Source organism: Pinus tabuliformis, chromosome 1_1, assembly GCF_031772625.1.
Source record: "Pinus tabuliformis cultivar Carrire ecotype Pingquan chromosome 1_1, CPIR1, whole genome shotgun sequence".
Lineage (NCBI taxonomy): Eukaryota > Viridiplantae > Streptophyta > Pinopsida > Pinales > Pinaceae > Pinus > Pinus tabuliformis.
In genome coordinates, this window is record NC_142297.1 from 146,624,675 (window position 1) to 146,768,853 (window position 144,179).

A 144,179-nucleotide genomic window follows, 5' to 3' on the forward strand; every position below is an offset into this window, starting at 1 on the left:
TGCTAGTCAGGAAGCATGCGAGGCCATTTGGATGCAGAAGATTCTAGTGGGATTGTTTGGTCAGAGGATGGATCCAACTGTGATCTACTGCGATAACCAGAGTTGTATCAAACTCTCTGAGAATCCATTATTTCATGACAGGTCCAAGCACATCAATATCTGGTATCATCATCTTCGAGACTGTGTGGTGAAGAGGATCATGTTGTTGCTGTATGTTTTGACCGAGGAACAAGATGCAAATATTTTGACTAAGGCATTGTCAAAATGCAAGTTCGAGTTCCACAGAGACAGGATTGGGGCGACCGATAATCCCTTTCATGTTGAGAGGGAGTGTTGAAAATAGCAACAATAAATGCTAAAAATAGAAGTGCTAAAAATAACACTGCTATAAATAGCATTTCGGGATAAATTCCAATTTTAGTTAGTCCCTAAACTAAAGTTGAGAATTAAAATTTGAATTTGGTCTTAGCAGATGTTTGTAAAATAATCAATTAATTCATCTTGAGTTAATTAGTTGTAGAAAATCAAACATGAAGTCTATGTGAAGACATGCAACAGTTTCCCCTTTGATTGAGGAAGTTATCCATTGATTAAAGGAGATCGGGATGAGTTGTACTTTGAGTTGTAATTAGTTAGCTCAGTTAACTGAGTTAAGTCCAATTAGATTAGTTGCAACAGTTTGTTGAACTGATTGTGAGTTCAGTTAGTTAATGCATGCATTCATGTAACTGTTGCACTTCAGATAACTGAATATTCTCTCATAAATAACTCATGCATGTCAGTTCAGTCAGAGACCCAGTTGAGATTAGATGATGGGACAATGTACTATCAGTTGCAGGAATATTCCATTGAGAATATCTCTTGCATGCAGAAGGAATTCATTCCTTGGAGATTGCGCAGTTACTTCTGAGTTTGATGAGTGTGTGATGAGACCAATTCACACAGGTGGCAGCATTGGACCCCAAGAGAAACTGCGCAAGGAAATAAGAGGCTTGGAGGATTGGAGGAAGACATATGTTGTCTCTATTCAGTCTGTGCGCTGCATTGAGGGATTGATTGAGAGTTGGATAGCTTGTGAGCTAAAGCTTTGTGTAAATCGGACATATTTCCACTTGTATGATAATACAGGGATCAGGGTTTTTAGCTGAGGCTTTCCCTAGAGTATTCTTTTGTGTTCATGTGTGATGGATTTCTCATTCTTTGTTATATGTGTTCTATTTGATCTTGCTCAAAATCGATTAAGCTTCCACAGGTTTGTTTGTAGAAGTAGATCAAGTATTTGCTTTAGTATATTGCATTATCAGGTGATCTACAGTGGGAATTTCTACAACAACAAATTTGACAAAAATGAATAGTCTAACCAAAGTGGAGAGATGAAACTTGAGATATACCAACCGAAAACATAAGCTTCCAAGCCCCTCCTAAAGGTAATAACTCAAGCGAAAGAAAACCAGAGTTAGATAGATAAGGGAGGACGAGGATCATATCTCGCCGCCTCTCACACATTCCTTGTACGCAAATCCACCATCCGCATGGAGGATTTAAAGCAATAAAACCACTGGAGGATTTAAAGCAATAAAACCACTTGTTAAACTTCCCATGAACCTCAACAACCACCTGCCACTTCATTATGCAAATTAGACACTTGGTAGGATGGCGCACCATCCAAAACCAGGATCGCACCCCACTGGGGTAAATTTCTTTTATCCTTAACTTACTTATGGTTACACATTTATTATTAAACTTAATTAATTATATATTTTTACTAATATTGATATCATGGAAGGTCTCCTCCTCCCTATCTCGAAGTGGCAAGAAACTATGCTTATTCTCTTTCTTTTACCTATCTCGTGATAAAAGAGCTATTATAAGTATGTTGGTTTTTTTTGTTGTTTTTATTTTTATTTTTTATAATAGTCACAAGTTTTTTGTTCAGCGATGGCACAATCTAACTAATATATAATAATAATAATAAATTATTATTATTATTATTATATTTATTTATTTAATTATTATGTGTATGTGTGTATATATATATATATAATTTAATTTAATTAATTAATTAATTAATAATTTTTTTTTAAATTTATTTTTTTATTTTTATTTTTATTTTTATTTATTTATTTATTATTATTATTTTTCTTTCTTTCGGAATTCTACAATACAATTTTTGGCCAGATCATGGTTTTTTGTTATTTAAAATGTATTTTTTTTTTGTTAAGCTTAGCAGGTCCTTTTTTCTATTTCTAAAATGCAAGTTTACACCACATATGTGAGATAGGTGGCCTCAACTTGCCCAATGGGAAACCAAGTCTGTTGGCCACCTATCCTCGTTATAAGCCACCCAAAAACGGTAAAGTATCATTCGTTCTAACCAAGCTATATACATATCAGTTTCATGATAAGATTCTATATGTCTATCTAACATAAGCATGCATATTTAAAAGTAAATGCTACCCGAAAGAACCAAAAAAACGCCCAAGTAACTGCCTATTCCTGCTGTTCTTCTGAGGCTGACTCAACTAGTGTCGGGTCCTTGGCTAAGTCACCAGGCATCTCAGTTAGCTCGATGATGCAAGGGATGTGCCTTTGGATTCTGTCTACGTGGATGTCCTGCTTGTGCAACTGGAATTAGATCATCTGCAAGTCTTTTTTATAGTTAGGCATGTCTTAGAGAGTCAGTGCCATCCCCACTGAAATTTGCTCCATTGCCTTCCCCATTAGGCTCTTCATGAGCCAATATAGATGGAGGGTCTGCTTAAACTCGACGATTCTGCCTCTAGTATTCCCGGGATCCGGAATTACAACCCGCTAATTCTCCATCTCCTCCTCGGATTCGCCTTCCTGTTTAATCCCCCCCTCCCAACCTTCCAACAGCTTGTGGATGCCAACATCTGTTTCCTCCCTATAGGTTGCTGCCGCTTCACTGATGAGGTGTTCTATAGGTTTCCTCCCTCATCTTGGTTCTGAGGCACTTGGGTCAGTTGCTCGACTTGACTCCCACCCTTGTCTGTCGCGTCCTCTTCCTCTTGCCTATCGGGCGATCTCCACTTTATCCCCTGCCTATTCAAAATCAAGATGGACTATCTCTATGTGCCTTGCCTCATGCCTCTCTGGCATAATTCGATTGACCCCCTCGCCCCCCTTCATATAGCCAAGCACAATTGCCTCTGCCCGGGTGTGCCTTCCCGTTCCCCTCTGTTCGTTCATGAGTTTTCCATCAAGGTTGTGCCTTCCCATGCCCCTCTGCCCAGTAATGTTGCGCCACTCCTCTGCCCAGTAAAGCTGCGCCACTCCTTTGCCACTCGCTCTACCCTCTCTCATGCATTACTTCTGCCTCACCACCCGCATTGTAATACAAATTCTCTCGACTATGCACAGGAGGAGCTTCTCGTTTCCATACCTGGTCAACACTCATGGCTCTCATAGCCAGCCCATCAAGCCAGACCATAGTCACCCCTTGTCGAGGTTGTGTCTTCCCATGCCCCTCTGCCCAGTAATGCCGCGCCACTCCTCTGCCACTCGTTTTGCCATTGCTCAAGCATTACTTCTGCCTCACCACCCGCATTGTAATACAAATTCTCTCGACTGTGCACAGGAGGAGTTTCCTGTTTCCATACCCGGTCAACACTCATGGCTCTCACAGCCAGCCCATCAAGCCAGACCATAGTCACCCCCAGCTTACATTTTTCTTCTCGGCCATCCCCCCAATTTCCCTCCTCTGGCATCTCTCGAACCCCCCAACCATAAACAAACAGAGTTGCCATAGCAAGGGACTTGAAAGACCAAGAAACATACCCAAAAGCGCTCTGCTGATGCCGACGATGGCATCTCCACTTGCTTGCTCCCGTGCTCCTCCGTCCACCAACGTTTGCAGCAATGCAATTCTCCCTGTCCCGAATTCCTTCTATTTCCCACTCTATCCTACCATGTTGCTTCACCTGTCCTTCCTTACACGCCTCACCTCCTCCTTTGTCCTGGCCATACCTGCCACTTCTCCCATCTCCTCTGCCAGTCTACATGCAGGAGGCCACCGCACCCATCGCCATGAGCGTGTGGGGGGCGGTGGGTGGTACCCTGCCATTACACCTCATAACTATCATTCCTTTCTTACGTCCCTCCCTGCCTCAAGCACGCACCCCGATCGATGGTATTTAAAATGCATTTTTGAATGTATAAATGGAATCAATAATATCCCTAGAAAAGATTATGTATAATTCATAATTCAAATTTGTAATTCTAACAGATCTTGGCAAAATTGATTGAAAAATATCCCTAGAAAAGATTATGTATATTTCATAATTCAAATTTGTAATTCTAACACATCTCTTTAGAATTTCAGCAAAATTGATTGGAAAATATCCCTAGAAAAGAGCCAAAAGGCAAAAGAGTGAGACTACTACCTTGATCCCTAGAAAAGAGCTAAAAGGAAGAAGAGTGAGACTACTACCTCGACAATGTCTTGCTTGTTGTTGGCATTAACCTCAAAATTATAATAACAACCAAACATATTTAAACTTAGACTTAGTAATCTAGGCCAATTACTATTTCCTTTATATCTGAAAAAATAAAATCTCATATGATTAATATACTCTTGGCGTTATAATGGTTCTCTAAAGATTTAATCATGAACCTTACTCAAATTACTCTAACATCCTACATATTGATTATAATTAAAAGAATATATACCTTTACTTTTAAATTCTACCAACAAAAGTAAATAAAATATATTACATTTAATTTTAAAATGATTTAATACATATACATATATATATATAATAAATAAAATATATAAAATAAAGTAAATAAAATATGTAACATATAAATAAATACAATATATAAATTAAAGTAAATAAAATATAATAACATTTAATTTTAAAATTCTTTAATATATAAAATAAATGTGTAGATTAAAAAAAATGTTATTGGAAAAAGTTTTAATTTACAAGATATATATCACAAAAACCTAAATTCTTAAATGAAATATTTTTTTTTTCTAAGTTAAGATAATCTATTAATATGCACAAAAATGTACAGAGAAGACTAAGCCTCAACAAAGTTTAACATAGTGTTTCAGCAAACATCTGGACTGCCCCAACATTGGGTAAACCAGTCCACCGAAAACAAAAAACCAAAAATGGTATCAGTTCTTAAGACCAGAAACCACAAAAGAAACAATAAGGTTTTGCCATGACATAAGATCCAGACAAAAGACTAGATTCCAACAGAAGCTAACAAAAACAAAAAGACCAGACAAAAGACACCTGGTAGCTACTTCAAGACCCCTGACAGCCACTTCAAGACCCCTGGTAGCCACGTCAAATTAATTGAAATCATCCCAGATGGGTTCCTCAACAATTGGGCATGCCCAATCATCCGCCTCGTCCCTCGACATGCTGCCGTGTGGCTCACCACCACCGCCATGTGTCTCATCCGTCGGTTGGGTGTTGCCAAGCCTGCCAGTTGCCACCTGCGAAGCTAACCTGTCGTGGCCAATTCCACCTGAGGAGCGCGTGGCTGCAGAGCTACCCCCTTCACCATGCTGACTGCCACCGAGGTTCTTACCATGCAGACCAAAGATACCTTCGTCCAGCACGTTCTTCCCCGTGTCTCTGCAATTGCTGCATTTGGGGGCGTCCTCTTGCCGCAAGTCGGAGTTTTCCACCTGAGAGGCAGTCTGTTCATTGTCTTCTGTGAAGAGGATGGAAATTGTAGCGGTAATTACTGCCCTGTTCAAGGTGCTACAAAATTTGAACTGGGTTGAGTGAGGAGCGGGATGAAGGGGCAAAGGAAAACTAGCAGAGTGAACTACAAAATCACCATGAATTGCACCTGAAGACCGAGGATGACCCCGTCCACTTCGTGTACTAGGATATCTGCCCGCACCATATCTCTGGGGATGATGCAGTTCAGGGGAAGGAGAGGAGGCAGCGAGCTCAGGGTGCGGATCAGTCTTAGGGCGAGAATCGCCTCCCCGAGTCCCGCCTCTTCAACTTCGCATACGATGTCGCACCACGCTGGAATTTCTGGCTAAGTGCTCAGAGGGAGCTATAACAGAAGGAGCGATGACAGAGGGAGCACTAACAGAGGGATTGTGAGGGGGAGCAGGGTCAGTCTGAGCAATGGTTAGATAACAGAAATTGGAATGGTAATGATAAAACCCATTTCCAAAATCAACGCAGCAAACTAACCAGCAGCGACGCCCAGTTATAGTGCAAGAGCTGGGTTCATAGGCTTGAGGCGGGCAGTTGCAGTGGAGCAGGGGAGAAGGAGAGACAATGCGCTGAGGTAACTCCATATCCAGACAGTTAATGGCTTTTTTCTGCTTAAGGCCTGCATTAAATGTCGCCTGCGGTGTGTCAAAGGGGCATCTCAGGGTGGTATGGGGAGGGGCGCCATCAGCCAAGTGGCCCATCCTCTCGCCGCCTGTATTTAATGTTTTCATTAAATCAAAGTGTGTCACCCCATCGGAGTCTTAAATGAAATATATTACTTTTAAGTAGAAAATATTATATTTAATTTTAATATATAAAATTTGTGTCGCTTTTTTTTTTTCTTATACATTATAACGACCCTGTGTCATGCAACTCTTTTGGAAAAAGAGAAATGGGCAAAAACATTCCCCAAAACCAAAGAAAATGATAATTGGTGACGCGGGGCTTGGTTTTGGCTGAACTACCTTCCGCTGACTCCCCACCTTAGAGCGACAAGCAGATCTATCATTTACCTATTAGACCCCGCCTATATTCCAATCTCTCCAAAGATTTTCTTGCATTGACTCAGCGTCCAGACAAAACAGAGCGTGGGGCGAGCCTTGGTCAGGCCTTTCGTGTGACATTCATTTCAATAGACACGGGAAGACGTACATAATTTTAATTGGACCAAGGTGCAATACTGGGGAAAAACACAAAGATTGTGATTCAGAGGGGCGAATGCTATCAATGCTAAATCCAGGAATTCCAACCATCTTGTTACTGTTCGTTCTTCAATGGCTTCCAGGCAAGTTCTGTCCTCTGTCAATCGAATAAGATCTGAATTACTGGTATTTGGATTGAAATCTATCCGAGATCTTATTTTAACTGGATTGTGTTGAGGTGGGTTTTGAATCTTTTGCCCATATTTTTGATGCCACCCTTCAATTTTTGTATGGAGAGTATACAAATTTTGGGCTGTGTAAATTAATGGAATAGGTATGCACATATGCAATGAACAGGGCTCTGTGTGCCAGGTTCCAGTCTAGGCTCTGGGGATAACCCGGAATGGATTCTTTTTAGGCCTCAAGCTTTTTATTCATGTAGGAAAACGTTCAGCAGTGAAAGGTTGAAGTTTTTAGTGTGAATGAGGCAATCTTTAAGTAAAGGATGGGATAGCCCTGGGACAATTTCTTTGAATTAGGGGCTTGGAATGCATCCTGAAGTTTTTTTAAAAATAATTTTATATTTCATTTTTTGATTTCTATACGGCGCTTCAAAATGCTTCAAGAAACGTGCACAAAGGGGCTGCACTACATGGCAAAGATTTCCTTTAAATTAGGCTCCGAGGGGTAGCTATTCGGTTAACTTTGTGCCTAGCTCATCTTTTTGAAACTCAAGTCATTTGGGTTGGGCACAACACAAAAATAATGGAAACCTGGTGGACAGCTTAATACTTCATAGACCTCATGAGTGAAATAATGCTTGTTATAGTTACCCGGTTTGGCCAGACCTGGCTCAGATTTGATCGATCGAACAGGTTCGGACGCATCCGCCAAATCTTTCCTAAAAATACAAGAAAATAAAGCAAAAACAACTTTGGAGCAGTGGCATCACCTGTCATGGATTGTTTTTATTACTAATTTCTTTCTAGAAGGTAACTTCTTCCGAACAGACAACGGCCGCGCGAAGCCTGTAGTAGATTTTCAATGTACATCCCACTCGATTCAGCTCGAAATGTTATTTTGTTATTGAGACATGTATATATCAATTTTTTAGAATTCATACTTTTGTGCATTTTTATGTATTTTTCTGTGATTATTTGAATTTCTTCATAATATGCATAAATTTTGAAGTATACTTTTTTATATTCTACATTTCTGAGTCTTTTTCCAAACCTTCTGAAATTTTCCTTTCCCAAGTCCCGAGCGCACCTAATAACTTACCTACTAATGTTCTTGTGCAACTCATTATTTGCACTGCCCAACTACCATCCGAGAGTGAATGACAGATCCGTAAAAAATGAGAGTTCTATAGGGAATTGAAAAAATAATGCTGGATCTATTGAATGGTGCCCATCAATTGGTTAATGGAGTCAATAGTTCATAAGCAGGGGCCCGACTTCAGATGGATGGAGAGGTCTGATGGGGCATCCCGTTTTAGATGAATCCCAATAGACAGTATCTCAGATTTTCCTGCAAAGGCTGGAAAATTGAATCCAGACAGAGGTGGAAAAAACCTTTTACACAGTTGTACTATATCCATGTAGCTAGATAAATAAATCAAGCAAAAACCGCCATAATCAGAGCTGCTGGCAAAAGAGCAAAGTCTGACAAAAGACAGAGTCCCATTTAAATCTACTCACAACAAGCAGCACAGGATTGACAAGTCAACCACCGTTGCTGCCTGTGATGAATCACATCCCAGGGATAGAAATAAATCACAAAGAATGAGATCTTCCCGTAACACACATAAATATGATGACTGCAGTATTATGCATTCAGATTTGAGGCACAGAGAACATAGAAAAAAATATGAAGGCATTTTTGGATATGAAAGCAGTCTTTGTTGCAATTACAGAGCCAATACATGTGGAGACAACATTCTGGGATCCTACCCTTTCTAAATCCAGAAACTGTGAATACATTGCCGTTTGAACTCTTTTTATGTCACTGGTAAAGATTGTTTTTTCCATTAATGAGCCTCCAACCACCCTGATTGTTTTTTCCATTAATGAGCCTCCAACCACCCTTTTGAATGCATCCATCCATGCTGAAGGTTATGCCGCTTCCCGATTGAGCATCTCCATACCCGTGATAGGCCTGGTAGTCCTCATGCCAAGGCCATGAATCGTCTTCTGTGCAGAGTTGAATTGAAGAAGCATGGGGGCAATTTAATCATCAACAACCTAGGTTTTTTCCATTTATGGAGGAAGGAAGTGCATCCTCCTTTTTTATGGGCACGAAAACCTTCAGTGGGGATGCTGGTGGCAGTTGGCCTTGTTGCCTCAAAATCTAGCAGACCTTGTGAGATACCTCACAAGACAAGGGTTAGACCCTAATGCAACAATGAGGTGGATTGCCACTGTCACCTCAGCAATCTGCCTCATGCTTTTCAGTGGAATTTCACCATACGGGAGGTTTCCTAGTCTTCACCTAAAGGATATTCTAAGTCAATTGGCTCAAGGTGATATGTATGAAAGGCTAAGTATGGTACTTCTTGAATGGACAAAGGCACAATTCTCTATGTATAGGAACAACGTACCTATACTTGATACCGAGGGTTTCAAAGTGTAGTTTCAACTTTCAACAAAGGAGTATCTAGGCATGCAAGCATGAAGAAAAGGTTTGCTTAATGATGAAATCAACAAAAAGGAGATGGAAAACCTTCAAAATAAGCCCCAAGTTTAAGACTAAAGATTAAGGTTTTGCGGGGCACAAATTGTGTGGAGGTGATGATGTCGGCCGTATTAGGGCAAACTCCACCATGAAAAGAGCTAGATTTTGAGTTTAAAGGACCGATCAAAGTGAGATTATGCTACGAAAGCACCAATATCCTCCTTCAAGAGGCCCTAGTTGAATTCGACCTTATGCCCTAGTCCTATCGGCTTGCCTTAAAGGGCTTAGGAAGATAAAAACGAGAAAGAGAAAATATTTTATGAATATTGATCACCACAAGGATTCCCAGTGTCTTTCCCTACTTGGGTGATGGAGTCTTTAGGGCTAAATTTAAGAGATATCAAATCTATGCATGGAGTAAGGGGGGAAACCCTAGTTTTCACTTACAAACCCTAGCTATATTTTTATGAGGGGAGAAATTAAGTAGAAGAAAGCTTCTAGGAGGTCTTCTATGGTATTCAAGGAAAATAAAATTTAACATGCAATAATCAACCAAGATTTTCCAATAAAAATATGCATTTAGACATGGTACAATAGAAAATCTAAGTTGCGCGGTACGGGAAAATTGGAGTGCATTGGAAACATGACCCCCCAAAAATTAGGAAATGGGTAAACGTGATATATATATATATATATATTGGTGAGAAAATTAGAAAGCATTCAAGTTTTAATTTTTAACATTATAATTTAGAATGCAGATATAGATTCAAGATTCAAGAATAAATGAGCATGTGCCAAGATCCAAGAAGTTAGAACATTTAAATGAGAAACATAAAATAAATTGGATAAGTGATAAATCGTATAGGTAACATAACATAAGCATTAACCTCAAAAACTACCCTTATAAATGAATCAATACATCCAAAATTAGCCTCTGTATATGAGTCTTAAGGCTACAATGCTGCATGTATGAACTATGAACAATGAACATAGAAGCCAGTAAAGCCTAAGGCTAATAGTCATCATCCTCTTCATATTCATCATGGAAAAATATATTAAAAATACAATTTAATACATTTTTTTTTTAAATGTGGTTCACGATCCTCGGAGATGGGTGACCACTACGTCGACAAACTTTTTGTATCAGGCAGATCTACCTGAAAGGATCACTTCTTGTTGACTTAACCACGGAGCCTGACCTCAGAGTGTCGAGAGAATTGAACCCGTGACCTCTCAATAGCAGAGGTGCTTTAACGATGGGTACCCGACCAATTGAGCTAACCCCCGGGGCTTTTTAATATATCAAATTATAAAGTGAATGATTTTTTTTTTGGTGGGTGTCAGGAAAACTTGAACCCTCATTTTGGAATTTATGCGCTGAAATGTGTTGTACGACCAATGAAAATTGTTAATTTTAGGCAACAATGGTATGTTCTATGCTTTAGAGCAATTTTACTTCAATTTCTTTATTAGCCCAATATCAATATCCAGATTAACAATCACATCAACATGATAGTAAAATGCAGATAGAACATACACATAAACAATAGAAGACAAGCCAAGACAAGAGGACACGAGATGTGGCACCAGCGAGGGACAAACCCCAATGTGGGGAAACCCTTGATCAATTCTTCTTATAGTCTTCAATAGTTCAGCAGAGAGAGAGATAGTACAATTTACAAATTTGATAATTTATAACAGCAGCAAAAGAGCCCTAACCAGAAAAGTCAACGCTGGTCAACAGGGCAGATTTGACCTCCAAAACAGCTCGGTCAAACCCAGTCAACTCGGCCTCCAACAGTCCTTTGAATCAACCCAAAAACAATCCTGAAAATCACAGTCAAACTTGGTCAACGCAGAAGTCAAACCTATGGTCAATTCTCTGTAATCAATGCTGGTCAAATAGTACGAAATGCCTCGATTTTTGTGCCCAGAAATGCAGCTTGCCCAAACAGATATTTCCCTCACGAAAACACAATCAAATAGGGTCAACGATGGTTAAAGTCAGCCTGCTGAAATTTCGGTCTCCTGAAATTTCGGCCTCCTGAAATTTCGGCCACCTGAAATTTTGGTCCCCTGAAATTTTGGCCTCCTAAAATTTTGGTCAAATTTGGTCAATGCCCAAAATAGAAAATGATTATGTTCTTCTTCGCACGTGTGGAGAAGCTGCTCAGAAATCTGTACCCAATCATGTGAGGAGAGAGAGACGTGTGAGAAGTGAAGTGTGTCCAAATGAGGATGAGGCATCATGTATTTATAGCAAATGTTAAGGATGAATAGACGTGACTGTTGGGCTTCTGACCAATGTTGCATGAAGCGGGGACGAAACGGGGACGTTTTTTGGAAGTGGGGACGTGGAAACATCATTTTCCTAAAATCTAGGAAGCGAAGCGTCTGCTATATATATATATCTATTTTTTATATTTTTTTTGCATTTATATATTTTTTTTCTTCTGAATTGGTCTACTCCTATATTGATACAAAAATATGATTACAGAGAGGCAGATGCTTCGAGAGTTCTAGCCCAAGAGATGGCATTCTTACAAAAGACGCTTGATGTACTGACTAGAGGACCTACATAATGACTTACTTCAGGACTTGAAGTTTCTGAAAACATTAGACTCAGTACCATGACAGTGACCAAAATCTGACCCAGACATTGACCAAAAACTGACCTGTAAACAGCAAGCCCCTAAACAGAGACCAACATACAAGAGAATGCCGCCCACACAGGGGAAACCGACAAGTAAAAGTTGAAAGAGACCTGATTCTGGGAGCTTAAAAACATGAAAAACTATGTATCCGGAGGGGATTGAGCGTCTTCCTTCAGCAACTGACCAAAACCAAAAGGCGCGGACCTGTTCAATCTTCATGCGAGGTTGTTGGCTGTTCTTCAACAATGCGGCACCCGAATTGGTCTGGGTCTTCAAACTCAGAGGGATGGCCCTCTATACCTGAAGGACCGCCTCCTGCTGGTGCGCTCGGGCCGGCGTGTGTAGTCGAATTCAGAATTGCCGAGCCACCTGTGTCTCTGCGCTGAGAGACGTTCTGGTCTGCCATCCGAGGTTCCAGAGGAGCCCCAGGACTGACCTCCCTCGAACCCACAGCATCCTCACACATCTCTATGGTGACTGACACGATGAAGGATGAATTTCCTAGAGTACAGGGGAAGCGGAAGTGAGCTGTGTGCGAATGTGAGTGGTGAGAGCAAACTTCTGTTATGACTTGCCCTCTTCCCCTGCCCCTGCCACTTCTGGTTGCAGGATATCTATTACAGCAGAACTCCGAAGCCTCAGACGAGGGGTCCGAGGTTGTGGAAGAAGGCTGGCGGGAAACACGGCCTCGAGAGCTGCCTCGTCTGCAACCCATCCTGGTGCGCTCTCTGGGCATTTTAAAGTGAGCAGAACAAACAACCGAAGAGGGAATGGCGAGGTGGCTATAGAGGAAGATGCAAACCGGATGAATAGGAGCCTGAACGCACTGATAACTGTCAGCACCTTGAGCCAGAGCCCGACAGTGCCCTATTCTGTTTTGAGAGCGAGGAGCTGCCACCTTGCTGAACCTGAAGGAGCGCGGAGGGGAAACAAGAATGAAGACCAGGCCGAGCGCCATTGCAAATAAATCAAAATCAAGGGAGAGCAGCGTTAATGCTGCATTTAAGATGTATGTGTGAAACCATAACTCATGCCTCCTGCGAATCCATCTGGCGGCTATGAGTGGCCACACGCCCACCCTCCACGCCACCTTCATACCACTATCCGGGCTACTCACCCGCATCCGGGATTTTTTGCATTTATATTCAAAACTCGCGTCTGCTATATTTATATATATATATATTTTTGCTATATATATATATTTAAATTTTTTTTCGGAAGCTTGACGCTTCATACAGCCGAAGCGCCGTCCGAAATGTGTTTTGGAAAAATCGAAACGTGGTTCGGAAAAACCGAAACGCGTTTCGGGCAGACGCTTCTTGAAATTTTCAAGAAGCGTGTTTATCAGCGCGAAATGCGTTTCGTTTTTTCCGAATCGCGTTTCGGTTTTTTCGAATCACGTTTCAGACGACGCTTCCCCCACGCATCTGTACGGATCGCGGATCGAGGTTTTGATCTGGGGGGGGACGTTTCCTGCAACACTGCTTCTGAGCCTACATAAGTTTGCTAGCTGACCTTGACAATTTGTCCACAATCAAAATAAATTCATAACTTCATTTGTACGTGTCAGAATCGGATGATCTCTAGATCAATCCTACACCTCTCGGAGAGAGGAACCCAAGAAAAATATCAGCTGTCATAAATAAGATGACCCATATGGAGTTTGGCCCTAGTTGCCAATTTTAACACTTCTTCTCAACTAGGGAGAACTCCATCTGCCAATCCGTACTATCTTTGTCATCAATGCACTGCTCTGCTCTGCTGAACTATGAAGAAGAAGAAGTGATCGAGAATGTATCATACCATTCTCTACTGACCCGAAGTCAGTTCCAATCAAAAGAGAGTGACTCATACCACTCTTACTGACCCGAAGTCAGTTCCCATTGATCTTAGATGAATATCGGTCATCCTAGCATAGGGAGTGTGGTAGTACACGATGCGTCCATCGGTAGTACTATGGTCCCTATCCTCATTTCCCTACTCATTGGCCAGATGAGAGGTACTTCCCATGAGTCCCAGACTGCCTTGGTAGGATGTCTCAGTAGGAGAAGGATGAACCACTCATCCTGCCTACATGCTGCCAAGGGGTATTGCAGGGGAAGGCTGAACCACTCACCTTGTACACAACAAACCACTAGGGGAAGGCTAAACCACTCACCCTATAGTTGCTTATCGCTCCAAGAAGTACCCCAAGCCCCCTGGAGCTCCCAGAGCTCAATGTCCATCTCATACAGGACCCTCATAAGAGGGTCTCTACATGACTCCAAGTCCTTCTCGGAAGGCCAAGAACTTGACCTTCCCCAGGGGCTTTGTCAAGATATCGACGACTTGCTCATCAGTCCCAATGTGATGGAGCCTTATTGCTCCTCGTTGTACCATATCCCGAATAAAGTGGTACCTGATATCTATATGCTTGGAGCGATCATGAAACACAAGATTCTCTGATAATCAGATCCCACTTTGGTTGTCACAGAGGATCACGGTGGTATCCAACACATGTCCAAACATCTCACTGAAGAGCTTCCTCAACCAGACAGCTTCACAGGAGGCCATACTAGCAGCTATGTATTCGGCCTTGGCGGTGCTCAAGGCAACCAATTTCTACTTCCTGCTCATCCAGGATATCGAAGCAGAACCCAAAGAAAAACAACATCCAGAAGTGCTCTTGCGATCCACCACACTGCCAGCGCAATTAGCATTAGAATAACCATGCAGCCTCACATTTTTGGCAGTGTATCTTAGTCCATGAGTGATAGTGCCCCGAAGGTATCTCAGAAGATTCTTGGCAGCAATCCAATGTATATGATGAGGCTCAACCATGTATTGGCTCAATGTGTTTACTGCAAAACATATGTTCGGATAGGAGTTCACCAAGAACATCAGTTCTCCTATGAGTTGACGATACTTAGAAGCATTTCCCAATTCAGGTCCAACAACACTACCACATAACTTCTTAAAGATAAGTTCCATCGGGGTAGTCACAGGCTTGCAGTCCACAATCCCAAATATTTCCAATATCTTCACAACATATTTTCCTTGAGAGAGGAAAATTTCACCTGACTTTTGCCAGACCTCCAACCCTAGGAAATAGTGCGTCGGTCCTAGGTCCTTCATCTCAAATTCAGAAGCCAACTCCCTCTTACATTTGTGAATGAGAGGGTTTGCACCTGTTAGAAAGAGGTCGTCCACATAAAGTACCTGAATGAGAGGTTTTATCATTTTCAACCTTAAAGTAAAGGTTCAGATCGACTTCACTTCTAATGAATCCCAGCTTCATTTGATAGCTATCGTTCCTCTCATACCAAGCCCGAGGTGCTTGCTTCAATCCATAGAGAACTTTCTTCAACCTGCATACATGAGATTCCCGATCATGAACCTCAAATCCCTCGGGTTGTTCCACATAGACTTCCTCTTTGATTGAACCATGCAAGAAAGTGGTCTTGACATCCATCTGATGTAGGTTCCATCCTTGCGAGGCAGCAAGGGCTATGATCGAGTGGATGGTGGTGTATCGGGCAACAGGTGCAAATATCTCATCGTAATCTACACCTTCCTTTTGAGAGAAGCCTCGAGCAATAAAGCGAGCCTTGAACTTTTCTGCACTTCCATCAGCTCCATGCTTGATTTTGTAGAGCCACTTAGAGGTGACAACCGATTTGTCCTGGGGTCTAGGGACCACATCCCAGACATCATTCTTCATAATTGACTCGTATTCTTCATTCATAACATCATTCCATACTTGATGCTTCACGACTTATTTGAATGATGAAGGCTCATTTTGAATGATAGTGCTCATGCCGGTCAAATATCCTTGATACCTGTTCGGCTTCTTGCGTTCACGGAAAGCCCCCGTTAGTGCAATGTGTCTCTCGGCATCTTCGAGAGTCTCCCTAAGCCACGAGGGTCTCCTTTTGGAGGGGGAGGGCTCATGAGGAGGAGGATCAATAAGATCCACAGGTTCATCAACATCAAGCATCGTTTCATCTTCTTTTGCACCCTAATTTCCGGTGTCAGCTTCTTTGTCCTTCCTTAGGATAGTAAGGTTGTTAATCTTCCTGAGGGCCATATCTTCGTCGAAGGTAACATCATGACTTATCTCAACTTCCTTTTGACCAGCCACATAAATTCTATATCCCTTAGAATTTTCACTATAGCCCACAAAGATTCCTTTCTTCCCAGATGCACCCAATTTGCTTCTTTTCTCTTTCGGCTAATGAAAATTAACGGGAATTTCAAAAATTCTAAAATGAGAGACATCAGGTTTCTTACTAGTGAACATTTCTTCGGGAGTCTTGGAGTCCAATGCTTGATGAGGCATCGGTTTTAAACATACACAACAGTATTTGCAGCTTCAACCCATAGAAACTTGGGAAGGCCTTGATCATGAAGCATGGCACGAACAACTTCTACAATAGAGCGATTCTTCCTTTCAGCCACGCCATTCTGCTCGGGAGTGTATGGCGTTGTAGTCTCCTTCTTAATGCTAGCTTCCCTGCAATAATCTTGGAATTCATTGGATTCGTACTCGGTCTCATTATCAATCCTCAATATCTTGATTTTCTTTTCGAATTGGTTTTCGATCAAGGCTTTGAAGTGTCGGAACTAGGTGAACACTTCATCCTTCTTCTTCAAGAAGTAGATCCAGGTCTTGCGAGAATAATCATTCGTAAAGGTGAGATAATATAAGTATCCTCCCAAAGAGTTTACGGGCATCATACCAGATATGTTGGAGTGGATCAATTGCAATATATCTGTGGTCTTGCTATTACTTGAGGGGAATGGTCCCCTTGTAAGTTTTCCTTCGGCACATCCCGGACATACACCTTCATGCTCTACTTTGAACTCGGGCATACCTGTCACCATCTGTCTCACATCGGGTAGGGCCTTATAATGAAGATGGGCAAACCTCCGGTGCCATAGTTCAGATTGTAGAGATGTGTTGCAAGACATGGCTCTTGATGGACTTCCTCCAACTTGATATAAAGTGTCAACCTTGAACCCAAGAGTAAAAGCATCTTTAAAATTTCTTTTCCAAACACGTACCTTTCCATCGATAAAAGCCACCTTGAATCCTTTGTCCTCCATTGCCGAAATGGATACCAAGTTCTTCTTGAGACCAGGCACATATAGTACTTCTTGCAAATGAATAGTGTTACCTTGATTCAATTGAAGGGTAACATTCTCTACTCCCTTCACAGGATTGGTGGCATCGTCTCCAAGGATGATTTCCAAGTTTGTCTCCTTTTTTATTAGATTAGAGAGGGCTTCCTTGTATCCGGTGAAGTGCCTCGAGGCACCACTATCAATCAGCCAATTTCCCAAAGTGTCCGGAGGAGGGGCAGTGGAGAGGGCCAATATAAGATTGTTAACAACATTGGATTCTTCATACCTGGAGTTCCTTGATTTCTTGGAGGGTCGACCATTTCCTTGATGTCTCGCATTCCTTTTTCCTTTGCCATTTGACCTGCCATTCCTTTGATCGTTATTGTTGAAGTTGCCCCTGGAATGATTGTGATCATCATCATGCGATGTGTTCCTTCGATTTGGACAATTCCTTGCATAGTGGCCAAACTTATTGCAAACAAAACATCTTCTCTTCCTTCCATTTTTGAATCCCGGTCTTCCTTGAGTTTGCTTCTTTGAACCTGCATTGTTCTTCCTTTTGGCATGAGTAGAGAATGCAATGGTTTTTCTTCTATTAGAAGGCATTTCTTGCTCCACCATTCTTGTTTCTTCTCGAATGCATCTTGACATCAATTCTTCCAATCCTGGAATTCGATCATTGTTGAGTGGTTCTAGATACATACCACTCAGGTGGGAGTCCTCCAAGGGTGGTGAGAGTAAGTTCCCTGTCAGGAATGACTTCTCCAATCGAGAGTAGATCATTCTTGATCTCAATAATCCTCAAGAAATAGGATTGAATGCCCTCGTCCTTACCCTTCTTAATATCCTTCAATTTATTCTTGAGAAATAGAATTTGATTAGCATTACTAACCTTGAACATGCCGACCAATTTGTCGTAGATCTCCTTGGAGGTCTTCAATTTAGAGATATAGGCCACCTGATGCTTGTCAATGGAATGCCGAATAATCTTTTTTGCTTTGACTTGAGCCCTATTGTACTTGGTCTTCATAGCAGCCGGTGCATTTGAAGGAGGTTCAGGGATTTTACCCTGCACATAATCCATCGCTTATTTTTCTTCCAAGGTCAAATCAAGAGACATCTTCCATCCATGATAGTCAAATTTATCATGGAGCTTGTCTTCAGCTGGGAAGTAGGATGAGGAACCCATTGAGTCTTTTGTCCTTGTCCAATTGTCTTTGGTGATTGCTCATTCACTCTTGCCTCTTGCTTGGGCTTTGTCTTCACCTCAACTTCGATACCATGTTAATTTTGGGCAACAATGGTATGTTCTATATGCTTTAGAGCAATTTTACTTCAATTTCTTTATTAGCCCAATATCAATATCTAGATTAACAATCACATCAACATGATAGTAAAATGCAGATAGAACATAAACATAAATAGTGGAAGACAAGCCAAGACAAGAGGACACAAGATGTGGTACCAGCGAGGGACAAACCCCAATGTGGGGAAACCCTTGATCAATTTTTCTTATAGTCTTCAATATTTCAGCAAAGAGAGGGAGAGATAGTACAATTTATAAATATGATAATTTATAACAGTAGCAAAAGAGCCCTAACCAGAAAAGTCAACACTAGTCAACAGGGCAGATTTGACCTCCAAAACAGCTTGGTCAAACCCAATTAATTCGGTCTCCAACAGTCCTCTAAATCAACCCAAAAATAGTCTCGAAAATCACAGCCAAACTTGGTCAACACAGAAGTCGAACCTGCGGTCAATTCTCTGCAGTCAATGCTGGTCAAACAGTATGGAATGTCTCGATTTATGTTCCTAGAAATGCGGCCTGCCCAAACAGAGATTTCCCTCACAAAAATGCAGTCAAACAGGGTCAACATTGGTCAAAGTCAGCCTCCTGAAATTTCGGTCAAATCTGGTCAACGCCCAAAACAGAAAATGACTATCTTCTTCTTCGCACGTGTGGAGAGGTTGCCCAGAAATCCGTACCCAATCATGTGAGGAGAGAGAGATGTGTGAGAAGTGAAGTGTGTCCAAATGAGGATGAGGCATCATGTATTTATAGCAAACGTTGAGGATGAATAGACGCGAACGGCTTCTGAGCCTACATAAGTTTGCTGGTCGACCTTGACAATATGCCCATAATTAAAATAAGTTCATAACTTCATTTGTACATGTCAAAATCGGATGATCTCTAGATCAATCCTACACCTCTCAGAGAGAGGAATCCAAGAAAAATATCAGATGTCATAAATAAGATGACCCATATGGAGTTTGGCCCTAGTTGCCAATTTTAACAAAAATGCACTATACGGTCGATGGAAACGCATTGTACAATGCCTGAAACATGTTTTGGCAGGGTGAAACGTGTTTTGAAATGGTGAAATGCGTTTCACTCCCCGCAAAAACGCGTTCAATTCCATGCATTTTTGAGTTCTTGTGTGGAAACACAGGTGGAATGCTAGGGGTAATGCGTGTTGTCGCCAAAATTGTACAGACTAGATGCGACAACACTCAGGACAGGGGTTGTCACTCTGATCCCTGCCCTTTCTCCGTTCTAGCTGTCTCCCTACAACATGCTATGGGGGGTAGTCCCTATGAAATGTGAAGATGAGAGACTCGTTGGCAACAAACAAGTCCGGGAGACACAATTGAATGGCCTAGCGGCTTGGTCAATCTAACAAGTTTAAAGATTAGATTAGATTTATCTTGAAAGACCAGGCCTTAATGGAGTCAAATACTTGCTTTATACAAATTATTTACCAAGTAACCGGATGAGCAATTGCTGCTTTAGGATGCTTCACTATCCTATATGGAATGCAACACCTAAAATCTAAGTGAGATGCAAAATCTTGGTTTATTTTAAATTATATGCCTACCTAGGTGAATCCTCCCTCTCAACTGCTTTGAAGTTAGCCTCTAGAGTAGGTTGTGAGAGAGAAACCAAGGGGAAACAAGCTATGGCTTGATTAGTGATCCCTCCCCTTGAGTTCTAACCACCCGGTGCCTCCAACGCTGTAGAGATTGTGGCTTTGACGACTGCAAGGTCACCATGTTAACCACTAAAGAGGGTCTAGGCTTCGCAAGCTGGGTGAGAAAGGTGGTCCTATCTCTCTATCGACCAAGCTTATGCTTGGAAGTAAGTTAATTAATGCAAAACTAGGCCTAAGATGCAAGTGCACAATATGAGTGATTGTTCTTAAGGTGAGATTGTTAGGGTTCTTAAGTACTTAGAGATAAATGATGTCTTTCAACTTAGAACAATGAAGTACCTAAACGACGAATAATGACAATCTTCACCACAAGGGAAAGTGCTCAAAATAAAAAGGTGCCAGAAAATGTTGCCAAGATTACCAATAGACAATTGCTTATGAGATAGACAATTAAATTGACAAGATTAATGCTTCTTTCAACAATTAGATAAGGATCTTTATGCACAATTAGCAAATCTTCAAATCATAATAATGGAACACCAATATGCCAATTAGATACACAAAGAAAATTGAATTCCTTATGAACACAATTGGATCTACTTCTTATCACAATTATGATTAGACTTGATTAAGTGCTTTAAGAGTGACTTAGATTGTAAATCCACAAGAGCTATTTATCTCAACAATATCAATGAAGAGCAATGTGTTCACTTGTCCAATAAATGATAGCAATGAGAAACTAGAGCATTGATCCACAATATATTCTTAGACCAATTAGCCAATCTTATCAAACGATTATCAATTTAATTAGAGCACTTGTGTTTGTTAATGCCATTAGAAGTATGCTTATGCAAGAGCGCAAATGAATGCTAATGATGCAAAGAATGCAAGATGAGATAGCCAAGAGACAAATGATTGTAGCAATAAGAAAGACACCCAATTCCACTAGAAAACACTTATTCAAGATGCACAAGATGCAATGAATAAATGACAAATGAAATGAGATGACCTTCAACACTTTTTGCCACCATTGTAATTTTTATATCAGACCTTATGCAGTATATATCAGACCTCAAATTATTGTGACGACCTTCATGAAATGATAAGGTATGCCAAGTAATGCAAGCCCAGTAAGTGCAAATGATAAACAATGATAAAATATGACTGCTAGCTTGCCTTTATGCCACCATTATGTTGTTTTACCATTACCGTAGGTGAATTTATATCGCTGCAGCAAACATATCAGATCTGGAAATTAATCCAACAGTCCACAAAAATTCACTTATGTGCATCCAATTTGACTTTAGATTAACTCTTAATGCCTTAGGTGAATTATTTAGTGAATTTAGGCTTATTTTAAATGTGTTTAGGCCCTGAATATACTGCTGTCATAAAATGCTTCAGAATTCAAAATGAGAACAGTGATAAGAATGAAGGATTAAAGAGAAAACCAAGAGGCCTAGTGGCCTTGTAGATGACTAGAGAGGCTCCCAATGAACTTGACTTCCTGCAATCACCAAATTAACTCTAGAATTGCTGCAAAACCAAATGTTAGAGATGAAATACTAATGCAAATTAAATCAATGATTGAAAAATGGCTGAACAAGGGCTAGAATGAGAAGCTAGGGCTGGAAGAAGGCCAACAATAGGCCAAGAGAGACTAAAGAAGGATTGAATATGGAAGACCTTAGAAGGCCACGACCAAGGGAAATAAGCTCCTAAGGGTTGACATCAAGCCCTAAAGGGCTGACATAGGCCAAGGGAAGGCCCTAAAAGGGCTAGCGGCTAAGGGAAAGACCTCTTAGGGCCTGTGACAAGGGTTTAGAGGGGGGCCAAGCGCCTCAAAGGGCAGCCCAAGGCTGTGACCAAGCCTAAAGGAGGGGGCCAAGGCCCCTAAAGGTCTAGATGACTAGGCTTAAGGCTTGAAAAGGCCACGGCCAGCCCTAAAGGGCTTGCAACCTAGGAGAGGAGGGGGGCTAAGGGCCTTAAAAGGCCTCTAGGGCTCATGACTAGGGCAAAGGAGGAGGATGGTTAGGTCCAAGGGCCTAAAAAAATTTCAAAACCCCTGCAATTGCATAAAAAATGCGAATGATCACTCCAAAATGTTGGACGACTTCCCTTCTTCAGCTGTACGTTGAGTTGTTGGAAGCTGGGGAGGCTAGATCTTACCCTAAAGGGTCTAGATCAACCTTCCTTCCTCGGATGGGTAGCCCAAAAAATTTTGCTACTTCAAACCCTTGAGCTATCACTTCACAAATGAATAAAAAAATTCCAAACCCCAAATATATATACAAAATTATAAAACCCCAACTACCCAAGTGTTGCAAAATAATAAGGGTTAGAAAAATAATTTACAAATATTTACAAATTCAATTTACAAGCTCTCATTAGCAAATTAATTTCTTTAGCCCAAGATCAAATAATAATTTTGAAAAGTGTTTTCTAAATAAATGATAATGAGTGAATAATTTTGAGAGATAGATTGGCCAAAACCCTTCTGTAAAATTAATTACCACAGCAAAATCTTAGAGTCCAAACAAGGTCGACTCTTCCCCACAGTTTGTGAACTTGGAGCCTAAGGGTCAGTGTACCTGCAAATCTCTATAATTTTCTCAAGATAAAGTTGTTAGATCATATGGTGAATCAGATCACCTAAGATAACATGTACCAATAGAATGTTCTTATCACTGACAAATGAAATAAGAATTTATAAAATTTTATTCATCACAATATAGGATAACGCATAGCTAACACACCACAAATCAACAAAAGAAGAACACTATGAACTGAACCCCAAAGTCTCTCTATTTTGATAAAAAATGTTCCCAACAGAGCAACAACTCAGTACCAACATTACAAATTTTTTCTCATCCAGAGATCATCAAAAGATATAAAAAGGAAACTCAATAGCTTCTTTATATAGACAAACCTCTCAAAGTGGAGAATAATGGCGAGTTGGCTTGATCCTCGTCAAAATAATCTCGACTGTTGAAAATAACTTGATCATCTTTTAATCTCCACTGTTGAATTTTTTATTTTGAGGAAAAATTCTATTTTTTCTTAAAAACCAGTTCTAATTAATTCAAAAATTAATATTTTGGATTAATTTCTTAAAAAATTTCACTTTGACTTAACCACCTAGGTCCAAGTGTTCAAATTTTCTTAAAATATCCATCTTTCCCTTGGTGGAGGACCTCTAAAAATTGACTTTCCTTTGACCCACGATTTTTTGATTATTTTCCACTTGGAGAGAAATTAATTTCTCTATAATTATTTTTTGACTTAAAATTAATTAATTTTCTGGCTTAGGATTTTAATTTAATTTAGCTAGAAATATTAATTAATTGATTCTAAAGGGGACTTAATATTTTTTCCACCCCCAAATATTTTAGCCATGGTGTCTAACTGTAAGGGACCATGCACTAAAATATTTTTACATGAAGATAATTACAAATACAACCCTTAGAATGGGAAATACACATTTAGACTAGATCCTTAATAACTTACCCAATTCTACGACACAATATGATCTAGTATGAAACCAAGTGTGTTTGTAATAAAATAACTTAGCCACGTGTTTTACTGCGAATGACTATGCACTAAAATTATTCCCAAACACACTTTTACAATAGACTCAATATGACACTAAGACTCACCTAAGACCTTGCCAACGAGTTCCATCCTAGCTTCGGGGTTTAAGTTGGAAGAAAAACTCCGCTGATTATGCATGTTTACAAACACACATAATTCGGGGAGGTTAAAAAACTTCTTAGGATGAAAACCTTTGCCAAAATTAAAGGCTTACCTAGGTGTTGTTAGATAATTAAATGGTCATGACATCAACAGTGACAATAAACTTGCAAAGATTGGGTTTACAATGATATAATTATGCTGGCTGATGACTTTGATCTTTGAAAATCTTTCCTCCACTTCTTTGTACTCTGCTTCTTTGTATTGTTGACAAAGTGTGGTCAACAGCTTGTTTCTTGCAACATAGTAGAAAAACCCTAGCAAACATTCATTACATGAAAAATCATTAAAAGTATGCAATTATACTCACAAATTTTCCAAGAAATTGCCTTCTTTCAATATGAAAAAGACATCTCCAATACATAAACTAGTCTTCAATAGCAATAGCTCCAAAAAGATGACATCTGCACAAGTAGTGAGTAGCAAAATGGCTAAGTTGAACTCTCTAAAGGAGGCAAAAATCTACAAGTGATGATGTGTTAAAATTGGCAACTAGGGCCAAATTCCACCTTGGGACAACTCATTTGATGGAGATGATGATTGCATTAAATTCCTTTTTTTAGAGGGCCAAAATTGATATAAAGATCATCCAATTTGGACAAGTAGAAGTGTGTTTTTGAGTTTATGCCCACACATGTGCAAATTCTTCAGGTCGGCCACATCATCATGTAGGCTCATGAAGCCTAATGGACGTGACTCTTCACCCTCAACGACTTGTATAAATACAAATGCCCTCTCACCTCATTTGGCATCATCATCATCACACACATTTCTTCTCTCATTGGTTCGTACAACTATTGGGAAAATCTTCTCTCTCTCACACGTGTGGCAGAAGGACGAATTTTCTAAGCAAATTGTAGGGCCGAATTTCAGGATTGTTGCAAGAGTTTGACCAACTTTGACTCATCCTTTGACTGCGATTTTTATGGCAGAAGGACGAATTTTCTAGGCAAATTGTAGGGCCGAATTTTAGGATTGTTGCAAGATTTTGACCAACTTTGTCTGAGCACTTTGACTCATCCTTTGACTGCGATTTCGTTTTTGGTAGGGTGTACAGTTTGGCATGGGAATCGAGAATTTCTGGGCACTTTGACTGCAAGGTTGACCGTAGACCTGACTGCAGAGTTGACCAAGTTTGACCGCAATTTTCAAGACTATTTTGGGCTGACTTTGACCACCTTATCAGGCCGAGTTTGACTGGGTATGACCAAGCTCCAAAGAGGAAGATTTGCTGCTGCGTTGACCATCTTTGACTTTCTGGTTAGGGCTGAATTTGACTGCAAATTTGACAGGGCTATTTTGACTTGGATTTGGCAAGTCAACTTTGACCTTTTGTACTCTCTCTCTCTGTTGAACATTTTGATATAATAATAAGAAGAATTGATCAAAAGGTTTTCCCCACATTGGGGTTTTTCCCTGGCATCCGCCAAATCTGGTGTCCTCTTGTATTGGTTTGTCTTCTGCATTTTATTTTATGGTCTATCTACAGTTACTGTGAATGTGATTTATGGTTAATGTGATTGCTGTTGAAAAACTAAATTGAAATTGTCATTGGGCTGCTAAAGGAACATTGAAGTAATTGTGCTAAGCATAGAACATACTTTTGTTAACTAAAATTAACATGGTACCAGAGGTTAGGTGGAGACAAAGGTCAGGCAAGAGACATAAAAAAATCACTAAGGGAGAGCTGTTAGACAAGACTATTGGACTAACTTCAATGGCTACCACATCTTACCTCAAATCTAAGGATAAGCTCAAGGACAAATCTGACTATCATGCATGGAAGATGACTTTGGAAGAGCATGATGTCATGGACTATGTGCAGGGAAGAGTGGTGGAGCCTCCTTCAAATGCACTTGTTGCTGCAAAGACGAAGTACAAGAAAGGTGAGGTCAATGTTAAAAGAATTATCATATACTCTATTCAAAAGCATTTGGTTGCCTATATTTCTAATTTGGGAACATCCAAGGAGATGTATGATAAGCTGATTGGGATGTTCAAAGTAAGGAATGCAAATCAAATCCTCTTTCTCAAGAACAAGTTGAAGGTCATTAGGATGGATAAAGGGGAGTCTATCCATTCCTACTTTGTGAGGATCACACAAATCAAGAATGACCTTATATCTATTGGAGAAGTTATTGTTGACATGGAGCTCACTCTCATTGTACTTGGAAGTCTTTCCAGAGCATGGGATGTGTTTAACACAACCATTCTAAAAAATAATAGGATTCTTAGTTTCGATGAATTATTGGCCAGATGCACTCAAGTAGAGACGAGGATGATGGAGAGAGACAAGCCTTCAAATGGAAATGAACCTATTGCTTTCTTTTCTCATGCTAAGAGGAAGAATAATGTTGGTCCAAGGAGACAGGGTCAAGGGTTCAAGCAGGGATTCAAAGAAGGAAGAAAATGAAGGTGCTACAATTGTAACAAGTTCAACCACTATGCTAGAGAGTGTCCTCACAAGAAGAATTCTCCAAGGGATGATGACAACAACCACAACAATTTCAAAGGCAATGGCAATCAAAGGAACAATAGGTTCAACAATAAAGGAAAGAGGAATGCTCCCGCTGCTTGATATGGAAATGGTTGACCTCCCAAAAGGACGAGAAATTCCAGGTATGAGGAAAGTAATGTTGTAGAAAAACAAAAGGAATTTTATCTTATTTCCGCTCTATCTATTGCCTCTCCTCCGGATACTTTGGATCATTGGTTGATTGATAGTGGAGCCTCAAGGCACTTCACTGGGTACAAGGAGGCCCTCTCAAATTTGGTTGAAAAGAAGACTAATTTGGAGATCATACTTGGAGACAATGCCACCTACCCCGTGAAAGGGATAGGTACTGTCACTCTTCACTTAAATCAAGGTCAAACCATTCATCTACAAGAAGTATTGTATGTGCCCGATTTGAAGAAGAACCTGGTGTCTATTTTTGCGATGGAAGATAAAGGCTTCAAGTTATTATTCATTGATGGAAAGGTACATATTTGGCAAAGAAACCCTAAAGATGCATTTACACTTGGATTTAGAGTTGAGGTCTCTATCAAGTTGGAGGAAGTCCTTTGGGAGCCTTGACTTGCGTAATTCTCTTCAATTTGAATTATGCCACCGGGGTAAGGAAGATGGTCACAGGTGTGCCCGAGTTCAACATGAATCACGAAGGAGTTTGTCAGGGTTGTGCAACTGGGAAACTTACAAGGGGACCATTCCCTTCATGTGAAAGCAAAACTACTGATATTCTTCAATTGGTCCATTCTGACCTATATGGAACGCTGCTCGTAACGTCATTGGGAGGATACTTATACTATGCAATTTTTGTGGATGACTTCTCTCGCAAAACATGGATCTATTTCTTGAAGAAGAAGGATGAAGTGTTCAAATGGTTTCGTTCTTTCAAAGGCTTGGTTGAAAATCAAACAGGGAAGAAGATCAAAATATTGAGGACTGACAATGGAACTGAATATGAATCAAATGAATTGAATGACTTTTTGCAGAGACGCTGGTATTAAGAGGGAGACAACTGTTCCATACATTCCTGAGCAAAATGGAGTTGTTGAAAGAAAGAATCGAACAATCATGGAAGCCACCCGTGCCATGCTCCATGACCAAGGTCTACTGAATTTCTTATGGGGAGATGCTATCAACACTGCTGTGTATGTTCAAAATAGGAGCTCACATCAACCACTGAGGACTTCTACATGTGTTTTTGGTCAAAGTCCCCATTGAGGACTTCTAGGATTTATTCTGAGTCATTAGAGTCATTTTCCATTAAAAGAGACCCTTCTTAGGCTTTTGAATCATGTAAAAATAATTAATATTGAGTCAAATATGCTATTTGTTCCCTCCACACTAAGTTGGCCTCAAGGAGATCAAGTCAGCTTCAAGAAGGACAATTCGACCTCACTGGAAGGCTACATATACAAGGCAGTTCGAATTTGTTTGGAGCATTCACTCTCTCTCTCATAGTTCGATATCTAGAAGCAAGACGCTGGGAAATGCAAAGTTGAAGAAGAGCTGGAAAGGGGTTGAAAAAGAGTGTGAAATTTTGGAGGAAGGAGAAGACATCAAGATCGAAATTTTGGGCCATCTATCTCTCATGCAGGAGGAGTATCTAGAGAGATCAAAGTTTTCCTTTGTCTAGTCGATGCTGCTGCTGCCAGTTGTTGGGTCGAAGCTACTACTGCAAGTTGATGTTGCTAAGTTGAAGTTGCTATTGAAGGGTTATCATCTGCAAGAAGGATTGAGGGCTGACTTGGTGTGGAGGAAGTCTTTGTCTAGGTCAAGAGTCTTGGATTATCTCAAGAAGCTATTGAAGGAATAATTGTTGACTGGGTTTTCGCCTGGATAAGGGTTTTGCCCTGGCTGTCCGCCTACATCTGTTGTCCTTGTGCTATTGCGTTGGTAATTGCTTAATGAACTAAAAGATAAAAGAAGAACACAAATATAAAAGAACCACAAGTAATTATCTATATAAGAAAATCTTTTTGCCTTTCTGATTTTCTAACATGGAATCAGAGCTAAGGTGAAGAGGGAAAAAGGAAGTTTTGAAAATCTACTGAAAGGAATCTAAAGGATTGAACAAGGGATCATATAAGAAGCTCTTATAAGGGAAGAGACTCACTATCTTCAAAGACAATGTCTAACTCAATAAAGAGTGAGAACAAATTGGAAGGAGCATCAAATTATAGGGCATGGAAGAAAAGAATTGACCTCATTCTTGAAAAGAACAAGGTCTTATATTTGGTCAAAGGAAAGGTGAATAAACCTACCGAAGAATCTAGTGATGCAGATAAAGTGAAGTTTAGAGAGTCAGAAATATTGGCTATGACACTGATGGTAGAAAGCATATAGGACAATCTTGTCCTATACATTTCCAATATAGACCATGCTCAAGAAATGTATGTACTATGAAGCCTTATCAAAATTGTTCACTATCAAGAACATTGACCTTTGAAAATTGGGAATCCTGAATCCTATTGCAGCAATTGGAAATTATTCTCCTAATTGTTAATTAAATTTTAATAATTTATTGACTGTTTCCTACAACAAACACTGAATAACTCATGTTGCAACCTACACAAATAAAACTCCGGAAGAATAAACACTGGAAGAAATGCTAGCGCACACATAAAATGACACAATTATTTTTGGACCAATGTCCCTCGAAAAACCTAACTTGGGAAAATCGGTGCAACAATGAAGGTTTTATTTTATTAAGCAGCAGTGAAATCTGAGTACATATATGGATGCCCAACTGGCAATCAAAACAACAAGAAAAACTGAGCAAAACACTGAAGGGAATTACCCTTCTCCCACAAGCAATTTCTGGCTCGGCTTTCCCTATCAAAACTCGGCCTCCTAGAGCTCTGCGTGAGCCTCTGCGTTGCTCTGCGTAGTTGACTGAACGACTTGCTTCAGACTGGACTCTGATGAATTCGTTCTGCCTTTGGATGCAGAGGAAATCACCTCTCTGGCCCTCTGGGACTAAGAACGATTTTCCTTCTCCTAAATCGAACTGCCTTGCTAAAGCAACTGCGCTGCCCTTCAACGTTGCCTCTCTAGGATAATTCGGCTCTCTTGCTGTTGCCTCTCTGGATCTGGAAAATCTTTCCTCCGGATCACTGTCTTTGCCCCTCACTCACTACTTCGATCTCACTGGCTCTCTCTCCAGCAACTGACTGCTGCTACTCTGGAAATTGATCTGCTCATGAAATCGAACTGCTCAAGTGTCTTCTCCAAGTGCCCATCGACTTCTTCTTATAATCCTCTGTTGAGACTTCAACAACCAAGATTAAATTTTAATCAATGGCTAGGATTAACTTGAAGTCGATCTATGTGAGTTTTTAGAACATTCACACCTTGACTTAATTAATTATGATTAATTAGTCATATTCCCTAAGTTTAGACTTAGGAAATATTAAAAAACTGACTAATAATCTAATTAAGTCATTTCTAGGTGGAATTTCTAGAAACAATTTCTGGGTTTTGGAGATCTTATGTATTCTAGCCTCTCCACAAAATTTCAAGGCTAGAACACATCCGATGCTGCAAAAACCAACACTCCCTCTTGGCAAGGAATGTGTTCTAGTGCTCCACTACACCTTGTCTCTGTATCATTTCCTGTCACGTTGCTGATGTCCGGCTGCTGCTGCCCACCAACCACTACGCAACTCTGATATACACTGCATTTGTGCTGCTGTTGACTCTACTGAACTGCGGCCAACATTGCATCTGCACTACAACTCCCTCTCCATCTGTTGTTGCTGCAACTGAAAAACATCCTAAAAACTGTATCAACTGTGATCAGTATGATGCATCTATCACTCGAGTCTTTGATTGCTGCTAGTATCTGCGTTGTCACTGAGGAATCTGCGCTGCTGTTGACTCTGCACAGTGCCCACTGCACTGCTATCAACTTTGCACTGCGCTCCCCAACGTCTCACTGTTACTAGTCTGCACTGTCAGTCGGCCTCTGACTGCATCTATTTCCATTGATCCATCCTGCTACTGAATACTGTGGGCCCCTGTAGTAAGTTATTGATCCAAGAGGTGGACCTCCTCAAGGAACTTGCCCATCTGTAGAACTCTGGGGCTACAACACCAAATCTCCCCACTTCCTGGAGGTATATCAACAAACATGGTGAAGTCTTCCTCCAGCCTTCAGGACAACCTATCGATCTCTGTTGATGCTGCTTGCTGGTCCTGCTTTGTCCTTCTTCATGAGAGGACACTGGGTACTGTAGTGACCGACCTCACCACATCTGAAGCACTTGACCTTCCACAGGTCCTTCTTCTTCTTTTGCTGCTCCCCCTGTCCCTGACTGGGACCCTTAGATGCGAGGTCCCCATTCTCCTCCTCCTTCACCTGCTTCTATCCACTGCTGCTGCCACTGATGGAGCTCTTTAAAAGAGCTCGTCTCAACTCCTCTTGCTGCAAATCAGACTGCATTCTGCCCCTACTTAGCAAGGTATCTTTGCCCAAGATTTGGACAAACACGTGTCACTCCTCGAAGACACTATTTAGTGCCAATCGCACTAGCTCTATGGGTTGAGGCGTTGCCTCAACAACTAACAATTGGTTTCGGACCTCCTGAATCCTAGTGAGGAATGGGTCTATGCCTTCCCCTTTTTGCATCCTGATAAGCTTGAACTTCTCCTCGAGGTACATCTTCTGCTGCTCGGAAGCTCCTTGGTACAACGTGGAAAGTGTATCCCACATCTCTTTGGTTGTTCCCTTGGCCGCTATGGGTGATACAACATGATCCCGAACACAATCTAGGATCAATCTCTTCGCTCGCGCCATCTTCTTTCTGTACTCCTTCAGTTGATCTGCATCCTGGGGTACTGCTACCACTGCATCAATATATGGCTTCAGGCCATATTCATCTAGAACTAAGTTGCAGGAAATGTTGGAGAAGGGTCCGTTTCCGGCCAGAAACGAAACAGAAACGAGAAAACTCGTACAGTATGGCCTGAAAACGCGTTTTTGGCCGTACTGGCTCGTTTCTTGAGGAGGAAACGTGGCCAGTACGACCAAAAGCGCGTTTCCAGGTCGTACAACGGACTTTCCTCTTCTAAATTGACTTCTTGTATTTTATTTTTATTTTTTAGCTTCTAATTTTTTATTGGGCGACTAAAATATCTGCTGGATGCCTCTCAAGTTATAAAAAAGAGGATTTTTTTGAGTGGGGCAGCCTAATGTTCAAGCCCATGGCCCTGGTGTTGATATGCAGTTCATGGTAATGTTAAATTCTCAAAGTAAAAGTGACATTCTCCTTTATTTTTCATTTTCATCCTTTTACTTAAATTTTTAACATTACCATGAAATGACTCGGGATGTTTGAGAGTGGTTTCGCCCTCATTGGATTTCATATGAAGAAAGTAGAATTTTAGATCTCACTCAAAATCCATCAGACTTATCTGTTTTTCAGGATTTCAGGATTGGGGGGAGTGCAATGTTTCCATTGGCTTTTGTCATGTACTAGGGTATGGAACTTGTATTTAATCAAGAGAACCAAGCCCTCTATGCAGAGGAGACTCCCAATAATCAAGAGCACGTAGGACACTAGGGTATGGAACTTTACTTAATCAAGAGCACTAAGGTTGTTCGACTATGTAGGAGGAGACTCCCAATCAAGCACGAGACAAGAAATTAGAAATTTCTCGAGGCCAATTTTGGATATTGCTATTTTCATTATGTGATCATTCATGAGTAAATGTGATGTAAATTTAGAGACTTCTAGTTTATGCATTGACAATTTAATCATAATGTAATAAATTAGAATGTGTCATATATGCTTTATGATTGTACATATTTCTTAAATGTCTTAATATATATATATATATATAGATCGCGTTTCCCCGTTTCCAAAATTTGGGGGGGTCATGTTTCGTACCGGTGCCCATTTTGGAAACTCGTACCAGTTTCCCCGTTTCGTGCAACTAAGATCTAGAAGGAAAGACATCCTTGCCTTCCAGATGACATAGTTGGAAGCTCCATCCAACTTGTCCTTCTCTCGAAGTCCAGCAGTGGCCATCTCAACAAAATGTTGAAAATCTCCTCTTCCCTTCTGCTCAATTGCTGCTAGGCTATTCGCACTCCTTCTAGAGTGAGTAACTATGATCACAACGACTGCTGATTTGCAAGGGAAATCGAACTTCTTGAGACTAGAAGTTCACTGAGGAAAATTTTCCCTCAGTGTGTGCTCTTCTTCCACCTGACGGTAGCTTTGCTCTAGCAAACTGTCGCAAAAACTACTGTGTCCAACTAGAGATCTTCTCTGTGAAAATACTAGGTTGTTCCCTCTGCCTTTGGAATCCCTCAATCTGGAGAGATCGAATTTTTATGCCCCTCTCTCAGAAAAATCGAATCTCCTCAAGAAATTCGGCCTCTTGGCAAAGTGACTACGTTACCTTCTGGGGTTTCGATTTGCTGCTCACACTGAATAGTGAAACTCCTCCTTCCTTCGCTACTGAGCTCTTCGGCTGATCATCTGCGCTCTGATACCATGTGAAAACTCGGAATCCTGAATCCTATTGCAGCAACTGGAAGTTAATGGAAGTTATTCTCCTAGTTGTTAATTAAATTTTAACAATTTATTTACTATAATGCACTGCAAAAACCCCCAATACTTAATTCAAAGAGTGAAGGGAACTCTACTTGAATGGTTCATGAGGCACAATACTTGTTAAGGTTTTGCAAATGGGGTGGCAAGCTAAGTGGGCTTGATTGTGGGGAAAACTCCACAGTTAAGTGGGCTTGATTGTGGGGAAAACTCCATAGTTAAGTGGGCTTGAGCCAAAGGCGATCTGGGATGTGTGACCTCTTAGGAAGTCCTGATTACTGGGTGTAACCCCCGAAAGTGATGATTGACGCTATGTGATTTATTTCATTAGTTTCAATCCCATTTCTTCACCCCTGTGAGCATCACCCGATGCAATGAGTGCTAAGTGGACTATTCAAAAATCATGAGAAATTAGTTAGTTACGACTACCTCTCATGGAAATGGTCATACATGAATGACTTACTTAATGTAGTTGAATCCCAAAAAATGATATCTAATATAATGCACTGCGAAAACCCACAATACTTAATTCAAAGAGTGAAGGGAACTCTACTTGAATGGTTCATGAGGAACAATACTTGCTAAGGTTTTGCAAATGGGGTAGCAAGCTAAGTGGGCTTGATTGTGGGGAAAACTCCACAGTTAAGCGCTCTTGAGCCAGAGGCGATTTGGGATGGGTGACCTCCTGGGAAGTCCTAGTTACTGGGTGTAAGCCCCGAAAGTGATGATTGATGCTATGTGATTTATTTCACTAGTTTCAATCCCACTTCTTCACACCTGTGAGCATCACCTGATGCAATGAGTGCTAAGTGGACTATTCAAAAATCATGAGAAATCAGTCAGTTATGACTACCTCTCATGGAAATGGTCATACATGAATGACTTACTTAACGCCGTTGAATCCCAAAAAATGATATCTGATTTATTTACTATTTCCTACAACAAATACTGAATAACTCATAGTGCAACCTACACAAATAAAACTGCAGAAGAATAAACGCTGGAAGAAATGTTAGCAAACACACATAAAATGACACAACTATTTTTGACTAATGTCCCCCAAAAAACCCAACTTGGGAAAACCAGTGCACCAGTGAGGGTTTTATTTTATTAAGCAACAGTGAAATTTGAGTACATCTGTGGATGCTCAATTGACAATCCAAACAACAAGAAAAACTGAGCAAAATACTGAAGGGAAATTACCCTTCTCCCACAAGCAATCTCTAGCTCGACTTTCCTTATCAAAACTCGACTTCTTGGAGCTCTACGTCAGCCTCTGCGCTACTCTGCGTAGCTGGCTGAATGACTTGCTTTGGACTAGGCTCTGATGAAGTCATTCTACCTCTGGATGCTGAGGAAATTGCCTCTCCGGCCCTTTGGGACTGGGAACGATTTTCGTTCCTCCAAATCAAACTGCCTTGCTGAAGCAACTGCGCTGCCCTTCAGTGCTACCTCTTTGGGATAATTCGGCTCTCTTGCTGCTGCTTCTCTGGATCTGGAAAATCTTTCGTTCAGATCACTGTCTCTGCCCTTCACTCACTGCTTCGATCTCACTGGCTCTCTCTTCGGCAACTAACTGTTGTTACTCTGGAAATCAATTTGCTCATTAAATCAAATTGCTCAAGTGTCTACTCCAAGTGCCCATCGACTTCTTCTTATAATCTTCTGTTGAGACTTCAACGACCAAGATTAGATCTTAATCGACGGCTAGGATTAACTTGAAGTCGATCCGTGTGAGCTTCTAGAACATTCACACCTTGACTTAATTAATTAGGATTAATTAGTCATATTCCCTAAGTTTAGACTTAGGAAATATTTAAAAACTGACTAATAATCTAATTAAGTAATTTTTAGGCGGAATTTTCAGAAACGATTTCTGGGTTTTGAAGATCTCATGTATAGTAGCTTGTCCACAAATTTCAAGGCTAGAACATATCCAATGCTTACAAAAACTAACATGGTCAAGTAGCAAGTTTGAAGAATGAATTAAGGACTACAAAAATGACGAAGGATGACACTGTGGCTTCCTTGTTTGTAAGGATATCTAGAAGTAGAGACGAACTTCAAGCCATAGATGAAATTGTACCGGAAAAGGAGCTAGTAAACTACATTATTGGGATTGCCACCTACTTGGATTTCTTTTGCTTGAGGTCTCAACAACTAGAACGAAGCTTTTAGCTTCGAGCAATTATGGAATGCTTGTAGCCAAGAAGAAATGAGAATCTCATTAGTATCCAACAATGAAGAAGAAAAGGTTTCAAATGCATACTCCACTTCTCACAAGAAAGGAAACTTCAAGAAGTCAAAAGGGCCAAGAAGGAAGGTCGATATGTCCAAAATAGAATGCTACCAATGTCACAAAATGGGTCACTATAGAAGTGACTGTCCTGACAATCCGAAGAACAAGAAAAGAAACAAAGACCAAGCTAATGTTGTTGAAGAAGGATCTCCAAAGAAGAATAAACCCGAAGAACTGGATATAAGGGACTTACACTACTAAGTCCTTTGATCTAAGCCTTAGATATTTCATTGTTTGATTTCTAGTATTTGTAGGTTTAACATATTTTGGAAAAGCATTTTTGATTGGTTTTTATAAGATTATATATATCCCTCAAGCTTGGAGGGAGCCCTCACGAACTTCTAAAGATAAGTATCTTATTACCTTTTCATTTTTAGTTTTCCTTACTTATCCAATTTTGCTTTGCATTAAATACTAATCACATTTCTATTCATATTTTCCTTGTTTAGGACAAACTTGCTGAAAGCTCAAGGATTATGGAAGAAGGCCTCACAAGACAAAGCATTGGAATTACAAGGTCTGTTAAGAAACAAAAAGGTATGTCTTGAACTACAAGTTTTTGCTCTTTTCATATTCATTCTTGATAAACTATTACTAACATCATTGTGTCTAGCTTTCTTGAATCTTAAAGGTTCTTGATTGGGTGATTCATCATTAGATAAATCTACCCTCCTCATATCTTTGGTAATGGTTACTCTTGTGGAACCCTAGAAAGGTTCTCTGTGAAAAACTAACTTAGCTATATGTCGATGATAATGTGTGAAACCCTATCCTACTTAAATGTTTGATGCTTTGATGAAGTCATGTTTGGGGTTTTGGTATGGTTATGATAACGCTAACTTGTTAGGGTTGAATGGTGATGACTGAAATCTCAAACCTTTGAAGTTTTAGTAAATTAGGGTTTGCTGTGTCATGTATTGAAACCATAGATCATTAGGGTTTAGTGGGGTTTATAAGCAAGACCCTTATTTTAGATAGAGTCCTAGAAGTGAAATTCCTAAGTATATGTGTGTTTGTCCGATTGAAACCCTAGGCTGATCAAGTATATTATATGTCTAACTTTAATATATTGAAATTTCTGTCATTGGGTTTGACTAACACATGTTATGATATGCTTGTGCTTGATGATGGAATCGTAGATATATGTGTTGACCTAATTGTTGATGGTCATGAGTCCTAGGGTTTGGAACTAAGCACTAGTCGAAGTTTGATTCTCTAGGATGATAGTATTTGTGAATTCCAGGGTATTGTGACTAAACCTTAGTAGAAGTTCATTTCTCTAATATATGATAACAGTGTGATAATTTGAGATCTATGAAAGATTGTTGAAATCTGAATTTGAGTTGTGATTGGTTTTAAATGTTGGAGCTTAATGACTCATGTATGAAATGTAGGATCTTGCACTAAATCCTATTGGAAGTCTAACATATGAGTTCTAAAGATTGTAGAACAATATTTGTTTGAATTGCTTCTAGGGTTTACAATATTTTGTAGTAGGGTATGTCATACCTTTGGAAGAAATATTGAAGCCTTAGATATAATGAAGTTTGTTATCTTGATTAAGGTACTTGAAGTCTTGATGATAAAATCTAGGGTTTATGACAAAACACCAGAATGTAATTGAAGTATAAAACTATGCGATTTTTGTTTATAAACCTAACTAAGTTTAGGTATTTAAAGTTGAATTCACTATTATATGACTCTGATATGGTTAAATTCATGCTTCTATAGATTTGGTTGTACTTGCTATCTAAGTTATGCAGGTACATAATTTTCAAGATGGTGAAGATGCTCGTAAATAAAGTTAATATGATAAGCATGACGAAGAAAGTTATATGAATGATGATGGTCATGATAACTCTGATAAGAAGGATGGAAGCCATGAAGGATTCTCCGATGTCGTAGAAAAGGTGGAATCTCCCTAAGTTAAGAGGGAGCTTGGATGAAAGGAATCTCCCCAGTTGAGAGGGAGGGCATATCATAGTCATGATGGACACCTCGAAAGAAGAAATTGGAGAATGTATTTTGAGGGGCTGCTGAGATAAGAAAAGCTGGATCTGTTTGCAGAATATGTTGCTGCATGTGAAGTAAGAAAAGAAGATGTATGATTGAGGAATCTTCTGTCAAGATTTGTTTGAAAGACCTACTGTGATAAATTGAGAAGCAACATCAAGTTGTCTGAAAGACCTCAGAGGTTTGTGTTTACTTATGTACATTTAAAAATTTGTTACAGATTGGGGTTGTGTTTGTACAGGTAAATCTCTCGGAGGTTTGATAGCATGCTGGTTACACGAGAGAGATTTGTTACTGATGTATTTGATCGGGGAGCATTTGTTATCGATCACAATAATCAAGAGTGTTGAGGCTTTGTGTGTAAGGCACATTGCCTAGGAGGACATTTGGCGGACACTTTGTGTTGATGTCTAGATCCCAAAGTAGGGAGGGTGGTGTTGGTCATAGAGCTTTGATCTCGGATACACACCTGGATCCCGAAGTAGGGAGGATGGCATTGATTGTAGAGCTCTGACCTCCGATACGCACCTAGATTCCTGGGTTGATGGTTAACAAGTAAGCCTGATGATACCTAGAAAGGCTGAAAGCTTTAGTCCATCTTAGTCCCACTTGAATACATTGCCTTGGTCAGGAATCTAGTCTGTGGCATCGTGAGTGCCTAAACTATTGAAGGACCTGGGATAGATTGCTGTGGTCAGGAATCTAGTCCATGGCATTGCGGTGCCTAAAATTCTTCATGGTTCATGTGTTTTGAGATCTTCCTTGTACTTGTTATGATGAATACCTCCCTAGTTAAGAGGGAGTGTTGAAATATGTAACTAGGTTTGGCTTTTCATAAATGTATTTGAGTCACAATGAAATGTATTTATCAAAAGAATGAAGAAAATATTATTATTATTATTATTATGACTTATTAAAGCATGGGTTTCATGCTTGGGTCATAATGTTTTAGGTCAAAGTCCCCATTGAGGATTTCTAGGATTTATTTTAAGTCATTAGAGCCTTTGTCCATTAAAAAAGACCCTTCTTGGGCTTTTGAATCATGTAAAAGGAATTAATATTGAGTCAAATATGCTATTTGTTCCCTCCACACCAAGTTGGCCTCAAGGAAATTAAGTCGGCTTCAAGAAGGACAATTCCACTTCAGTGGAAGGCTATATATACAAGGCAATTCAAATTCATTTGGATCATTCACTCTCTCTCTCATAGTTCGATATCCAGAAGCAAGAAGCTGGGAAATGCGAAGTTGAAGAAGAGCTGGAAAGGGGCTGAAAAAGAGTGCGAAAATTTAGAGGAAGGAAGAAGACATCAAGATTGAAATTTGGGCAATTATTTCTCAGTTAGGATGAGTATCTAGAGAGATCGAAGTTTTCCTTTGTCTAGTCGAAGCTGCTGCTGCTACTAGTTGTTGGGTCAAAGCTACTACTACAAGTTGATGCTGCGAAGTCGAAGTTACTATTGAAGGGTTATCATCTACAAGAAGGATTGAGGGCTGACTTGGTGTGGAGGAAGTCTTTGTCTAGGTCAAGAGTTTTGGATTATCTCAAGAAACTATTGAAGGAAGAATTGTTGGCTGGGTTTCCCCCTAGATAGGGGTTTTGCCCTGGCTGTCCACTTACATCTGTTGTCCTTGTGCTATTGCTTTGGTAGTTGCTTGATGAAGTAAAAGATAAAAGAACACAAAGATAAAATAATCACAAGTAATTATCTATATAAGAAAATCATTTTGCCTTTCTGATTTTCTAACACGAAGACATTTTCACTTGTAAGAAACTTGATGTTTCTCATTTTAGAATATTTGGTTGTCCCGTGTATTTTCATGTGTTGAAAGAGAAAAGAAACAAGTTAGAAGCATCTGGGAAGAAAGGTATATTTGTGGGCTACAGTGAAAATTCAAAGGCATATAGAATCTATGTGCCTGGACAAAGAGATGTGGAAGTTAGCCATGATGTCACCTTCGATGAAGACACTGCCCTTGGGAAGGCCAAAGATCTCCCCATTCCAAGGAAGGATAATGATGATGTTGCAAAAAAGCAAGATGAACCTCCAACAGATGAGCCTATGCCCGATGTTGAAGGCTCGATGGATCCCATTGATCCACCTCCTGGTGATCCCTCTACCTCAAGAAAAATACCTTTGTGGCTCAAAGATACTCTCGAAGATGCTGAAAGACATATTTCTCCAAGAGGGACATTCCGTGAAAGTAAGAAGCCGAACAGGTATCAAGGGTACTTAGTTGCTATGAGTACTATTGTTCAATTTGAGCCATGTACGTTCGAAGAAGCTGTAAAACTCCAAGTCTGGAAGGATGCGATGAATGAGGAATATGAATCTATCATGAAAAATGATGTCTGGGATGTGGTGCCTAGACCGAAGGACAAGTCCGTAGTCACCTCAAAATGGCTATACAAAATTAAACATGGAGCTGATGGGAGTGCTGAAAAATATAAGGCCAAGTTTGTTGCTTGAGGCTTCTCTCAAAAGGAAGGAGTGGACTATGACGAGATATTTGCACCGATTGCTCGATATACCACTATCCGATCGATTATTGCTCTCGCTGCCTCTCAAGGATGGAGCCTACATCAAATGGACATTAAGATTGTTTTCTTGCATGGCTCGCTTAAGGAGGAAGTCTACTTGGAACAACCTTAGGGGTTCGAAGTACAAGATTGAAGGACACATGTATGCAGGTTGAAGAAAGCCCTCTATGGGTTGAAGCAAGCCCCTAGGGCTTGGTATGAGAGGATTGATAGCTATCTTATGAAGCTGGGATTTACAAGGAGCGATGTTGATCCTAACCTATACTTCAAGGTTGAAAAGGACATGCCTCTCATTTTGGTCCTTTATGTAGATGATCTCTTTCTAACAGGTGCAAACCCTCTCATTTATCAATGCAAGAGGGAGTTCGCTTCTGAATTCGAAATGACGGACCTAGGTCTGATGCATTACTTCCTAGGCCTAAAGATCTGGCAAAATCCAGGTGAGATTTTCCTTTCTCAATGAAAATGCATTGTGAAGCTGCTCGAGAGATGTGGGATGGTTGATTGTAAGTTTGTGTCTACTCCGATGGAACTCAACTTCAAGAAGCTATGCGGAAGTGCTGCTGGTTCCGAATTGGCAAACCCTTTTGAGTATTGACAACTTGTGGGGACCCTGATGTTCTTGGTTAACTCTTGTTTAGACATATGCTTCGCTGTAAATATGTTGAATCAATTTATGGTTGAGCCTTATCACATACATTGGATTGCTGCTAAGAATCTCCCGAGACATCTTTGTGGCATAATCAACAATGGACTGAGATACACTGCTAAGAATTTGAGGCTACATGGATATACTGACGCTGATTGGGCTGGCAGTGTGGTGTATCGTAAAAGAACATTTGGATGTTGCTTCTCATTAGGTTCTGTATCAATTTCTTGGATGAGCGGGAAGCAAAAATCGGTTGCTCTAAGCGTCGCCGAAGCCGAATACATTGTTGTTAGTATGGCCTGTTGTGAAGCTATTTGGTCGAGGAAGCTCTTTAGTGAGCTATTTAAGCATTTGCTGGATACCACTATGATTTACTGCGACAATTAGAGTGGGATTCACCTTTCAGAGAATCCTGTGTTCCATGGGCGCTCCAAGCACATTGATATCAAGTACCACTTTATCCAGGATATGGTACAATGGGGAGCAATAAGTCTTCAACACACCAGGGCTGATGAGAACCTACAAACATTCTCATGAAGCCCTTAGGGAAGGTCAAATTCTTAGCCTTCTGAGAGAGACTTGGAGTCGTGGAAAGATCCTCCCATGAGGATCCCTCTATATTGAGCTCTGGGAGCTCCTGGGGGTTTGGGGTACTTCTTGGAGCTATGAGTAGAAGGAAGAATTTTCTGGGCAAATTGTAGGGCTGAATTTCAGGACTGTTGCAGGAGTTTGACTAGTGTTGACCAAGCACTTTGACTCATCCTTTCACTATGATTTTTGTGGGAAAATTCCGCTTTTGGCAGGCCGTATAATTTGGCACAAGAACCGAGAATTTCTTGGCACTTTGATCGTAGGGTTGACTGCAGGGTTGATCGCAGACTCGACTGTAGAGTTGACCAGTTTGACCGCAGTTTTCAAGACTGTTTTGGGCTGAATTTGACCACCTTATTAGTTTGAGTTTGACTGGGTATGATCGAGCTCCAAAGAGGAAGATTTACTGCTGCGTTGACCATCTTTGAATTTTTGCTTAGGGCTAAATTTGACTGCAGATTTGACAGGGCTGTTTTGACTTGGATTTGGCAAGTCAACTTTGACCTTTTGTACTCTCTCTGCTGAACATTTTGATATAACAATAACAAGAATTGATCAAAGGGTTTTCCCCACATTGGGGTTTTTCCCTGGCATCCTCCAAATCTGGGGTCCTCTTGTCTTGGATTGTCTTATGCATTTTATTTTATGTTTTATCTACAATTATTGTCAATGTGATTGCTATTGGAAAACTAAATTGAAATTGTCATTGGGTTGCTAAAGGAACATTGAAGTAATTGTGCTAAGCATAGAACATATCATTGTTAACTAAAATTAGCATGATGAAAAGAAAGAATGGAGTGATCCTCCTTTTATATGAGTTCTATCACATCCATTAATCCAACTAAAAGCCCTATCACAACTTTGATCTCGAGTAAAATGAAGTAAATGGCTTATAAGCCAACCCAATTGCTCAATAAAACAAAATTAACCACCAATTGCCCACATGCATAAGTCAAAATCCCTCTCAAAGCATGACGCCATGTCCTTTTAGGGCTAATAAGGCTCCAAAGGTGCAAAATATGGGCGAGATGCATCTCCAATCATCATGATCAACCATCAATTGAGAAAGAATCCTCAAATCATGCCTCAAATCATCTCCATGTGTCCAAAAGCCAGCGTTGGGTGCCCTATATATATATATATATATCTACATCAGATATATGCTTTTAGTGAATACACTAAGCTAGTTAATGGTGGAACCGAGGAAGGTTCATTGGGTGTCAGTGAAGCATGTGTTGAGGTATCAACGTGGTACAATGGACTATGGACTGAGATATGTCAGAGTTGGTGGAGTGTAGTTTTAGGATCATACAGTTTCAAACAGGGACGTGAGTGCAATAAATAAGAAGTGTACATCTAGATGTTGTTTAGCTTGGGGTCAATAGTGATCTTGTGATTTTGCAAGAAGTGACGCTTAGTGGCACTTAGCTTAGTATAGGCAGAGTACATGGCAACAAGTCTAGTGAGTTGTGAAGCCATATGGCTTCACAAGATGCTCATAGGGTTGTTTGGTCTTGAGATGGGGCCTACAATGATCCATTGTGATAACCAAAGCTGTATCAAGCTTTTAGAGAAACTGATGTTTCATGACAGGTCCAAACACATAGAGATCAGATACCACTTCACTAGAGAAAGGGATTAGAGAGGTGGTGTGAGATTGTAGTACATTTCCATAGCAGAGTAGGTAGTAGATATTCTCACCAAGCCTCTAGTGAAGGGGAAATTTGTCTTTTACGGAGAAAAGCAGGGGGTGGTGGAGAATCCTTTCCTTGCTAGGAGGGAGTGCTGAATTTTGTAGCTTCGGAAGGTTTTCCACATAGGCTTGGTGTCTTAGAATGTGGAAGTGAAGTCGTCTTTAGGTGGTTATTCAAGAGGAGCAACTAATATGGTCTCCTTGTTAAGTTTTTTTTTTTTTTTGGTAAGTTGAAGATTTCATTACTCAAAAAGCATATACAAAGATGTCAAATTGCATGTGGTCTCACCCCGACCAGGTTTGTTGACCAATGCTATTACCATGCTACATACAAAAAGCAAAATGCCCAACGAAGAGATCCATAGCCTTATAAGCCTTACATACCAGAAAACAAAGAGAACTAGAAATTCACTGGTTACCATAATCAGTTATCATAAGTATTGAGCTTGTAGATACCTGTACATGCCAAATCCCATTAATTATGGAAGGGCATGCAACGATGAATTGCTCACTTGATTCCATGATTTGTAAGGTATTTTACTTGATTACTCTAATGATTTGTTGTATTGGAGGGCAAGGGGACACATTAGATCTTATGCAGGATTGCAGGTGGGTTTCCATTTGGGGTTTGGTCTCCCTATACGGGGTCCAAGCCACATTGGCACTTGTAGGGTAAGCGTTCAGAGCCATGGGCTTCCACCATAGCAGAGAGTACTTCATGGATCCCCAACACCATTTAGTGATTGTTTGTGTTCCACCTTTTGGATGAGGATGATGCACTTGGACCACCATGTGTAGCCGGCTCCACACTTGTACCACACACTTGGCAGAGGTTCGAAGGTACAAATGAGGATGTGTCCCACTATAGGAGACAAAGGAGGGATTATGTCATCATGTCTCACTACAGGAGACAAGGGAGGGCTTATGTCATCATCCTAGCCCTTATAGATGGTTTACAAGCATTATCGATCCACTTGGAGACCCATGAGGATGTCATAGTGCCCTCACACCCACTAGGGGACACCACTCGTGACATGCTTAGATATCAAGGGGCCAACCCCTTGTCCACTATGTCTAGGGTCCATTCTTTGGCGATGGCACACTTTGGACTCCACTAGGCCTTCTCAATGGCCCAATGACTCATTATGTTGATTATTTTGCCCTCATGAGAGGCTTCTTTTTATGCTATTGAGCTATCTTGGTGGGCTTGTCACTAAGAAATGTTAAAATTGCACATTATTTTATTATTTGGGGCTTAATTAGGCCTAGTTAGGCAAATCAAACTATTTAGAGAGGATATAAATTTATGAAAGGTTCATTCATTCCTCTCATCATCACTTGTTTGGGATTAGTAGCTCTTGTGAGAATTTTGCATTCCCTTTTGGAGGAAGATTTTGGTTTCATGGATGAATTTTGATGTTTGGATACTATTCTCTTGATCTTGGAGCTTCAAATTTGTCTTGATTTGATGATTAGATATATTCATTGTACATGTATGTGATTTTTTCGTGTCTATTCTTTACTTTATCTTGTCACATGAATGTTGCTGTGATTTTCGCTATCTAGGTCTGAAATTGCCTCTAATTTATGTGAAATTGTGGAATCTTTGATCTATGATAGTGTTGCATATGTTACATGTGTCATGTATAACGAATGAATGTTCCTAGAGGTTTGATTTCTTTGAATACACCTTGATAAGTCATCAATTCTTGCATATCATAGTATAAAATCTTCTGGTAGCTGCTCTCATGCCCTAATTTGCCATGCGAAGTTGCCTAGAGGTCTCCTTGATCGGGTTAAGTCTCTACAAATCACAAAATCACCTTGACTCTATCTCTCCCAAAGGCAAGGCACTGATCTGACCATTGGTGATCACTTAAAAGAATATTTTTCTCACCTTTTTCTTTTCCTTTTAGGCTTAACCCTAGTAGGTCATCTATGGCATCAATCGAACTGCATTATAGCCACCCAAAGTCCTCGATTTTTGGTCCACTACTACGCTGGGGTTATCTCTAGAGTTCCTCCAAGTTTCATGAAAATTCGATGGTGGAATCCTGAGATATAGCAAGCCCTAGCCACAAGACCAATTTTCGCTCTAGGTTGATTTGGGTTAGTGTCCTCATTCGGATCATTGCAGTTAACTCTCAAAAGAAAATTAGTCCTTTGATCCTATTCTCTTCCCTCATTAGGTCAAGACTCTCCTTGGCTAATCTACTCCACACCCTTGACCTAGTTTGGGTCCACTTGTGTTCTCTGTGGTCCAGGGAAAATTTTAAGGATGGAAAATTATCTTGAAGTTTAAAAACATTGGCGAATCTCACTAGTCCCTAATATGCAAACTATAAAAGGTTTGTTAATATCTCTGTAAAATTATTCAAATTTATAATGATTTTATATATAGTCTCTATATAATGTTGGCAATTTTTAAGGTAAAATAATTTTATATTGTAAAATTTGGGCGAATCATTTTTAGAAAAAATGGAAATTAGTGAATCCTTTTTTTTTTTTGGAAAAATCATAGAAAATTAGCCCACCTGCGAATATTAGCCCCTAAAATTTTCCATGCTGTGGTCCCACAACTCGACAACTCAAATTCCACAAGGATTACAAGAATCCATTTTTTCACAAGGATCCTTAAGCCTAGGAAGCCCCTTGTCAAGGCACATTGTCCAACCCTAGGTCTAGATATCCTCATAACCCTTCTTAGAGAGCCAATCACCTTGCTTTCAAAGCAAGCAAGCCAATTACTTGAGCCTCTCTTGTGAATAGGCTTTAGGAATCACTCTTCATCCCATCATTGACCTATTCATCCTTGTGATTCCTTTCATACCGAGACTCCTCCCATCAATAAAAGTTCGTAAAGAGCAGGGAGCTTTAGTTGAGGTGACAATGGTCTATCGCTCCATTGTTGCCCCTTGACCTAGTAGTTGCGCTATAGGATTTCCTCCTAGGACCCTTGCTAGGCTGAGCGGTAACACACCCTATAGCAGCATACATTTTTTTCAAAGCATTCCATCATGCTCAAGCAGTCACGCAACCGAAGATCGTCATTATCTTTCAGCAGTTTGTCAAGTCATGTAAACCCAAATTCTGCAGCCTTGTGGGCCTTCATTGTAAAAATGATTCTAGTATGATTACAAAGCCATGTAAAAACATCTAGGTAGTGTATGACTCTTAGCAAAAAGTTTCCTCTAGGGAGTTTTTTACCCTTCGCCAATTATTTACATTTCCAAACCCAAATAATTAGCAAAGTTTTTCTCCCACACATACCCCAAAGCTAGAGTGGGGCTCGATGGTAAGGTCTTAGGTGAGTCCTAGTGTTATAGAGTCTATGTATTTATCATACAAGATCATGTGTCGCAGAATTTGGTTGAGTCTAGGGATCATGTTCTAATTGTTGAAATTCCCCTTTTGTATGGGATGATCATGTAATATTTGATGTTAAAAGTGTTGTCTAGGAATATTTTAGGTGGATGATTAATCATAGTTAGACATCATCGCCTAAATATTTTTTAGACCCACTTTAAGGGTGAAAATATGTGTTTAATCCCTTTTGGAGTCATTTAATTTATTTTCTGGCAAGAATACTAAGCCATAAATTAATCAAAAAAAATAAAAAATGAGAGAATCAAATTTCTCTCCAAGTGAAAAAATTAAATTTTGGAGAAAAGTGACCTTTTTGAGGAAGAATAAATTTGAAGGACTCAATTTCAAAGAGAAAAATCCCTCAAAAATTCATGGGTCCAAAGGAAATTAATTTTCTAAGGTTCTCCATCAAGGGAAAAATCAAATTTTTAAGAAAAATTGAACTTATAGACCAAGGTGGTTAAGTCAAAAGGGATTTTTTGAGGAAAATGTTCAAAATAATATTTTTTGGACTAGGTAAAAAGGACTTTATCATGGAATTCGAATTTTTACTTCAGATCAAGGGACAAGATTTAATTTTGGCATGGATCAAGCAGCAACTAGTTGTTATTCTCCAGCATCAAGTCAAAATTGTGCACTTCTTTGGACCTAGTTGCTTCCACTTGGAGGGGGATCTAGATCTCTCTATTTTCTATATAAGGAAGCCTAAGGCTCCTCATTGTCTCATCTTTGGATGGTGTAATATACTATAGAAGCTCTCTACTATTTTTTTTGTTTGATCAACAAAGTGAAAGTCTTTGGGGACAAAGCTACGTGTTTATGTCTTTTAGCTTGCTATGTTAATGTATTCTGGTTGATGTGCTTAAATTTCTACTAAGTTTAAACTTGTTATTTTCAATAGCCTATCTGGTTTATTGTAGCTTGTTTTCTCCCTTATTTGGATTGGAGAACACATGTGATTAGGCGGTTCTAGTGGATCCTTGTTTGGACACTAGACTTACCTTTTTGATGTGCCAACCAATCCCTATTGAAACTAACAATATCTTTTGAGATTGCGTAGAAAATTAATTTTTCTGATAAGATATTGAGCATTTGAAGCAAATTCTTGTTTGAATCTTCATCTCCTCGAGCTGAGGATTAGGAGTAATCCTTGCTTGGATCTCCATCTCCTTGGTGCATAGCAACTAAGAACCCATGGTGGGACTTCTCAAGGGCTCATCATAAGAACATCTGTGAAGGGGGTTTCTTGTCTTTTACTCAACCAAGATCACTTATTTAAAAAATTAAATCTTTCATTCATATCATAGTGCTTTAAATTGACAGATCTGCTAATTAGAGCAATAAAATCATTGTAAATTTATGTAGATATTTTGTAAATATTTTCTTAAACCTTTTTACAAAACCTTTTATTTATTTATTTATATAGTTTGGGGTTTTCTAAATTGGGTTTTGCAGATCTGAGTTCTGGAAGCAGGGGTCTTGTTTATTTATTGTATTGCAGGGGTATGGGCCATAGATCGAAAAAGTATCTCAATTTATTTCAAGGGTCCAGCCCCTCCTAGCCTAACGGCTAAGGTTTGAGGGCCTTTTTAACCTCCAAGACCAGTGTTTTACAACCTGATTAGGCCGCAGAGGGTTTGAAGGCTTTACGAATTTCCTAGAGGCCTAGATCTAGGCTTTTCCATACCTTAATCCTTCAACATTTTGTTTCAGAAAGGCAGCTGCAAGCCCTAAGAGGCCACCCACACTGCAAATTCAGGGTTTTTTAATGCTTTATCACTCAAAAAATTTGCAAATAATTTTTCATGGCTACAATCATATTTTTGTATCAAGATTCAAATCCAACTTGTTCACATTTCAGGCTCGTTGAAGAATTCCTAGGGACCAGAAAAATCTGATCTCTAGCCCTAATCTGGCAAACACAGGGGTTTTAAAGTATTTCATTGACCATCAAAGGCTCAGATCTAGCCATCCTTGGCCTTCATGCTTCAACATTTTGTTCCATAAGGCAGCTGCAGGACTGTAACACCCTTAATCTAGCATTTTTAAGGCTTTTCATCATAAATTTTTGCTAATTTTTTTTTTCTGTGACTTAGAGATCTGATTTAGGCCAAGGCCTAATACATTTCTCTAAGATCCAAGTGCCATTCTGAAGTCTGTTTATCATTGCTATATCCTTCGTTGGCTGACATCTTGATATGCAGGGCTTTCTTTCATCAAAGGAGCATCAAATCCACTTGTTTCAAGGCTAAAAGATAGCCTCCCCTCATCACTGGTGCCTTGTGATTTAAGGGCTAAACGCAGGCCTATATTGGCCTCTAACCTCTCTGCCGTGAGCATATAACAGTTGGATCTGAAGCATTTCCAGGGAGGGTTTCTGATCAGCATGCATTATAAGTTTATTTTGGGCTTAAGTCTTGCATTTGTTAGGGGTTCATCACTTATTTTGGCTTAGAAGATTGCCATTGCAGAACTGATCCATCGTAAGATTTATCAATCTTGATTACAAGCTGACTGTATTTTATTGCAGACATGTTTCCTTGGGGCAAGGGTTTTAAAAATTTTCACCTTGGCTTGGCTATTTGTCAGATCAACAAATCAGATTATTTCCTTTTGCCTAGCCGCAAGGATGGAGGCCTTCCTTTGGTCCGACCGCAAGCAAACTAAGGTCTGATCACATTTGTATATCAGTCTTGGGCTAACGCCCTTGATGCAGGTGTAGCGTATCCCTTGGAAGAGGTTTTTTCACCACTTGTTTGTGGTCTCCTGTTTTGGGGCATCATTCATTGAAGGAAGGCTGCATAGCTCCAGGGCCTTGGCCCGCTCCCAACTGCATCCTTTGTTGACTATCCATATTCAGATCTGAAGCATATATATATTACAGATCCTAATCTCGGAAATAACATCTAATAAAAAGCCTAAAAAACACTCAAACACATCACATAATATTTTCAAGAATAATCATAAGTGCTTGGCTTTCATTTTTTGCTATTTGAGTGACTGATCTTGCGCATTGGAAGTCTGACCTGAACTTACAGTGGTGTGATCTCTCCTTACAGTGGTATCTTTTCATCTGCTTCTAGCACTAAACTTGGTTATTGATCATTGGCATTGTTCCTTGCATCTTGTATAAACGGATCTCATCTTTAAGTGAACTGATATATACTTGACAGTGGTTATAGTGAACTCATCATCTTGACAGTAGTTTATTGAAATTCTAGTGCATTTTTGAAAGTTAATGGTGCATCTATTGGCTTTGGACAGCAGATTAATAAGAGATTAGCATTGGGCAACTATTGCCCTTGACTCTTCTCTCTTGTCTTGTCAGGGATAACCCTTTGGTTACTAACTAGCCATTTTTCTCTCTTTACTAACTACATCTCTAATTGCATTTCAACCTTGGCATCTCATTGTGCACGATTAGACTCTTGTTGCATCTCATCTGCATAAGTATTTCTCTCTTGCAAATTGCATTGCATCCTAAAATCTAATCAATTCTTAACTTAGCTAGCTTGCATTGCTATTTGATCGAAGTGCTCTTGAGCATCTTGTCTCTTATCTAATTGCAATTAAAGGGTTGAGTGGTAGTTTCATTTATATCTTGTTAGCAATCTCATTTGCCATCTTATAAGTGTTATATCTTTATAACTTTCTTGCTTGTTCAACTGTCTAAATAAGTGAGAACATCTAATAACCACACTATTGTCTAAAGGCATTGTGATTTTGCTCTAACATCTAATTGTCATCTAATTGTTTTAGAACATTGTCATAAGCTAGCAATCTTGTATCTTGGAAGTATCTATTTCATTTGTGGTTGCAAGCATATTAGCATCTTGTTCCTATTTGAAGCAATTATGTTGCCAGGAAGTGTGTGTTTGGGGACGGGGGCAGGCGCGTCATTTTTTGAAACAGGGTGTGTGGGTTCGTCGGGGTATATTATAATTTATATATATAATATATAAATATTATATTTTGTAAATTATAATATATATGAATTTGTATCTTTTTCAACATTAAACAAGAAAACTAAAATATTTATGATTTAAACATTAAAGATTTAAACAATGCACATCATTGAACATTCAACATTTACATTGAAATTTCAAAATTTCTAGTTTGATATCAAGTGCAAATTGGAGTTTACGTATTAATAAGAATCATGATATATGTACATTGTCATACTACATTCAAAATTTGCCTTAAGGCATCTCCAAACATGAACTAGGAAATTTTAAAATACTAAAATAAAAATAGCTAAAGCCTAATAGTGAACAATGGCTTCCTCAAGCCATGACATTAGCATCCATATCATCAGCATCACTTAGATCTTCAGTTAGCATGCTCTCCAAGTAGGAATCACTCTCATCTTGAGGCTCATGCTCATCCATAGCAAATGGAGGTAGCTCAATAAGGCAATTTGGTTGTATCTCCCCGTCCACACACATAGCATCATCCGTGTATTGGTCCCATCTCTTGAAAGAACCCTCCTTGTACCCAAGGTCTTTTCAAGATATGAGATGAAGTGTGTTACGAATGTACACTAAGTTATCTACCTTCTTTGAGCCCAACCTATTTCTTTTATTGAATGGATAAAGTGTTAATTTTAGGATAACAATGGTATATTCTGTGCTTAGAGCAATTTTACTTCAATTTCTTTATTAGCCCAATATCAATATCCAGTTTAGCAATCACATCATCATGATAGTAAAATGTAGATAGAACATAAACAATAATGGTAGAAGACAAGCCAAGACAAGATGACACAAGATATGGCACTAGCCAGGGACAAATCCCAATGTGGGGAAATATTTGATCAATTCTTTTTATAATTCTTCAAAAGTTCGCAGAGAGAGTACAATATACAATATTCACTTGCCCAATTACAGCGAAAATCTGATCAATCAAACAACAGAAACAGAAAGCCCTAACTAGAAAGTCAACGCTAGTCAACAGGGCAAATTTTGACCTCTAAAACAGCTCGGTCAAACTCGATCAACTCGGCCTCCAATAGCAAGTCAAATCAACCCAAAAATAGTCTGAAAAAGTCTAGTCAAATCTGGTCAACAAATGTCAACATAGCAGCATGTCCCAACACACTCAACGGTGGTCAAACACAGGTCAAACTACATTGGATTTCGTACCCAGAACTGTGGCCCGCCCAAATAGAAATCCTCCACCCAAAACAGGTCAACACTTGGTCAACGCAAGTCAAGTTAGCGTCTTGCAATTTTGGTCAATGCCGGTCAACCGCTGGAACATAAAACCCTTCCCTTCTTTGCACGTGTGGAGAGCTGCCTCTGAATCTGGTATGCAATCAATGAAGGAGAGAGAAGATTGTGAGTGAGTGAAGTGTCCAAATGAGGAGGAGGCACCTTGTATTTATATGTAAACGTTGAGGATGAATAGACGTGATTTTTGGGCTTTTGAACCTACATTAGATTGTTGGCCGACCTTGACAATTTGTCCATAATCACAATAAATTCATAATTCCATTTGTACATGTCAGAATGAGATGATCTTTAAATCAATCCTACACTTCTCGGAGAGAGGAATCCAATAAAAATATGAGCTGCCCAAGGTGAAGTTTGGCCCTAGTTACCAAAATTAACATAAAGGCATAAGGACTCCAATTCCTCTCGCAAGTTGAAGAACTAGCTACTTGGAATATTAGGGGAAGCCCATTAAATTAACTAAAAATTTAAAAATAAAAACTAAAATGAAAATTTAAAAATTAATACATAAATTTAATGGAGAAATTTCAAATAAGACGAGGAACTCCAAACTAGCTACTTGTCCAAGTAGCCGTATGGCAAATTGCTGTAACTCAGGAGCATCAACACCATGAAGCCACCACCAACCAATTGGATCCTTCTTGCATCTATCTGCCAAAGATGCATGTGAACCAAAGAAACCTCGGCCATGTGAAAATTGGGAAAAGTAAGATCATATGTTAGCGACTTCTTCTGTACAACCATAAATTTTCTTGACAACGGTTAAGAATCCTTTGAACAACTCTTTATCTTGGGAAGGAGGCCTCCTTCCTGTTGTGGGATCATACCATTTTGGATTCACTGCATAAGCTGCCATATGAAGAGCATTGTTCAATTTAGTCCAATGTCCATGTATAAACTCTTTTAGTTGTGGCCATAAAGTAGGATATTTCCTATCTGTGACGGTTTGGATACTCTCACATGGAGTCCATGTTCTCATAAATCTCACCTAAACATGGACCATCTGTGTTTGCATAGCGGATCATATCACAAATTGGTTCTATAATTTCCACAACAACTTTCGCATCAACCCAAAAATGATCATCCAAAATCAAACTCTTCACCTCCAAAGCTACATCTGAGGTAGATAACCTCCACTGGTCCGACATGTCACTAACAATTGTGGCAGATAAAGCCTCCATCTCCACAAGGCACCTAAGTAAAATGTAGTAAGTTGCAAATGTGATATATGCTAGTTTAAGAAGCTCCATTTTGGCATGCTTGAGGTAAATGGCTTGTGATTCATGATGGTTGCAAATAAACATTTGAATTTTGCAGCCATTTTCAATTAATACTTGAATCCATTCAATTTTCCCAATGTCCTTCAATGCATTATTCAAAGAATGCACTACACATGGTGTAAAAAAAATGTCTGGGTACATCAAGGACAAAATTAAAATATTAATAAACCAAAATGTTTATTGTTTAAAATTAGAAAACAAATCAAACTTGTACTCAAAATTAAAATTGTAATTCATGTAATTTAAATATAAAATAAATCAAACTTGAAAGTTGAAACTTGTCATTTAATTGTACTCCTTTTGAACCATTCCCCCTGTTGCTTTGCACATTGGAGCTGCATTAGTAATAACTTGAACGACATTGGATGGCCCCACCTCTACAATGGAATCACATAATTGATTTTTCAAGAACATAGTGTTCTTTTTTTGACCAGAACAATCAATGGCCTTGAGAAAATAAGGACCAGACAAGAAAGAGACAATGATGTTTATCAATGGATGATTTCTACAATCAGTCCATCCATCCATGACAATTGAACATCCATTTACACTCCAAGATGCCTTCAAGGGTGCCATTGCCTTCTCAAGACGAGCTTTCTTCTTGTCCACCAACACAGTTTAGAGCTTCTCATAACCAGACGCTTTATACCCTGAAGGTCCATCATTAATAACATGAACCATTTGCTCAAAATAGGGGGAACGAGCTGCATTGAAGTGAATGCCACATGTAAGAAAAAATCTTGCTATTGCAAGATCAACACCCTCTCTATTTTTCACATCAAACATGTCATAAAGGCCACCAAGTTTAGGCTTCTTACGTGCTTGATTGTTAGTGTTTTTTGATGCTCTAGATGACACAGACACATGCTCATCACCAACTTGAACTTCTTCATCAGATGGTAATTCTTCATCATTGGAGTCATTATTTTCATCAACATTGTGACATGGTCTAGAGATTGCCTTGCCTGCCTTACCATCAGCCTTTTTTTTGCTCTCTTTGTGCACTAGGGAGTATAGTGGGATCATTTGGGTCTCCAATGCAAGCATCAACACCCTTCCTTGGTATCTGCATAAAATGAGCTTTAACTTTGGTATAGTGCCCTTTCCATTCAAGCTGACAGAAATTGCATTTTATTGTTGCTGTTCCCCCAACACCCTTTGGAGGTTTTTGTTTATCCACATATTTCCAAAGTGGATATTGTGGATTTGATGAAGACATTTTTTATTTTGCAAATTTTGCAAGACAATTTGAATCTGTTTAACAAAGTTCAAAGTAAAATTTATGTTAATAGAGGTTAAACAATTAATGCCAAACGAACAACAAGAAGCTACATTTATGGTACAATTTTGATGCAATTTTCTGTTCCTTTTAACTATAAGCATTTTGTTTTGTATGATGTATCACCAATTTAGGTCTTTACAAGCTGGAATAAGTAATTTAAATTAACTTTTCACAGTAGATATAGTGACACACTTTGATCATGACACATCTTGTGCAAGCAAGGCTTCATACATAAGCATGATTTTCATTTTGGTTGGTTCCTTGATTATTCTTTTTGGCTATTCTCGAATCTCACCTATCGGACAAGTCTTTTGTTTACCCATCACCCGGCTGAAAAGCAAGTACGAGTAATGGCATGGAGGAAAATGCTATGGTTGGAAGCCATAGAATGATTTGTACTAAGCTAAGTTGAAAAGAAAATTGCTGCTACAAAGAAACTTGTGTTGGATATTGACTATAGAAACGAACGGACACATGAATCTTTTGGCGGTTGCCTTGGCACTAAGATTCAGTGGGTTGCATGCCATTTCTAAATCCCCCTTGAAGATTGCAGTGACTTGGATTCTTCTTCGCTGCACTAGAGCACTTGTTGGGATGGATTTCTAGAGGGACTAAGTAGCCAAGAAAGGAAATGGTTTAGTTTGTGGAATGATAGGTTGAGAGGAAGAGGTATATGTAATTGATTTGAATGTTGGTAGAGGAATGTTGGCTAGCATGCAATGTCAATGCTCAGGGTAGTTGTTTAATAGGATTGAGTTAAGAGGCACTGTAGATAACCCTGAGATACAGAGCCTGTATGCAATTTCACCTTTGTTTCATAGCTCAATTTAGGGGTGGTATCAATAATTGATACCTATAGCTGGAAGAAAAATCATTCCAACATCAACTCATTTCTATGTGCATAACATTATGAAGATGAGTATTTAGTATGTGACATAAACTCTGTTCTTTCTCAAGATTTTCAATCTATTGTTTTGACAATAAATTCTGTAACAATTTCTATGGTATGGAATCCCGAGATGAATCTAACATGTTCACCAAAACTTCAAAGTGGTAAAAACAAGAACTTAGTTGTATGAGGGAAAACAGTAAGTTTAAAATGCTATTGCATTTCATGAAGCCTAGAGGCAAGAACTATGGAAAACAAAAGTTACTGACCAACAGACCAACGAACTCTTCTCAAGGCATTGGCGTCTCTGTGGAGGAAACTTCCAGTCCTTACGCATACACAAATGAATGCCTGACGTCGGCGTCTCTATGGAGGAAACCTCCAGTCCCCGCACATACACCAACGAATGCCTCCCATCCTCAAACACCTTGTCCTCTAAAACCAAATGCCTCCCGTCGAATGCTCGTCCTTTGCTACCGCCGTCAAAGGGTGAACAAAATGAAAATGAAAGCAAAGTCGACTTAGCCTTTAGGTTTTAGTATTTAAGGTTTACATTTCGATAATTTTTTTAATTTTTAAATTTCAAGTTTTATTAATTATAATTTTTAACTTTCAATAAATTTTTTCTATTTAATTTTTTAGTTCAAAATCGGTCCACATGAACCCCAAAGAACCTGATTTTGGGGTTCCAAGTACCCATCATCGGGGTTTTCCGTACCTATCAAGACAAAAGAACCCAAAGTTTTTTAATGGAGAACCCGATTCTTCATAGAAGAACTCGGTTCTTATGTGTTCTTCTCAGAAGCACCCGTAACTGAATCTGGGTACTTAGGGACGAGAACTCGGGATGGGTTCGAGAACCCCACCCTGGGTTCGCGAACCTGTGCAACATAGGAAGCAAATCTTGATATCATTGTCTCATTTGAAACAATTGCATTTGCATTCTAGAATTGACTTTGCATTCCTAAAATTTACCTCCAAGCTTAAGCTTGGTTGATAGAAAGTTAAGAACACCTTCTTCATCGAACTTGTGATGCTCGACCTTTGCTCAATGGTTAAAACAGGTGAACTTGCAGTTCTCTTGCGGGCAATCCCTTGTAGGAACGGAGACACTTGGGTTTTTAAAACTCCAGGGGAGGTATCATTAATGAGGCCTTAGCCTCCTTCACCTGGACTGCTTTCTACAACTTTGTGTGAGACTTGCCTCAAACCAGTGGAGAAGGAGGACATCATGTAGATTTGGGCATTTAACTAAAAACCACCAAGATCTTGCATCTCACATTAGATTAGATTCTGCATTGCATTTTGCATTTGATCATTATAACTGGAATTGTGGGTTCACTTTATAATTGCAAGCTTATTGTGCTTTGAATGCCATAATTACTTGGAAGTATAAATTCCTTTCTTGCAATTGTTATTGAATCTGCCTATTGGTCATATTCCTGGTTATTTTGATCTGTCATGCTAACATCCTTCTTGCAGCACTGCTTATCTAGTACTTGAGATCTTTTGTGGAAGTGATATAATCTATATTGAGCATTGTTCATTAGGCACTGGTCTTTATTTGATAATCGTGATATTGCCTCATTGATCTCAATTGCTTCATCTTGTTAAGTTACACTTGGCTCATTTAATAATCACACTTGCTAATCTAAATTCAAGTTGTCTAGAGAGGTAGTGGATCTTGCACTTAATCTCCTAGGACTTGTTGTTCCAAGTTCCAACAAGTTTTCTCCTCACAATCACTTTTATGGACTACCCCCCTTGACTTAGCTAGGAGAGTCTAAACGGAGTGAGCAGGGATCAGAGTGACAGCTCTATTCTGAGCGTTGCACCTTAGGTGTACACCTTAGGCGACAACATAGCTTATAGCATGTTTTTTTGGACTCTAGAAGCCATTTAGAGCCTCATTGATTATGTATTTTGTTTTGGATATGTATTGCTTTAGGTATCATTTTGATATATTCACCCTTACATTGTATATACATGAACAGACTTTGCATTTTGTTTCCCTGTAATGATTTGGAATCTTTAAATTTTTTTCATTAAAATTTTAATATTTTATGTATTTTTAGAAAACCAAGTCATAAAATTCAAACCAGTCTAATTTCGAGCTGAGTGTGAATCGAATATGAGCAGACCCTCAGTTGAGTCTGAGTTTTAAAACTTTGAGTGTGATTTCTTGCATTTTTCCTAAATAATATTCTGGATAAGTAAATACCTGCATATGTTTTTGGCAATTCTTGAAAATGATGGTGCAAGTGGTATTCTTCTTGTGTTCATTTTTTTGATTTTGTTTTTAATAGTATTCCCAAGAGAAACATGAAAATTTTAACAGTATTGTGATTTGGAGGAGGCTTTTGTACTAATGATAACAGGTTCCTTTTTCAATATCTTTGCTAGGATTTCTGGTTGGGTTTATCTCTTTTTCATTTCTAGTTTTCTTTATTCGTTCTTCAGTGGAAGATAAATCTGTATGCATGCATGTGTGCACGAGTATGTAGTTTATTGTCGGGTTCCTTCTTAGTATGTATAATTCTGGTATTTACAACATTGGCATAGACATCATTTGTAACCTTATTTTGCAGGTACTTTCGCGTCTAGAAATGTCACACTGGAATCTATAGAGATTTTCAGAAATCATGAGTGGTTTCATGGAAAGCCAACAATTTATTTCCGATGTCAAGGGGAAAACAAGACCTCTTTGCCAGATGTGAAAGAAAAGAATAATTTGTATACTTTCAGGGGGGAAGAGTCATGGCAGGTACTAAGTGCTTCACTTGAAGAATGTTTGTGTCCCACCTTTCTTCCACAGGAAATATTATCCAGTTTTTTTACTTCTGAAGCAGTGCTAATGTATAATTCAGTGAAGCATGTGGCTGTTGACAATTTGAACAGATTAGGTGGTTGCAGAGGGCCGAGGCCAAATAGTTTTATAAGTTTCTAGCATAAGTAAATAACCACTAGTGAAGGTTTACATTGTGATAACTGCTGTTTCTCATTTGGACCACAGAAGTGACACTGAAATCAAATCGTCTGATCCTGGGCATCAGAAATTCTTGGAATGCTTCCCATCCAGCCTTCGAACTTTCTGATGCTGTGCATCATAAATTCTTGGAATGCTTCCCATCCAGGCTTGTTAGGAAGCATTGCTATTTTACTTTTGTCTACAAATTGAATATACAAACCTCCTCTCTTAATGCTTTGGTGTTCCATTAACTTTTCCCTCTCTATGAGGGCATTTCCTCTTGGTAAGTTTTCCGGAGACAAAGTGTGCCTGCCCTTTACCTTTCTTTTAGTTTTGGTTATCTCAATTTTCAAAATATTTCTTTTGAAACTACCCATTTTCAAACTTGATTTACACATTTCCCTTTTATGATTTTAGGTTTGTAGAATTCTTATTATTCCCCGAAGGACTTTTCATTTTCTGATTTTCTATCTAAAGTTTGAACATCTTCCGAAGTTTGAACCTTTGTGAATGTATTTTCCCATGGTAAAAGCTTTGGTCAAGATGATTGTTGTTTTTATCCTTGATTTGACAAGGCTCAGTATGGCATGACATCCAGTAATGTAGCAAAAAGAGTTTCTGCTTTTGGCCAAATTTCGCTATCATCTTTCTGCTTTAAAAACGAGACCTATAAAATGCCTTGCTCTTGTCACTGTGTGGAGAAATATGTCATGGTCATGATTGTTATTATTCACTTACAAAAGGTTATGAAACATGTAATTTTGTCTTAATTTTCATCTTAATTTAATACTAAATTTGTTGATAAATGTAGCTTGAGCAGAAACTTCTTGAACAAGTTCAGTGTGAACTTGTAGGAAGTGGTTTGAGATATTTGTTTGGTGACCACCTTGAAAAGGTGATCGATAATTCTATCTTTTAATTTCACTTGAAAAATTAAAAAGAAAAGGGAAAGTCAATTGTTTTGAAGTCAACTAGTCATAGGAATCTAAGTGAAACATTCTAGATATTCTAGAACATTGGAGACTTTGTTTAGGATTTAATCTTGGCCATTCATCTTATGATTGAGACAGGTGCCAGCTAAGATTTAGGAAACTAGTCGCTAGAATTGAGGAGATTAATTATGTTCTCTCAAAGCATAAATAGGACAAGATAAAAGAGAGGTCAAACACAAACATGAGAAGAGAGCTGAAGGAAAGAAGAGTGCATCTGAAAGAGAAGAAGAAAAGATTTGTTAAATATGACCAGCAGTACAGCAGGTCATACAGTTTGTGCCACTATTGTTGTTGTCTTTTCTTCATGCACAGGCCGTACCAATGTTGCACAAAGCGGGGACGAAACGGGGATGTTTTTTGGAACCGGGGACACGGAAGCGTCATCTTCCAAAAATCTAGGAAGCAAAGCGTCTATTATATTATATATGTATTTTTTTTTTTTATATGTATTTTTTGCATTTGTATTAAAAACATCCAAAATACCAAATTAGTTGTAGAAGACATGAAAACATGCATATTTTTACATAAATCAAGATAGATATGGCATCCATTGTACATCAATGATTAATTATTTCAGCATCAACCATCTACAATCTAGATTCCTCTTCTCTTGTCTAGCCTTTGCCTCTACTTCAATTCTATAGGGATTTTAGTCAACATTGCCTAATTTTTGTCAAATAGCTTAATCCAAGCCTTATAATATGGTAGAGAAAGCTTAACATGCCTGATCAATGATTTTGACTTGAGTGGAGGGTACATAATTGCTAAGGCCATGACAAAAGAGTCACAATCAATAAGACCAAGACTAGGAGGGATACATATAGGGCTTGTTGCTCTTGATTAAATGCCAATCACATGCCCTCATACATGATATAATCCAATGAAATGACACAATCCCATTGATCCTAAAAACTGTTAAGTCTGCTGAATTTTGAATTGGATATGAAATTCTATTTTCTCCATATGAAGTCTAATGAGGTTGGAACCACTCTCAAACATCCCGAGTCATTTCATGGTGATGTTAAAAATTTAAGTGAAAGGATGGAAATGAAAGATAAAGGAGAATGTCACTTTTATTTTAAGAATTTAACATTACCATTAGGGAGCACCTTGGGAGTATTTGGAAAGTGTAGTTCCTCACAGAATAATTTGAAATTTCCGAAAACCAAAAAAGCCCCGCGGAACCTTCCACCTTCTCTGGGATCCACTCGCGATCCGCGGTGGATACATGCCCGAACCTCCACAGATCCGCACCTGATCCTTTCCGGATCCATGCATCGGGAAATATGAATTGCGGATCGGGGCCCCACGAATCCAATTTTGCAGGAATTGCCAAAAAAAAGACAATCCGCGGATCTGATTTTCCGATTCGTGGTTCCGCCAAAGGATCGGTGGCGGATCCGTACGGGACACAGATCTGCCTTTGGATCCTTGGGGGGGTGACGGTTCCTGCAACACTAGGCCGTACATCTTGAGATCAGATTGTATGCCTTCATATTTAACCATACAACGTAAATCTAGGGTGTGCCAGAGATTGAGAAGGAGAAAGATTGATTTTTTTCCCTAGAAGGCATAAATAGAATAGGCTATATTTCGTTGTTGTACTCTCTTTTTACAGGTCATACACTGTTGTTTGAGGTGATTTTATAGACCATACAGCTGTTGGTTCAAAGCAAGCTGCAGAGGTCACCTTGTAAGCTTTGAACAAAGGAATGAAACACTGATTTGAAGGAGAAATCCCTACGTATGTTTTTTTATTTCTTTCGTTGTTCATTTTTTAGCTATTTGTGTGATTGATGCAATGTTCAGTCTGCTGTTAAAAAACTTCTTTTTGAGCTATTTAGCATGAAATCATTAGGACGAGAGTCACCTCGGCTTGAAAAATTTACGTGGTATCAAAACTATTTCTCTGATTGTGATTCTCAAAAATTTACAATAGCATATTGGTTGTTGGAAAGGACCTGCAGTTAGAGGGTTTCAATATTCCTTTCTTTTGAGGACTAATTTCAGTTCTGGAGTTTGTGCATTAGATCAAAGATATGGTCTTAGCTACTCAGATTTAAGTAGATTGGGTCGTGCTTCAAATTTCTTGTCATGGAAAGTGAGGTGTTGGTTTCCTAACTGTTCCAACTTTTGGTGACTGAGGAACAATTAAAAAGGCAATCACCGAGGACTAGGTCCTCTCGCTGTTCTCCTGTAGCCTCAGGGGGGTATTCCTTGTATTTATATCAATAGAATATTCTATTATATCTTTATGATGTTGAATGGTGTTGTCATTGATGTCAACATCTGTTAATGAATGCTCTTAATATTTATCTGGATTGCATTAGTTGAAACTCCAATTGAAGGATGGCTAGAAACCCTAATAGCCCCATATTTGCTGAGGATTTTGAGGGTGGAGATCAGTGAACTTGATCTCAAGATTATCGTCATTAGATGCTCCTCATCAAGCCGATTCCAGTGGTATGTTGCACACCACAAGAGGCCTCACGGTTGGGGAGTTATGCTTGTTTGAATACGAAGGACCCATCTTGTGGGCAAAAACCCCAAAAGGTGATGATGTGTCAGCTTTCCATTGGCTAACACAAATGCTCATGTCATAAGGCTCCTCGCTAAAAAATAAAATAAAATATCTTGTCACAAAAGCCTTAATTGTGAATATTTATTCTTATAATCAAGGGCATGTGAGGATTTTGTTTTAAAATACAAATTAAACTTCAAAATTTAAAAACCCTCAAAGGGGCTTTTCCCTCCAATGCACTTGAATTTCAAAAGTCAATCTCCCTCTAAAATAGGAACTCACCACCTCCTATGAAGCCCTCCAAAAACTATAAAAGAGGCCTCATGTCATCTTTTTGGTATGCATTAAAATGAACATCTTTTGAAGCTCTATAATTATCTTGACCCTGTGGGAGATAGACAAATCTAGTGAGTGGCTAGTTCTGAAAGGGTTTTGAAGGATTTGATTGGATCAAGGGTTTCGTCTTGTTTATGGCTGCAGGCTATACTTCGATCATTTGGCATCCATTATGGACTGAAGCTGAAATATCTGCGGCTTGTATGAAAGAATGACTCCCTTTTGGAATACTTTGCAAAGCATTTGAAGGCCAAGCTTTCAAATCTTGATTTCATTAGGGTTTTTTGGATTGAGTACTCGTTGAAGCACGCTTGAAATTAAAGCCATATCACACTATTCTAAACTTGTTATTCTTCAACCCTAATGCAAAATATCCGTGACAAACCAAGTCTTGTTGCAAGTGCTCTTTAGTTGACCAATGCTGATTTTATTGAAAAAATTCAGAACTTTTGATCTGGCATTCTATTGAGTTCATCTCCGATTTGGGTTTGGCATGATTACACAATGCGTAAATGTGATGCTTCACAATCATTTGCAGGTGTAAAGGAATTCACAATCGTATGAATATCAACTGTGGGCAAAAACCTCCCGCATCAGAAACACAATTTATATTATAGACACAACTTGCAAATTTCCATGCGTTTTTCTATTACAGTGCTATGTTTGGAAACACGTCAGCACATTGAACTATATTGAAATAACATGTTAGGCAACACCGCAGAAAGATTAACCTGTAGAAGCAAATCGAAGGGCTTTCTGGCGTTTTCGTCTGGTATTTGTGGCATCAATTATCGATAGAATAGGAATGCTCGATTGGACACATGACAATTTGCCATGAAGCCACATCGTGTTGACCCTATTACAGTTCACCAGCTTTTCAATGTGATTCATTAGATTCGTATGCCGATTAGTAAGGAACGCTGCCCTAGGTGGTAAGGTGAAAATTTGTGAAGTGTAGTTCCTTTTAAATCCAACTATTAAAAAATGGTATGACTTGAGCGTATGATATGCGATTGTTATTATGATATGTTTATCGCTGGTGAAATAAAGTGCTAGCACAAGTTGGAAGTTCCCCTTCACAAGTACCATTTAATCGATCCATTATTTATAGTGTGGGGTTTCATATTGCCCTAGTCTTTGGCACTCATGTTATATCTTGTCTTCAAAAGGTTCGTTCTGTTGCATAGGTAGTAGTTGTGGGTGGTTCATCCAATAAGTCATTTGGAGGTGTCAAATTGTAGAATGCTTAATTCAATACATAATGATTTCTTGGTATTTAAGTCATTATTAATCCAATTTGAAATTTGAAAGAAGCCTGGTAATTGTGGCCCAAGGACAGATGTGGCTAAACATGTTTGACAATATTCCAAGTTTCAACTCATAATTGATGACCAAAACCTCCTGTGTGTATTTGACAAAGTTATGAGCAATGTTGGTGTTTGAAGCTAGGGCTTGATGTACTTGCGATTGTTAGGGTTTGGCTTGATTTTAAGAGCATGTATGACTAAGTAAGATATAGTAGTGGCAATTCAAGATTCACTCTAGGGCTTAAGGAGTTATATAGTAAGCGAAGGTTTGGGGCCTCTTCTTGATATCTAATGAATATTTTGGTATGGGTGTTTATTCTATGACAATATTGTGACGGTGATTATAGCAGAGGCAATATTTGACATCCGGACTATGATAGTATTGTACTTGGCTAGTGGACAAACACAGTGGATATTGACAGCTAGGGTTTGTTGTGCATATTAGGCAAAGGCATAATCATTGTGACAATGATAATGATAACTAGGGTTTGATGTGTAGATTGATTTGATTGACGAAGATTGTTTTGTAGAATCTTGTTTTGCAGTTTCCTATTCATATCGAGCACAGGTGGATCCAATCTGAAAATTGGGAAATGTGGTCTGTCGGTCGATTAGGGTGGTAGGGCTAGGGTAGGTTGGAGCCTGCACAGGGTATTGGAGCTTCCTTCAAGTTGGAGCCTCCTTCAGTTGGAGTTGAAAACTTGATGTAAATCTTTGAAAACAAATATTAAGAAGCATTTGGTGGTTTTTGTCCCAGAGGGGTTTCCACCTAAAAATATTTGTTGTCCACCCTCTTGATGTTTGCACATTGTTGAATGGTGTTGTTTACTATTGATTTATGTTTCATTTGATAATAATGTTAATTAATGCTTTGTGAAGTTAAAAATATACTAATTGAAGAGAAATATTGGTTCACCCCCCTTTCAGTATTTCCTACATATGATTTGACCAGGCTAATGATAGCGTGTAAAAGTGATATTAAATTTTAGATTCCAGGTTTAAGAAACTGATTCACCTAATCAGATCTCAGATGATGCATAAATGCATGAAGACAGTCCAACGATGGCATATCAACATGTTAAACATAATATTTTAAATTTATCTAACGAGGAAACACACTGAATCAATAAAGAAAATGATTAACTAAAGGTTAAATTGTAGAATTAGTTACTCATCTAAGATAGTCAAATGAAGTATGCAACATCAAGTGTTTCTCTACAATTTAACGTCAAAGATAGATATAATGAATCCAAGGATCTCTCTAGTAATATGATATTAGACAATCATTGAACTCATAGTCTGCTAAACATCAAATTATGATCATGTCGACAAATTAGCGTCGTAACAAGCATTACTGTTAATTTTAGATAACAATGGTATGTTCTATGCTTGGAACAATTACTTCAATGACCTTTTATTAGCCCAATGATAATTTCCACCTTAATTTCCAATAGCAATCACATTAACTATTTACATTGACAGTAATTGTAGATAAAACATGAACAATAAAATGCAAAAGACAAGCCAAGACAAGAGAACACAAGAATTTGGCTCAAGCCAGTGAAAATCCCCAAGATGGGGAAACCCTTGATCAATTCTTCTTATTATAAATATCAAATGTTCAACAGAGAGAGAGTACAATAATACAAAGTCAAAGTCAAAATTGACTTGCCAATTTGATGATCCAATACCACTGTCCAAAACAACCCAGTCAAATCTGCAATTCTGCCCTCAGTCAACAACAGTCAAATTTTTCCCTAACCAGAAAGTCAACAACAGTCAAAGTTTGGTCAAACTCTTCCAAAATAACTCGGTCAAAGGGGAGAGGAACTCAGCCTCTCTTGACAGTCAAACAACAACAAAAATTCAACTTTGGAGCAATTAAACTTGGTCAAACATAAGTCAACCCTACAGTCAAACAAGCCTGTGGTCAATGCAGGTCAACCTGCCTAGAAAATCTTGGTACCTGTGCCAGAATATGCGGCTTGCCCAAATAGATATTCTCCCACAAAAATTGCAGTCAAATGAAGTCAAACAAGGCTTGGTCAACGCTGGTCAATTCTCGCTAAAATAGAAAGTCAATGGCCATTCAAACTGTCCTCCAAAAACTCGCAAGTGTGAGATGAAACAAGAATGCCTGTGATTTGTACGACCCAATCAGATCATGAGAGAGAAGAATGATGTGTTGTGAATGTGCCAAATGAGGTTGGAGGTCTCTTCTATTTATATGAGTTGGAGGAAGGTCAATTTGTCCAACTTGACCCCAAGCCTACCTTGACAAGTTACACGTGTGATTTTGACTTCAAAAACATATTTCTCCTTGTCCAAATTTAGTGATCTTTAGGTTGATTTTGTTCCTCTTGAAAAGAGGAATTCAATCCAATAATCATCTTCTGCAAATGAGAGGTCTAAAGTGGAATTTGGCCCTAGTTGTGCATTTTAGCAATAACAATGTAACCATACAAAAAACAAATAAATAAAATAACACTACCGAAGTAATCACGGGACTCCCCGTGACCAAAAAAGCGTCAAACAGTTAGCTTATCAAACAAAGAACCTACTGATCAGAATATCCAAGGCAATATAATACCATGAAGAAAATGAAATCAGATAATCGTCAGTCACTTAAATAATTGCTCATGTCAATATCAGTAAGTCACTGTTTCTCTTTCAGTAGTAAATAACAAAATAACATATAGAACATAAAAATATGTCATGCGTATGGACTATATTAATCAAAGTTCACAAAACATGAGATCATGTTGGTGCAGCAAGTGCAGTCACACCTTCTACTTAAAAATGTAAGTTTCTTTCACCAACAATCGATCCCCTTAAAATGAGAAACGAGGTCATTAATAAAAAATTAAGTTAATTGTCTTAAAATAACTGTTTTTAAACGAAGAGTAATTGTTCAATTAAATAAACTAATGCAATTATCTCCTCTGGGCATTTTTTCCTTTAGCGGATTGTTTGGTTGCCTTGGTTGACTTTTTTGACGTGGCAGCTGGAGACACGCCCTGGGATTCTTTGATGTTTTCCTTTTTAGGATGAGGAAAGATAGTCATGTCGGGGTCTTCCTCTCCCCATTTTTCACAGCCACAGACTGCAGTGGAGGAACCGTCTGCGTGGCAGTAACAACTTGCTCTAAGACATCCCGCAAATTCAAATATTTCCTTACTCTGGCAAGTTGATCCCAGTCGGCCGGTGAAAACCATAACACCTTTCTGAACTTGGAGACAACTAGGATTAAATGAGAGCTAAGTTGATAACGTTCAGATGGCAGGCCTTATATTAGCTTGTCTAATACGGGAGATATATTAAAATCTTTGCAAAGCGAATTTATCACCAATGGAGCAGAGATAACTCCTTCACTAATGACTGAGAGGCACCCTAAATCTTGTCGAGTAGCCTTCAACTTATCTTGAAAGTCTTCCTTTGAAATTATCCGATTTTCATATCCCCAGAAAGAAGGAATGCCAAATCTTTCCAAATAATTCCAATCAACTCTGAAATCGTCGATGATCTTCATGGCTTTTTGAAATCCATCTTTCATTTCCAGGAGACATCTGTGCTTCTCCTTAACCATGTGGAAAGGAAGAAAATACATTTATCTATGGGAGGTAAGTTCATATCCTTGATTGTTTCTTCTTCTGGGGAGTTGAAAAAGTCTATCAGTAGATCAACGTCTCTCATTCCTTCCTTGAGCCGAGGAGTAATATTCTTGACTTCAATATTGGCATCTTACGGTTGATTTTCCCCCCTATCTCTTCCTTAACTTCCATCATAACTTGTTTGCCGGATGAAGTAATCTTTATGATTTCCTGAAGGAACTTGATCCCATTCTGCTTTTCCTTGAGAGTGTTCTGTATTTCCTGAATGGTCTTGACCTTTACTTCTGCTTGGCGTGACCATTGCCTTTTAGCCTGTTCCCTTTCAGACTCCAACTCTCTGGTCTTTTGTTCTAGCTGTGAAGTTTTGTGTTGAGAGAGCTTTAGTCTATTTGAATCTGCTGCCTCTGCTGTAGTCTGCTCTAGAGCTTTGTTTATAGCAGTTTTGTATTCCTCAGTTGTGTTGAGATGTTTTCTCTCTCTTTCTTCAAAGTCTTTTCTCAGTATCTCTACCCTTTCCTCTTGTTTTTTGAGTTGTGTATCATTCATATCAAGGGTTTTCTGCATCCCTTGCAATTTCGCCTCTATTTCTTCCTTCTTCTCGAAGGCATTTATTAAACTGGTTGCATCATAATCAAGTATCTTGACAACTAACTTTATGCTCTTTATTTCATTATCCTTTTCTATTTTCTGATAGAGCTACCATCCTTTGGCTGATCTGATTGTCTTATAATCTTGTCCTCAAGCCCTTTTATCCCATTAGCTTTAGTTCTCATTGCTACTCTTGCATTGTTGGGCTGTTCTGCGACCTTAGCAAGCATGGCTTGCAGTTTCCTGTTACTAGCGATTGAGTCTAACAACCTCTTGGCCACAACCTCTACAGTTTGTCTATGCCAATTGATCATATTGGAATCAATTAGCTTACTCAGATTGACAGCCAAGGAAGATGCTATGGAACCCAGTAGTCTTTCATTATCATCTGTTTGTGGGTGGACGACAGTGAGGTTAAACATGCTATCTTAAAAATTAGTCGAATATATAAATCTAGGATCCGTAGTAAGAGCCATTTCTTCAAGCGCGATCTCTTCACCTATCCGTGCTTCTTATGGTAACAACATTAGTTCTTTCCCCAAATTTTCCATGGCCTTTTCTTTGATAAAACGATTTTTGACTGTCACCGCCTACTTTCCCAAATCCTTTGGTTCTGATTCCTCAAGCGTTTGTTGGATTTTTCTAGACAGTTCTTCAATTCTTTTTTCAAAAACCTCTATTTCATCTTCTTTATCTTTCCTTGCCTTTACTATGCGCTCTATCTCTTCCAGATGCTACTTGTCAGTGTTTCTCTTCACGACGTTACTTGCTAATACCGTTAAGGACTAACTGAGCTCTACATATTTGGTTTGAACTTTGAATTGTCTTGGCAACACTACCTTTACCATTTTCTTTGTCCTCTTTAACTTCCTGTTCTCCCTACTCTGGAGCCACCTGTATATTTGTCTGATCTTTGTTGTCCCGAGGCAAAGGAAATGCATTAGCCACTTGTTCAATTTCTAATCTGGATTCGTGAATGTAAGCAGACAAATCAGTCTGTTTCTTTAAGTCATAAATAATGCCATGAGGATCATAATTCCAACAAATATCTAGTACCAAACCAAAGGATGACATTTCTCTTCCAATTATATCAAAAACTGTCTTTTTTTTCAACAGGAAAAAACAAAACTGCCTTCATTAATATAAAGGAGTTTACATAGGTCATGTACAAAGCTCCATTATCACTTCTTCAGAGAGTCCCAGGGAGCAACAAAGGATCTATGAGAAAATAGTAACATAAATACATCTGCTCGACCACAACAGAAAATCATGATTACATAAGGCCCAATAGTGACCCAGCAATGAAACGTGGATCCAGACGCTCTGCAACTAAACAGAGCCACCAAAAAAACAGAGCTACCAAAAAAGAGGACATGAAGGAAACCCAGACAAAAAAGAAGCCAAACAAATCAGGGCGAGAAGGATCCAGAGCCACAAAAGGAGCCATCTTGCAGGAATTCAAAAAGAATCAACCTTGACAGGCAAGAAAGCCCACACTTAGATAAGGCATCACCCTACGAGTTCTGCTCCCGATAAACATGTTGAAAGGAAAGGTCAAGGAAAGAGGGCAATAGAGCCCCAATGTTTTCCATCCAGTGAAATAAGGCCAACACTTCAAGAGAGCCCCTCCCCTGCACCCACTCTATGACTGTTTTTGAATCACCAACAACCAGAAACTTATCAATGGCCAGCCAAGCAACACATTGGAGTGCCCCCCACAGAGCAATCGCCTCCGCCCTGCAATTAGTGGCAAGATGACCATGCCAGTAGAAATTAAAGACTTGTGAAGGACAGAGTTTGATGTAAACTCCACATCCACACTAGCCACCAGACGAAGCCCCGTCAAAAAAGGCGATGGGAAACAAGCCCCCTAGATCCTTATAGACAACTGAGCGCTGAAGAGGCTTTGGGCTCCAAGGGCCAATATCAATAGCCGCCTTATATATAGTAATTAAAGAGAAAATTCCATAGGGAAAACTGAAAAGTGCCTTTTTATTTTTTGAAACAAAATGGAAGTCATTCACATAAAGTCTCTGCCTTAGCATTTCATATGCAAATATCAATGGGGTAATAAATTTGGGGAGGTGGTAAGGTTCTTTTTTGAAATTGTAGATTCTAATCACTAAATAGTTAGGGAAAAGGAACCAGTCCCCAATATTATCTTCTTCAGTTAACCACAAAATTCTTCTAGCTTCCTGTGATATTCTTTCTGGGGCTTCCTCTAATAACTTTACCCGAAGGTAAAAAAAAAATGATCAATATATTGAATATAGCCTCCTGGGGTTCGTCCTGGATATAAAGCGTTAGTCCAACTATACACGTCCCTTTCCTTTCCTTCCTCATCTTTATTCCCTTGTATCAGTCGTGTGGACATAAAATACGCAAGACAATTGAACAAGACCAAGTGTACTAAGTAAGTACAATGCTTATAGACTTTGAAGGGACACGCTGTGCAGAGGTCCAAAACTACACTTCTGGCCAAATACCTAAGGAAATTGATGGTCACTTCGTTCGGATTTGACATTATAAGATTGAGAGTCATGAAGATAGTCTCGTTCATTACTGAATCATTTGCAAGGCCAAAAATTATGGCCAGGAGAGATGTCATCATTTGGAAAAAGGGCTTCAAAGAATTGGTGGGTGTATGCAACTCCACCTTTTGATTTTCAGTTGGGGATTTAAGTAAACTCTGGAAGAATTCGATCTTCTCATCTTCAACCCAAGGCATAAAATCTTCATCAAACTTTTTATTTGTAATATCTACACCAGTAGTGGGCAAATTTAGCATTTTGGTGAATGCGGCTTCAGAAACCTCCAAGAAAACTCGAATAGTTATAGAAGAAGTAATATTCCCAGTTCGAGAGTTGAAAAACTCGGCCAAAAGCAGAATGGAGTTTGGGTCGAAATGAGTGGCAGGTAAAGTGGTTGCCAGAACTCTTGACTTAATTAGGTATTCGCAGTGTTATCAGGATCGGACCGAACCGGTTTGAACCAACAAGTCTGACTGTTTTGAGGCAAAACCCTGTTCAAACCGGTGACTTGAACCAGCTGGTGCGGTAAAGCCGCGTGGAATGCAACAAGGGGGGCTTGTTTTTATTTTTTTCTTTTAATTTTTGTCTTAGTTGGGCACTAGCCCACAATAGGTGCCTAATACTCAAGCCTATGGCCCTACTATATCTAAGCAGTTCATGGTAATGTTAAATTCTTAAAGTTAAAGCGACATTCTCCTCTATCTTTTATTTTCATCCTTTTACTTCAATTTTTAACATTACCACGAAATGTCTCAGGATGTTTGAGAGTGGTTCTGACATCATTGGATTTCATATCGAGAAAGTAAAATTTTAGATCTCACTCAAAATCCAACAGGCTTAACAAATTTTCAGGATTTCAGGATTGGGGGGATTGCAGTGTTTCCATTGGATTTTCTCATGTATGAGGGTATTGAACTAGCATTTAATCAAGAGCACCTATCCCTCTATGTACCTTGATGTTAGTTGAACTCCTCTATCATGATCCTACTAAAAATGTACCCATCACTCAAACAAAAACTTGAATTGACATGCTAATCATTTTTTATCTTATTTTATGCTTAGAGGGTGATATTGATGACGAAGATCCCAATATAGGCAAAGATTTTGATGATATGTAGGAATTTGTTGTAGCATGATTTTTTTTGGATGCTAGAGGACATCTAGGTATTGTTTTTTTGATGTATTTTCGGTTCAATGATGGATTGCGTTCGATGTTATTTTGGTTATGTGCACCCTTACATGCTCTATAATTACGAACTTGTTGTGTATAGATGGTTTGGATTCATATGGATGCACATATGTGGTTTTCTTTAAAATTTGAATATTTTATGTGTTTTCGGTTGACGGGTTTTTTCGTCTAGTTTTTTTATGGTTTTGGTTCCCGGTTTTGACCGGTTCCCGATTCGATGATTGACCAGTCTGGTTCTGATAACATTGATTATTATAGAGCTATATTCAGAACTTGGATCTTTGAGAAAAAGACAAAAAGCTAAAGCTGGTGTGGCCTTTGAGGATCAATTTGGTGATAATAGAAAAATTAAACTGAAGCCAAAATGGGTAAATGAGACCAAAAGTACAGGGTCAATTTTCCAGCAAGGTTCTTCAAGGTGTAAGGCTAAAGTGGGTATGAATACTAAAGAATTAGATTTATCCGTGGTTGGGAATATTATAGGCCTTGAAGATGGGGATATTCAAGTGATGTGGGCGGATGGAATGACTTCTAAAGTTGGATCGCAAATGATTTTTGTAGTTGGCAGGGAGGATGATATGGAATAAACTCAAAGTAGTTTTCATGATAGTAATGACGATGGTGTTGATGCTGCAAGTTGGGAAACTGTTGATGATAATACAAGAGATGCATTTGAGGTTGATAAGGAGCTGGAGTAGGTTGTAGAAGATATTTCAAACTCAATTACTATTGATGGATATCATAATATGTGAATTACCACTGAAATCAATTACTAATGAAATCTTGAACGATAGTAGCAATGGTGGCATGTCAATACCTCGGCTAGCATTTGGATTTGTTGCTAGGACTGTTGATTTTTCCGGGCACTTAAGAACTAGGTTTGAGTCTAAGATCACTATCACAAATACACTCAAATGCCACAACACAAACACTTTTCATAGCGGAAAACATATAACATTGAATCAATCTCGTGCACAAGACAATTATTAACCCAAGACTTGCTATATTACAAATCTTAATACAATAAACGTAGGGTTCCCGTACCAGGGATCATGGCCCTTAAATGCAACCTTGATACAAGGAAAACTAGGGCTTGGTGTCAACAACCTATGATAGCCAATCTTTCCCTGAACAAAGTACACTTGACTCGCTGAAGGAGCACTCTACTCAGCCCTTTCAGTCCACGTACCTTGAACACATCTGACAGGCCCTTTGCCACCTCTTCTACTGATCACTGCAACTTCTGCAACTTTAGAATGCTTACATCTCCAGCTGTTCAATCTGCCACTATCAACCTTCTAGCTGATTCTAGAATCACTGAACATAGGCTGATCAAAGTGATCTCTAGCTGCTCTCTTCCTCCACCAAGATAGCCAACTCATAGGGTCTTCACAAAAGCTGTCCTCTAGCACTAATATGGCTCCTCCAACATCAATGCTCTTAGGGACTTCCAAATATTCCCTCTTATCAATGATTTACACCATCAAATCACAAAACTAGGGCATCACAAGTCTGCCCTCACACAATCCAACAATTGACTGATCTAGGGTTCTTGGCACAACCCACATATCTACAACACCAATCATATAACTTAGGGCTTCCTTGCACAACCACTAACAGTCCACAGTCCACAAAGGTACTGTTTTTAGGTTGCCATGACTTCTATTCGATACACATATGAATAGACCTCTTCCATGTCACTTCCAACACAACCTCTGCTAGATCAGTCCCTTTCTTCCTTCACCAAGTCAACCCTTCTCTTTGTCACTTCTCATGGTTCTGCCCACAACAAAGAGTATTTCAGCCTCTCCACTTGTGAATATTTCTAAATTGAAATTCTACTATTGCAACAACTGATTTATTTCACCTACTTATTATTCACAATAAGTTATTTACGAAATCCCTTTAGCAAATATTAAAATAAATTCTACTGTAGTTATCACACAATTACCCAGAAAAAAATACATGCATAAGAACCAATCACATCAACACAGTTATTTTTGGACAATTGTCCCCGGAAAAACCCAATGTGGGAAAACCGGTGCAACAGATGAGGGCTTTATTAATCTTCAGCAACAATTGCTTTTACATGGATTGATTTTATACAGAAACTGAAAGAAAACACCTGAGACTTTCCCTTTGAGACCTTCTGACACTTTGGAGACCCTGCTCCCACTTCTGTGTCACCCCTGCGTCACTCTGCATGGCCCAGTGTGGCTCTAAGTGGCTTTGTGTCAGCCTGCGTAGGCTCTGCGTTTGTCTCTGCATTGTCTCCCACTGTCCCTGCATCACCTCCTCCTCAGTCATTGTCTGCTACTGATGCCCTCCTCTTCCTCCACCCTGCAACTCTCCCTTTGAAGTCGATCTCCTCTACTTGAGAATTGATTTTCCTTGAGATATCGACTATTTGTCGGTGTATCTCCAAATGATCCTCAAGTCTTCTCTTATACTTTTCCTGTTGATGAATCAACGACTAAGATTAAGTCCCTAATCAATAGCTAAGATTAAAACAGACTTGATCCTCGTCTCTCAGAAGCTTCTCACCTGGTGGAATTTCTCAAAATGATTTCTGGGTCTTGGAGATCTCATGTGCCTTAGCGTCTCCTCCAAATTTCAAGGCTTGAGCACATCCGATGCTACCAAAAAATCAACACTCCCTCTTAGCGAGGAATGTGCTCTAGCAATGTTTCACTATAGAAACATGACACTGATCTTCCGCATCGGTACCTGTGCCGATGCTTGGCTTGCTGCCTCACATCCCCTACACTGTTGCTTCCTGTACTGCTGCCCATGACATTGCCACTACCACTGCCACTACTGCACTTGTACTGCAACTCCTTCTCAATATACTGCATCATGCTACCCATAACATTGCCACTGCTAACTGATGCACTGCAACTCCTGACAATTATCCATTTCTGCTACTGAAATGGATTCTTTACCATCCCCATCTTCTCCCTGAAATAAACAAACTTTGTTCTTTAGTCTCTAACAAAGTGACACCTGATATCAATGTGCTTTGACCGATCATGAAATACTGGATTCTCAGAGAGCTTGATGCAACTCTGATTATCACTTACGATCTTGGTTGCTTCTATCCTTCTCCTGAATAGATTCACAAGCAATTTCCTAAGCCATATGGCTTCACATGAAGTTGTGCTAGCTGCCATATATTCTGCTTTAGCTGAGCTTAGAGCCACAAATTGCTGTTTCCTACTGCACCAGGAGGTCATTCCTGATCCAATGTTGAAACAATACCTAGTTGTACTGTTTCGATCTACTGAACTTCCAGCCCAATCTGCGTCAGTGAACCCACTCAGCCTGATGTCATTGCCTCTAGTGTACAATAGTCCATGCTCGACTGTTCCTTGTATATACCTGAGAACATGTTTGGCTGCTGCCCAATGCGCCCTCTTATGTTTGACCATGAACTGAATGAGGGTGTTGACAACGTAACAAATGTCTGGCCTGGTATTGACCAGATACATTAGGGACCCTATACGCTGTCTGTACAAGGTGGGATCAACATCTTTATCTTCTGATGCATCAATCTTCTTCCAGTTGGTGATCATTGGAGTATCCATAGGTCTACAGTCCTACATCCTGAATCTCTTCAAGATTTCTGTAGCATATCTCCCTTGTCCAAGGAAGATCTCACCCTTCCGCTGCCAAACTTCCAACCCCAGGAAATAATGCATCTGTCGCAAATCCTTCATGTCGAATTCTGTGGAAAGGTTCTTCTTGCAGTCTTTGATGAGCCTGGATGATCCGGTCAGGAAGAGATCATCCACATATAACACTAGGATTAGAGGCTCATTCTCTATAACCAGATAGTAGAAATTAGGGTTTGCGTCACTCTTGACGAACCCCATCTTCTGCAAGTAGCCATCAATTCATCTGTACCATGCCCTAAGTGCCTGTTTAAGCCCATACAAGGCTTTCTTTAATCTACTTCTGGCTATTCAATGCTTCCTCTTCTATTACCCCGTCCAAGAATGCCGCCTTGACATCCATCTGATGAATCTCCCACCCCATCTGTGCTGCAAGAGATATCACAGTTCTAATAGAAGTATACCTGGATATTGGGGCGACAATTTCTTTGTAGTCTATCCCTTCCTTCTGAGTATACCCCTTAGCCACAAACTTAGCTTTATATTTCTCCACACTGCTGTATGTAGCATATTTGACCATGTAGATCCATCTCGAACTTACCACTTATCTGTCCTGAGTCCTAGATACCACTTCCTAGACATCATTGACCATTATAGCATTGTATTCCTCCACCATAGCATCCACCCATACTTGATGCTGAACGACCTCCTGAAAACTAGAAGGTTCCCCAACCTGAGCTACTAAGGCCTGGTATCTGTTTGGCTGTCTTCGCTCCCTTTTACTATTCCTGGGTGCACCAATGAAGTCTTTTGCATCCCGTAGAATTTGTCGGAGTTCTCGACTTGTTCTTCCACTGGTAGTAGGCACATCTATCAGCTCTTCCTCTTCCTGAGATTCCTCCTGTTCTGAAGCTTTGTCTTCAGGAGAATTTCTGGTACTAGTTTCCGCTGGTTGAAGTGGTTTGACCAACGGCTCGTCTTTCGACTGCTCCTCGGAAGGCATTTCTCGAGATTTTCTGAAAGCTCTATCCTCCATGAACTTTACATCCCGCCGAACTACTACCTTCCTACTCCTTGGAAGGTAGACTCTATATGCCTTAGCATTCTTGCTTCTCAGCAGTTTGATTTAATTTCTTTCTCTTCTCTTCAAGTATACGACAATATGCTAAACTCCCAAATATCCTGAAATGAATGACTTCAGGTGTCTTCTCGGTGAAGACCTTCTCTGGAGTGATTTTGCCCAATGCCCTGTGAGGAGTCTTGTTCTGGACATAAATTGTCGTGCTGCATGCTTCTGCCCACAGGAATTTAGGCATATCCTGATCATACAACATTGCCCTAGCTGCTTCCACAATAGTCCTGTTTTTTCTTTCTACTACTCCATTCTGCTCTGGATTGTAGGGAGTTGTCCACTCTCTTCTGATGCCTTCCTTAGCGCAAAAATCGGTGAAGTCCTTGTCAACATACTCTCCACCATTGTCTGAGCGCAACACTTTTATCTTCTTTCTCGTCAGATTCTCCACTAGAGCCTTGAACTCTTTGAATCAACCGAAAACCTCATCCTTGGTTTTTAGAAAGTAGATCCAAGTCTTCCTGGAATGGTCATTGATGAAGGTGACAAAGTATTTGGCACCACTAAGAGCTTTTGTGGACATCGGTCCGCAAATGTCTGAGTGTATCAATCTTAGCACACTCTTAGCCCTATTGTTACTTCTGGAAAACACTGCTTTGGCATACTTGCCCAGAGCGCACCCTCTGCATACATCATCTCGTTCAATACTTAGTTCTGGAACTCCTGATACTGTTTTCTTGAGAATTCTCAGAGCCCCATGGTGTAAGTGTCCCATCCTCCTGTGCCATAGTTCATTCAAATCTTTGTCTCCATTAATGCCTATTAGTGTCATTAGTGATTCTAGCTGCAACCTGTACAACCTGTTACTTCTGATTCCAATCCGGGCCTTCTTTTTCCAACTCGGGTGTTTGACATATACTTTCTCCTTAATGAAGAAAATGTCATAGCCCTTGTTTTGAAGTTGAGATACAAAAAGTAAGTTCATCCCCAATCCTGGCACATGCAGCACATTGGTTGCTCGAAGCCGCTCTCCTGCTCCGTTTTGAAAAATTATAGTACCTCTTCCTATTGGAGTACACTTTTCCTTATTTCCCATGGTGATCCAAAGATTCATTCTTTCTTACTGATAATTTGAAAAACATTCTCGGATTCCTATCATATGCCAGGAAGCTCCACTGTGTAGATACCAAACCTCTGAGGAGGCAGATCTTGCTAAGCAAGCGACTTCTTCCAATCTGGAAGCTAACATAGAATAATCATAATTTATGTCCCTTGTGCATTCTTCTGGAAATATGCGCTAGTTCCCTTGAGTGGATGCCTCTGCATCATGCTCTTGACCCATAATCGATTTTCCTCCCCTGTTGTCGAATCTCTCCTCTGATACCATGTGAAAATTTCTAAACTGAAATTCTACTACTGCAACAATTGATTTATTTCACCTACTTATTATTCACAATAAGTTATTTACGAAATCCCTTCAGTAAATATTAAAATAAATTCTACTGTAATTATCACACAATTACCTAGAAAAAAAAATACTCGCACAAGAACCAATCACATCAACACAATTATTTTTGGACAATTGTCCCTGGAAAAACCCAATGTGGGAAAACTGGTGCAACAGGTGAGGGCTTTATTAATCTTCAGCAGCGATTGCTTTTACAAGGAATGATTTTATAGAGAAATTGAAAGAAAACACCTGAGACTTTCTCTTTGAGACCTTCTGACACTTTGGAGACCTTGATCCCACTTCTACGTCACACTTGCGTCACTTTGCGTGGCCCAATGTGGCTCTGTGTCCCTTTGCATCAGCTTGCATAGGCTCTCCGTCTCTCCTCTGGACTGCGCCTCTCTCTGCGCTATCTACCACTGTCCCTGCGTCACCTCCTCCTTAGTCACCGTTTGCTGCTGATGCCCTCCTCTTCCTCCACCCCACAACTTTCCCTCTAAAATCAATCTCCTCTACTTGAGAATTGATTTTCCTTGCGATACTGAGTATCTGCTGTTGTACCTCCAAATGATCCTCAAGTCTTCTGTTATACTTTTCCTGTTGACGAATCAACGACCGAGATTAAGTCCCTAATCAACGACTAAGATTAAAACAGACTTGATCCTTGTCTTTTAGAAGCTTCTCACCCTTATCTTTATTAATACCCATTAATATTTTTATTTTCCTAAGTTTAGACTTAGGAACCCATTAAAAATGTTAATTATTTTAATAACTCCTCATCCGGGTTGAATTTCTCAAAGTGATTTTTGGGTCTTGGAGATCTCATGTGCCTTAGCCTCTCCAAATTTCAAGGCTAGAGCACATTCGATGCTACAAAAAGTCAACACTACTTAGGGTCTCGAACCTCTTTACTATGCACAGAACTAGGCCACATTCTACCAGAGATCTGGACAGACTTTAGGGGGGCTTATCATCACAGGAAGAAGCCCTGACTAGGGCACTCTACATCTACGCACTAACCATTATTTTGTTCCTCCAAAATAGACAAAACATAGGGTAGATGGACCACTATCCCAAACCCTTTAGGATAGACCTTAAACTGTACACGTCCCACAACATTCTTCTCAAATGAAACCGATGCCAAAACCTCCCTCGCTGGCCTCTACTTAGGCCTGTGCAATCTTGGGCCTATGTCAATCCTTCCTTAGCTTTCTTGGGCATCAATCTTTCACCTACGGTCACTAAAACAGTTCTCAACCCTCTTAATATCTCTTCGCTTGGAGCAGGGAAGACTCGGCCCTAGTCCAACCTTGCATTTACACCTTTTGACCTTCCTTGCATATAGAACTAGGGCATTGGCACTCTCCAATAGATAAGATAATCTCGTCCTTATTCCCAGCAAAAAAGAGGCCCTACAATGGACTTGTTGACACAAAGAAAATACTCTAGTAGACTCTGCTTAAGAGAGGAGACTTCGATCTTCTTCTCTAGGTTGTTATGCTTCTCAAAGACAAAAGTATCCTTCATTCACTCTCCACTTTACATTTGCGACTACCTCAGATTTCACTTGAGAGGATTGTACTTAGATGGTGATCAAATGAGTCTCATTTCTTTCCTTCTTATAGTCTTCATGAGGGAATCGATTAGCCCTCAAGGGTCATGACATAAACCCTAGCCGACTTGAGTTTGCTTCATGAAACCCTAGCTAACATTATGAAATTAATTTCTATTATTTTATCAAGACATGTCATGATGCCCTACGTGCCACTTAGCTCTTCAAGGGTGCCCCTCATGCATTAATGAATAAAATATTAATTTCTTCACTTGGCTTTGCACCCACAACTTTGGGTGCAAAAGCCATTGCTTGGGTATACTTGCCCACAAAGCCCTTGTGGGTCAACTTCTCCCAAACCCAGTACCTTAGGGTTGTGGGAGTACCTCCCAAACTACACAAATCAAGACTCCCTCTTAGTGAGGGAGGTGCTTCCAATGCATAGAAGTGACCATCATTGTCATCGACACTATCCCAATCTTTGGCGTTCACCATTACAGCATACCCTGCAGAATGAACTGCACTATCTCGGTAGTGTATTTTCCTCATCTCATTAGAACCCGAAGATTAAAACTTCCATAGGGCATCTCCCTCTAAAGCTAGAATCCCTCTAAAGCTAGACTCCCTTTGAGTCTATACAACCTCCACTGGTTCACACTGCTACTGAACTTGTGTCCTACAAGGTCAGTCCAAGCTGCGGTTGAACACAAGCCACATCGCCACCGCAACCCAGCTTAGCAAGTGATCTGATCCGCCTGGGTGAAACACCACACGTGCACATGGCTCCAATTTCGGATGTGCAACATTACGACCCAACGAAGAAATGAGCCTGCCATTATCTTGCCCTTCACACGAAGCCATCTCATCATTTCCAAAGCAACCCTTGAATAGTCCCCACGATCCATAACAAATCATCGAAAGTCCATGATTAACAACCTGCCACAAAAAAATTGTTGCCCACTAGGTTCACCACTAATCCACCAAAACTCCCAGCCCATCTCGCCACCTAGCTAGTCGAGACCACACTTCCATGTCCTTAGCTGAACCTTCTGCTCCATGATCTAGACAATGTCTCAACCCCCTCTGAACTGTTTCGTTGTGCATACTCTGATCCACTTGCCCTGTTGCTGTACAAACTAGCAGGCCTAGTGAATAGGCATAACCTAGAGGGCACAACAACACCTTGGGATAGAGGCCCACTGTCACCACTCCCTAAGTCTCCTTCTCTTCTCAGATTTTCACCGACGGGAGGAGTCCTAGGATGACTCACTTGTGATAGATATATATCTATAGTAGGTTTGAAGTGAGGGAAGGTGGCTCATTCAATGGAAAGGTTCAATAAATATGCGAGCTTTGGGAGAAACTAGTAAGACTTTCCGCGAAAAACCCCTTAGAAAGGAGACTAAATGAGACCTAGGGTTGAAATATTCAACAAGATAAGAGTTCATCCAAGGTCAAGGTCGACAAGAGAAAAGGCTATGTATGATATACCTCAAGAAGTACCAAAGCACAAACCTTCAAAGAGTCCCCAAGTTGAAGGATAACTTCTAGGGTTCCCTCTTGGTGTGATGGCTAGGGCATCAAATTTTCAGAGATCCCGCCATAGGAATTGCATCAAAATGTGAAGATCACTAGAGGAGACAATAAGGAAGAGATCTATCCAAGTGGAATTTCAATTGCACTTCTCTAATGGATTTTGCACCAAGCCCTAGAGAGGCCTCCTTATCCTTAAGGGGACGAGGAAAAGAGGAGGATAGGTGAAAGAAGAATGATATATCGATTTAGAAGAGATCACCAAGGTTTGAGACCAGTGCCTAACAATTGGGAGAATTGGAGTCAAATGTTATCTTGCTTTGGCAACTTCACTCTTCAAGGAGACCTAGAAGGAATTTCGCTACCCTTAATGGAAGCAACAACGAAATGACTTCAAGAGTTTTATACTTTGATGACACCTTTTTGATGGAGTTTCAAAGATGCACAATGCAATAGAACCTCTAGGAACATTCATTCATTCATTATCCATGAATAACACATGCAAATTTCTCAATAGCTTCAATATGTAGACACAATTTCATAAGGGCACATTTAAAACTATGAAATAACATTCCATGCATTAGACATTAATCAAAGATTAAAATATATCATTAAGCATCACTTGAGACAATGAAGAGTATATCCATCCCATCAAAATGCCAAAATGAAGCTCCAAGAAAGATAGCAGAAATTTCCACACATCGAAATGCATCCAAATTTGTCCAACAATTGCAGGTTTGAAATTCTCAAGAAGAGATATCGAAATCCAAGTGATGATGTTTAGAGTGAGACTAGGTCTCGTTTATTTATACATGAGTTATGAGTTCAAAAATGAAAAGACAAAGCCCCTCCAATGCCTAAAGTGTCTTGTAACCCGCCCATGGTTACAAGCCAACCATGATAACTCAAAAATTTAGCTGAATAAGCCTTCTTAGGCCCATGCAAGGCTGACGTGGAGGCATAGAAGGGCAGCGTTTTGGCCTCCAATGCTAAGGATGAGAGTGAGGGCCTAAAAAATGATGAGTAAGAGGGGAATGCTGTCCAAATGCTACAAAACATTTCCAAACCCCTATTTGGGCTCCAAATGTGTCTCATGGGTCTTCAAGTGGCTCATAATCAAGTCAATGCTCCATCAATGAGGGCTAGAAGATGACACTTGTGAAAATTCTATCACTGCAACAACTGATTTACTTTTCCTACTTATTTCCCCATAAGTTATTCATGAAATTACTTCATTAAACATTAAAATAAATACTGCTGCAGATATCACACGGTAATACAGAAACAAACATATGCACAAGATTCAACACATTGACACAGTTATTTTGGACTAATGTCCCCAGAAAAACCCAATGTGGGAAAATCGGTGCGACAAGGGAGGATTTTATTATTCAACAATTTTCTAGTACAATAGGGTGCCAAACTGGCTTACCCACAGACAGACAAATTCTTTAGCACTTCTTCTGAACCCAGCGTCAGCCCTATTGACCTCTGCGTGACCTGAAACCCTCTGTGTCATCTTGTTGAGCCTCTGCACAACCTATCTGGCCTTCTGTGTCACTCCTGTAACCTCTGCGTGGATGACACAGGCCTTGCTGGCTTTGTGCAGTCTCTGCTGCCTCTGCGTGGCTCCCACTGGCCTTGTGTCTGCCTTTTTTGCCTCTGCGTTGATCTCCTGTTTCTCTGCTCCGTACTTGTTGCCTCCTGACTGCTCTCCAGAGCAATGGTTCAATTTCTCAGCTAACACCCCTCCAAAAATTGAACTGACTGGTCTCTCTCAGTTGGTTCTCCAAGTGCCCCTCAAGCCTCCTTTTATACTTTTCTCGTTGACGAATCAGTGACTGAGATTAAGTCCCTAATCAACGGCTAAGATTAGATCTGGCTTGATCCTTGACTTTTGGACCATTCTAGCATAGTTTCATATTAATTCACATTAATATTTTATTTTCCCTAAGTTTTGACTTAGGGATTACATTAAAAATATTGATTATTTTAATATCTCCCAAACTGTTTAGAATCTGCCCAAACCCTTTTTGGGTATTGGAGATCTCATGTGCCTTAGCCCCTCCACCAAGTTTCGTGGCTAGAGCACATCCGATGCTACCCCAAATCAACACTCCCTCTTAGTGAGGACTGTGCTCTAGCAATACTGAGCATCACCCTAATCATCCGACATTGGTTCCTGTGTTGATGCTAAGCCTTCCTGCCCAACATCCTCTACACTGCTGTATCCTGTAATGTTGCCCATGGCTCTGCCATTGCTACTGCCACTGCTGCATCTGTACGACAACTCCCTCTGCATCTGTGCTACTGCTGGTCCTTTTTCCCAACACTGCATTTGCACTGCAACTCCCTCTTCATTCGTGCTGTTAACATACTCATTTCTACTTCTGAAAGGGGTTCTTTACCATCCTCATCTTTTCCCTGAAGTAGTCAAATTTTGACTTTCCAAGGGCCTTGGTGAGGATATCTGCCACCTTTTCTCCCACAGGAGTGTAACTCAACTGTACAGCTCCTCGTTGGATAGAGTCTCTGACAAAGTGACACTAGATATCAATATGCTTTGACCTATCATGAAACACTGGATTCTCAGAGAGTTTGATGCAACTCTGATTATCACACATGATCCTGGTCGCCTCCATATTTCTTCTGAATAGGTTCACCAATAGTTTTCTAAGCCATATGGCCTCACACGAAGCTGTGCTTGCTGCCATATATTCTGCCTCAGATGAGCTCAGAGCCACAGACTTCTGTTTCCTACTGCACCAGGAGGTCATTCCTGATCCAATGTTGAAACAGTACCCAGAGGTACTTTTCCGATCCACTGAACTTCCTGCCCAATCTGCATTAGTAAATCCACTCAACCTGATATCCTTCCCCTTGGTGTATAAGAGCCCATAATCAACTGTTCCCTGTAAATACCTGAGAATGTGTTTGACTGCTGCCTAGTGTGCCCTCTTTGGTTCCACCATGAACTGACTAAGGGTGTTGACAGCGTAGCAAATGTCTGGCCTGGTATAGACCAGATACATTAGGGGCCCTATGAGTTGCCGGTATAGGGTGGGATCGACATTCTTGTCTTCTGATGCATCAATCTTCTTCCAGTTGGTGATCATTGGCGTAGCCATAGGTCTACAGTCTCCCATCCCGAACCTTTTCAGGATTTCTGTAGCATACCTCCCTTGCCCAAGGAAGATTTCTCCTTTTTGCTGCCAAACTTCCAACCCTAGGAAGTAGTGCATTCATCCTAGATCCTTCATATCGAACTCTGTGGCTAGATTCTTCTTGCAGTTCTCAATGAGTCTGGATGATCCTGTCAGAAAGAGATCATCCACATATAATACTAAGATATGCGACTCATTCTCTATGACCAGATAGTAGAGATTCGGATTTGCGTCACTCTTGACAAACCCCATCTTCTGCAAGTAGCCATCTATTCGACCATACCACACTCTCGGTGCTTGCTTCAGCCCATACAAGGCTTTCTTCAGTCTGCATACATGAGAATTCTTCTCATGAGTTTCAAAGCCCTCAAGTTGTTCAATGTATACCTCTTCTTCTATTACCCCGTTCAGAAATGCCGTCTTGACATCCATTTGATGGATCTCCCATGCCATCTGGGTTGCAAGAGATATCATGGTCCTAATAGATGTATATCTGGCTACCGGGGCGAAGGTTTCCTCATAGTCAATCCCTTCCTTTTGAGCATACCCCTTAGCCACAAACCTGGCCTTGTATTTCTCAACACTGTCATCCGCAGCATGTTTGATCTTGTAGATCCATCTTGAACCTACCACAGATCTGTCTTGAGGTCTTGACACCACCTCCCAGACATCGTTCACCATTATGGAGTTATACTTCTCTACAGTCGCATCTAGCTAGACCTGATGTTGAGCTGCCTCCTTGAAACTGGCAGGCTCTCCATCCCGAGCTACTAACGCCTGATATCTGTCTGGTTGTTTTCGCTCCCTCTTACTGTTCCTTGGCTCACCGATGAAGCTCTTTGCATCACGTAGAATCTGACGATGTTCCCTGCTAGTTCTTCACTTTTGTTGGTTGAAGAGGCATGACCAACGGATCCTCTTTCGACTGCTCCTCGGAAGGCATTTCACGAGATCTTCTGAAAGCTCTATCCTCCATGGACTTTACATCTCGTCGTACTACTACCTTCCTGCTCCCTGGAAGATAGATTCTGTATGCCTTAGCGTTCTTGCTATATCCCATCAGATATCCCTTTTCTGCAGTCTAATCCAGCTTCTATCTCTTTTCTTCGGGTATGCGGCAATATGCTAAACTCTTAAATATCTTGAAATCACTGAATTCAGGCGTCTTCCTAGTGAAGACTTTCTTTGGAGTAATCTTGCCCAATGCCCGATGAGGAGTCCTATTTTGAACGTAGACAACTGTGTTGCATGCTTCTGCCCTCAGGAATTTTGGCATATCCTGATCATACAACATGGCCCTAGCTGCTTCTACAATGGTCCTGTTTTTTTTCTTTCTGCCACCCTATTCTGCTTCGGATTGTAGGGAGCTGTCCACTCTCTTCTAATGCCCTCGTTAGCGCAATAATTAGTGAAGTCCTTATCGACATACTCTCCACCATTATCTGAGTGCAAAACTTTTATTTTCTTCCCAGTCAGATTCTCCACCAGAGCCTTGAACTCCTTGAATCGACAGAAAACCTCATCCTTGGTTTTCATAAAATAAATCCAAGTTTTCCTCAAGCGGTCATCAGTGAAGGTAAGGAAATACTCAGCACCATTGAGAGCTTTGGCAGACATAGGTCCGCAGATATTTGAGTGTATCAATCCTAGTACACTCTTGGCCCTGTGTTTGCTCCTAGGAAATGCCGCCTTGGCATACTTTCCTAGAGCGCATCCCCTGCATACATCTTCTCGTTCCGTACTCAGATCCAAAACTCCTGTTACAGTGTTCTTGAGAATTCTCAGAGCTCCATGGTGCAAGTGCCATAGTTCGTTCAAGTCCTTGTCCCCATGACTGCCTATTAGTGCCATTGGTGATTCTAGTTGTAATCTATACAACCGATTACTTTTGATCCCAATCTGCACTTTTTTCCCAGCTCGGGTGTTTGACATATACCTTTTTCTTGATGAAGTAGATGTCATAGCCCTTGCCTTGTAGTTGTGACACAGAAAGTAAGTTCATCCCCAATCCTGGTACATGTAGCACATTTGTGGCACGGAACCACTCTCCCGATTCTATCTGAAAACTATGGTACCCTTCCCTACTGGAGTACACTTTGCCTTGTTCACCATGGTGATCTGAAAGTTCATCTTCTCTTCTCGATATTCTGAGAAACACTCCCTGATTCTCGTCATATGCCACGAGGCTCCACTGTCTATATACCATACTTCTGATGATGCAACACTAGTCATGCACACCACTTCTTCTTCCAGCCTGGAAGCCAAAATAGAGAAATTGAAATCTCTTTCTCTTGTGCAATCTTCTGAAAATCTATGAGTCCCTTGAGGTGGATGCCTCTACATCGTGGTCTCGACCCATCACTGATTTTCCCTTTCTGTCTGTAATTACTTGCTCTGATACCATGTGAAAATTCTATCACTGCAGCAACTGATTTACTTTTCCTACTTATTTCACCATAAGTTATTCATGAAATTATTTCAATAAACATTAAAATAAATACTGCTGCAGATATCACACTGTAATACAAAAACAAACATATGCACAATAATCAACACATTGACACAGTTATTTTGGACTAATGTCCCTGGAAAAACCCAATGTGGGAAAACCGGTGCGGCAAGGGAGGATTTTATTATTCAGCAATTTTCTAGTACAACAGGGTGCCAAACTGGCTTATCCACAGACAGACAAATTCTTCAACACTTCTTCTAAACCCAGCGTCAACCCTACTGACCTCTGTGTGAGTTGAAAGCCTCTACGTCAGCCTGTTGAGCCTCTGCGCAACCTCTCTGGCCTTCTGTGTCACTCCTGCAACCTCTCTGTGGATGACGCAGGCCCTGCTGGCTCTGCGTAGTCCCTGCTGCCTCTGCATGGCTCCCTCTAGCCCTACATCTGCTTTTTCTGCCTCTGCGCTGATCTCCCGTCTCTTTGCTTCGTACTTGCTGCCTCTTGACTACTCTCCAGGCCACTGGTTCAATTTCTCAGCTAACCTCGCTCCAGAAATTGAACTGACCAGTGTCCCTCAATTGGTTCTCCAAGTGCCCCTCAAGCCTCCTCTTATACTTTTTTCGTTGACGAATCAATGGCCGAGATTAAGTCCTTAATTAACGGCTAAGATTAAATCTGGCTTGATCCTTGACTTTTGGACCATTCTACCACAGTTTCATATTAATTCACATTAATATTTTATTTTACATTAAAAATATTAATTATTTTAATATCTCCCAAATTGTTTAGAATCTACCCAAACCCTTTCTCATGTGCCTCAGCCTCTCCACCAAGTTTCGTGGCTAGAGCACATCCAATGCTACCCCAAATCAACAACACATGCCCTCCCATGTCTCTCTAGGAAAGACAAAACCTCCTTTGGGCACTAGATCAATTGCCAAGTGTTCGGTGTAGTGTGTAGCTGGCTGGCAAATGTGGTCCAAGTGCATCATCATCTCCATATAACTAGGGCACAAGCAAGCAAGTGGTGGTGCTGAAGAAGCCCATGGTGTGGCAATCAATGCTCTGCATGGCTGGAGGTCCATGGCTCTCAATGCTCACCCTACAAACACCATTGTGATCCTCTGGAGGGCTTGGATCTCATATAGGGAGGTCAAGTTCAAGATGGAAAACCCACTTGCAATCCTGTATAAGATCCAATGTGTCTCCTCACCCTCCAATACAATGATTCATTAGTGCAATTGAGTAAATAAGCTTGCTAATCAAGGGCAAAAGTGGACACTTCATAATGGCTTTCCCTTCCAAATGGTGCTTTAGACATGCCTAGATGTTTCCTTCCTTGGCTGGAGGGGTTAATGAAGGACCCTATTAGGTGGTTTCAACCTTTAAAGGAATGATAGGTCCATGGTACATCCATCAAATGGCAGGTGTCATGTGAAATAGTGATGGAATAGAGTGGGGGCAACAGGGGAGGCTCCAAGCTACATGCAATGGTACAAGGGTAGCTATGATGAGGGAGGCCCATACCTTGGGTATTTGAATGCAAGAGGGAGAAATTGTGGTACATGAGTTACCCCAACGTTTGTTTTTCCACCCTTCATTTTCCTTTTGCCTTATATTGATTTTTCTTCATTTAACGACTCAGGGCTCGAGGGGATGAAAGTATGATGTGTAATATGTAGCAGTGATTACCCCCTCAAGGTGGGGTAGTTCATCGCCCCCTAGGGGTTGGGACATTCATGGGTTCCTTAATGATGTAGGGGGCACTCAAATGGGCCTTAGGAACTAGGGTGATGGCCATATAATGATAGGGGGTGGAGCTCATGTTTGGCTTTTGCATACGTGCTAAATTTTATTGTCTCGGCCATCATTTGCATTTTGTGGTACATTTCTTGTTGTATGTGGCCAATTTATGCTTTTATCTTTCTTTTTAGCTGCATCAACCTCCGGGGCATCGTTCCAGGCTCGACCTAGTTGTGGACAATGGTAAGGCTAACACCTTATGGACCAATTGTACAAATGTGGACCCAAATGGGGAAAAATTGGAAAGGGCTTGTAATGAGTGGAGGGCAGTGAGATATATGGTATCAGGAAACGGGACCACAACCAAAATCAGGGTTTCCCATGTAGTGGCACTCCTAAAGCTAGTAGCCAATAAAGGAGATCCCACAGGACTAGGGGATAAGATTAACTCCCCCCCTAGTTGAGGTAAGGAAACAAAAGTACAACCCAAGCCCTTTCTTTCCTCCAAGTCCCCCCACTAATCCATGCCTAAGTGTGCCCAAGAAAAGCTAGTATAAACACCCAATTGCATAGTGAAAAATCATACCTTTGGGGTTGGATGGCCCACCTTCAAACATACGATCATGACAAATGAATGAGGGTACATAGTAACGGGCTCAGGTGGCAGAGAATGGTAGCACATTGAGCTATCAGGTGGCTACAAGGGGCTGCCGATTGAAGACAAATCTAGGAGAAAAATTCTCCTATAGGGGTCACCTACTGGTGGTGGGTAACAACCCCCCTTCAAAGTAGCTCCGATACCATGTTTATTTTTCCACGACACTTAAGAATTAGGTTTGAGTCTAAGATCACGATCACAAAAACACTCAAATGCCACAACACAAGCACTTTGCACAATGGAAAACATATAGAAGTGAATCAATCTCATGCACAAGAAATTTTTTAACTCAAAACTTGTTATATTAATCTTAATACAACAAACATAGGGCTCGTGTACCAGGGATCATGTCACTTACATACAACCATGATACAAGGAAAACTAGGGCTTGGTGTCAACAAACTATGGCCACCAATCTTTCCTTGAACAAAGTACACTTGACTTACTTGTTGAAGGAGCACTGTACTTAGACCTTTCAGTCCATGTACCTTGAACACTGGTAGGTCCTTTGCCACCTCTTCTGCTGATCACTGCAACTTCTGCAACTTCGTAATGCTTGCATCTCTAGCCATCCAATCTACCACTATTAACCTTCTAGCTAGCTGCTTCTAAAATGGCTGAACATAGGCTCATCAAACTGCCCTCTAGTTGCTGTCCTGCTCCACCAAGATAGCCAACTCATAGGGTCATCACAAAAGTTGCCCTCTAGCACTGATATGGCTCTTCCAACATCACTGCTCTTAGGGAATTCTAGATATGCCCTATCATCAATGGTTTGCACCATCAAATCACTGAACTAAAGCATCACAAATCTGCCCTCACACAGTCCAACAACTGACTGATCTAGGGCTCTTTGCATAGCCCACATATCTGCAACACCAACCACAAAACTTAGGGCTTCCTTGCATAACCACTAACAATCCACAAAGATACTGTTCTTTGGCTGCGATGACTTTTGTTCAAAACACATATTAATAGACCTCTTCCATGTCACTTCTAGCACACAACCTCTGCTAGATCAGTGCCTTTCTTCCTTCACCAAGTCAACCCTTCTCCCTATCACTTCTTCTCATGGTTCTGCCCACAACAGAGAGTATTTCAACTTCTTTACTTAGGGTCTTCGCCCTCTTTAACATGCACAGAACTAGGCCGCATTCTACCAGAGATCTGGACATAATTTTGTTGATTTTGGGTAGCATTGGATGTGCTCTAGCCATGAAAATTGGTGGAGAGGATAAAGCACATGAGATCTCCACGACCCAGAAATGGTTTGGGGAAATTCCACCCGGTTAGAGAGATATTAAAATAATTAATATTTTTAATGGGGTTCCTAAGTCTAAACTTACGAAAATTAAAATATTAATGGGTATTAATATAAAATTGGGTGAAAATGTTCCAAATGACATGGATTAAGCCAAATCTAATCTTAGCCGTTGATTAGGGATTTAATATCGGCCGTTGAAGACTCAACAGAAAAAGTATAAGAGGAGGCTTGAGGGTTAGTTGGAGACACACCAAGATTGATCAGTCAGTTTGATTTTCTGGAGCGTGGTTGCTGAGAAAATTCGAACAAGTGATTTGAGTTGTAGCAAGGGGCAGTGAGTGCATAGCAGAGAGGCAGAGATAGTGCCGAAGGGCTAGCGCAGATATTGAGGAGGCTAGGTAGAGCTAGCAGGAGCCATGCAGAGGGCCAGAGAGACTGCAAAGAGGCTAGCAAGGCTTGCATGGGTGACACAGAAGGCTAGAGAGCCAGTGCAGAGCATTAGAGGGTTGACGCAGAGGGTTTCAGAGTGACGCAGAGGCCAGGAGGGCTGACACAGAGCCTCAGAGGAGCGTTGGAAGGTTTTTCATGGAACAGACTTCTGCTTCCAAAGAGAGGTATTACTACCAGATAGATATCTCTATTGGGTGAGCCAGTTTGGCACCCTAGTTGTACTCAAGAAAGCTGCTTAATAATAAAACCCTCATAACTGCTGCATCAGTTTTCCCAAGTTGGGTTTTTCCGTGGACGATTGTCCAAAAATAACGGCGTCCCTTGTGTGTTTGTCTGTAATTTTCAGTTGTTGATCTGTAGATGGTTGAGATTGCATTTGTTTTTATTTTCAGTGTTTATATCGTTAAATAACTTGTTGAGTAATAAACAAGTAGGAGAAATAAACCAGATAATGCAGGGAGAATTTCTAACGTGTTAGACTTGGAAATTTGAACATGGTATCAGAGTGTTGTAGATCATAGGATAGTTGAAGGCACCAGCTAAATCAGAGAATTTGCAGCAAAAACAGTTGTCTTGAGAGACAAAAGTTGTTCTTAAGTAGAAAGCAGCAGAGAAGGAGTGACGCAGAGGGCCTACGTCATCATTTCGAGCCAGAGAGAGGGCCAGTGCAGAGGCAGAGGAAGGCAGAGGAGGCTCACGAAGAGCCACATCATCCTACTCAGTTAGGTAGGCTTGACGCAGTTGGCCAGAGGTGCGATTCAGCCTTGTCGAGATTGCGCAGAGCTAAGGGGCTCATTTTCTTCACCTGTTGGGGCCTAGGGAGCTGTGGGCAGATTGTGGACTGGGAAGTTGGTGGGGTGCTGTTGCTGTTGAAACAGAAGAGTACCTAATGGTGTAAAACCTAGGTAGAGGGAACTGCTTCCTTGAGGGATTTCTAGCCAAGAAATCCAGATTCGAGTTTTGCAGTTGCAAAGAGGATCGGAGAGGAGTAGTTTGTTAGTTGGCAAAAGGATTTCCAGGAGGGAAATTGAGACTCAGAGGGAGTCTAGGAGAGAACTTCCAGGAGGGAAGTCGAGGCTTAGAGAGAGTCCAGTAGAAGAGCGGAGATGGCAATGAACGGACTGAGGGATCAAGACAGGTTGGACAGGGCGCCCAACTCTGTCATCTAGAAGGCCAGAATCTTGTCTGTTTTGGATAAACATCGCATCAAGGGCTTCACCTTGAGAACTGTGGCTATCCCCGTCGACCCAATTGATAATGAAAGGTATGAGGATGCAATGGCAAAGGAAAAGTGCATAATCCTTGATGGGGTCAAGGATCATGTGATACCGCATATTGCCGAGAAGAACACGGCAAAGGAGATGTGGGATACCTTGACGACATTATATCAGGGCACTTCCGTGTAGAGGAAGATGCCGTTGGAGAATCAGCGGCGGACGTATCAGATGTAGAAGGGGGAGTAGATAGATCTATACCTTAGTAGGTTGAAAGGGATTCGGGACCAACTTACTTCCATAGGGGCCACATCGGATCAAGAGTTTATGGTGAGGATCGCCTTAAATGCAGTGTCCGCGGATTGGGAGACATTTGTCTAAAGCATTTTGGGCAGAGTTGATCTTCCAGGATGGGAAGAGATGTGGGCAGCTCTTCACCAAAAAGAGATCAGACGATTGACCAAGGTGGGAAGTAGCAGCAAAGGAGGTCGAATCAAGAAAGAGGAGGAGGATATGGCTCTAGCATCCGTGGGACCGCAAGGGAAGAGGAAGAAGAAGGACATCTCTGAGGTTAAGTGCTTCCATTGTGGGGAGCTAGGTCATTATGCAATCCAGTGTCCTAGGAAGAAGAATAAGGGAGAGGCTTCTGACTCTAAGGCAACTCCAGCTAAGGCGGAGAAAGAAGTCGAGACGGATGATGACTATGCCATGAGTGCTCATGTACCTCTAGAGAAGAGGTGGGGCAACATCGAGCTGTAGTCAGGAGGACTACAGAAGATGAGGGGAAGGATCCTTGAGGTACCTAAACTCTTGGATCATATTTGGCTACGGGAGCCCCGAGAGACAGTAGTAGGATGACAGATGTCGGTAGAAGCAAGATGTGGATGAGCCGACAAGGCAGTGCTAGAGTGCAGTGGTCTCAGGCAACACAGTGAGGGTTGCAGCAATGCGAGAGGCACAAAGGTGGTTGCAGCAGTGCAAAAAGGCACAAAGATGGTTGCAGCAGTGCGAGAGGCACATAGATGTTGCAGCAACGCAGAGGGAGCACAGGATAGCGGCAGAGATAGCTTCAACATCAGGGGGGCCTATAGCTTGACAAGGATGTCAGTAGTTGGGTAGATCAGTTACTTACTTCTCAGTAACTAAGTTTCAGTGTAGCAATTAGCAGTGGTAGTGCTATGGGTAGCATGATGCAACATGACGAGAGAGAACTGTAGTGCAGAGGCAGTGTTGGGAGGAAGGACCAGCAGCAGCACAGATGCAGAGGGAGTTGTAGTACAGATGTAGCAGTGGCAGTGGCAGAGCCATGGGCAACAGTGCAGGAGGCAGCAGTGTAGAGGATGTTGGGCAGCATTCCAAGCATCAACACATGTATTGGTGCCAGATGATCAGGGTGATGTTCAGTGGTGGAGCATTACTAGCAGTGTTGATAATATCGGCGATATATCGACGATATCGCGGTATTTTCGGCAAAACGATATATTGCCGAGAAAATATCGTGATATTTCAAAATATCATGATATTTTCAAAATATCAGCAAAATATCGTGATATTTTGAAAATGTCCCCTATGTTTAAAAACATGAAAATTGATTTTTTATGTTTGCCGATATTTTGCTGATATTTTCGTCGATATTGCTGATAAGATGTTTTCTGGACCCTCGCCGATAGTTTGCTGATACCAATATTATCAACACTGATTATTAGAGCACATTCCTTGCTAAGAGGGAGTGTTGATTTCGGGTAGCATCGGATATGCTCTAGCCATGAAAATTGGTGGAGAGGCTAAGGCACATGAGATCTCCAAGACCCAGAAATGGTTTGGGGAAATTCCACCTGGTTAGAGAGATATTAAAATAATTAATATTTTTAATGGGGTTCCTAAGTCTAAACTTAAGAAAATTGAAATATTAAAGGGTATTAATATAAAACTGGGTGAGAATGTTCTAAATGACATGGATCAAGCCAAATCTAATCTTAGCCGTTGATTGGGGATTTAATCTCGGCCATTGAAGACTCAACAGAAAAAGTATAAGAGGAGGCTTGAGGGTTAGTTGGAGACACACCAAGATTGATCAATTAGTTTGATTTTCTAGAGCGGGGTTGCTGAGAAAATTCGAACAAGTGATCCGGGTTGCAGTGAGGGGCAGTGAGTGCATAACAGAGAGGCGGAGATAGTGCCGGAGGGCCAGCGCAAAGATTGAGGCGGCTACACAGAGCTAACAGGAGCCACGCAGAGGGCCAGAGAGACTGCACAGAGGCTAGCAGGGCCTGCGTGGGTGACGCAGAAGGCCAGAGAGCCATCACAAAGCATTAGAGGGCTGACGCAGAGGCCAGGGGGGCTGACGCAGAGCCTCAGAGGAGCGTTGGAAGGTTTTTCATGGAGCAGACTTGCCGAATATCTGCTTTCAAAGAGAGGTATTACTGCCAGATAGATATCTCTGTTGGGTGAGCTAGTTTGGCACCCTAGTTGTACTCAAGAAAGTTGCTTAATAATAAAACCCTCAAAACTGCTGCACCAATTTTCCCAAGTTGGGTTTTTTCGGGGACGATTGTCCAAAAATAACGGTGTCCCTTGTGTGTTTGTCTGTTATTTTCAATTGTTGATTTGTAGATGGTTGAGACTGCATTTGTGTTTATTTTCATTATTTATATGGTTAAATAACTTGTTGATCAATAAACAAGTAGGAGAAATAAACTGGATAATGCAGGAAGAATTTCTAACGTGTTAGACTTAGAAATTTCAACAACTTCAGGGTGGCTTATCATCACAGGAAGAAGCCCTGACTAGGGAAATCTACATCTTGCCCACTAACCATCATTTTGATTCTCCAAAATAGACAGAGCATAGGGCAGATAAATCACTGTCCTAAACACTTAGGACACCTTAAACTGTACACATCTCACAACAATCTTCTCCAACGAAACTGATGCCAAAACCTCCCTTGCTGGCCTCTACGTAGGCCTGTGCAATCTCGGGTCTGTGTCAATCCTTTGTTAGCTTTCTCGGGTGTCAATCCTTCATCTGCGGTCACGAAAACAGTTCTTAACCCTCTTATTATCTCTTCGCTTGGAGCAGGGAAGACTTTGCCTAGTCCGACCTTGCATTTACACCTTTCAGCATTCCTTGCAAACATAACTAGGGCATTGTCCTTCTCCAACAGATCAGATAATCTTGGCCTTATTCCCAACAAAATAGAGACCCTAAGATGGACTTGTTGACACAGGGAAAATATTCCAGCAGACTCAGCTTAGGAGAGGAGACTTCGATCTTCTTCTCTAGGGCTATTATGCTTCTGAAACGCAGAAGTATCCTTCATGTTGTCCACTTTAGATTTGCTTCTGCCTCAGATTTTGCTTGAGAGGATTGCACTTGGATGGTGATCAAACGAGTCTCATTTATTTCCTTCTTATAGTCTTCATGTGAGAACCGATTAGCCCTCAAGGGTCATGACATAAACCCTAGTCGATTTGATTTTTCTTCATGAAACCCCAACTAATGTGAGGAAGTTAATTTCTTTCATTTGATCAAGACTCCTCATGATGCCCTAGGTGCCCCTTAGCCCTTCAAGGGTGCGCCTCATGCATCAATGAATAAAATATTAATTTCTTCACTTGGCTTTGTACCCACAACTTTGGGTGCAAAACCCACTGCTTGGGTACACTTGCCCACAAAGCCCTTGTGGGTCAACTTCTCCCAAACCTAGTACCCTAGGGTTGTGGGAGTACCTCCCAAGCTACACAAATCAACACTCCCTCTTAGCGAGGGAGGTACTTCCACTGCACAAAAGTAACCATCATCGTCGATGACACTAGCCCAATCTTTGGCGTTCACCACTGCAACATACCTTGTAGAATGAACCACACTATCTCGGTAGTGTCTTGACCTCATCTCGCCAGAATCTGAAGATTCAAACTTCCATAGGGCATCTCCCTCTGAAGCTAGACTCCCTCTGAGTCTACACAACCTCCACTGGTTCACACTACTATTGAACTTGTGTCCTACAAGGTCAGTTCGAGTTGCTGTCGAACACAGGCCACATCACCATTGTAACCCTACTCAACAAGCGATCTCATCCTCCTAGGCCGAACACCACGTGCACATGGCTCCAATATCGGATGTGCAACATCATGACCCAATGAAGAAACTAGCTTGCCATCATCTTGTCCTTCACATAAAGCCATCTTGTCCATGCCAAAGCAACCCTTAAACAATCCTAATGATCCGTGACAAGTCATCGGAAGTCCCTGATCAACAACCGACCACACAACAATTTGTTGCTCACTAGATTCACCACCCATCCACTAGAACTCCCAAACAATCTCGCAACCTAGCCAGTTGAGACCACATTTTCATGTCCCTAGTTGAATCTTCTGCTCCATGATTTAGACAGTGTCTTAGCTCCCTCCGAGTTGCTTCGCTGTGCACACTCTAATCCACTGGCCTTTCAAAGTAGCTTTGATACCATGTTGATTTTTCCACGACATTTAAGAATTAGGTTTGAGTCTAAGATCATGGTCACAAACACACTCAAATGCCACAAAACATGCACTTTGTAGAATGGAAAACATATAGCAGTGAATCAATCTTGTGCGCAAGACAATTTTTAACCCAAAACTTGTTATTTTACAAATCTTAATACAACAAACGTAGGGCTCTCGTACCAGGGATCATGGTCCTTATATACAACCGTGATACAAGGACAACTAGGGCTTGGTGTCAACAACCTATGACAACCAATCTTTGTTGATTTCTAGTAGCATCGGATGTGCTCTAAGTCTCAAATTTTGCAAGGAGGCTTAGACACATGCATTCTCCAATACCCAGAAATCGTATTGGGAAATTCCACCTGGAGACAATTTTATGAAAATAATTAATTTTTAATAGGTCCCTATGTATAAACTTAGGAAATCAAAATAATTGATGGGTATTAATCTAAACTGTGGGTGAAACTTCTAGATGAAGGCAGAGATCAAGTCAATATGATCCTAGCCATTGATTAGAATCTAATCTGGGCTGTTGATTGATCAACGAGAGGATTATAAGAGGAGGCTTGATGGGCACTTGGAGAACATACAGAGGGAAGATCAAAAGTTCGATTTTCTGAAGCAGAGTCGCTGCCAGAGAGATTTTCAGTAAGTGATCTTTTGTAGAGAGAGGTAGGGATAGTATCCGAAGGAAAACCTTTCCTGGTCGGAGAATACTCAGTAGAGAAGGCAGAGAGAGATCCAACAGTGGTAGCATAGAACCAGAGGGGTTGATGCAGAACCACACAGGGCCACGCAGAGGCAGCGCAGAAGCCTAGAGGGAATCCGTAAATTTGTTGGAGAATCAATTTCCAGAGCCAAAAGCTGGGGTGTGAGACTGGAGGGAAGAAATCGATTTCTCAGAGGCAAATCAATAAACCGGGAGGAGTGACGCAGACCCCAGTCATTGTGACGCTGGGTTGACATAGAGACTGCGCATAGGTAGTTCTTTCAGGGGCTGGATCAACTAGGATTTCCAGTGATAGTGTGAGGTAACCTCACTTATCTCTTTCTCAGTGATATTCTCTGTAACTGGATTGCCGGGAAGGCATCCAGAGATTGTATTCAGAAATTACTACTGCTTAATAATAAAATCCTTAGTTGCTGCACCAGGTTTCCCACATTGGGTTTTTCTGGGGACATTAGTCCAAAAATAACTGTGTAGATGTGTTGTGTATTTCTTCTTGGTCAGTTTCTTGTTTCCGCATATAATAATTAAAGAGTGAAGGTCGCAGTTGTATTTGCTTCGATATTTACAGTAGAACACCGTAAATAACTTGCATGGATTAACAAATAGAAGAAGTAACATCAGTTTGTTAGAGTAGGGATTCCGCGTTTAGGAATTCTCACATGGTATCTGAGCTATAAGTGGAACAAGAGAGCAGTGCTGGAAGAGCCCAACGTTGAAGAAGGAAGGGAATTCGAAATCCCTGTAAAGGCAACAATTCGAATCCCCAGAGGGATGGCGTGGTTCAGGCCAGGAGGGCAAGATTTTTGTGGCAAGTCTCTCTCTGAGTGAGTTGACAAAGAGGAAGGATTGCTAGATCAAGATTTGTCAGTGACAGAATGAGCAACACAATAGTAGCTTCAGTGAAGAGGGCTTTCTGGTGTGACGCAGTTTTCTGTAGGTAGTTGCTGGGCAAAAAGATGTTAGAAGGAAGAAGAGACACTTGAGGGAATTTCTTCCTCAGAGAATTCCTAACCAAGGAATTTGAATTCTCATTTGCTGAGCAACAACAGGAGAAAGGAAGTCATTCGACTTTTTTGATTGGCAGAGATGGCAACCAGTGGACTGAGAGATCAGGACAGATTGGATGGGGCATCCAACTATGTGATCTGGAAGGCAAGGATGTCATGCCTTCTGGATGAACATTTTCTCAATGTCTATGTCGACACTGTGGTGGTTGAGCTCGTGGATCCAGATTCGCTCAAGAAGTACAAGGGAGAAATGGCGAAGACAAAGAGAACGATCCTCGATGGAGTGAAGGATTATATAGTCAGTCACGTCGCTGGTAGAGATACTGCCAAGAAGATGTGGGATGCATTGTCTATGCTGTATCAGGGATCTTTCGAGCAACAGAAGATGTACTTGGAGTAGAAGCTGAGATCTATGCGGATGCAGAAGGGGGAACGCATTGATCCATTCCTTGCAAACCTTCAGGAGACTTGAGATGAACTGGCAGTTGTGGGGTTGGCACCTCAAGGTTCCAAAATGGTTAGACTGGCCCTCAACTCAATCTCAGAGGAGTGGCAAGTTTTTGTCCAGAGTATCCTGGGCAGGGTGACTTTTCCAGATTGGGACAGAATGTGGGCAGCTCTTAAGCAAGAGGAGTTGAGGAGAGACTTGGTCAAGTGCAAACTTGACAGCAACAACAACAGTGTGTCAAAGCCCAAGGAGGAGGAGGAGAATGCAGCGCTCACATCAAAGGAGTAGTGGAGGCAGAAGGACATCTCGAAGATCAAGTGCTTCAGGTGTGGTGAATATGGTCACTACGCTACACAATGTCTTCTCAAGAAGAGGGACAAGGATGAGAAGCACGATCCAAAGGCTGCACCCGCGAAGATCGAGGAGGAGTTTTCCATGACAGTCGAGATACCTCCAAGAGGGAGGTGGGCTGATATAATGGTGTAGTTCGAAAGTACTGCACATGGGCAGGATCCTTGAGGAGTTTACCTCTTGGATCAATACCTTGCTACGAGAGCCTAGATCAATAGTAGCAGGATGGAACAGTGTCAGTTGGTGCAGAGGAGTGTTGGAGTGACGATCGTAGTGGCTAGAATCGCCATAGACTAAGCAGTGTAGAGCAGAGTTGGCAGCAGTGTAGATGACACAGAGCAGAGGTCAACGACAACGCAGAGGCTTAAGAGGATCAACGCAGAGACTAGTAGCAGTTAGATTCCAACAACGTGATGCATCATGTTCAGTAATTTTGGATGCTTTTCCATTGCTGATGCAGTAGCAGCAACAGTTGGAGAAGGTTGCAATGTAGGGGCAGTTGGTAGTGTTGACAGTGGCAGGGTCAACAACAGTACAGATGCAACATTTGCGTAGTAGTTGATGGATAGGATGTCAAACATCAACAATGCAGAAGGAGATGTTACAACATAGGGTGATGCTCCAGCAGGGGGCATTGCTAGAGGACATTCCTCACTAAGAGGGAGTGTTGATTTCTGGTAGCATTGGATGTGCTCTAAGTCTCAAATTTTGCAGGGAGGCTTAGACACATGCATTTTACAATATCTGGAAATCGTTTTGGGAAATTCCACTCGGAGACAATTTTATGAAAATAATTAATTATTTTTAATGGGCCCCTAAGTCTAAACTTAAGAAATTAAAATAATTAATGGGTATTAATCTAAACTGTGGGTGAAACTTCCAGCAAAAGGCAGAGATCAAGTCAATATGATCCTAGCCATTGATTAGAATCTAATCTGGGCCGTTGATTGATGAACGAGAGGATTATAAGAGGAGGCTTGATGGGCACTTGGAGAACATACAGTGGGAAAATCAGAAGTTTGATTTTCTGAAGCAGAGCAACTATCGAAGATGTTTTCGATAGTGATCTTTTGCAGAGAGGGGTAGGGATACTATCCAAAGGGAAATCTTTTCTGGTCAGAGAATACTCAACAGAGAAGGTAGAGAGAGATCCAACAGTGGCAGTGCAGAGCCACGCAGAGGCAACGCAAAAGCTTAGAGGGAATCCGTAAATTTGACGGAGAATTGATTTCTAGAGGCAAAAGCCGAGGTGTGAGACCGGGAGGGAAGAAATCAATTTCTCAGAGGCAAATCGATCATCCGGGAGGATTGACGTAGACCCCAGTAGCTGTGACACTGGGTTGATGCAGAGGCAGCCAGGGGTAGTTCATTCAGGGGTTGGATCAGCCAGGATTTCTAGTGATAGTGTGAGGTAACCTCACTTATCTCTTTGTCAGTAATATTGTTTGTAACTGGATTGTCGGGAAGGCATCCAGAGATTGTATTACTATTGCTTAATAATAAAACCCTCAGCTGCTGCACCAGTTTTCCCACACTGGGTTTTTCTGAGGACATTTGTCCAAAAATAACTGTGTAGATGTGTTGTGTATTTCTTTCTTGCTCAGTTTCTTGTTTCCGCATATAATAATTAAAGAGTGAAGGCTGTATTTGTATTTACTTCGATATTTATAGTAGAACACCGTAAATAACTTGCATGGATTAACAAGTAGAAGAAGTAACATCAATTTGCTGAAGTAGGGATTCCGGGTTTAGGAATTCTCATAATCTTTTCCTGAACAAAGTACACTTGACTTTCTGAAGGCGCGCTCTACTTAGCCCTTTCAGTCCATGTACCTTGAACACATCTGGAAGGTCCTTTGCAACCTCTTTTGCTGATCACTGCAATTTTAGAATGCTTGCATGTCCAACAGTCCAATCTGCCACTATCAATGTTTTAGCTGCTTCTAGAATGACTGAAGATAGGCTCATCAAAGTGCCTTCTAGCTGCTCTCCTGCTCCACCAAGATAGCCAACTCATAGGCTCTTCACAAAAAGTGCCCTCTAGGATTGATATGGCTCTTCCAACATCATTGCTTTTAGGGACTTCTAGATCTGCCCTCTTATTAGTGGGTTGCACCATCAAATCACTGAACTAGGGCATCACAACTCTGCCCTCCCACAGTGCAACAACTAACTGATCTAGGGCTCTTAGCATAGCCCACATATCTGCAACACCAACCACAGAACTTAGGGCTTCTTGCACAACCACTAATAGTTAACAAAGGTATTGTTCTTAGGCTACCATGACTTCTGTTTAACTCACATATGAATAAACCTCTTCCATGTCACTTCCAACACATAACCTTTGCTAGATCAATCAATTTCTTCCTTCACCAAGTGAACTCTTCTTTCTGTCACTTCCTCTCATGGTTCTACCCACAACAAAGAGTATTTCAGCCTCTCTACTTAGGGTCTCGACCCTCTTTACCATGCACGAAACTAGGTTGCATTCTACTAGAGATTTGGACAAACTTTAGGGTGGCTTATCATCACAGGAAGAAGCCTTGACTAGGGAAATCTACATTTTCCCACTAACCATCATTTTGATCCTCTAAAATAGACAAAATATAGGGCAGATAAATCACTGTCCTAAACCCTTTAGGACAAACCTTAAACTGTACACATCCCACAACAATTTTCTCCAACGAAACTGATGCCAAAACCTCCCTTGCTGGCCTTTACTTAGGCCTGTGCAATCTCGGGCTTGTGTCAATCCTTCCTTAGCTTTCTTGGGCCTTAATCCTTCACTTGCGGCCAGTAAAACAGTGCTCAGCCCTCCTATTATCTCTTCACTTGGAGCAGGGAAGACTCGGTCCTTGTTTAGCATTACATTTACACCTTGTTACCCACCACCCGTGGGTGACACTCATAGGATAATTTTTTCTCCTAGACTGTCCTCAGTTGGCAACCAACAGTCGACCAAATAACTCGATGTGCCACCATCTCCACCACTTGAGCCACCCATTATGATTCCTCTCCCATTTGTTATGATCGTATGTTTGAAGATGGGCCTTCCAACCTCGAAGGATGGATTTCATTATGTAGTTGGGTATTTTTGTTTACTTATCATGAACACTTTTGGGCATGGATGTGGAAAGAATGGGTTTGGTTTGTACTTTTGTCTCCTCTATCCAACTTGTTGGTTAACCTTGTATACTAGTCCCGTGGGATCTCCTTTATGGGCTACTAGCTTTAGGAGTGCCAGTACATGGGAAACCTCGATTTTGGTTGGGTGGTCCTACTTCCTGACACCACATACATAAATCTCCTCTGCTCGTTATAAACCTTTTCACCATGATTCCCATTTGGGTCCACAAGGAGTTAGCTTCCCCCTCTCGTGGTCGACACTTTGGGTCGGGCTTGGAACGATGCTTTGAAGGTTGATGCAACTAAAAAGAAAGGAAAAAGCACTTTCAACAAGAAATGTACCACAAAATGCAAAGCATGGCCGAAACATACAAATTTAGCACGTGGTAAAAAGCCAAACATGAGCTCTACACCTATCATTATGGCCATCACCCTGGTTCCTAGGGTCTCTCATATCGACCCCTTTCATCATTAAGGAACCCATGAGTGTCCCAACCCCTGGTGGGCGATGAATTGCCCCACCTTAAAGGGGTATTCACTGTTATATATTATGCATCATGCTCTCATCCCCTGGAGCCCCAAGTTGAAAGACATCAAGATGGATAGAGGAGAGTCCATTCAATCCTACTTCATGAGGATTACCGAAATCAAGAATGATCTTCTATCTATTGGATAAGTTGTTGGTGACAGGGAGCTCACTCTTATTGCACATCAAGGTCTTACATGAGAATGAGATGTGTTTAACACCACCATCCTCAACAATGATAGGATTTCGGGTTTTGATGAATTATTGGCTAGATGCACTCATGAAGAAATAAGGATGATGGAAAGAGATAAGCCCTCAAATGGAAATAATTCTACCACTTTTTCCGCTCATGCTAAAAGGAAGAACAATGCTAGTCCAAGAAGACAAGGTCAAGGATTTAAGCCAGGATTCAAAGAAGGAAGAAAAGGAAGATGCTTCAATTGCAACAGGTTTGGCCACTATGCTAGAGAGTGTCCTCACAAGAAGGATACTCCAAGGGATGATGACAACAACAACCACAACGAATACAAGGGCAATGGCAATAAAAGGAATAACAAGTTCAACAACAAAGGAAAGAGGAATGCTCCCGCTGCTCGATATGGAAATGGTCGTCCTCCCAAAAGATCAAGAAATTCCAGGTATGAGGAAAGTAATGTTGTAGAAAAACAAAATGAATTTTATCTTATTTCCTCTTTATCTACTGTCTCTCCTCTGGATACATTGGATCATTGGCTGATTGATAGTGGAGCCTCAAGGCACTTCACTGGGTACAAAGAGGCCCTCTCAAATTTGGTTGAAAAGAAGACTAACTTGCAAATCATACTTGGAGATAATGCCACCTATCTCGTGAAAGGAATAGGTACCGTCACTCTTCACTTGAATCAAGGTCAAACCATCCATCTACAAGAAGTATTGTATGTGCCTGATTTGAAGAAGAACTTGGTATCTATTTCTGCGATGGAAGATAAAGGCTTCAAGGTAGCATTCATTGATGGAAAGGTATGTCTTTGGCAAAGAAACCCTAAAGATGCATTTACACTTGGATTTAGGGTTGATGGTCTTTATCAAGTTGGAGGAAGTCCTTTGGGAGCCATGTCTTGCGACACTTCTCTTCAATTCGAATTGTGGCACCGAAGATTTGCCCACCTTCATTACAAAGCATTACCTGGGTGGGGTAAGGAAGATGGTCACAGGTATGCTCGATTTCAATAGGAATCATGAAGGTGTTTGTTAGGGTTGTGCAGCTGAGAAACTTACAAGGGGACCATTCCCCTCAAGCGAAAGTCAAACTTCTGATATTCTTCAATTGGTCCATTCTGACCTATTTGGTATGTTGCTCGTGACATCATTAGGAGGATACTTATATTATGCTATTTTTGTGGATGACTGATCTTGCAAAACATGGACTTATTTCTTGAAGAAGAAGGATGAAGTATTCAAATGGTTCCGTGCTTTGAAAGCCTTGGTGGAGAATTAAACAGGGAAGAAGATCAAAATATTGAGGACCGACAGTGGGACCGAATATGAATCAAATGAATTCAATGACCATTGTAGAGAAGCTAGCATTAAGAGGGAGACAAGTGTTGCGTACACTTCCGAGCAAAATGGAGTTGCTGAAAGAAAGAATCGAATGATCATGGAAGCTACCTGTGCCATGCTTCATGATCTAGGTCTACCGAAGTTCTTATGGGGAGAAGCTGCAAATACCGCCGTATATGTTCAAAATAGGTGTCCACATCAAGCATTGAATTTCAAGACACCTGAAGAAGTTTTCACTGGTAAGAAACCTGATGTTTCTCATTTTAGAATATTTGGTTGTCCCATATATTTTCATGTGCCTAAAGAGAAGAGAAACAAGTTGGGAGCATGCGGGGTGAAAGGAACTTTGTGGGCTACTGTGAAAACTCAAAGGCATATACAATCTATGCGCCTGGTCAACGAGATATGGAAGTAAGCCATGATGTTACATTTGATGAAGAAACTGCTCTTGGGAAAGCCAAAGATCTCCCCATTTGAGGAAAAGAAAATGACGAGGCTATAGGAAAGCAGGAAGAACCGCCGTTCGACGAGCCTATGCCCGATGTTGAAGGTCCAATGGATCCCATTGATCCACCTCCTAATTATCCGTCTACCTCAAGGAAAAGACCGCTGTGGCTTAAAGACACTCTCGAAGATGCTAAGAAGCATATTGCTCTAAGAGAGACATTTTGTGAAAGTAAGAAGCCCACCAGGTATCAAAGATACCTTGCTGCCATGAGTACCATTGTTCAATCCGAGCCTTGTACGTTCGAAGAAGCTGTGAAACATCAAGTATGGAAGGATGGAATGAATGAGGAGTACAAATCCATCATGAAGAATGATGTCTGGGTTGTGGTTCCTAGATCCAAGGACAAATCTGTGGTCACCTCTAAATGGCTTTTCAAAATCAAACATGGAGCTGATGGAAGTGCTGAAAAATACAAAGCTAGGTTCGTTGCTCAAGGCTTCTCTCAAAAGGGGTGGATTATGATGAGATATTTGCACCAGTTGTCCAATATACCACTATCTGTTCGATTATAGCTCTTGCTGCCTCTCAAAGATGGAACCTACACCAAATGGTTGTTAACACTGCTTTCTTGCATGGCTCGCTTAAGGAGGAAGTCTACTTGGAACAACCTGAGGGGTTCAAAGCATAGGATCAAAGGACACATGCATGCAGTTTGAAGAAAGCTGTCTATGGGTTGAAGCAAGCCCCTATGGCTTTGCACGAGAGGATTGATAGCTATCTTATGAAACTGTAGCCTAGGGTTTACAAGTAGCGATGCTGACCCTAACCCTAACCTGCATATAAAGGTTGAGAATGACATGCCTCTCATTTTGGTCCTTTATGTAGATGATCTCTTTCTGATAGGTGTAGACCCTCTCATTTATCAATGCAAGAGGGAGTTGGCTTCTGAGTTCGAGATGAAGGACCTAGGATTGATGCACTACTTCCTAGGCCTGGAGGTCTGGCAAAAGCAAGGTGAGATTTTCATTTCTCAAGGAAAATACATTGTGAAGTTGCTTGAGAGATGTGGGATGGTAGATTGCAAGTCCGTGTCTACTCCGATGGAACTCAACTTCAAGAAGTTATGTGGAAGTGTTGCTGGGCTCGTTTTGGTGAACCCTTTTGAATATAGACAACTTGTGGGGGCCCTGATGTTCTTGGTAAACTCCCGTCCTGACATATGCTTCGTTGTGAATACGTTGAGTCAATTTATGGTTGAGCCTCATCACATACATTGGATTGCTGCTAAGAATCTCTTGAGATATCTCTGGGGCACAATCTATTATGGACTGAGATACACTGCCAGAAATTTGAGGTTGCATGGATATACAGATGTTCACTGGGCTGGCAGTGTGGTGGATTGTAAGAGCACGTATGCTTGTTGTTTCTCATTGGTGTTTGCTTCAATTTCTTGGATGAGCAGGAAGCAGAAATCAGTTGCACTAAGCACCGCCGAGGTCGAATACATTGCAGCTAGTATGGCATGTTGTGAAGTTGTTTGGTTGAGGAAGCTCTTCAGTGAGCTATTTGAGCACGTGCTGGATACCACCGTGATCTTCTGTGACAACCAGAGTGGGATTCGCCTTTCAGAGAATCCTGTGTTCCACGACCGCTCCAAGCACATTGATATCAGGTACCACTTTATCCGAGATATGGTACAACGAGGAGCAATAAGGCTCCAACACATCAGGATTGATGAGAAGGTCGCAAATATCCTCATGAAGCCTTTGGGGAAGGTCAAATTCTTAACCTTCCGAGAGAGACTTGGAGTCGTGGAAAGACCCTCCCATGAGGGTCCGCTTTAGGTGGACATTGAGCTTTGGGAGCTCCTAGGGCTTGGGGTACATCTTGGAGCTATCAACGACCATAGGGTGAGTGGTTCACCTTCCCCTATGTGGTGCACTGTGTACAGGGTGAGTGGTTCACCTTCCCCTCTGATACCTCATGGTGACATGTATGTAGGGTGAATGGTTCACCTTACCCTACTAGACATGCATGTAGGGTGAGTGGTTCACCTTCCCCTATGATTGACATATGCATAGGATGAGTGGTTCACCTTCTCCTATGGCATATGAGTAGGATGATTGGTTCACCTTCTCTTGCTGATGCTGCAACATACATCCTTACCCATGGAGTCTTGGACTGATGGGAAGTACCTCTCATTTGGCCAATGAGTTGGGAAACGTGGATAGGGACCATAACACTACCGATGGACGCATCGTGTACTGTCGTACTCCTTATGTCTAGGATGCATGGTGTTCAACAACTTGATCTGGGATCATTTGAGGTTCTACCTCTGGACTGACTTTTGTCAGTGGAGAGTGGTAAGGTCTTGTGACTCACTCTCGATCGATTCTTCTTCATTATTACTTCATGGTTCAACAGAGCAGAGATGAGATGACAGAGATGGTACATGACGATAAGATGGCATGATGACGACAGATGGATTGGCAGGTGGAATTCTCCCTAGTTGAGAGGGAGTGTTAAAATTGGAAACTAGGGCCAAATTCCACCTTGGGACAACTCATTTGATGGAGATGATGATTGCATTGGATTCCTCTTTTCGAGAGGTCCAAGATTGATATAAAGATCATCTCATTCGGACAAGCAGAAGTGTGATTTTGAATTTATGCCCTCACATGTGCAAATTGATCAAGTCAGCTTCATCATTATGTAGGCTCAAGAAGCCCAATGGATGTGTCTCTTCACCCACAACAAAATGTATAAATAAAAGAGACCTCACACTTCATTTGGACATCCATCACTCACACTTTCTTCTCCCTTTGTTCATTAGATTGGTTCGTACAACTTGGGCAACCTCTCTCTCTCTCTCAAACATGTGTGGCTAGGACAAAATTTCTAGGCGAAATTGCAGAATTTCAAACAGTTTGACCAGTGTTGACTGAGGTGATTTTGACCGGTTTTGATTGTGGTTTTTGGGGCAGAATTTCGATTTTCTTGGGCCGCATTGACTGGCACAGAAATCGAGGTTTTTTGGGCTGTTTGACTTGTGTTGACCGCAAGCCTGTTTGATCGCATAGTTGACCACAGGTTGACTGAGTTTGACCAGAACTTTTGTGACTATGTTGGGTTGACTTTGACCATTGCTGGAGGCCGAGTTTGACTGTTGTTTTGACCAACATTGACTTTCTGTTAGCGCTGAAGTTTGACTACAGTTAACTGTAGAAATTTACAGGGCTATTTTGACTTTGTATTGGGTAAGTCTATTTGACTTTTGTACTCTCTTTGCATTGAACTTTTGATTTAATAATAAGAAGAATTGATTAAAGGGTTTTCCCCACATTGGGGTTCTAACCTGGCATCCACCAAATCTATTGTCCTCTTGTCTTGGATTGTCTTCTGCAGTTTATTTTATGCTCTATCTACCTTTACTATTAATGTGATTATTGTGATTGCTATTAGAAATTGGAAATTGTTATTGGGCTACTAAAGGAACATTGAAGTAAATTGTGCTAAGCATAGAACATACCATTGTTAACTAAAATTAACATGTGGGCTTCCCTTATTATAGCTACCCTTGTATTGTGGCATGTGGCTTGGAGCTTTTCCTTGATGCCCCACTCCATTCCATCATTATATCACATGCCACCTGCCATTTGATGGATGTACCATGGACATGTCACTCCCCTTAGATGCTGAAACCACCTAATAGGGTCCTTGGTTAACCTTCTTTTTGAACTTGGAGACGCTTGTACATTCTAAAGCCCACTATGGAAGGGCATGCCACTATGAAGTGTTCAATTGGATCCATGATTTGTAAGGTCATTTACTCAATTGCACTAATGTTTGGCTGTACTAGAAGGTAAGGGGACACATTGGATCTTATACAAGATTGCAGGTGGGTTTTCATCTTGGGTTTGGTCTCCCTATATGGGGTCCAAGCCCTCTAGAGGGTCATATTGGCATTTGTAGGGTGAGTGTTGAGAGCCACAGGTCTCCACGATAGTAGAGAGCAGATTGCCACTTCACAGGAGCCTTCAATTTCACGTATTGCTTGCTCGTGTTCCACTTATTGGACGATGATGATGCACCTGGACCACCTTGCCCAACCGACTCCACTTTTGCACCACACACTTGGCAGCTGATCTAGGGCCCAAAGGAGGATGTGTCTCGCCATGGGAAACAATGGGAGGGCTTGCATCATTCTTCCAGCCCTTACAGATGGGATATGAGCTTGTTCGATCCATTTGGAGACCCATGAGGATGTTTTGTGCCCCCACAACCACTTGAGGGGCACCACAGGTCATTTGCTTGGATATCAAGGGGCCACCACCTTTAGCACTATGTTTGGAGCTCATTAATTCATATTGGCACACATTGGACTCCACTAGGTCTCTTCTTTGACCTATTGTATCTATTATTTTTCCCTCTTGGGAGGCGTATTTTTGTAGCTATCTTGGTGGGCTTGTCACCAAGGAATGTTATTTTTGCACATTATTTTATTAGTTGGGGCATTATCAGGCCGTATTAGGAAAATTGAACCCCGTAGGGGGGGGCATTTATTGATGTGATGATCATTTCATTTGATCATCACTGTGATTTGGACTTGCATCTCTTCTTGAGAATTTCGCTAGCCTTGTTGATGGACGAATTAGAAACTTGATGTATTTCGCTGTCTGGAAGAGCTTGTCTTTTATCTTGGAGCTTTGATTTTTGTCTCTATTGATGATTGGAAGATTTCACTATACTTGTGTCTTTTTCATGATTTATTTCAGATTTATGTCACATGTTTAATGCATGGGAATTTGCGCTTATGAAGATGGAGTAGCTGCATTAATGAAATGCGAATTTAATTTATTGAATTTTGTCTTTGTGAGGGTTTTCATATGCTTCATGCAAAAGTATAGTGAATGATTGTCCTCCGGGTATATGATTGTTCATAATTGCCTTGATAAGTAATCAATTGCAGCATCAAAGAAGTATACATTTTCCTAGTAACCTAGTTGTTGCCTCTAGAGCCATGTGAAGTTGCTGGGGAACTCCTTGGTTGGGTATAAGGATCTCTAAACATTGAATCTTGTTGACTCCTGTGATCATTACCACTCTGTAATTTCCTGGTTGTGGAGGGAAATCACTGAGGTAACCTCTAACCACTTTGGGATTGAAAGTTGGCCCTTCAATCTAGAGAGGGATCTCTCATCAACTCTGCTACTCTAGGTCACAACAACAATAGGTCTTTAATATGCTTAGTGGCCAGATTTAATGTGTAAGAATGATAGATTTGGTTGGGGATCAAGGAAAAGACCATTGGGCATGGAGTCCTATTAGAAATTGACTCAAGACCTTTAGAGCTTGGTGAAAAAGAGTAATTGCCTTCAAAGGCCTACAATCAACAATTGCTAGACATCAATTCATTCATAGCATGGAAAGATGAAGAGGAGTACATTCAGAGTTTAAAACAGAGCAACAATATGAGGAATTATGTATAAACTCATCAGTTGAAAGGTGAATATCTGAATATGAGATATAGAGCATTGTCACATGAATTTTACATCTGATTTGCAATTCAGATAAGAAGATACACATATAATGATAAACAAAGAAGGAAATACAACACTGAGATACAAACCACAATTGCTAAAGAGGAATCCCTGAAACAAAAACCCTTGTACTTCTAGTCCAAGAGATCTTTCATTAATTTCCAATGAACATAGTTACAATAGAGTTTTTTCTCTCAAAGTCCAACCCTGATCTATTACAATTCCTCTAATTTATACAAAAATTACATAAGTTTTGAGATCCACAATTTCTGGAAAGTTTTTAATACAAAATACTAAAAATATATACATATCCTACCAAGATCCAAAAGAAATGGATCTGAAAACCTCCTCATCCATCTTTAGTTTGCTTTCAAGTTGAATTGATGAGGTGGCTCTCCAACTGAAAGTTGATTGGGTATTTTTCTAAAAATAGAAAAAATTAAATTTGGCGAATTTATGAAAAATAGGCTTCAAAGATCCATTCGAATCTCTCAAACCGTGATAGTTGTGTAAAAACTGAAAGTTGTTTTTATAAATGAACATGTTCCTAACAAAAACCTCTTTTGGTTTTTTGAAATTCATCACCACCTTCTCGGAAATCGCACCCAAAGTTAATGACTAAAACATGAAATCATTAAATATTTAAATCTGAAAAAATGGGTTGCAAATATTCCTTCATATCTTCCAAACCATGACACCTGTGTAAAAGCTGAGAGAGGTTTTTGTTAACGAGTTCGTTCCCGCCAAAAACCTCTTTTGGTTTTCAAAAATTTATTTCCAACTGTTCGGAAAATGCACTTGAAGACAATAACTAAAACAAGGTTTTTAAACTAAATCTGAAAATATATTCATAAGAAAACAACTGATGTGTTAACATTGAATGATGATCCATGGCGAACTGTTGTAGCAAAAAGGTGGAGTTGTAGCTAGAAAGTCTATTGAAACTATGGAAATTCCCTGTTTTTCTTTTGACATGCTCATCATAACAGCTCTTCCTTGGGTCCTTGACTTGATTTAACCAAAAATGATATTTATTGTGTAAAAATGATCTCCAGAGAGCTTTATCCTAACCAATCTCTTTATCGCAGCCTCAAAATATGCATACTATTCAGGCACTGACAGATCAACTAGGCATACGTTGTGGAGATGAAAACTGCAAAAGTGTTGACAAATAATTTGTTAACGCTTGACAAAAACAGGGCAGATTCTGGCGCTAACAGATTAATTGGCAGCGTTTTGTCAAAACAAAGCAAAAATGCTGCTGGATGGGAAGCTGCGCTAACGATTATATTGGCAACGCCTTCTTTTTAGAAAATGAACACTTCATTGTCATTTAATCAGTGAACGATTTCATTTTAAATTTTTTGAACCAACGCTGACAAATTCTCTGTTAGCGTGCCTGAATTTTTGGTAGAAAACTTTAAACAACTGCTCCAAGCCATTACCCCTGAAGTCTTTATCCTGAAACTAAACTGTAATAACAACTCCATTCTCCCAATAGGCTAGGAACTGGTCTAGTCCTAGGCTATGAAACCGGATTTGTCCAAAAAAGGCCACGTGTCTGAATCCCACGAATTTGACACGATTCGATGGGAATTCAAATCCAAAAATGGGACACGACGTGTCCTAACGAGACACCATCGAATCCCGGTCGTGTCCTGTCAGGACACATCGTGTCCTGATTTTGGGATTCGAATCCCAAAAAAGTGAGGGTTTATGAGGTTTGTGAGGGTTTATGAGGGTTGTGAGGGTTTATGCAGATATTTGAATTTTGTATGTTCTATGCATGCTATAATGTTACTAACTTACTTTCTAAACAATAAAACTAACATCTAGATGAAGATCTATGTTTGAAATCAATGAATTTGTATCATTAATGAGAATTTGTGTAAGAAATATCTAATTTTTAATATATATATAATAAAATAATATATAACGAATCCTACGTGTCCTGTTTCGGAGGGTCAATGTGTACGAATCCGACACTCGAATCCCCGTATCCTACGAATCCTGAATCCTCGTGTCAGGTGACTTAGGTCCTAGGTGATCACCAAAACGAAGATTCTTTTCACCTCCTTTTCTCTTTTCCAAGCCCTAACCCTAGTAGGCTTCCTAGGGCATCACAAGAAATCCATTCTAGCCATCCAAAATTGATGAAATTTGGTCTAGCTCTGCACTGGTCTGTACTTGAGAGTTGTTCCCATTTTGAAGCTATTTCGATGGTGGAATCTCAAGTTGTACCAAGCCCTAGCTCGCAAACCATTCTCCCTAGGTTTCCTTTGGTTAGTGACTTTTTCAAGGATCATTGCACTAAAGTTTCAAGTCAAATCCTATCTCTTGATCCATTTCTCCTCCCTCACTTGGTCAAGACCCTTTGTTTGAAGTTTCATCCCAAACCCTTGACCTTGTTTGGGTCCACTAGGGCTTCTTTGTGGTCCCGCAACCTTGTCACTCCAATTTCACAAGGATTGCTTGGAAACCCTATTCTTCTAGGATTCTTTGGTCTAGGGCACTTCACATCAAGAAATACTTCTCAACCCTAGGTCTAGGTCTCCTCCTTGGAGAGTCATTCATCTTGCTTCTAAATCAAGCAACCCCTATCATTAGAGTCTCTCCTTTGAATAGGTTCTTGGAATCACTACCTTTACCCATTGATATATTTCTCATAGTGATTTTTCTAATATCGGGACTCCTCCCATCGGTGAAAGTCTGTAAAGAGCAGGGAGCTTTAGCTGAGGTGACAGTGGGCTATTGCTCCATTGTTGCCACTTGACCTAGTAGTTGCTCTATAGGAACCCCTCCTAGGACCTCTGCTAGTTTGAGCGGTAACACACCTTTCGACCTTCCTTGCAGACATAACTAGGGCATCAAACCTTCCAACGGATTAGATAATCTTGGCCCTATTCCCCGCAGAAGAGAGGCTCTATGATGGACTTGTTGACAAAGAGAAAATATGCTAGTAGACTCGACTTAGGAGAGGAGACTTTGAACTTCTTCTCTAGGGTTGTTATGCTTCCCAAACACAAAAGTATCCTTCATTCGCTCTCCACATCAGATATGCGGCTGCCTCAAATTTCACTTGAGAGGATTGCACTTGGATGGTGATCAAATGAGTCTCATTTCTTTCCTTCTTATTGTCTTCATGAGGGAATCAATTAGCCCTCAAGGGTCATGACATAAACCCTAGCCGACTTGAGTTTTCTTCATGAACCCCAACTAACATTAGGAAATTAATTTCTTTCATTTCATCAAGACACCTCATGATGCCCTAGGTGCCCCTTAGCCCTTCAGGGGTGTCCCTCATGCATTAATGAATACAAATATTAATTTCTTCACTTGGTGTCACACCCACAATTTTGGTTGCGAAACCCACTGCTTGGGTACACTTGCACATAAATCCCTTGTGGGTCAATTTCTCCCAAATCCAGTGCCCTAGGGTTGTGGGAGTACCTCCGAAGCTACACAAATCAACAAGGATTGCCACTAGTCTACCTGTATCTCAAGGTTCCAAGAGCTCATCAAATACCATGGATGCAAATTCTCAAGAGTACTTGGCTACTCTGTAGAATGGACTTGAATGGAACTATGATGGGACAAAGATGAGCAATGCTGAATGTGAACAACTTATAAGAGATTCCAAGAGTCATCAAGTGGAGCATATTAAAGATGATTTGACTGCTATGCATATAACATGAGAGAGGTTACAGACTCTAAGATTAGGGTAGAATATAGAGGCCACATAAATGAGGAAGATGTTTAAAGTTGCCAAGACAGAGTGCAAGTTTCCACAGGAGAGTATTCAACAGGCAGTATGCCTACCCATATGAAACTTAATTCAGATCAAATGCATATCTTGTCTTTTTATGGCAAAGATGGCCAGTTCAAACACTTTGACAGTGTGAAGGACTCTCTGGACCATTACTTCTTGCATGAAACAACCCAGAGTTCTAATGATAGATAGTGGTCAAAGAAAGTTCAGCAAGAGTAGAGTATCCTTGAAATATTTTTAACTGACATGATTTATGTTCAAGTCTATGAGGATCATATGGGTTTGCTCAGGGCTATGATTCGTGGAGCCAATGGTTCTCCATATCAAAATGGCCTTTACTTCTTTCATATTTATCTTCCGCCTGATTACCCTCAAGCACCATTGACAGTCTACTATCATTCTCACGGTCTTAAATTGAATCCCAATTTATATGAAACTGGAAAAGTCTGCTTGAGTCTTCTTAACACATGGACTAGTAGAGGAAATGAAATATGGGATCCCAAAAATTCAAGTGTTATATAGGTCCTCATTTCTCTTCGGGGTCTTGTACTAAATGCTAGACCATATTTCACTGAAATAGTATATCATGGTTTGGTTCCTAGAACATTGAAGGCTGCACTATTCCGTATCTTGTCACAGGAAGGGACTAATGGTTTGAAAATTTATGAGATAACAAAGTGTGTTCAAAATTATGATTTGAATGACCTCCCATCAAACAATGCACTAGAAGCATTAATATGCTCCAGTCTTTCAAATGACTTCACTCCATTTGAGGGGATTTCATCTTCAACATTTCGTTTGGGAGCATATTTCTTTCATTTAAGAGATGGGGATTGGTCATTCTCAGAAACTTAAAGAGATATGGAAAGTGACACTGAGGAAAGTGATTCTGAAGAATCAGATACTGATGGATGTTAATTTTTAGGGCTAGATTGTTCTCTGTTGAAGATAATTGCATTTTTAAACTTTTTCAACATTTTCATATTACATTCACCCCATAACATCATATCATCATTAGCAATTATGTAGAGAGAACAATAACATCAACAATGCAATGGAATAATAAGGAACAACAGAAGAAAAACATACACAATAGAGACACCAGGATTTTGGTCAGAGACCAGGGAAAAACCCCACAAGGGGGAAAACCCATAATCAATTCTTCTTCTTCTATTAGATATTCATTAAATGTTCAGCTGAGATACAAAGTACAATAAGAATGAGACATATGTCTTTCATCATTAATCACATTAGGCCTCATAGGCCAAACAGACAGCAAACAAGTGTAGGGAGGTAGATCTCCAAGTAACATATTTCTCTGCAAGCCACTGTCATAGAGACAAACTATACATCACTGATACACTGCCATACATCAGAGTGTCACTTCCATATCAAGGCCATTGTCACTGCCATTGTCATTCATCACTGTTATGCAACATGGTCTTTGTCATAGTCAAAGGTCATAACCATACACACTATCATATCAAAGGTCACTGCCATTGTTGTGTCAAAATCACTGTCATATCAAAGGTCACTGCCATACAAGGTTACTACCAAGTTCTCTGTCATATTAGAGGTTACTCCCATACCATATCAAAGGTCACTGCTATAAACATCACACTGTCATAACTGTCATCAAGAGTACTGTAGTCATACTATTATCACTAAAGGTCACTCTGCCATATATTATTATCATAACCCTACTGTCACGAGGATTTCCATAAGTATCATTTGCCAGTTGCTATATATATATATATATATATATATGTCATGAGTAGTATTGTCAAGTCATCTCTCTCCACATATAACACTGCTCTAACATATGTCATTGTAGGAACAATCCTCATCATAAATGTGAGTCACAAAATTACATTACGAGTCATAGAGAAATGAATACGAGCCATAGAGAAATAAATACGAGCCACAGAGATGGGGCAAACCTCAGAGAATTAGTATGAGCCATAGAAGATACATTGCTAGCCACGGAAATTATGCGAGCCACACAGAGAACTGTAGCGAGCCATAGAAATAACAATTCGTGCCACAAAAATATAATGGGAACCTCTGAAATATAATGTGAGCCACTGTGAATAGATCCGAGCCACAAATTTATGTATGCGAGCCATAGGAATATAAAGCGAGCAACAATAATATAGAGCAATGTTGTGAAAATCGTGATCGGGATTAAATCGGCGCAGGGAACAAATCGGAAAAAATCGGAATTATTGGGAAAATATCGGAAAAAATCGGGAAAAAATCGTTTGGTACAAAAATATTCATTTTTTTTCAATTTTTTTAATATCTAAACCATCTACAACATAAAATAAATACATTGACACATAAATATGATAAAAAAACTAATATATAAGATGTTTAATATCATTTCTAGCGCTAAAATCACACATAACATTGAATCATGTCTTGATTCCTGAATAGTAAGTCCTGACCCTTGAGTCCCAACTCAGCCTCAAAATAACAACAAAAAATATGATAATGTATCTCATCATGTCATAATGTCATATACAATAAAATGAAAGTCTAATCCTATTGATTTCCTCTGCCCCTCTTGCGAGAAAATGCCACAACTTTCCCTTTCCCTCTAGATGTAGATGTTGGTGCCTGTGCTGGTGGAGATGGCAGTGGAGTCTGATGTGCTTTAGAAGCTGAAGAACTAGAAGTAGGAGCTATAGGAGGTAGACCACGTCCTCTACTGGTGGCAGGGGTAGCCCGGGTAGGTGGTGTCACCTGGAAACATTACAATCTCCCAATCCTGAAATCCTGAAAAACTGATAAGTCTGCTGGATTTTAAATGAAATCTAAAATTCTACTTTCTCCATATGAAATCCAATGAGGCTGGAACCACTCTCAAACATCCTAAGTCATTTCATGGTAATGTTAAAAATTTAAGTAAAAGGATGAAAATGAAGATTAAGGAGAATGTCACTTTTACTTTAAGATAAACATTACCATGAATAGCATATCCATACTAGGGCCTAGACTTGATCATTAAACTGCCCCACTCAAAAATTATTTGTTTCTTTAAAAAAAAATTGCATGAAAAAACCCAAAAAAACATTATAAAACTATGCTGTCGCGACCCCTGGCGATTTTTTAAGTTTTTATCGCGATTTTTTCAATAATAATCGGCAAAAAAAAATCCGGCGATTTTTTTTCGTTTAATTATCACGATTTTATTGGCAGAGGGAAAAAATCGCGATTTTCACAACACTGATATAGAGCAAGCCTCAGAAATGCAGAGTGAGCTATAAAGTAGAGTATGTGAGCCACTGAAATATACAAATGAGTGCCATTGAAGTAGTGAGCAAAATATAAAATGAACCAGAGATAAGTGCGAACTACAGAACAAATGCAGGCCTCAGAAATATAGAGCGAGCCATAGAGTATAATAGCGAGCTACAGATTGTAATAGTGAACACAGAGATACATGCGAGCCACAAAGATTAGAAGAGAATGTGATGTGTGTGATAATGTGTCTTTGAATGAGCTCCAAGGCGCTCTTTTTATACAATTCGATGGAGTAATGGGTACCATGAGAGTTTATGCGACCCTTTAATTTGTAAAGCCGAGTTGATGAGAAACCTCACTTTGCTCACAAAGTGTTAATAAAAATTCTCTTAAATATATATTTACCAAATTCTGCGATGATGCTTTGCCCTAATAAAGTTGTCATAGCAAGGAGGAGTGCCAAAAACACTTCTAACCAATATTAATTTTCTTTGGGGCAATATGGTTTCTCCTTGGGTTCCTATGGGAAAATTCATCCCATAGCTGCCCCAATTTCAACAGTGGAAATGCAGAATCAGCTTATGAAGAACAAGTTCTAGCACATGCACTGAAAACTGTGAGAGAGGGCATCCACACAAGTATACCTCATGTATCGCTGTCAGCAAGGGAGTGTGGAAGTCAACATGAAGCAGTAGGTCTGGGAAATGAGGGCAATGAACCTGACAGACATTGCACCAGTGGAACTAAAATTGATGAAAGCCATGTAGGAGATGCATGGGTGTCAAGTTTGATGGAAGGAAAAATTATGCAGCACCTGAACATGAAGGACAAGCAATGTCGGGAAGGGGGGACTGTAATGTTCCCTATGGATTAAATTTCCCAAGGGAGGACAGAATAGCATATCCAACACTGTAGGCTATAGTCATTGATAAAGGGGGGAACCCACTATCCAATGTTTTGGGGCAACATTAGGTAGATTTGGGATACCTGGGGCAAAAAGCCAGATTTGGGAGCTAAACTTGCAACCCCTCTCATTAAATTAAGGAAAGGAGACTCCCATGAGGAATCTATAAATAAGAGAGAGAGGATCATTTTATCATCATTGATTTGGATTGGAATATCTCTGTTTCTTTTGAGCTGCGGCTCTGAGGGTTTTATGACCCATTTTCCCTTGATTAGTTTCTGGAGATGATCCCAACCTAGCTAGTCCATTTCTATTTCTCTAATTTTATATTCTTTCATCTGATTTTTGGCATTCAAGGAGAATTCGTGGGCTGTTTTGCTTCTGTGACTTCTGTAACATAGAACAGCAAATACTGGAAGAGTAGCGAGTCAATTCTCAGTTATCTAATTAAGGTAGTGTCCCTTCTCCAATCAAGCATGGTTTGAACAGCCAGTCCTCGAAAAGCAGAGGATCCGTTTAGGGTTCCATCTGCAGGTCCTGTTCCTCAGGTCAGCAAGGATTTACGCTGGCTCTGTTTCCAAACAATCATTCGGAGGTGTGAAGCGAGATGGACAGTGGGGCTTTTCTTGTGGATCCTGTCTCAGTTGTTGCAGCGGAAGAGTTTATAATAATATAGTGGTGGAAGAGATAAAACAAGAATTCCCGTGATGGATGGTAGCTGCAGGGAGGTTAGACGAAGGTTCTGTGATCGTAACTGCGGAAGGGTAGGGAGACCACAGTTCACCTTCCTAAACTCGTGCTGAGTGATGGACGGCACTCTGAGGCAGTCGCGGATGAGTTAAAATGCACGTTGAACAAGGATCAAGTGGCACAGAGTCAAATTTGTTTGGAAGAGTGTAAAACCACAGTGAAAGGCAATGGCAAGTTGGGTATACTACTGAAGCAATTGAAGTAACAGGTCCAGTTTGAGCAGTTTCCTTAAACCACAGTTAGTCTTGTAAAGTCGGGTTTGATTACTGTTGCAATCGTATTGAAACCACCACTGCTTGTATTGAAGGAATGCCACTGCTATGAAGGTTGTACAGCGCGGTTTCTGGTGTAATAGCCCCATTAATTTGAAACTAATGTGAACTATTGATGTACTCTAAAGTCCACTGTTGACAGCACTGGTGTATTCTATCTCTGCCAGAAATTGAAAGAATACTGTGAAGAGTAGTAGAGTTTATCTTGTGAATTATTTTAACCCTAAGGGTAAAAATTACCTAGGGATACTACATATTGACTTAGAGATCACCTTTCTACAACCCTGTATGCTGTCTTTTCCATTCCAAGGTCTGCCCATTCCATGTAGCCCTCATTTTTTATAATCATGACCACGTATATGGATATATACGAAGATATCTGACAATTATTGGCCACTTTATGACTTGCTAACTAAGAACTGAATGCTATGAAAACTAGTGAGGCTATACAATAATGCAGTTAATCTAAATACTATTGACATGATTCTCTTTACAGATGATGACTTGAATGATATTTGCGTATATCCTTGTCTCTGTTACATGAAGCTAGATAGTTCAAGTTTTATTTATGTACAGTCGATAAGTAGGGATAGTTGAGAAATAATTTGGGCTTATTTCTTCAGCATAAGAGCAAACATGCAGCTATTCATTTCAAGAGCAGTTTAAATTCTCGGCAACTTAAGGTACTGAAGCACTGATATAATAAGATAATTTTTACATTTTCTTGCTGTATTGTTCAGCCTCTTACAGCATTTCCAGGAAGAAAATGCAAGCGGTGTGGGTTTTATGAAGAGGACAAGTTAACATCAGATGATACATTTGATGAGTGGGAGTTGTGTCCGGATCAATTTAGTCCAGCACCTGAAGGGAGATATAAGCACCACAAAAACAAAGAGTTCAATGCAACATTTTTGTGTCCGGAATGCAATGATTCTGATTCAGGTAAAGTCAACTTTGGAAAAATTAGACCTTAACATTGTGGAACCAGTTTCTGTTATTTAACTCCGCAAGAAATTAGAATTGAATTCAGTTTGGATATATCTACTGGACGGGTTTTTCCCCCTGGTGCATCTAATGATCATTATGTGCACATTTATGTTTCTTTTAGACATTATTTAGAAATGTATCCCTCATAGCAGAGATTCAATGAGATCCTCCTTGACTTGCAGGGTCAGATCCAAGTTCAGCCAACTCCAATAAAAGAGGCAATACCAAGCTTGGAATTGTGATTTTTTTTTTAAGTTTTGTTGCTATTGTAGCTGTGGCAGTATTTCTATATAAACTGTGGCAGCGAAAGAAGAGAGAAGAACAAGCAGCACGCTTTTTGAAACTTTTTGAGGATGATGATGATCTGGAAATAGAGTTGGGTCTCAAGGATTTGTTATAACTATAAAGTTATAAACAGTGTAATATAATGTAGTGCAAAATTTATTTGTTTTGTCAAATTAGTGTACTGTAACATATATTTTTTTCTCTCTATGTACATATGAAATAACTGACTTGAAAATTTGAATTTTGTGTCATGTTTTTACGGCATGCCAGCTGTTAATAATTTGACAAAATTGATGATTTGGCTTTCAGATGCTTGGGTGTTTCATCTTTTTTACTCTCTGGGTTTTCCTAACAAGTATGGTTCAGTGATCTTTGCACTGATATCCATATAAAATATGGTTTTTGAACATCCGATTTTCTTTCTATCCATGAGCTTCCTACTATTTTCTGTTCACAGTTGTGTTGATAAGAGCTCTTGAATATAAAGTTTATTGATCTTGAAATAGATAAAATTAACCAGGTAAAGTTACCGAGGGGTACAAATTTTGCAAGATTACAAGGCTTGGTTCTGAATTCATTGCGTTCTCAACCGAAACTTCCTCTCGTTCTAAAAAGTACTGTTATGAAAATCCCATCATAGGAAGTAACACTAGTCTTTAAGAAGTTTCATTTTTTTAATCAAGGCCATATAGAGAATAATTGTAGTTTTCACCTTCAGAATTAGAGGTTCCGGTGCTTGATATTTGTAGAGTCTAATTTCTGGCTGTTAGGTATCTTAATATTTTGTCAATTTTACGCGGAAGTTTTAGACTAGACGACAGAATTAACAATAAAGCACAATAACAAGAATTTAACTGTTAGGTATCTTAACATTTTGTCAATTTTAGGTGGGAGTTTTAGCCTAGACGACAGAATTAACAATAAAGCACTTAACAAGAATCTATGACGGGAGATGATTTATTGTTTTAATTAAATTGAAAAATAGAAATGAAATAATTATTTTTAAGATAAATATCAATTTTTTTTATTCTGGTTATTAAAAATATATATTTTATTGTTTTAATTAAATTGAAAAATAAAAATGAAATAATTATTTTTAAGATGAATATCAAATTTTTTATTCTGGCTATTAAAAATATATATTTTATGGAATAGTAACAGTAAGCACAATTTAATGATACTTGTGTATAAGATTTTTATTTTTATTTTAATATTCTTTTAAATTTAAATTGAAAAACTAAACTGACATAACTATTTTGAAGAGAAATCTCAACCCTTTATCTTGATTACTATTTAAAATATTTGGTGGATGTTTCATGGAAGTAAATCCTACCATCTACTTAATAAGTATTGATAATTAAACTAGTCTAGATCCATTTCATGGAAGTAAATCCTACCATCTACTTAATAAGTATTGATAAATAAACTAGTCTAGATCCCTTTTATCTTCAGATCTACAAAAAATATTTGTTTCATGGTAGTAAATCCTACCATCTACTTAATAAATATTGATAATTAAACTAGTCTAGATCCATTTAATCTTCAGATATACAAAAGATGAATCTAGGCTGGTTTAATTCCCCTTTTAAATAAACTGTATTCCACATGAATACCATGGGTCAATACCATAGGTTCTTAGAAGCCTAGAGTTTGAAAGTTTGAAAACCTTAAGATGAATCTAGGCTGGTTTAATTCCCCCCTTTAAATAGACTATATTCCACATGAATACCATGGGTCAATACCATAGGTTCTTAGAAGCCTAGAGTTTGAAAGTTTGAAAACCACTGGTAACTTGACCAAGTCAAGCTTACTTTAACTATCCAACAAAAATTAAGAAAAATAAAAATAATGACATAGAATTTTTATTTTAGCATAGGGTTATATTAATTTTATTTTATTATTGTTAATTAACATTTCATGGAAGTTAAATTCTTACTATCCACTTAATAATTATTAATAATTAAATTTAAATAAATTCCTATCAACTTAAAAGTAAACTAGTATTTTTATTGTTTTATTAGTTTATTTTAATTTCAAAATATTTTAATTTTAATTTTATTTTTTCCATATTTATTTTTTGATTTTTTGCCCTATTCCAAAATTACAAATATTTAGTGGACATTTCATAGAAGTTAAATTCTTACCATCCACTTTATAATTATTGATAATTAAATTAAAATAAACTCTTAACAACATAAAATTAAACTCATTTTTATTGTTTTATTAGTTTATTTTAATTTTAATTTTTTTTTTTTCACTATTTACTTTTTTAGTTTTATTTTTATTTCAATTATTGTGCAGAGAGACACTTTCTAGTCTAGTGTGGTAGAGATGTTGTAATGCCTTGTACATTTTGAATCTATCAAAATAAAATAAAAATAACCCTAACTTCAAAGTTATATATATATATATATATATATATATATATAAACTTGAGCAGTTAAGATAAACTTGACTTGTTCAAGTTATCGATGGTTTTTGAGCTCTAGGTTTATGAGAACCCATGATATTAACCCCTGATATTCACATGGAATATAGTCTATTTAAAGGGGAAATTAAACCATGTTCAAGTTATCGATGGTTTTTGAGCTCTAGGTTTATGAGAACCCATGATATTAACCCCTGATATTCACATGGAATATAGTCTATTTAAAGGGGAAATTAAACCAGCCTAGATCCATCTTAATTATGAATCTACCAAGCGTTAAGAGATCAAATCTCTTGTAATACAAACGTCTGTTAGAGTGAAAAGAGATTTGATACCTCTTGGCACTTGGCATATCTGGGATTAAGATGGATCGAGGCTAGTTTATTTATCACCCAACTTGTATATGTCTCATGAAATTGATCATATACTTTTTTTCTATTTTTATTTATTTATCAATTATTTTTTCCCCAAGGAAAAATCACAATTTTATTCAAAGAAATAAAATTACATGTTGTAGATGCTAATAAGCATTCAAGAATGCAATCAAGTAGACCAACATCACTTGGTATCCTAAAAAGATAAGCTCCCATAGAAATAATACAAAACTATTCTTTTCTACCCTTTTTTATCTCCATTTTTTGCCAAACACCCGAGTTGGGAGTGGATGATACAATGACCATATGGCTCACTTTCATATTTACAAAAGTTTCTTTGTCAGAGTCTGAAATCTTTGATGCATGATTTCTTTTGGTACCACTTGCTTCTTTCTCAGGGATAACCTTCTCAATCTACTGGTGAGTTGTAGTTGTGGGTACTAAGGATGAATTTGAAGCCATCAGAGCTATTTTTTTTAACAGAAACGGTTAATTTTATTTAATGATAAAAGGTTGGGTCGGAGCCTAATCAACCCCTGTTCTTGCACAACTGGAAAACTTCTATCTTATGGAATAGGGTACCAAATAGGTGCTTTGTCATTCTTTGAGAGTTCTCCTTGGGCTAAGAGGCAACCCATATTTGCCCTTACGTTTGCTTCCTTGTTTAGATTTTGGAGGATGTGATAGAAGGAACTGGTGGTGAAATTCTGCAACACTTTTCGGAGTCTCTGTAGGGTCTTGTTGAGTGCCAGATTATTGAGATAGTTGTCTGTGTTTAAGATTTTTATCAAGATTTCCGAGTCCCAGAAGACTTGAATGTTTTTTTCTCCGTTCCCCTGAGCAAGCTGGCAAGCTTTGAGCAGTCCTAAGATTTCTGCCTGATTATTAGTGCTCTGCCCTAGGCCCCAACTGAAACTGTCTTTGCTGTGACCGTCTGGGGGGTAGATTACACCCCCTGCTCCTGATATCCCCGGGTTTCCTTTGGAAGCTCTGTCGAAGAAAATCGTAACTTTGCCCTGATTCTTCCACCACTTTTGAAAATCCAGTTCAGGGGTCCAGAGCCGCCACTCTGGGTTGGAGCAAGGCTGAGAGGGGTTCTTTTTGTTGCTGGCTCGCTTCAGAGGCGCACCAAGCTAATTGATCTCTTAAGGGAGGAGCACACTGTCTGGCTTATGAGACCGATTCTCCATAGTCTCCAACAGCAATGCTTTGGCTTTGGCAACTACTGCAGTGGGAAAGTGCACACTGTTTTTGAAAGTGGCTTCATTCCTTGCTAACCACACTTCCCAACAAATGAATTTTGGTATATCATACCAGATTTTGGCCCATGTGGATTTGCTCTTCAATGCATGAGGCGATTGCCCTTTCGAGGAGGCGAATAGATTAACCACTGTGAGCTACGATGGGGTTTGAGCATTGAGCCCGTGCATAGCCAGCGTCCATGCTTCTTGAGTGAAGGGGCAGTCAATCAACAGATGATCAAGCATTTCCTGAGCCGAGCAGCAGAGAGGGCATCTATGGGGCCCAATAATGACATGTTTTTTTAAGTTGTCTCTTGTCAGAACCCTTCTGTGAATGAGAACCTAGCAGAAGAAATTGATCTTTGGCAGACTAAAGGGGTCCCAGACGCACTGCCACAATGAAGAAGAGTGGATCTGCAGGTGCTGGGCTTGGAGAACTGCGAAACCCTGCGATGTTGTGTAAGCACCAATCTTCCCCCAGCCCCAATTGTACCTTGAGCACAGGTGCACATGAGCCATTCCTAAGATCGCAACAAGGAAGAAGCGATGTTGAGGTTGCAACCTATCTGGGGGGCGGGGGATAGCCCAAGCGAGCCAATTCCCACCAGAGTCCCATGAAGAAATATCTGGTAGCTTGTGGTTGCCATGTTGAATAAGCTAGTCACGCAGATCTGCGAATTCAGGGGCGAATTTGAGGGGTTGGAGGCCCATGATCTTATCTTCCGACAACCAGATTCTTTTCCCGTTTCTAGGGATTCTGTACAGGGGTTTTTTAAAAAACTCCCAGCCTCGGTTGTAGAGCTTCCATAGAGTGGTTCCTTTACATGAAGCTCCTTCATCCATATTGTTCATTGGGAGCCCACACAAATACTTTTTAATGAGTACTTGGCTTACAGGATGTCAGTGTTTTGAGAAGATTTTCCATAGAATCTTTCCTCCCAAAGCCAGATTGGCCAACCCGGGGTCTCTTACCTGAAGACCACCTTTTGGTAATGGCCTTTTCACAATGTCCCACCTTACGAGATGATTTTTTTTTGATTCCCCTTTCCTCCTTACCATAGGAAATTTCGAATCAACTTAGAAAGCTGCTCGGTGATCATTTTTGGAGCCAAAAGAAACGAAGCCTAATATATTGGAAGGGAGGAGAGAACATATTTTACAAGGATAAGCTTCCCGACTGTGGTAAACCACTGACCGCCCCAAGTAGTAATTTTTGCCTTAATTTCGCTGATAATTTCCAGCCAATGGGGGCCTCGCTGGTTCCTAGAGTTAAGGGCAGACCTAAGTACTTGAATTTATCCCAGGAGGCGAAGCCCGTGAAGCCAAGGGATTGAGCAATCTGAAGAATGGTTTGCTGATCTACCTCCCAGCGATACACTACACTTTTCCTCCTATTGACAAGAGCTCCGGAAACTCCGTAGAAGCTTTGAATAACATCGTTAAAAGCCCTTGCAATTTTAAGGGAAGCACCTCCCAGGAGTAGAGAGTCATCGGCGAACAGGGTGTGGTTGATTGGCTCTGTTCCTCTCATCGCCATGATGCCTAGAAGTGTCCCATTTAACTTCTCTGCTGTCAGCTTTCGACTTAGAGAATTTGCCATCAAAATGTATAGGAAGGGGGACAGAGGGCAGCCTTTCCTTATGCCCCTCGATGCTTTGAAATAGTTGGCCGGCCTGCCATTTACTAAAGGGGCGATCCACGACTCTCCTATACATGCTTTAATCAATCTTATAAAATCAGAGTTGAAGCCAAAAGCGGAAAGAACTTGGAGGAGAAAAGAGTGCCTTACCCGATCAAAGGCGTTCACCATGTCCAACTTGATGAGCATCCCTTGCTCTTGGCGTTGGTGGCTGGAATGAATGGTTTCCTGCACAAGGATCACATTATCTAGGATATGCCTGCCTTTAACAAACCCACCTTGGCTGGGAGAGATGAGTTTTTCTAGCAGAGGCTTAATTCTGTTCGCAAGGAGTTTGGAGAGAATTTTGTAGGACGCATTGCATAGCGAAATTGGCTTGAAACGGTTGAAAGACACCGGGTTCGCTTCTTTTGGGATTAGAGCTAGGAAAGTGGAATTTGTGCTTCCTCCCACTTTGGCTTTTTGGAGGAAGCCTTTGATCATTCGAAACAGATCAACCTTGATGATGTCCCAGCAAATTCTGTAGAAATGAATGGAGAACCCATCGGGTCCTGGAGCTTTGTCTGGTTCCATCATCCAGATGACATTGCTGATTTCATCTTTAGTGAAGGGCTTCAGGAGGCTTGAGTTATCCTCCTCGTTTACCATTCTTGGAACGTGAGTGAGGAAGTCTGAAAATTCCTCCTCATCGTCCAAACCTTCTTCTTTGTACAACTACTGGAAGTGAGAGGTTGCAACCTCTTTTAACAGAGTTGTACCTTTGTGGACAGTCCCATTAGGGGAGGTAATTTCAGCAATGTGGTTTCTAGAAAGACAAGCTCGAATTTGCTTATGGAAGAAGGCAGAATTTTTGTCTCCAGACACGAGCCAGAGATTACGAGATTTGAGCCTCAAGGACTCTTCCTCTACTCTGAATGATTGGAGAGTGATGAGTTGGGCTTCTTGCTCATTCTGAATTTCTGAAGAGGTAATGTCTTGCAGCTCCATGTCCAATTGCAGATTGAGCAGCTGCTTGGTGGTCTGTTTTCTAAGACTAATGGGGGAGTTTGAAGGCTTTTTTATCCATTCTTTCAAGGCTGTTTTGGTGGCCTTTAGTTTCTGTTCCCACACATAGCTGGGCGATCCAAGGATAGGGATGGACCAAGCCTTCGAGACTGTATCCATAAACCCTTCCCTGTCTGTCCAGAGGGGGTTGAACCGGAAGGGGATGGGCCCTAGTTTTTCCTCTTCTTCGAACAACAGTAGAATGGGTTTATGATCTGATGTCAACTTTGGCAAAATTTTAGTGGATATAATCTTCTTTTTAGAGAGGAAGGTGCTCTGAAGTAAAAATCTGTCCAAACGGGCTGAAATATGCTCCACCCCAGCTCTATTGTTTGACCAAGTGTAGAGCCCTTTTTTTGGCTTAAAATCCAGTAAGTCCCATTGTTGAATCAAGTCTTCCATGAAGGGAAGGAAATGGTCCCTACTAATGATACCTCCTATTTTTTCCTTTGGCTCAAAGACTAGATTGTAGTCTCCTGCTAGAATTATATTCTTGGGGGAGTAAGCATCTAGAAAATCGGATAGGGTTTGCCAACAGTCTTTCTTTTCTGCATAGAGGACTGGGACATAAAGATTAAAGAGGGCGAAGGTGATCTTACTTGCAAGGTGCCGGAGTTCGGTATAGATCCAGTAAAGCGTTTCGAAGGAGCTCTTGAGATGAAATTTGTCTTCCTTCCAGAGAGTGGCGAGCCCATCACATGTACCCCTTGCACTTACTGCTTTTCTGGCTTTTGTTTTCCATTTCACTTTGTTGAGATCGAGAAGGGTAACCCATTCTATTTTAGTCTCTTGGAGCATGAGGATCTAGGGGGATTTTGATTTCAAAAGGTTCTTCATAGCTTTAGCTTTTAAGGGATTCCCCAAGCCTCTGCAACTCCCAGAGACTAATCACATTATTTACAAGTAGAGGGGGAGAAGACCCTCCCTTGGGACGCCTGGTTCTAGTATTTTTGCCGATGGACATCTCAATCGTGGGTTGGCTACCTTGCATTTTTTGTCTCTCAGCCTCTTCTTCCCTTGCCTCTCTGTGAGATTTCCTCCCAACTCTTTTTGAAGGCCTCTCGAATGTCTCATCTTCCGAGGATCCAGAGATCTCTGGAGACTTCTTCCTTGTCATCTTTGCATAGGATGGGGGGCTAGAGGCTCCTCTTGGTGATCCAACTTGTAGAGGGGCTTTTACTTCCAGGCTTTTATCTTTTACCATAGTGATGGGCTACTGTTAGGCCTCTTTAGTTGCTGGAGCTAGGGGTTCTTCTAGGGTGCTGAGTATTTCAAAGGGGTTGCTGGATGTCTCTGCTCTTGGAGGGGATGAGCTCCCCTCCCCTTGTAGCTGTACCATGGGAGGTGCTCCACTCCCCGAGGGTGCTCCTTTCCCTTTGGTTCTATTATTTTGTTTAGCTGGAGCTGATTTCTGGACCTGAGTCCATTGTTCTCCCTTCGAGTTCTCGGCCTCCTCCTCTGCTTTCTTTTTGCAATGCCTGGCGAAGTGCCCATAGCCATGGCAATGCCAGCATTTAAATGAGAGTTTCTCGTAGTCTAACACTTGAATGTAGGACCAATCAGCCACCGTGAGCTTTATAGCTTCAGGGAGGCCTTCCTCCAGGTCGACTTCTACACAAATTCTCGTGCAGGAGTACTGGTCCCTCCTTTCTGCACGATCTATATATTTTCCAAGCTTATTGCCTATGGTTTCTAGAGATTTGGGGTTCTAGTAGTGCAAAGGTAAGTGAGGCAGGCGTACCCAAATGAGAATAGCCGAGGGAACATCCTGAGACGGATCAAAGTCTGGGGTCCATTGGTTCAAGTACAGACCCTGAGGGCCCATGAAATGCAAGCCATTTCTGAAGATAAGATTCCTATCCTCTATCGAATCAAAGACAAAAACGAAGAAACCCTTACCGACTAAGTAACTTCTGATTCCTTCTTTGACCAGAAATCTCCGGTTCCTTTGCACCCAGGCATCAACGACTTTGGGCGAGGGCGAGAGCCCGGTGAACTACCTTATAAGCCCTCATTCTACTAGATTCAGATTTGATCTACAATGTTCTTCGGTCGGTAGGGCAACCATGGGAATGGTTTGCAACCTTTTGACAAACTTCTACTAATGTTCGCTCGCTGGGTGTTTGTTGCATGCTGCTACAAGCTTCCTAAACGCCGTTAGCTTGGGAGGAAGAGGAGGAGTGGCCTCGGGGCCCCTTCTCGGGGCCATGGCGGTGGAGCAACTCGCAGGGGCACCCTGGATCGCAGGCTCTCAGACGCACCACACACGGACTCCAAAACACTGCAGTGAAAAATCAGCTTGTAGTTTTCACCAACATCCTTGGGAGTTATTCTTCAGAATCTTTCTTTTTCCATAGGAGCTGTTTTCTCCTCCCTTCTTTTCTCTATAATTTCTTGGGATTTCTAATTAACAATATTTTTTATATTCTCTGGGGGGTTCTTCTTCCTCTGCTTCTTCTTCGTGTGAATTTGAGAACTTCCATCCCTTTGTCTTTTGTGCTCGTCTCTTTTTTCTTTTAGGGTCCTTTTTTGCCTAGGAACATGAGTTTTGAAGATGTCTAGGTTGAAGACAAATATGACATTTGAAAGCCGTATTTTCAAAGTCAAGAGACTGAAGCCACTGCAAATTATTATGAAGCATAATAATGTGGTAAGGTAAATCTTTACTAAGGTCCACCTCAACATAGATCCTGGCAAAAGTGAAAATTCCTTTTGTGACTCTGTCCACATCTACCTTTAGGAACCTACCCAAAGGATTGCCAATTCCTTCTAACACTTTGTGATGCAAAAAATGCAAGGATAGATTATGTAACTTGACCCATACTGGCATTCTGGATACCACCATGGTATTTGCATCAAAGACAGGAAACTATGGGATCATAAAAAGACTCGTACTACCCCAAAACCACGGTCCCTCTTTTAAAACATAATCGAAACCTTTGTTGTATCAAATTTGACAATAAAAAATCCCCTTGAACATAGGTGAATATCATAGTTTTCAGTTCAAGTAGAAAAGATCCACTGATGTAAAGCCTCCTTCTTGGGCCAAAAATCATTAAATTTGCATGACTGCTTTGGAATGAAATTGGGAGTACAAATCATTAACCTCTGGCATATTTATTGTCAAAGATGGCACTTGATTCATTTGTTCCACAATAGGGACTTGACAAATTGGGGAAGTGATCAACAATTTTCTGTGTTTCAACCTTTCCTTCTACAACATATTTGAAAGAAACTTGACCTTTGGGAATACTGGACCTGGCACATAATGATGTTTGAAAGTTCATCATCTAATGAATAATTTTCATGGTATTTAGTTTTTGAAAAATCTTATTACATTAATGATTGATGATAAGCAAAATTTTATGGTCGAATGAGAGGAAATGTGAGTAGAGGGATATATAATTTTGTTAAAGGGTTAGTGTTAGTGACCATTTAAATGTTTGGTTAGTGGATTAGGGACCATTGATTAGTGTCTTGGTGGGATATATGGATAGTTGGTGAGTCCATGGTTACATGTTTAGTGAGTTATGGATTTATTGTTAGGGGTTATTGAGTTAGTGGTTAGTAGTAGATGGTTAGTAGGCCTAGTGTGTTGTGCACTAGATGGCTAACGGGCAGTGCGAGTGGATTAGTGAATGGTATTAGTGGGTTAATGATGTTACAAGTTAGGGATTCATGGTTTAATAGGTTGGTGATTTAGTGCATTAGTTCCTTAAGCAGTTAGATGGAGAATGGGTTAATGAATTAGTAGGTTAGTGGGTTGGTGGTTTAGTGTACTAGTTATTAGATGGTTATGTGATCAATGATTTAGTGGATTCATGGGAATTATGGTTTAGGAGCATGTTTGAGTTAGGTGGTTACTTGGTTAATAGTTAAGATTATTAGGTTAGTGGATTGGTGGTGAGTGGGTTATATGTCAATGGTTAGTGGATTATTGATTTAATGGGTTAGAGATTAGAATGTTAGTGGATTAGGGATTAGTGAGTAATGGCTTAGAGGTTAGTGTGAAAAATTCACATGGCCATAAAATATTCGCAAAACAAAAAAACCCATAAATTGATATAGGATATCCATGGTAAAACCCTCAAGGTGAAACACCCATGGAACAAATGAGCAATTCTCAATTATTTCTCTCAGAATTATGCACCAACATGCCCTCATAAGATTGAATTGGGAGTTGAGGTGAAGGAAGGAGGATGTATATGCTACCTCCCAATAAAGACAACTTCCCCCACCGCTAGCAATGATCTGATGATGAAGGAACTTTGCTTCAATGATTGGCCTCATGAAAATACTGTAACATAATCTTATAAACAACAAAATTGCAAGTCAAGAACTTGATTATGGGGCTATTGTATGTAGTGCATATAGACACCAATTTGCTTGTATGTTGGTTCTCAAGTAGATTGCACACAATGTGGATGACACTCTGAGTTTTGCTATTATATTGTGAATCCCCACATAATCATAAAGTCCCAAACAACCTTCTAATGAGTTGTCACTCTTATCTACTGATGAGTTGTCAATGAGCATTTTGATCAAGAGGTGGTCAAATACATGTACCATATATTGATAAGTCATTCAACGAATGCATGTGTTGAGAATGGCTAAATTCTTATTTGTCAATTCTTATGTTGGGTTGTGCTTATTCTATTTTTTAACATGATATCAAATTTTTAAGTTTTAAGGTCTTGATAACTCCTCCATGGTTATGATCCATAAAAAAATAGATGTCTTGAGAAAAATGAGATTTTCTGTTGGTTCATGGTGATAAAGTTAGCTTAAAATGAGAGGAACCCAAAATGAAGTCAAGAAGCCACATTATCTACAAGTTAACAATTCTCTTTATCTTATGTTATTTGATTGGCTATTTTTTTTAATATATCTTAGAAAGTATTTTCTATACATTGGTAGATATCTCTTCTATGAAGAAGGAAACAAATTAGTTAATTCAAATCTAGCTGTGATCATAACCAATCTAGTTTATGAAGATAAGAATCCAAAATTTTATCAAATTTCCAAGTTCTCTTGGAATTGTTCCTCTCACTTTTTGCAGGTTCGTCATTGCCAAACCTTGTAATCAAACTTATGAAATTTGAAATCCCCTAATTGCCACTAGATTGTCATGAATTCAAGTTCTTTGGCCCCTTAAAATCTCTTGATGGTTCAATAGAACCCGATCTCTCTGTGGTTCAAGGGTACCCAAAGAGATCCATCTTTTATTTGAGAAAATGCACACTTTTGAATATAATAAGATTTTTAGACACATTACTTGTGGATGGAGCAGTCACAAAGTGTTTATCTTGATGGGATCTGAACTTCCGATCCTGTTGACTCATGTGGATATATCCTTAAACATGCTGAAAAGGGTTCTATATGTCATCGACACAAGAATGAAACAATCAAGTTGCCCATAAGCCCATTCAATACAATATTCTTGAGATGCCTAAATTGCAGTATCTAAAGGATAACTTTTCTTGCTCATTATAATTTTTGGCATGCATGGCGATGCTAATAAGTAGAGCAATGAAGAAGACACCACTAAACTAATTATATATAATTCTCTTCTCTATGTTGTGTAAATAAACATGGTATTCGATATAGGATGAAAACCTTCAATAACAACTTACATAACCAAATCAAAGATCATAGTGCCAATATTTTTACGTGTTTGAAGCCCTCTGAGAGGGAAACAACCCATGACTCTAGCCAACATGACCACTTGAGACAATTTTATTAATGCAAAATAAGAAAATTTACATAAGAGAGTTTGCACAATGGATCATCAACCATGACCTTCCATTCCCTTTAAATAGATATCATGGACCAATTGTGTGTTAAGCCATGGATCAATCGCTATTATTATTGAGAATAATATGAGCTGTCAGATCCTAGTTAAAGGTGCTTTGGATGCACGTGATTATAGGTTAATGTTAGATAAAAAATATTTTGGTTATACATTTCCTTGCGATGGTCAGGGACGGGTGGTACTTGCGATATATTGGTCTGGGATGCTTTTTATTTAACAACTTTTTTGATGTATGTCTAGAACATATTGTGACTTCTGATCGTCAGGGTCACCAACCCAATCTGAATCAATGAAACCAACCAATAAAGGAGTCCCTCTTTAATTGTAATGTATCCCAAACTGAACTGTACCCCGAATAGATTGAAGTGTCCTTTTTGTTGATTTCTAATGACTTTCATGTGGTATGTGGATATATTGGACAACAAGACCAACATCAAAATAAAATATCAGGATGGGTATGAGTCAAATATAAGAGGCTACCCACTAATTGATGATACAAAGTGGCATCAACTTTGGGTGTAGTGTGTGTGGTAGTAAGTTTGACTCTAGAGTGAAAGGGAAAAGGAAATGGTTTACAATATTCCATGTGGAAATGGTCAAGAAGGTCACATGCATACTTGGATTTGGAAAGAGAAATTCCTTCCTTGGTTTATAAGACTTAGAGGCCAATGGAACAATGCAAATATCCAAAGTCTGTCATTTCAAACTTCTTAAGGTCTGAATTCACACGTGTTAAAAGTTTAGGGTCACTACTAGTAAGGATAAGGTCATCAACATAATGAACAAGGATTATGAGATGGCTTCCTATTTCTTAGTGTAGATAGAGGGGTCATAATGACATATAGGTAATCCAATGTCAAGAAGAAATCTATCCATTTTTGCATACCAAGCTCAAAGAGCTTATCTAAGACCATAGATAAACTTCTTAAGGAGTAAAACAAGGTTGGAGGCACTGTAAAAATAGCCAGGAGGTGGTTCCATGTAGATTTATTCTTGTATATACCCATGCAAGAGGGTAGATTTAACATCCATTTCATAGACCTCCCATCTATGTGAGGCAACAATATCTAGAACAAGGAGGATGAAATTCATTTTGGTGACATGGGAAATATTTCATTGTAGTCAATTCCTTTAACTTGAGAGAATCATTTAGCAACTAAATAGGTCTTGTGTCTTTCAACACTTCCATCTCATGCATATTTAGTTATGTATACCCAATTACATTTGACAAGTTTTCTTTCTTTTTGAAGAGGCACAATTTCCCAAGTATCATTTTCCATCAAGGAATGATATTCTTAATTCATTTTTGTTTCTCAATCTAGATGGAATGAAGCTTCTGCAAATGTTTTTGGATCATGAGTCTCTAAAAATTGATCCAAAAGAGAGGAGGCTCATTATAACTATGAACATGTATGATATTTATTTGTAGGATTATTGACAAGGTCACCAATTCTTCAAGTGTTGAACAAAACCATGTGGGAAGTTGTGGTGTTGGTGTAGGTTAATGTTGAATGGAATCATATGGAGGAATGTGAGTAGGAAAAGGTGGTTTTTCATCCTCAGTGTCATCATTTGAAGAAGAAAACCATAATAGGAGGATATGGCACAAGTTTTGAAGATGGCTTGCAGGCCGAAGAAGGTAAAATCACCAAATTAGGCTTGTAGGATAACATATTTTCTTCAAATCTGAAATATCTTATAATTATTATTTCATTAGATTAAGGATAAAGAACTGTATAACCTTTTACATGTTCAAAATATTCAACAAAAATACACTTCTCACAATTTTTGTTGTAAATCTTTCCTTTTTTCATCAGGAGTTTGAGCCCATGCTACACTACCAAAAATACAAAAGTGGCTTGCATTTGACTTAATGTTAGTCCATGCTTCTTCTGGTGTTATATTTCTTAAAGCCTTTGTGGGAGTGTGATTTACTATGTAATTCACACAGATGATTTCTTCCACCTAATAATGAAGACTTAATCCCTTAGATTGAATCATACAATTAGCCATTTCCTTTAATGCACAATTCTTTCTTTCAACAACACCATTTTATTTTGGTGTAGATGGAGCAATATGTTTCATTTGAATGGCACTTGTAATGTAGTAAGTTGTGAATTTATTATTGACACATTCACCTCCATTATCTATTCTTAACCTTTATAGTTGATGACTATATTGCTTTTCTACAAGGGCCTTGTTGTTAGAAAATTATATATTACGGAGCAATGGAACACATAAAATATTGCAGAAATATAAACACAGAAAACACACAAAACAAGAGAGACACAGATATACGTGGTTCACCCAGTTTGGGCTACGTCCACCCCGAACAGCCAGTCCTTCCTTTCTATTATCCAGCAAAATAAAGAGACATAACCTACAACAAATCCGCTGTAATATCCTCTGTTTTCTCTCACAGTCTCACCTCTCTGTTTCTCGCTCACAGAATACACATCTATCACACAACCTCAAATACAATGCCCTCATACAAAGAGAAGGGTTGCCTTCTAGGGCAAAAAACCATAAACTAAACATAAGTTCTACCGTCAGATCATTCGCCTAATGAACGGCCCAGATTGACTAGAAATTACTATACTTTTACAAGGAAATTTTACATTTATTTTTGGCTTCGAGGGCGCTGCCCCCGAGCCCCTGCCGGGGGACCGCTGGCCCCCAGACCCCCTAGCCGGGGGGATGGGCCCCCCCAGACCCCCGCGGGGGGGACAAGTCTCCCCCGCACCCCCCCGCGTGGAGGGGTGTACAAAACTTCCTGGGGTATACATCCGATTGAAACAAAGACCTCCAATCATGCTCCACACACAACACTTGTAGGCCATGAACAACTCAAATTTTTTCTCTTTAGTTTTAAGAAATAAAACCAAGTGCATATGGAGAAGCCATCAATGAAAGTTAAGAAGTAATTGAACCCAGTGAAGGAAGGAGAAGAAAGTGGACCACATAAATCACTTTGAATAATATGCAAAGGGGATGAGGTGTGCTAAGAGGTACATTTGTCAAAATTGTCTTGATATTGTTTGGTGAGAACACAACCAACATAAACATCATCTCTGTAAGAAACGAGAGGAAGAACGATCACCATATTTTGATTACCTAATTGTTGTAGTGAGCGATAGTTTAGATGATCAAATCGCTCATGCCAAAGTTTGCTCAAGTTTTCAGTATGAGAAATAAAAAACGAGAGAGTGAAACTTGTACAACTAGGTAATATCATCAACTATTCCAGTGGCAAGGACATGCTCATGATATTTTAAATCCTTAATTACAACTTGGTGAGGTGAAAAATCTATTGTTTTACCTTCACCTGAATGAGTGATATTATATATTGATAGAACATTGTAAGAAATAATTGGAACATATAATACCTCATTGAAATGACCATTATCTACTTGAACTATTCCAGACCCTACAACACTAAGAGATATATCATTACTAAAAAATGTTTGTTTGATGTTACAATCATTAAAAATATAAATATTGACTTTATCCTAAGCCATACGATAAGATGCTCTAGAATCAATAAGGCATTTACCAAAAGAATAAGTAGAGGTTGCATTGAAGGAGAAACCAAAAGAAGAAAGTGCATCTCCATGAGAAGAAGTGTTAGAAGAAGAATCAATGTTGATATTGTGCTTCTCCGTTGCTACTTCCAAGGCCTCCATATTTTTAAAACATTTGGACTCTAGATCTCTACCTTTCCCACAATAGTTGCTATGTCTGGTAGTCTTCTTACTCTTTGATTTTGGCCCTTTGTCACTATTAGTAGAGGATGATTGAGAGGGTTTATAACCCTTATTTTCTTGTTGTTGCAAGGTTGGTATTTTTTTGGATGCTTGGTTTTATATATTTGTTGGCCAATAGGGCCTTGTAGATGTACGTGTAGTGTTAATTGCTCCAATATGCAAGATCTTGTCTTGTCCTCTAATTAGAGATTGAAAAAAATATTCAAGAGAAGGTTTTCTATAGGAAACCACCAAATCTTCTCTAGTGGCATCAAATGTAGACACACACAAAGAATGTGTAGAACCAAGCTTCGAAAGGACAATATACATGCAACATTCCTCGTCTAGAACAACATGACAATCTTTAAGCAAATGTCTAAGTGTTTTAAACTTAGATAAGTCACATTCAATGCGACATAAATCATTAGGACTTAAAGTGATGATCTGAGTTTCAAGTTATTGAGATATAATAATATTAGGTTCACCAAATATCGTTTTCAACTTTTCCCAGGCACCACTTGTGGCATCAACTCCTTGAATATGAAATCACAAATAAGGAGAAATGGACATTCCAGTTAGTCCATGTGCTTCATCATTCTTATTATCTCGTTTGGCTTTCTTATCAACATCAATGGGGGCCTTTTCTTACCCCAAGGTAATAATCCATTACAATCCTTTACTTATTAGTACATTATCCATGTAGGATTTCCATGAGAAGTAGTTGGTAATGGCAAGCAAAAGTTCATTTGAAGTGGCCATATTAAAATACGTAGATAATATGGTTTCAACAACTAAAAATAACCATCTAGAGAGAAAGTTCTAAAAAAAAATAGGTTTTTAAAAAAAAGATGGTATTGAATATGAACTTCGGAGGTGAAAGTTACACACTTTAAAAAAAATGCATTAATGGTAATAGAGAGCCATGTGGTAGTTAGAAGCTGGCCCATGTAGTGCTGGATGTTGATGCATGTTTTTCCCCTCGAAAACTTTTCCTATAAGTTCACTTTTACAAATAAGTTACTTTATGAAGTATGTAAGAAAATAGGGCAATACTGGGGGGGGAGGAATCAATATTGCAGGAATTTTAAAACTTATTTTCACTTGCAATGATACTAGAACACAAATAAAATTCCCAGCAATTAATATATGAGCATGACAAGAAATAACATATGTATCACAATGAGAACACAAACATTCTTCAAATATTTCTTTCAATTCCTTCACAAGGCAAGCTACAACTTGCTATTACAAAGTTCTCTGGCTACAACCAACAAGAAGCAAATACTCCCTGATTTTTCAGCTACAACCCCTAGCTTTATCAACTACTACTTAAAGGAGCTTCAACCTCCTAAGTATTTACCAACAACTACTGGAAGGAGATACAACCCTTGATTTGCAAGCCACAAATGGCATGACATCAATGATTCATTTTTCATACCTCAAAGAGATATATATCTCCTCCAAATACGTGCAATGCAACGATTATTATTTGTGATTGATCTCTGATATTTTTGGCCCATGTGGAGACATTGAACATCAAATGAGAGGGTAGGGTTTGTATTTGATTTAGTTCAAGAATTCATTCATCTCTTAGATAGAGGGGTTACTTATGAAGCTTGACTCTTTTGAGGCAATATATTTTGTTTCAGTTTTGTGGCATCTCAAGACCAACGAGGGTCTGTGCTTCATTGGAATAATTCTTGTAGCATAAACTTGTTGGTAATACAAATCTCTTCACCGCAAAAAATTCTCAAATATCGTGACTAGTTTAAAGTGTTTTCCTAATGCAGTCTAATCGACTTGACTTATATTAGTGAAGAAAATTAGTTGATACAAGTTTGTCATTTTGAAAGGAACCAAGGTCTGGCACAAGTTTATTGGGCTATATATTCAACCTACCATGTTGAAGAGGACCAAGAGATATATGATCCAAATTTTTCTTTGTGAAGGACTCATTAAGTGTGAGGCTCATTCTTCTAAGTGGCACTTGAAACTCATCATGTGTGATTTTCAGTCCTTAACATATATGCTCCGTGATGAATTACCTTTGTGGCATGCTTTTTTGAGAAATTTTAAAGGGTGTCAAGGGTTTACTTCTTGAGACATTCAGATTAGGGCACTTTCAGAGACCTCGACCATAAGGAACAATAATTAGTAGGATTTGAAATATTGGTGTTTCATTACAATACCTTCAGGCCCGCGGCTCCATTTTCAGGACTAGAATTCTGACACTATTTATAGACATTCACACTTATAGTTGTATTGAAGATGACCTATGTCTTGCACTTATTTGTGATTTGTGATTTGGAAGACTTGAAGCAACAAATGAAGTTTAGAATTTTTTGAGATAAAGGTACAAATTCATAAGCCCTAATCACTGAAGTATGATTATTATAAGTATGATTTAAAGCAATTTGTTTGAAGAAGCTAGGGTGTCTTGATTCAAGACAAAAGGGTTTTCTTAATAAAGTAGTGAAGGTTCTATTCACACACCTCTAAAGTGACAGATAGTATTGGCTGTATTTTAGAAGTATGTACTTCAATGACTGTAAGAAGTTCGGGTTTCAATGTGTAATATCTATTCTTATGTAAATTTTAACCCTGTACAAAAATTACATGCAGACAAATTCTAAAAATAGAAAATAAATAATGATGAAAATATAAAATAAACACATAAATATTTCCTTTGGATCCCAAAACCGAGACTACCAGATTGATTTTTCATTATGTTCCTTTCAATATTACAATATATATATATATATATATATATATATATATATATATATATACACACACACACATGCTGAAGCATTCATAAACCCCAATCCATTAACCCTGGATTAGAACATAAATGTAGTTCCCTTGACCGGATCTACAAAATACCATGGGCATAAAACCATCATGCCCAAAACCATGCGCAAAATCCATGCACAAAACCATAGATAGGTCTGCCCACCTAATATAGGGTCCAATTTTTTTTTCTTAGGGCATTGCCCTAGAACCCATGTAGGGGGCCTACCGCCCCCTTGAAACCCCCTGATAGGGGGTGCTGCGCCCCTCTTTTGCACCCCCTGCTAAGCCTGACACAATGAACAAGGAGTGCTACCGCCCCCTCTATGGCCCCCTGCCCCTCCCCGCGTGTGCGACTAGTTGCAGAAAGAATATAACACACACCCAACATTCTCCCACTTGTTGTTTTCTTCTCCACACAAGGGGTCACATGAGAGCTTAATCATTGTCCCAACCCTGCAACGACCATTTTTTCTCTACACCGAGAAAAATTCTTAGTGCTCACAGACTTCATCAATGCATCTGCAACATTATTCAAAGTGTCCACCTTTACCAACAACACCGTTTTTTCCTCAACCATATCCCTCACAAAGTGATACTGAACATCAATGTGCTTTGTCTTTGAATGATAAGCATGTCTCTTTTCCAAAGTGATACTGAATACCAATGTGCTTTGTCTTTGAATGATAAGCATGTCTCTTTGCCAAGGAAATTGCACTTTGGATGTCACAGTCTATCCTTATAGCTCGTTGTACTAACCCCATACTTGAACACAATATTTGCAACCAAACTGCTTCCTTTCTTGCATGAGTGGCTGCCATGTATTTTTCCTCTGTAGTTGAAAGTTCCACTACATACCATCTCTTTCTCATCAAACTAAATGCACCTCCAAATAGGTTAAACACATACCCACTTGTAGATCTTCTCTGATCCATATCTCCAGCCCAATTTTCATCAACAAAGCCACATATGTCTAAAACTCTATCCAATCCCAGTCTTCCTTGGTAACACAAACCATAATCACTAGTGCCATGCAAATACCTAAAAACCTGCTTGACTGCTGTCCAATTCTCCTTCCCCAGTTTTGACATAAACATGCTCAATACCCCCACTGCATGTGCAATGTCTGGTCTAGGATAGACCATTGCATACATTAGGCTACCGATTGCACTTGCATATGGAACATAGGACATGTCCTCTTCCTCTTCTTGTGTCTTGGGACACTGTTTAACAAATAAATTTACACCTATAGGAATATGAGAATAGGAACCTTCACTGATTTACTATCCTGCATATTAAACTTCTGCAGTATTGTCTCAATATACTTCCTCGGGTTTAACCAGAGCTTCCTCTTTGCCTTATCTTGTTTAATTTCCATGCCCAAAATATAGTTTTCAGCACCAAGATCCTTCATGTCGAATTTGGAGGACAATTGGGTCTTCAAATCCTAGATATTTTCTTTGTAATTTCCAATCAACAACATATCATCCACATAAAAGACTAGATAAATAACATAATCACTAATTAATTTAAAATAAAAACAGTGATTTGCTTTGCTTATGGTGAAGCCAAGTCCCCATATATATGTATCAAATTTCTGATACCGCATACTTGGTGACTGTTTTAACCCATACAAAGACTTTTTTAACCTACATACTAGTTCTTTCTTTCCCTTCATCGCAAACCCTTCAGGTTGCTTCATGTAGATCTCTTCTTTCAAATCCTCATGAAGAAATGATGTCTTCACATCCATATGTTCTACCTCAAAATAAAAAGCAACAATAACAGATAAAAGTAATCTAATAGAAGCTACCTTGGAAACATGAGAAAAAATATCACCAAAATCAATTCCCGACACTTGGGAATAACCTTTTGCTACTAATCGAGATTTGTATTTCTCCACCTTGCCTTCTGCATTCATCTTCTTCTTAAACACCCATTTTCTTCCAATGGGTTTCCTTCTAGCCACCAACTCCACCAGATCCCAAGCCTCATTTTTGTCCAAAGATGCCATTTCATCAAGCGTGGCATCTTTTTAGAGTTTTCCATCCTCTAAATCTACTGCCTCCCTAACAGTTCTGGGATCATCATCAGTAATAGATAAAGAAAAATTTGAACATAAGTCATATGGACTATACCTTTATGGCTATCTTCTTTCTCGAACTGATCTTCTCACAACTGGAGTTTGTGGATCTTCCTCTTCTGATTCATGTTCTGTTGTAGAGTCCGATTCTTCTTCCTTTAAATCAAACTCTATCTTCTCAGGTTCCTTTGGTAGGTCTTCATGTTTAATAAAATCTTTCACCTCTCTAAACACCACATCTCCGTTGTACACAACCTTCATTGTTTCTGGGTTCCAAAGCTTATAACCTTTTAAACCATCCTTATACCCAATAAAGATGCACCTTTCAGATTTACGATCCAACTTGGTTCTTTTCTCCTTTGGAACATGTACATATGCATCACAACAAGATACCCTCAGATGTGAAAAAGAGGGTTTCTTACCATTCCATACCTCATGTGGAGTACTATCCTCCAACATTGATGAAGGTGATCTATTAACCAAGTAACATGTAGACTCCACCGCCACTGCCAATAATTCTTGTCCTAACCCGACACCACTGAGCATGCTTCTTTCCTTGTCCATCAATGTAATGTTCATTATTTCTGCAACTCTGTTTGGCTGAGGTGTGTATGGAGTAGTCTTGTGCCATGCTATAGCACACTTCTTAGAAAACTCTTCAAATTCCTTCTTGCAAAACTCTCCACCATTACCTATCCTCAACACCTTTATCTTCTTCTCTATCTAGTTTTCCACCAGAGCCTTAAATTATTTAAACATATCAAAGTCTTTAGATTTCATCCTGAGGAAATATATCCATGTATTCCTTAAGAAGTCATCTATAAATGATACATAGTACACATACTTACCTAATGATGGAACCAACACAAGTCCAAACACATCACTGTGCACAAGATCTAATATCCCTTTTTCCCTCTTAGCACTACAGGGGAACCTCACCCGATTTTGCTTCGCATATACACAATGTTCACAAAAATTGAAATCCAGAGAGGAATTAGACATGCCTTCTACTATACCATTACCATGAAGTATTCAAAGGCCCTTCTCTCTAGTATGTCCAAGCATTTGATGCCATAGCATGGTATTTTCTCCAGAGACCACCATATTTTCTGCTCCACTTTCAAGAACCACAGAACTGTTGCACCCATCAATAACAATACTACCCAGAAGCTTGTACAGAGTTCCAATCCAAACTCCCCGCATGAATACTAGTGCTCCCCAAACCAGGTTGCAGGTATTTTTCTCAAACACTATTTTTACACCTGCATCATCCATCTTGCTTACAGAAATCACATTTCTGCCCAATGTAGGAATATGCAGAATGCCCGGAAGTGTTCTAATCCTTCCAACTTGCAACTTCAACTTGAATTTTCCATGTCCGACGATTCTATCCTTCCTGTCCTCTAAGAATACATCACCACCATCATATTTCTCATACTCGCAGAACCACTCCCTATGGGGAGTGAAGTGAAAGGATGCACTTGAGTCAATCAACCATGCCTCATGAGATACATATGTACTTGAATAAGAAGCCAAGTACACATCCCTACCTTCATCTGAGGTCATTTTCGCCTATGCAAAAGGAGCATCATTAGATCCCTTTCCTTTCTCAAGAGCTTTAGATTTACAATCCGTTTTGAAGTGCCCTTCCTTTCCACATTTCTAGCACACCTTTATAGGTTTTCCTGGAGATTTAGATCTTCCTCTAGATTTAAATCTCCCACTTGAGGACTTATTTTTGTTTATTTTCTGGGACTGTCCTTGTACAGACACGTCATCTCCATTTTGGCCCTCCATATTTTTCCCTTTCATCTCCTTCGACAACAAGGATCAGACTATTTCATCAAACTTCAAGGTAGTTGTATTTCCACCTATTGCAACAATGAGACTATCCCACGAATCTGGTAGATAACACAACAAACTGATGCACTTATCTTCATATGAAATTTTAATATCAACAAATAACAATTGGCTTACCACAATATTAAAGGCATTCAAATGCTCTATCATTGAGTCTCCATCCTTCATCCTCAGGTTATACAACTTTTTCCGTAGGAACAATTTGTTCACTAGAGACTTATATTGGTACAAAGTCCCTAACTTGTCCCACAAAGCCTTCACTATAGCTTCCCTTGATACATTAAACCATACTAAATATGAGATACACAATCATATTGCGTTGTTTTCTTTCCAATCCAACTTCGCCCAATCTTCATATGATATTGCCATTGGTTTAATACTCAGATATACTACAATCCACTGATCTTTATCCACCAGCGGATCCTCCATATTGAGTTTCCAAAACTCAAAAATCTGACCATTAAATTTCTTGATCTCTATCTTTCCACTTCTTGCTATCTTCTTTACCGCAAGAATCGATCTAGCAGATATCCCACTAAACAGGGTCTTCCATAGGCCTGAGCAAAACTCCTCAGCAGCAAAGGCATCCTCTTGAAGCCGAAAAAAATCTGATACCAAATGTAGGTTTTAATCCTGCACAAAAATTACCTGCAAACAAATTCTAAAAAACATAAAATAAACAATGAAGAGAATTTAAAATAAATACACATAGATTTCCCCTGGATCCCAAAACTAGGACTACCATATTGATTTTTCATCATGTTCCTTTCAATGTTACTATATATATATATATATATATATATATATATATATATATATATCGAAGAATTCATAAACCCCAATCCATTAACCCTGGATTAGAACATAACCGTAGTTCCCTTGATTGGATCTACAAAATACCATGGGGAGAAAACCATCGTGCACAAAACCATGTGCGAAACCCATGCACAAAACAATAGGATAAGGTGCAGTCATGATGATCTCATGTTAGACAATACATTGATAAGGGGCCAAAAGATAAAGGTACAATGTCACTCCTTTCAACAAGGAAGAAGATTGTAGTTGTTGTATTGAACATCATCAAAGGTACAATTTCAGAAATAGCTCCAGATAAAGGTACAACAACCCAAAATTCCATTTTCATTATTATTTATAGCGTTTTGGGAGACTATACAAGGAATCTATGCAATATTTTCCAGTAGGGATGGTTTTGCAGTTTATTAGCAACATTCAATAGTTGTCTCACCTTCAAAAGTATTGAGCTCATAAAGATTTGTTGTCTCATCATCTCTTTCCAGTAGTAAGGGTTCAGTAAAGTCAAGCTTCAGTGTAATTGGCTAGCATTGCATAAGGGCTTTTGTGAGGCTTGCCATCATAAAAGTTTAGTATTATATCAATATTCATTGTAAGTGGGTCATTTTCCTTGGTACGAGAGCCCACAAATATTTTTTATAAGTATACTCATTATAAGTAGGTCATTGTCCCTGGTATGGTAGTCCACAATAATTGTCAAAATCATTGTTTGGGAAACTAATTGCTTAATAAAAAAACAACTGATATTGGTCCAATATGAGATTATTGTGATAACTTACAATTACTTCTATTGGTTGGAAATAAATCTATCTTATGCACATCCTTAAAGCAATCTTGGTCTAGAAAATCCTAATAAAAACTCAGAGTAT

The 144,179-nt window shown here is 39.8% G+C and overlaps 1 protein-coding gene across 2 annotated transcripts; it reads left to right on the forward strand.

Moving 5' to 3' along the window:
* Positions 1 to 6,586: 6,586 nt before the first annotated feature.
* LOC149212046 (valine-tRNA ligase) lies at positions 6,587 to 119,892 on the forward strand. 2 transcript variants are annotated; one of them, XM_089391663.1, is made up of 5 exons: positions 6,587 to 6,999; positions 35,781 to 35,868; positions 57,454 to 57,629; positions 118,952 to 119,153; positions 119,381 to 119,892. In XM_089391663.1, the coding sequence occupies exons 2-5, from the start codon at positions 35,808 to 35,810 to the stop codon at positions 119,596 to 119,598; spliced, it is 657 nt and encodes a 218-aa protein (XP_089247789.1). In that variant the 5' UTR covers positions 6,587 to 6,999; positions 35,781 to 35,807; the 3' UTR covers positions 119,599 to 119,892. The 2 variants fall into 2 exon arrangements, with proteins under 2 accessions (XP_089247789.1, XP_089247788.1); XM_089391662.1 differs by lacking the exon at positions 35,781 to 35,868 and having other exon boundaries at positions 6,588 to 6,999.
* The last annotated feature ends 24,287 nt before the right edge of the window (positions 119,893 to 144,179 follow it).

Coding starts and splice junctions, on each gene's coding strand:
- LOC149212046 (XM_089391662.1), top strand. CDS start 6,933: ATGCTATCAATGCTAAATCCAGGAATTCCAACCATCTTGTTACTGTTC. Junction 7,000..57,453: donor CGTTCTTCAATGGCTTCCAG/GCAAGTTCTGTC, acceptor CTTATTTTGCAG/GTACTTTCGCGTCTAGAAAT. Junction 119,154..119,380: donor ATGCAATGATTCTGATTCAG/GTAAAGTCAACT, acceptor CTTGACTTGCAG/GGTCAGATCCAAGTTCAGCC.